This window comes from Emys orbicularis, chromosome 10, assembly GCF_028017835.1.
Source record: "Emys orbicularis isolate rEmyOrb1 chromosome 10, rEmyOrb1.hap1, whole genome shotgun sequence".
In the NCBI taxonomy this organism is placed as follows: domain Eukaryota; kingdom Metazoa; phylum Chordata; order Testudines; family Emydidae; genus Emys; species Emys orbicularis.
This window is the reverse complement of record NC_088692.1, coordinates 24,186,070-24,307,965: the sequence shown is the minus strand read 5'-3', so window position 1 is coordinate 24,307,965 and position 121,896 is coordinate 24,186,070. Positions and strand designations below refer to the sequence as shown.

Below are 121,896 nucleotides of genomic sequence, written 5' to 3'. Positions count from 1 at the left end.
GTTTACTGGTTATGATTATGCTGTCTATATGTGTGTATCTGTGATGTAGTTGAAGTTATGAATATTGGCTCTATACTGTCTGTATGGCAAACTTATGCTGTGCTTCTGGGTGACATCCCATACAAGCTGGGATTAGCTCTGCCTAGCCTGCTTGATGGCCCATTAAGGGCCATCAGCTATACAATGGACCCATTAAGAGAAGACAAATATGCCTTCAGACTCAGCAAAGTATGCAGGAACTGGCCCACGTAGCTCCAGACTCCATTTTGCTGTAATTTTCCACAGTAAGAACAAAGAGGTGTTCTTACACCTGGAAAAGACTATATAAGGCTGATGCCTCATCTCCATTTTGTCTTCAATCCTGCTTCTTACCTCTGGAGGGACTTTGCTACAACTGAAGCTCTGAACAAAGGACTGAGGACCCATCCCAGCTGGGGATGTTCCAGAGACTTGATTTGAACCTGCAGTTTATTCTATCGCTGCTGCAAGCCTGAACCAAGAACTTTGCCATTACTGTATGTAATTGATTCCATTTAACCAATTCTAACTCTCATCTCTATCTTTTTCCTTTTATGAATAAACTTTTAGATTTTAGATTCTAAGGGATTGGCAACAGCGTGATTTGTGGGAAAGATCTGAGTTGTATATTGACCTGGGTCTGGGGCTTGGTCCTTTGGGATCGAGAGAACCTTTTTTGTGTATATTGGGATGTTGGTTTTCATAACCATTTGTCCCCATAACGAGTGGCACTGGTGGTGATACTGGAAAACTGGAGTGTCTAAAGGAATTGTTTGTGCGACTTGTGGTTAGCCAGTGGGGTGAAACCAAAGTCCTCTTTGTCTGGCTGGTTTGGTTTGCCTTAGAGGTGGAGAAACCCCAGCCTTGGGCTGTAACTGCCCTGTTTTAGCAATTTGTCCTGAATTGGCACTCTCAGTTGGGTCCCGCCAGAACCGCATTGTCACACGGGGTAGAGGTGTATATAGGAAAATTACTTTTTTTTAAGTATATAAAATGTAAATGTAACCAATGTGTCAAGGCAAAACATTATAACTTGATGCTTTTATTATTGATCCATTATACACATTCACTGTATGATAAGAACATAAGATAACATAAGAACATGATGAGATGAATTATGCTTTAGCTGAGTTGTGTGTCCAGGATGGAACTATTAGAAAAGTGATTCAGTTCTGCTGATCTTGTAGTTTTTTCTTTAAATTTATTTTGTATTTAACGGTGCCAGTGGTTTATGTAGAAGATATTAACCAAATGACTTTTTACTGTGTGTGTGAAGAGTTACCCGAGTAGAGGTAGAGATATAAGCTATTTAATTGGATTTATAAGAGCAAAAAGAGTATCAATCAGTACTGGGTTTACAATGGCACCAGTAGCGCCATGGAGCCGGGCTCATGCTCAGAAGGGGCCCTGGCCTGCTCCGCTTGCCCTGAGACCTGCTGGCTCCCCCCCACCCACCACTTGCTCCTCTCAGCCTGCCCGCAGTCCGAGGGCTCCTCTCCGCCCCTGGCCCCACCTGCCAGCTCCTCTCTGCCCCCTTCCTGGGCCCCAATGCACCTCTGGTTCCGTGCAGTCACTGCTTCCCACCACCTGTGGGGCCCCGCCTGTCTTCCCAGAGACCCCTAAGACTGGTGCAGAAACCTGGCTCGTCTCGGCCAGTTGCTGGGGGGACAGTATGAGGGGCTTGGCTGGGCACCTCCAGGCAAGTGGGTCCTGAGGGAGCCTCGCTGGGGCAGGCCATGGCATGCCTGATCACGCCACTCCTGAGAGGCCAGAGCGATTCCCCGCCCCGGCTCAGCCCGGCAGACATAGTTACCTGCCAGCAGGGCTGGTGAGTGCGGCCAGGAGACAAGGCATGGGGAAGTGCGTCTCTGGGGGCAGGTATTGGGGGGTGCTGGGCTGTGATGGGACGGGAAAGATCTGTGTGTGTTGGGGCACTAGGGAGTGGGGGTTCTGTGTGGGGTGCTGGGTAGCTGTGGTGGGGCTGTGGGCAGGGGGGCGCTTGGGCAGGGGTGGTGTTGTACAGGGCACTGTGCCTTTGTGAGGAGACGGGGGGGGGGGGCGGGTAATGGGCATAGCAGGTCCGGGTAGGCTCTGGCTATAGGGAGTTGGGGGTGGGTGTTGGGTGGAGGGACTGTGTGGCAGGGCATGGGCCCACCCCCGAGAAGGGCATGCTGGCAGTAAAGGGCCCAGGAGTTGCCAGACACACAGTTTGTAAATAGTGCCCTCACGCTCGGCGGAGCGGGGCTGTCCCTACCATGCCATGCCCCTGGCTGGCCCTTCACTTTGGGGACCGAACTCCCCACACCATGCTCCATTGCCCCCATGGGGGCCCACAAATACGTTTGGCGTCGGGCCCACAAAAGGTTAATCCAGCCCTAGTGCCAATCACATACTCCAGGTGACTTTACCGATAGCTTAAACACTCTTGAGAGTATCTCTGAGGAGAGTTGAAAGGATTGACTGTTATCATTGGGTCTGTTAATGTACTTCTTGTACTGTGCTTCTGACTGATATTTTGATTGTAAAACTCACTTCTGAGCAACACCTTATGTATAGGCACTCACATTATTCTTAAAGTGAGATAAAGTAGATCACCAAAAGCAAACTGGTAATACCTAAACTGTTTAAAAAAGAAAAAATGAAGCAAAGCGACCCCCTATCTTTCCCCTGAAAGCTCATATAAAAAGAATCTTCCCGTTTGTCGTGAAAGTCACCAAATTTGGGCTATTTCAGATTAAATGGGGGAGAGGAGAGCAAGTTCCACAGCTGAGTTGCCCTCCATGGAGCATACTCTTCCCACAGCTTCCTTTTATAATGTGAGGGATCTGCTGATCTTAACTATGATAGTACAGGTTAGGAAAAGAGAGGGTTTCTCAATTAGGCAGGTCTTAGGCCATTTAGGGACTTTGAGGTAAATACAAAACCTTAACAGTTGCCCAGGAACCTACAGTTGAAGATCATAGAGCACAGGCTAGACAAGATCCCACTTAAAATACTCTGCACCACTTTCAGACCCCCGTGGGACTGTCACCTAATGCGCTGAGACTACCTCTGAGCCCGTTTTCTCTGCCAGTTTGGGCCTCCAGAACCCTGTCTTGTTGAGCCAGATACGCTAACCTGCTGCAACACAGATCCAGGGTCAGATCCACACCCTCAAAGCTGCAGACTTAACTGAAAATGGCTTAGCAAGTGCTCCTGTCTCTAGCACCGAGACACCCAGCTCCCAATGGGATACGAACCCCAAATGAATCCGTTTTACTGTGTATAAAGCTTATAGAGGGTAAACTCATAAATTGTCCACCCTCTATAACACTGATAGAGAGCTATGCACAGCTGTTTGCTCCCCCAGGTATTAATTACTTATTCTGGGTTAATTAATAAGAAAAAGTGATTTTATTAAGTATAAAAAGTAGGATTTAAGTGGTTCCAAGTAATAACAGACAGAACAAAGTAAGTTACCAAGCAAAAGAAAACAAAATACTCAAGTCTAAGCCTAATACGGTAGGAAACTGAATACAGGTAAATCTCACCCCCAGAGATGTTCCAATAAGCTTTTTCACTGACTAGACTCCTTCCTAGTTTGGGCCCAATCCTTTTCAGACCAATGTTGTAGTTTATGGCCTGGGTCCAGCAATCACTCACATCCCCGTAGTTACTGTCCTTTGTTACAGTTTCTTTCAGGCATCTCTTTCGGGTGGAGAGGCCATCTCTTGAGGCAGCTGAAGACAAAATGGAGGGGCTTCCAGGGCCTTTTATATTGTCTCTCTTGTGGGTGGAAACCCCTTTGTTCTTCTGTGCAAAGTCACAGCTACAAGATGGAGTTTGTAGCCACCTGGGCAAGTCACATGTCCATGAATGATTCAGCTTTTTGCAGGCCAACGCCATTGTTTACATGTTAGTTTGAATGTTCCCAGGAAAGCTCAGATATGGATTGGCGTCTCCCAAAGACTATTGTCAGTTAAGTGTTTCTTGATTGGGCACTTACTCAGAATAGTCCTTTCTCAAGAAGCTGACCAAATGCTTTACTGATGCTACTTAGAATCAAACACATTGAGATACAAGTACATAGCCAGTATTCATAACTTCAAATACAAAAATGATATGCACGTACAGACAACATAATCATAGCTAGCAAATTACAACCTTTCTATAGACACCTTACTTGACCTCCTTTGTACAAGATTTGGTTCAACTATAGGACCTTGGTTGCAACAGTAATCTATACGGTCACAGTGCATGTCAATAACATCACAGTCCCCCAGCTTGAACTCTTGTTAACCCTATAAGCATCTTATGCCCAAAGGGACCCACACAAGTTCCCTCGTGGCAGAGGCAGGAGGGCCTCCTACGAGGCATGTTAGTACCTGTTAGTAAATATTAACCCTTTTAGTCCTTTTCTTTTTGTCTATTTGATTCATTTATATATTGACTATTTTTTTACAATCTTTATGATGTTAGCAAAAAGTATGCTGAATTCTAAGCCTCAGAATACTGGTCCTTAACCTCAGGGGTGGCGAGTTGTATGGGCATGTGGTGCTCGTGCTCCACCAATATGAGAGCATGGAGGCCCAGCTCCACCAAAGTTCGGGACCGGGTCTCTCCCCCAGCCCTGCTTGCTGCCCCTGGGCTATTTAAAAGGGCCCGGGGCCCCTGCTGCCACCATTGGCAGTGCAACGGGCTAAGGCAACTTCCTGCCCGCCTGCTCCACTTCCAGAAGCAGCTGGCACGAACCTGCGGCCCCGGGTGGGGGGTGTCTCCGCATGCTGCCTCCACCCTGAACACCGACTCTGCCAACTGCAGCCAATGGGAGCTGCGGGGGCGGTGCCGGTGGGCAGCGGCATGCGGCGAACCCTCCGGCCCCCGCCTAGAAGCTGCTGCCAGAGGCATAGGCATCGACTCCATGGGTGCTCCGGGGCTGGAGTACTCATGGGGTAAAATTGGTGGGTGCTCTGCACCCACCAGCAGCCAAGCTCCCCGCCCCCCAACTCCAGTTCACCTCCACCTTTGCCTCCTCCCCTGAGCGCTCCGTACCCACTTCTCCTCCCAGTGCTTGCTGCCGTGAAACAGCTGTTTTGCGGCGTAACAAGCTCTGGGAGGGAGGAGTGGGAAGGCGGCGCACTCAGGGGAGGAGGTGGGGAAGAGGCGGGGCCGGGGCGGGGATTTGGGGAAGGAATCCAATAGGGGCAGGGAGGGGGCGGAGTTGGGGAGGGGACTTTGGGAAGGGTTTGGAATGGGGGCGGGACAGGGGTGGAGTTGGGGTGAGGCCGGGAGCGGGGAGGCGCGAGCACCTACCAGCGCCAGGAGAAGTTGGTGCCTATGGCCAGAGAGAGGTGCGGGTCGCTTTTGGGAGCCACCCGAGGTAAGCACTGAACCCCTCACCCTCTCCCGCACCCCAACCTCATGCCCCAGCCCAGAGCCCACACCCAAACTCCCTTCCAGATCCCAACCCCTCACCCCTCCTTCATCTAAACGCCCTCCCAGAGCCCACCCCCTGCACCTCCTCCTGCATCCCAACCCCCTACCCCAGCCCAGAGCCTGCACGCAAACTCCCTCCCAGAGCCCAACCGCTCCCCCCCCACACCCAAACTGCCTCCCAGAGCCTTAGGCAGATGTTGGGGGAGTGGAACGTGAACCCGTTCTGGGCACCACCAAAAATTATACAAACCTGCCGCCCTTGCTTAACTTATAAGTAACCCTATTCAGGAATTCTATGCATTAAGCTGTATCTAATAATCCTTGCCACTTCCATGTCTATAGAATTCCAGATATTCATGGAAACCATCCCGGTAACACACACACACACACACACACATATATAAACATAGGAGATTGATGAGGGATGATTCGTATTGTAGATGTTTCCTACTGGGGAATCAACAGGGAAGAATAATTATGGGGGAAGAAGGACCCATTGAAAGATATTGTCTTAAAGAACATTGTCCTCTCAGCTCTAAACATTCATGCGTTCACACACCAATCAGGTAAACTCAGAATGCATGTACGTTAAAATAAAGGACATCAGAAAATATGGTTCTGGGAGAGTATTCTTGGGAAAGAGGGGTCTCTTTATCTAAAACCCTTATTTAATGACAGAGGTTTTGGAACTTAGTTGGGGAATGAAACTATTCATGCCACCAATTACAGTTAAGAAGAGACACAGAGTCAGCTCTTTACCTTACATCAAGGGTGGTAATGTATGTATTCTTTCTGTATTCTGTAGTGCCTGTTATTCGATAATCTCAAATCGTCACTGTTGTCAGTTAGGTGCATGTGTGCTCTCTCCGTATGCTGTCCCCGCCCTGTGCAGATAATTGGTTTGGGCCCACAGGCATGGCTCAGTGACAAAGGCACTCAGCCAGGTTAATTGACCTCAAGACACAGCTCTAGTACTCCATAGGAGCTACAGGTATGTTAACACATGAGTGCCCTGTGACAAGGAACGGCTCAGTCAGCAGCGGGAATTTCTGCTGTCCCCAAGGCCGCACAAAGAGTTACGGTGAGACAACCCATTATTTACAGACTGAGACAAACAACTCTCATACCATCTTACGTATTTAATGACATCTGCTTTTTACTTCCTGTTGTATCATGCTCCAGGTGTCTTGGGCACAACATCCCTATTCATTACTTCTAGCAGACCCTCTAATCTGGTGTTAGGCCAGGATGTCCTTGGGCTAATCTTTTGGAGTGTGTTCTATACCCAGTATCTGTTGATTCTTAGGAGTGCCTGTGTTTTAGCCACAGTAGCAATACTTTTGCCAAGGTCATAAAGTGAACTTGTCAACATCTACTTTAATACATGCTCTAACTTTGGTTCACAGCCTCTGGTTCAGGCCTCAGATATTGCACCAGGCCCAGTGCTCCAGGCTCTCTCTTTCTTCTACAGTCATTAACTCAGACACACAACAGGCAAAATCCCATACTTCTGCAGCTATTCAGTCACACTTTGGAGAACAGTTCATTCAGGATTAAAAGAGTTAAAGGTAAAACCCACAGGACGAGCAAAATAATTAGATTTCCACTGTCAACATGGCCAGGGAAATTTTCAAACCAGATCTGGTGGTATAACACGAACAATTATGGCCATTGTGTATAAAAAAAAAAAAAAAAAACTGGAACAATCTAGCTTTGCTCCTTCAAAGTACAACCATTCCCTCAGATTGAGTCTCCCTGATAGTGGCATGTGACAAGATGCAAAGATGTATTTTACTTTCTGAAAAGTAAAAAGTCAAGCTGTTCTTCAGTACTTCAGTGTGCTGTTCAGCCAGTCTTTAGGGAGTTAATTATTTACAGCTGTGTTCTTATCTTTGTATGTTACTACAGCAAAGACAAATACCAGCAAATTGTTTTGGCTCAGTAAGTGCGGTGAAGTGAGAGTGAAATCTACTGAACAGCAACAGTTTTTTTTAATTATTATTATTTAAATCTATATGAATTTACACTTTCTCCTCTGATATGTAATTTCAACCCAATTCATTCAGTGATATTTACTTTTCGGATAGACCTTAATAATATGCTTAGTATAAATGTTTTATAGTACTGCCGTATCTGAGGCAGAAAGACTTAGGGCAGGTCTACATTTAAAAAGCTGCAGTGACACAGCTACACTGGTGCAGCTGCGCTGCTGTAGTGCTTTAGTGAAGATGATACTATGCCAATGGGAGAGCTTCTCTTGTCAGCATAGTTATTCCACCTCTGTGAGAGGCAGTAGCTATGTTGGTGGGAGAAGCTCTCCTCTTGACATAGTACTGTCTACACTGGGGGTGAGGTCGGTAGAACTGTGTCACTCAAGGGTGTGGATTTTTCACAAGAATGTCGTAGTTATACTAATGTAAGTTTGTAGTGTAGACCGAGCCTTAAGCACAGCTTCTTTTTCTAATCGTTGCTCATGTGCAAGTTAGGCTATGTCTACACTATTGCTTATGACGGCATAATTTATGGCGATCAGGGATGTGAATAAACCACCCCTCTGAACGACATAAGTTACACCGACATAAGTGCCGATGTGGACAGTGTTATGTCAGTGGGAGAACTTCTCCTGCTGACATAGCTACCACCTCTCGCCGGGGCTGGAGTAGTTAAGCCAATGGGAGAACTCTCTCCTGTCGGCTTAGAGCAGCTAGAGTAGAGAGTTTACAGTGGCACAGCTGCAGCGGTGCAGTTGTGCCGCTGTAAGCTCTCTGGTGTAGCCATAGCCTTAACGACTACTATGTTTTAAGTGAGGCTGTTGATTAATCGCAGTTAACTCACACGATTAACTCAAAAAAATTAATCGCGATTAATCGCACTGTTAAACAATAGAATACCAATTGAAATGTATTAAATATTTTTGGATGTTTTTCTACATTTTCAAATATATTGATTTCTATTACAACACAGAATACAAAGTGCTCACTTAATATTATTTTTTATTACAAATATTTGCACTGTAAAAATTATAAACAAATGATACAGTAGTTTTCAATTCACCTCATACAAGTACTGTAGTGCAATCTCTTTATCGTGAAAGTGTAACTTACAAATGTAGATTTTTTTTGTTACATAACTTCACTCAAAAACAAAACAATGTAAAACTTTAGCGCCTTAAAGTCCACTCAGTGCTACTTCTTGTTCAGCCAATCGCCAAGACAAACAGGTTTGTTTACATTTACGGGAGATACTGCTGCCTGCTTGTTATTTACAGTGTCACCTGGAAGTGGGAATAGGCATTTGCATGGCATTTTTATAGCTGGCATTGCAAGATATTTACTTGCCAGATATGCTAAACATTCGTATGCTCCTTCATGCTTCGGCCACCATTCCAGAGGACATGCTTCCATGCTGATTATGCTCATTAAAAAAATGTGTTAATTAAATTTGTGACTGAACTCCTTGGATGAGAATTGTATGCCTCCTGTTCTGTTTTACCTGCATTCTGCCATATATTTCATGTTATGGCAGTCTTGGATGATGACCCAGCACATCTGACAAAATGCAAAGAAGGTACCAATGTGAGATTTCTAAAAATAGCTACAGCACTCGACCCAAGCTTTAAGAATCTGAAGTGCCATTCAAACTCTGAGAGGAACGAGGTGTGGAGCATGCTTTCAGAAGTCTTAAAAGAGCAACACTCCGATGTGGAAACTACAGAACCCGAACTGTTAATTAAGGTTTGTAAATTGAAAGGCCATCTTGATTTGGCAAAAGGACAAGGTAACCTCCATTTTGTGTCAGGTTCTTGTTCCCCCATACCAAGAAAAGGCGGGAAACAGGGAGAGCGGGAACCTGCTGTTGCTAGGCAACAAGCCCCTATATAGGTGGATGAAGGGAGGAGCCAGGGGTTCCTTTTGAGCTGTTTGGAGTTTGGAGTGGTTGGAGCTAAAAGGTCCCAGACTCTCTCTCGGCGGTGTGGTATACGTTTCCACACTGACTACTGGCCTGCAGTAGTCACTCAGTAAGTGTTTTGGGTTAATTGGTTATTTTATTTTGGGAAAGCAAACTCGCACACATGGACCTGGTCCGATTAGTTAGTTTAAACTCACACTCATAGACGACGCAAAGCAGGATAGGGTGGGGGTTAAGATAGGGCTATGTATCCGTCTGTTCCATCTGCCATCCACCGTTGATGTCCGTGGCTGATCTCGGTGATTCGGATCCTGAGGCCTCTCCATCGGCAGCCCCTGGAAAAGGTACAAGAACATCTTTGTATCATTAAGTGTATGTGTGCGTGTGTATGTATTTAATTCCAAATCTCCAGAGTCATTAATCCATCCCTCTTCCCTCCTTTCCCTTCCCTTTAGTAAATAAAGTATTGTGGTTCATTTATGTGTGGTGTTTATTGGAACCAGCTCTGATAGATGGGCTAAAAGGGGGACTCGGTGGGAGGTAAACTGTAAGGCTCCCCGAAGTCTTCTGATCAGATAGGCCTGAAAAAGAAAAATCCTTACAGAACCACCAAAAAAGAAAATCAACCTTCTGCTGGTGGCATCTGACTCAGATAATGAAAATGAACATGCGTCGGTCTGCACTGCTTTGGATTGTTATCGAGCAGAACCTGTCATCAGCATGGACGCATGTCCTCTGGAATGGTGGTTGAAGCATGAAGGGCCTATGAATCTTTAGTGCACGTGGCATGTAAATATCTTGTGACGCCAGCTACAAGAGTGCCATGTGAACGCCTGTTCGCACTTTCAGGTGACATTGTAAACAAGAAGCGGGCAGCATTATCTCCTGCAAATTGTAAGCAAACTAGTTAGTCTGAGCAATTGGCTGAAGTAGGACTGAGTAGACTTGTAGGCTCTAAAGTTTTACATTGTTTTATTTTTGAATGCAGTTATTTTCTGTACATAATTCTACATTTGTAAGTTCAACTTTCAGGATAAATACATTGCACTACAGTACTTGTATTAGGTGAATTGAAAAATACTATTTCTTGTATTTTTTACAGTGCAAATATTTGTAATCAAAAATAAATATAAAGTGACCACTGTACACTTTGTATTCTGTATTGTATTTGAAATCAATATATTTGAAAATGTAGAAAACATCCAAAAATATTTAAATAAATGGTATTCTATTATTAACAGTGCCATTAATCACAATTAATTTTTTTTATCGCTTGACAGCCCTAGTTTTAAGCTTTGCATAGAACTTCTACTGCAGATAACGTAATGGCTGCTATATTTGTCCACCTAGTGTTTGCAACATTACCATTGAATGATTATTGCTCAAGACACTTTTTTGCTGGTAGGAAAAGGGAGGCACTTAAAAATAACAATAAGAACAACAAAAACATTGCCTATATACAGTAGAATCTCAGAGTTACGAATGCCTCAGGAATGGAGGTTGTTCGTAACTCTGAAATGTTCGTAACTCTGAATAAAACATTTTGGTTGTTCTTTCAAAAGTTTACAACTGAACATCGACTTTGAAATTTTAAAACAGCTTTGAAATTATACTACGCAGAGGAAAATGCTGTTTTTAACCATCTTAATTTGAACGAAACAAGCACAGAAAGTTTTCTTACTTTGTAAATAATTTTTTTTAAACTTTCCCTCTATTTTTTTAGTAGTTTACGTTTAACACAGTACTATACATTTTTTTTTTTCTCTGCTGCTGCTTGATTGCGTACTTCTGATTCGAAATGAGGTGTGTAGTTAACTGGCCAGTTCATAAGTCTGAGATTCTACTGTAAACGTCACTCTTGGACATAGGCCCTGTCCTTCGATTTTTAAATGAGCCCATAACTTTGAGAGACAAGGTGGAAGAAGTAATATCTTTTATTGAACCAACTTCTGTTGGTGAAAGAGACAAGCTTTTGAGTCACACTGAGCTCTTCTTTAGATCTGGGGAAAGATGGGGAAGGCCTGAAGCAGAGCTGTATGTAAGCTTGAAAGCTTCTCTCTCTCTCTCTTGAAGTTCGTCCCTCCAATAGAAGATATTACCTCATCCGCCTTGTTTCGCTCATATCCTGGGCCCAATGCTGCACACTGCTGGGCCAGTACACTGCAGTGCCTTAGTGCAGGCCTGATCTGCACCCCACACACATTCAGCGGGTGCATTACGGGGAGACCTACAGGGGAGCCGGGTGCATGGCTGAATAAAGTGAGATTTTGAAGGTACACAGCAACATTACAACCCTTCAGCACAGGGAGAAGCTTGAACCCTCAGGAAGGAGGGCCCAGGGCCAGAAGCTTGCTCTCCACGAGGCACACCCAAAGCTGCTCTCCCATGCAAAGGCACAGGGAGCAGACATGCCAAACTTGTGGAAAAAAACCACAGAAATTGGGCTTGGTTTTGGCTTAATGGGCTTGTGAGTTGCTTGTTGGCTAGTTTTTGGTTTGTAGCTTGTTGCTTCTTCTTCTTTTTTTTTTTTTTTTTTGATCGGCTTCCAGCAAGTGGGGGCAAGCAGGGGAGAGAGTCGGGGTGCACAGCAGGCCCACCACAGTCCCAGACTGCACGCGGGTGGGGATCTAGTCACATAAGAGCCTTGGGGTTCTTAGGGATTGGTTTGTTTTGAAATGGGATTAGCTTGATTTTGGGATTATTGCAAAAGTCAGGGTGTTTATTTACTGCCTGAAAGTTGGCAGGGAGTTCCCGCCCTCTCTCTCCACTGAGGTAAGAGCTGAGGTCTGTGGAACCTTCTCTCCCTACGCTGCGGGAGTCCCGGCCGCCACCTGAGCGGGACGAGCTTAGCGCAGGCTCGGAGGCGCTGGGGTCCGCTCCAGGCGGTCGCTAGGCCCTGATTGGCCGGCGGCGCACCCTGACGTGCCCCGCACTCGGTAATCCTGCCCTTCCGTGTGGTCGCGCGCTGCGGGGCGGTCAAGTGTTGCTGCAACCGTCCGGTGCAGGGCTGTGCGGCGATTCCGGAGTAGCGGCTCATTGCTGCCCCCCCGTCCCCGGTGAGTGCGCCGATCAGGCTGCCCGCAGCGCAGAGCGCGTCCCTGCTCGGGGAGGGGGGCCCCTGGAGGGCGCCCGACCTCTCCCCCTCCCCAGGGGAGCGCCCGGCCCAGGCTGCTCCCCAGGGCTTTCCCAGCGTGGGTCACGCAGGGGGCCTCGCTCGCCGGCCATGGGGGAGCTTAAACCTTCTCGGGCGTGTGAACCCCCTTCCCGCTCCTCCCCTTCCCTCCTTCCGGCTGACTCGGGCCCTGCCCCCCGCCGGCAGCCACTGGCCTCCGAGTCCATGGTACAGCCTAGCTTCGAAGCGTTGTGCCCCGCCCCCTGGGGAGTGGATGCCTGAAGGGACGGGGTGTTTCAAGGGGGCGCCCGTGCTGCCCTGCTCCTTAGGTGTGTTTAGGGGGAGCACCCTCCCTCCGCCCCCTGGCGTGATGCCCTGGCTGCAGCGTGCACATCTGTTCCCTGTGTTTTCCTCCTGCCCTGTATGCACCTGGAGCTCGCTCCTACGCTGCAAATCATCCCCACTCGAAATTGTGAGAGTGAAATTGTGCAGGGTGACTTGAAGGTATTGTAATGGGGGCACCATGCATAAAGTGGTAAATGGGTGGCTTGCCACGGTAAGAGACCCAGGATTTCACTGTTTTCAAAAGTGGAAAGGCCTGAATTTTATTTGCTTCCCCCAAAAGGAAGAGAGTGAGGGGAAGGGATTTGGCTTGTATTTATTTAACATTCAAAATTAAGTGCTTGTCTACACTAGCAAGTTGAACCATGTACTAGCTATGGCTAAAGCAGTAAAACCCTTCCTAGTGTGGACACAGTTACATTGGTATAAAGGTACTTTATACTGGCGTAGTTATTCCTGTACTGGAACAGGAATAAAGGTACAGTTTAAGGGTACGTCTTCACTCAAGGGGGGGGTCGATTTAAGATACGCAAATTCAGCTACGCGAATAGCGTAGCTGAATTCGACGTATCGCAGCCGACTTACCCTGCTGTAGGGACGGCGGCAAAATCGACCTCTGCGGCTTCCCGTCGACGGCGCTTACTCCCACCTTCGCTGGTGGAGTAAGAGCGTCGATTCGGGGATCGATTGTCGCGTCCCGACGGGACGCGATAAATCGATCCCCGAGAGGTCGATTTCTACCCGCCGATTCAGGCGGGTAGTGTAGACCTAGCCTAAGTCACCTTTGTTCTGGTATAACTGCCTCCACAGTAGAGCTTTTACCAGGCCTCAGGTCTTGTATATCCAGAAAGATTCTCTGAATACAGGAGAGCTAGTGAAATGATGATGTCACAAGAGTCAAAAAATAAAATTGACAAGGGCAGGGTGCTTTTGTTTTTTGCCAGACTTTTATAACCTTTTGTTTTGTTTTGTTTCTTCTTTGTAAGAACCAACAGAGTAGATGTGGGACTGAACAAATGTTGGTTAAGTAAAGTAACAAATAAACTACCTGTATCATTTATTATTGAAGACATCAGTTGGCTTAGCTGAAGTACAGACTTGACAATTCTTATTAATTTATACATTTTATTAAACAAAAGCAAATATGATACTACTAGAAGTTACAAAACAGAAAATAAAGATGGTTTAAATAGTGTTTATAGCAGAATGAATATAAGGAAATAAATCAATTCTCAATAACATTTCTGTATTAGTTTAATTTATCGATGTCTTATCACAATACTTCTTATCATTGGATGCAGTGGTAACTTATTGAATCATTTTAACATATTTACACAAGGGAATGTTATCAACATAAACTCTGATAGGTTCTTTTTAGCCTGTCATTCACACTAATAAAGTTTGGTTGCACTACGTCAACCAAATAATTCCAAAGTTGTAATCAGGAATGTAGACTGTTTACTTTTTAAAAATATTATTATTCAGAATTACCTCTTTCAGGTAACAATTTTCATAGACATGCCTTTCTACTCTCTCACTTGGGCACATCACACATGGAACCTAAAGTTGCAGATATTGACAAAAAAACTATCTTTGCTATAGACAAAGATAGCACTTACTTTCTGCAAAACATTTAACTTCAGTTAATTGAGCCGTTGCTTAATAAAAGAAAGTACATATATGAGCATCTCTACTTACCAGGCAAAAGTGGCATGGAAGTGTATTCCCCAGCTCAAGTTGGTGTTTGGCAGTAATTGGTTGTAGAAACTCAGTTCAGAGTTCTGTAAACATCTTTTTATGCTGTGTTATTTCTGGATCTCCTTGGCAGACTTCCTCCACGCAGAACATTGAGAGAAAGGATTAGTAGTACTTCAGGGGTCACATCCAAAATTATGATTCCAATCTTTCTCTGGGGTGTTTGGCTCAGAAGTGATGTGACCACAGCAACATCTTGGTGTTTAGCTCAAGACACAATGTCCTGGTGCATTGTTTTGGCATTTGGAAATAGTCTTTATCCATGAGGATTTCTGTTGCTTGTCCATAGTGCCTCCTCCAGAGTCCTGGATGAAAAAGCATAACTTCTGTCATGACCCATTCAAGTGTCCAATAATATCCAGGTGTAGTCATTCTGAAAAATCATGGTGTCTTAGGTCACATTTGCTAAAAATTCTGAGAGCCAGATATGATCCCTTCTTTAGATATTGATCTCCACATTCTCAACCTTATATTCCACTAATAAACCTCCACCTGATCATTAGACGTGTTAAATCCAGAAATTTAATCAAACAATAATGTAACTTTAGCAGAGACTCATACAGCAGTTTCGTATCCTATTTCAAATGACATCATGTTGTGCTAATTAGTATTTTATCTGCCCCTTAACTGGGTATATTGTTACACACTTCCTCTCAATGATACAAAATTTGTTAACCCATATTAATGGTTAATATAATAAATATCTACAATTTTTGGTGACTCTAGTTGGTCTCACAGATCTGGATAATAATAACCATTAACTTCAGCAATGAATTAGTATTGTGGTTATGATAGCGTGTGTTAAAGATTCAGCTCCCTTGCCCTTTAAATTAATGGGTTAGCAGTTACAATCATCTGTAGGGTTTTCCCGAGGTCCTTCCTTAAAATTGTGGTAAACTAAACTTGATATTCCTGCTTGCTTTTTATCTTTAAAGAACAATATAAAACGTTTGTTCTTTTTAGGTCATAAGGAAGCAAGTAAGGTACAAGCCCCATTTTATTTTTTTAATACTTTGCAGGTCACATTCAAATAGTTCTGTGGCATGGAAACTCTCATGTACTCCTGTGTCCATCTTAGATCATTGTCTAATGCCAGAGTCCCATTGAATTGAGAGGTTGATTGGTATAGATGTTAAACATCCAATAGCACTTTTTATAAGAGGACTGGTGTGCCCTGTTGTCTTCAGACAACATTTCCCCTCCCCAAGATGTACCAGTTGGCTAGCTTTCACCACTCCATGTGACTACAATTCAATGCACTTCGTATAGAGCAGTTATCAAACTTTTTCATAATGTAGCTTGCATTTTAATACAGAGATTGTGGAGGACCATCTCTCTTCCTACTTAAGATTATACCACATTTCTGTGACAAGTGTTTTACTTGCTTACATGGAAAGGTTACGTTTTTAAGGCATTTTTGCTTGTATCCGTTCAGTTTGGAAGCAGGAATGAAGGAAGACAGCTAGTGCAATGTGAACTACTGGTAGTCCATTATCCACAGTTGAGAACCTCTGGTATACAGTTTGTAGATTCTTTAGGTTCATTCAGGATTTTTTTATTAATAGAGCACATATTTCTACAAGTTAGAATTCATGGAATTTACATTACTAACTGCAGAAAAAAATCTATTCAAATTGATAGAAATTGATTGTAACCATTATGGTGGCAGTGATCTTAGAGTTAAAGCAAAGCTTTCATTTTGGCAAGAGTGTTTAAACTTTTATTTTTTGGAAATGAAATAAATGTGACAAAAGAGAACATAAAAATTAAAATTCAGATAGTTTAAATTTTCACACTGGATTTATGCAGTTTGAGGTGGTACATACAGAATAATATGAAAACAAAACAAAACATTTTTTTAAATTTTTGGCTGGGAGTCTCTCCTTTTTTTAAAATACTTTTGGGGGGAAAAATTATAAGATCCTGGGATTTGATTACTCTGCATCTGATAAGTACTTTTCTAGCTTTCAATTTCATAAGTTACCGATTTTTATTACATCAGTGAAGACAACTTGCTCTCTAATGCAAAACCTTCAAACACTTCATTGGTTCAGGGCCTAAGGTATTATTTTAAAAGGAACCGTCTAGCTTTTGGTTTGAAATTTTTTACATACTAATTACTCCTGAGGGCATTCTGCACCAAAAAAATTAAAAATTCTGCGCACAATATTTTAAATTCTGCAAAAATCTGCAAATGTTATTTGTCAAATAAATGTGGAGGCTTCAGCATGGCATTGGGGAGCACAGAGGTGGGAGATCACTGTGCAGCTCCTCCTACCCCCCGGGACATGGACTCAGCAGTAAGGCTGCACCCAACCCTGACACAGCGCAAGGACCAGGCCTGTTCCAGAAACATCCCAGAGCCATGCCCCTCCATGCCAGGTACACCAGGTGCACCAGGCTCAGCAAGGCAGGATCCAAGTGTGGAGGGGCTTAGTGTGGGGAGAATCCAGGTGTGGGTTGAGAGAGTTCTGTGTGGGGCGGTGTGGGTGGCTCAGTGGGGAATCTGAGTGTGTGTGGGGGATGTGTATGCACAGGGGCTTGTTGGGGGTGGTCTTAGTGCAACGGTACTGGGACTCTGCAGAGGGTCCAGGTGAAGGTGGTTGGGACTCAACAGGGGGGTCTGAGTGTGGGGAGCTCAGTGGGGGGAGCCAGATGCTGGGGGAGTAGGGCTCAGTGGGGTTTGGATCCAGGTTCAGCTGGTTGGGGCTCGGTAGGGTGGGGATCCGGGTGTGGGTGGCTTGTTGGGGTGGTCCAGGTGCAGGGTGAGTGGGGCTCGTCGGGGGGGTTCTGGGTGTGGGGTGGGTGAGGCTCGGCGGGAGGGTCTGGGTATGAAAGTCTGGATGCATAGGGGTTGGACGGATGGGGGAGCAGCTCCCTGTACAGAGATCCCTCCCCCTGCAGCTGAGGAGTGATGGGTGCAGGAAGCACTGGATATGTGTGTGTGGGGGGGAGAGTTTGCAGAGCTTTCTACAGCTGGGGGGAGAAATCTGGGGGTGATCTGACCCGGCCCTGGATGCTGTGCAGGGGAAGAGGAAGTCCCGTCCTCCCCAGCCGAGCCGGGAATAGCAGCTGAGCCCAGCACAGGGTAGGAGGCACCAGCTGTGTCTTCCCCAGTCCCATCCCCGCCCCACAGTGATTTACCTCTCTGCCGGCTGCCCTGGGCACCCAAAACATACTGCTGGGGAGGGTCGCATCACTGCTTTTGCGGGGGACATAAATTCTGCATATGTGCAGTGGTGCAGAATTCCCCCAGGAGTAATTTAATATTAAAGGTAACACCTAAGATTAGAGGAGAATTTTTATTTTATTTTATTTTATTTTATTTTGGTATTTTTGCTTTTGACAGTACTTTATGTATACTTAGTTTCAATGATTTCCCTCCCCATCCCCATAGATCAGTGCTTTTCAAAGCCGGTCCGCCGCTTGTTCAGGGAAAGCCCCAGCGGTCCGTGCCGGTTTGTTTACCTGCCGCGTCCACAGGTTCAGCCGATCGCAGCTCCCACTGGCCGCGGTTCGCCGCCTCAGGCCAATGGGGGCTGCGGGAAGGGCGGCCAGCACATCCCTCAGCCCGCGCCGCTTCCCGCAGCCCCCATTGGCCTGGAGCAGCAAACTGTGGCCAGTGGGAGCCGCGATCGGCCGAACCTGCGGACGCGGCAAGAAAACAAACCGGTCTGGACCGCCAGGGGCTTTCCCTGAACAAGCGGCGGCCTGACTTTGAGCAGCACTGCCATAGATAGTTGGTTAGTTAACAGATGTGTCAACATGCATGCATAGGATTTCCACAGAATGAGGAAATTAAAAATGTGGTTTCCAAATGACTAAAATTGACGGGCTCAGCAGCAGGTGTAGCACTTGAAGTTGATTAGACTACAATTTGGAGTATTAGATAACAAAACGTCTCATGTAAGCCTATTCCAAAAGAGCCTGTGAAATGTTTTAATAATTGCCATGCAATCACCATAACAAATGTTTATGTAAGAACAGGTGTACATTGGTTTCCACTCTTAAAAATACTTTTCATTCCTGTAGTGCCTTTCATCTCCCCGATCTCTGTACTTTACAAACTCTTCTGAAGTGACTAGATATTATTACTCCATATCCTAACAGATGGAGAAACTGACTCTAAGGATAGTTATGAAATTAAAAGAACTAAAGTTAGCTTAAATTTGGTTAAGAAAATGTCTGCTTATTGTTTGTGGCTTGTAAGGAAAGGCCCCCAATCAGCAAGTAAAAGAAAGCCGAGAGAATAATAAGTAGTATTACTTGCAGTGTGGGAAGGATGTTGGTTCAAAAAGTAACTAGTAAAATAAAGAGCTGCAGTAACAAGACAAATAAAAACTGTCTTAAAAGAAACAAGCACAAACTTTCCTACTGTTCTGTTGGTCAGCAAAAAGGAGGGGAAGAGATAGGGAGGAAAGGCCTTGGGAAGAAAGGAGGTTGTAAATCTTATCTGGATTAAGATTAGAAATAAAGGTTATTTGTCTCACATTGGTTTTTAGTTGAAGCCAGTAATTGGCAATGACATCATTTGTTAAAGGGTATAAAAAGTAAATACTTAAAGGGTTCATTGCTAATACCTACCTGACTGTTTGGGAGCCAACCAATATGGATCTAAGCAGCCCTGGGTTTAGGCTGTTTGTAAGTGTCTTGATCAAATGCTTATAAACGTTTTATTACTGTTTGGATGTAGTAAATTGCTTATTATTTAGGCTTTGGGGGCATGTTTAGAGCAATTGGATTTAACAAAGGAATTTATGGTTACATTAGAGTTTGGTGGTTTCCCATATTAATATCAATTTCAAGTAGGGCTGTTGATTAATCACAGGTAACTCACACGATTAACTCAAAAAAATTAATCACGATTAATCGCAGTTTTAATCGCACTGTTAAACGAGACTACCCACTGAAATTTATTAAATATTTTGGATATTTTTCTACATTTTCATATATATCTTGTATTCTGTGTTGTAATTGAAAACAGTGTATATTTTGATTACAAATATTTGCACTGTAAAAATGATAAACAGAAGAAATAGTATTTTTCAATTCATCTCATACAAGTACTGTAGTGCAACCTGTTTGTCCTGAAAGTGCAATTTACAAATGTAGATTTTGTTAGTTTGTTACATAACTGCACTCAAAAACACAACAAGGTAAAACTTCAGTCCTACTTCTTGTTCAGCCAATCGCTAAGACAAACAAGTTTGTTTACATTTACAGGAGATAATGCTGCCTGCTTCTTATATAGAATGTCACCAGAAAGTGAGAACAGGCATTTGCATGGCACTTTTGTAGCCAGCATTGCAAGGTATTTACGTGCCAGATATGCTAAACATTTGTATGTCCTTTCATGCTTCGGCCACCATTCCAACGGACGTGCTTCCATGCTGATGACGCTCGTTTAAAAAAAATGCGTTAATTAAATTTGTGACTGAACTCCTTGGGGGAAAATTGTATGTCACCTGCTCTGTTTTACCCCCATTCTGCCATATATTTCATGTTATAGCAGTCTCGGATGATGACCCAGCACATGTTGTTCATTTTAAGAACACTTTCACTGCAGATTTCACAAAACGCAAAGAAGGTACCAATGTGAGATTTCTAAAGATAGCTGCAGCACTCTACCCAAGATTTAAGAATCTGAAGTGCCTTCCAAACTATAGAACCCGACCCACCAAAAAAGAAAATCAACCTTCTGCTGGTGGCATCTGACTCAGATAATGAAAATGAACATGCATCGGTCCGCACTGCTTTGGATGGTTTTCGAGCAGAACCCGTCATCAACATGGATGCATGTCCTCTGGAATGGTGGTTGAAGCATGCTCATCTGGCACGTAACTATCTTGCAACACCAGCTAACAGTGCCATGAGAACATCTGTTCTCACTTTCAGGTGACATTGTAAACAAGAAGGGGGCAGCATTATCTCCTGCAAATGTAAACAAACTTGTCTGTCTGCACGATTGGCTGAACAAGGAGTAGGACTGAGTGGACTTGCAAGCTCTAAAAGTTTACATTTTTTATGTTTTTGAATGCAGTATTTTTGTACATAATTCTATATTTGTAAGTTCAACTTTCATGATAAAGAGATTGCATTACAGTACTTAAATGAATTGAAAAATACTATTTCTCTTGTCTTTTTACAGTGCAAACACTTGTAATAAAAAATAAATAAAAAGTGAGCACTGTATACTTCGTATTCTGTGTTGTAATTGAAATCCATATATTTGAAAAAGTAGAAAACATCCAAAATATTTAAATTAATGATAGTATATTATTGTTTAACAGTGCGATTAATTTTTTTAATCACTTGACAGCCCTAATTTCAAATATTAATAATTCCAACATGGACACATTAGATAAAGTCACCAATCTAGACTTCCAAGTCTAAGTAGCAAGTAATTGGCAGACTAGGAAATAGAAGCCACATTATCTGACTCTTATTCCCCTTCAAGGAGGAACATTTTCTTTAGATCTGTGTGTGTGTGTGACCTGCTGAATTGATATGAGAAAGTCATGAGAAAATACAGCACCCTCTCAATGAGTCATAGTACACCTTCAGTTTTTCTATTCTTATATCACAATCAAATGGCTGGAAGTTGAAGCTAGACGAATTCAGACTGGAAATCAGTCGTAAATTATTGACAGTGAGGGCGATACCAGGGAAACTCCATTTTAAAATCCCTAGATCCCTGGTTTCCATTTTAAATAAGCAAGAGTCATTCCATTAGTAGATGGAAGCTGCAGGTCACAGAGCACTAGATATAGAATTGGCAGGAAAACCAAATTGGTGAGGGGAAAGGTGTGAAACAACCAGTGATTCGGTAGATCATGCCACTGTGAGGTAAATAACAGTGGCAGCCTAAAAAATAGAACTGACAGCACAATAAGGTAAACAAGTAGGATGATATCATGTGTCTAAAAATAGAATTGAGAAATGGTATAAAGGTCAGTGTGTCAGTTGATAGCTGACAGTTAAGAAGAGAATACTCTTGGAAAAACAGCAGCAGAGGGAGTCTTGACCTGTCACAGGAGTTGAGCAGAGAGCTGAGAAGAGAGAAGAACTGCTGCCATCAACGTCCTGTGGAGACTGATCACCTGCACAGAACGTTGCCAACTCAGCTTCACCACTAATTGGAGAGTGTGCAATAGCACAGAGAGAGAGCGAGCACAGGAGAGACATTGCAGCATAGTCAGTAAATGGAGTAAGTCTATCAGACGAAGTTAAAGTCATAGTTATAGTATAGTGTTAGTGTGTATGTGTGTGTGTGAGGGCATTAATAAAGTTGTATGAATGTGTGTTAATTGTGGGAAGAATTTACATATATAAGCCTTAAAGAACATATAAGAACTGCTCTCAGTGACGTGTGAAAGATTGGCTATCTGAAGTGAGATGCAGCTACCTAGGATAATCTCAACTGTATGTTGTTGTAATTTGGGGTGCTCTTTAATTTAATTTATTTTAAGGGATTTGTTTTTTGGTTATTATTGTGTCAGGGATTGATGTTTACACCAATAAAAAGGTGCCTTGTTGTGGAAAGAATACTGTTTGTGTCAGTCGTTTATCGGAAAGCTATATCCATGTCTTCCAAGTATTTCCTTAGCCACCCTGGAGACCCATACCTAATGAGAACAGTTTTAGTTATATTCTATGGGGACCCTACATCCATTTTCAGGGTAACAAGGGTAATTAACCATTGGAACAGTTTACCAAGAATGGTGGTTGATTCTCTATCACTGACCATTTTTAAATTAATATTGGATGCTTTTTAAAAATATCTGCTCTAGGAATTATTTTTGGAAAGTTCTCTGGCCAGTGTTATACAGAAGATCAGAGTAGGTGATCCTTGGAATCTATGGATCTTTATTCTTCCTTGAAACTTAACTTGCTGTCTAATATGTTGAAAAATGACTGTTTAGTCTAGCAATAATCTAGATTTGCTTATAGGTGGTATAACCTATTTATACTACGTCATGAATTAAAATGGCATGAGCTAGAATAATATTTCCTTCCTCTCCCCCACATTCCTCTTATGTGGTTACTTTTGTCACAGCAAAATGCGGAGGAATGTCTTCTGGATAATGAGATACAATTTCTTAGGCTGGGATTTTCAGAGTAGCCTGTGGGCTTTAGGTGTCCAAACCCCATTGAAAGTAAGTGGGAGTTGAGCACCTCATTCCTTTAGGGTTTGTAACCAGTTAATAATTTGTTGTCAACTAACACAGTCTATGGCTACCCACCTGGCTAATATGCATTAACTTTAGAAAATTGCCTGTCTACTTTGCAAATGTCCTAGGCTGTCACATGGTTGTTAGCTAGTAACTTGGTCATCACACTTACTTTGAGGCGTAAATGATGCTCCTACTTCTGCCTACATAACCAGATAGGCAAGTTGACTTTCCTACTAGTCCTCTTTGGTAGGACATCCAGAATGTATTGCCCCACTTATTGCTGCTCTGTGCATATCTGCTAAACACGCTACCTCTCCTTTCTGTAAAGCATTACAGGATAGTTGGCCTGATTTTCTTAGGGTTGGTGTGACATTCTATACCTTAGGGGAGCGTGCTGTAATCCCCATATTCCTCATTTTCATATAATCGTGATCTTGTGTATAAAGTATGCCTTGTAAGGTATCGGGGAAAGGTTATGATCTGCTGGAAGTCATTTCTCTACTCATATAGGTATATCATTAATGCATATGAAGTTATGAGAATTGAGTAATACGGTTGTTACTGAAACATGCTGTAAATTGGGGGAATCAGCCAGATATTGGCTCCCCAGAGGCAACAGCAAGGAAAGTAACCAGTGCCTGGATGGGGTGTCAAACAACCCATCAACAGCCATAGTCCAGCAAGGGAACTACAATGCAATGACTCACCTGGGGAATTGCTCAACCTTGCTTGGAGAGACTCAGTAATGCTCACTTGACTCTAAAGGGGTGGGGGGGGGAGCCAAGAGGGAGGAAAGTATATGATAAAAGGAAGAGACATTTGCCATGCTCTTCCTCTCTCTTCCACCTACACCTACAGACACCACACCAAGCGACTGAAGCGCTGATCAAAGGGGAGAGCCTGGCTGAAGAGCAACCAGCCAGCCTGTGTTGAGAAGCATCTAAGTTTGTAAGGGCATCTAAAGTGTTAAGATCAGCTTAGAATGCATTTTGCTTTTATTTCGTTTGACCAAATCTGACATGTTATGTTTTGATTTATAATCACTTAAAATCTATCTTTGTAGTTAATAAATTTGTTTTTGTTCTACCTGAAGCTGTGTGTTTGGTTTGAAGTGTGTCAGTGACTCCCCTTGGAATAACAAGCCTGGGACATATCAATTTCTTTTTTAAATTGACAAACTTATATAAGTTTGCAGCGTCCACAGGTCATAACTGGATACTACAAAGATGCAGGTTCCTAGGGTTGTGTCTGGGACAGGAGATATTGGCTAGTATCATTTGGTTGCAAGTAGTTAGGAGCAGTTTACATTCCAGAGGCTGTGCATCAACAGCCCAGGAGTGGGGGTTCTCACAGCAGAGCAGGGTAAGACTGGCTCCCAGAGTCGAGGATTGGAGTGACGTGGCAGATCACAGGTCCAGATAACACCAGAGAGAACGTCACAGTTGGATGCAAGGAATAGACAGCTTCTGAGACTTCCGTGTCTTTTGGTATAAGACTGCATTAAAAATTTATGTTGCATGGACTAAAAAAGACTTCCATTGATGATTGTTCCTCAAGTGCATTCTCCACAACTTGGGTTGAGAAAAGGATGCCCAACTTCTATGAAATTATAAAGGCAGCCCTTTGGACATTCTCTTATATCATTTTACATTGTTACAGATTTGACAGGGATTTCAGTTTTGGCCAGCCAGTCCTCTGTATTGTGCTTCATTAATACTACTAGCCTTTTGGGGGGGTACCAGTTCTGTGTATCTGAGTACTGTTGGTGTTTTCAGTGTCTGGGCTGGTTCAGAGAATGGCATAGTAAAATCTTCTTAATGCACTTTGACTGGAAAACCGTAGAAAACAAACATGTTTGTTTACTTCCTTGTTCACAAAATTCAGTAATTTGGCAGTCATGGCACAATTTAATTTTGATATTTTGTAATATACAAGTAAATTAAGCACATTATTTTGAAGATAGTAAACTGTTAATAGTTTGAGACCTCACAGAGACATCTACTGAATATTAGAGAAATGAAGGGAAAAGTTAATTTGTGTGCAAATTATAAATGTGTATATTAACAATATACAGATAAAATTCTACTGTAGGTTTTTTACCTACTATTTTGTTGTCAGTCTTTCGATAACATCCCATTCTGTATTTTGTGAATTGGGATGATTTGTATTTTACTTTTTAAAGAGCTGCCATGATTAGCAACAATGACAGACCCAAGCCCAGATAAAAGAGGAGGGTTCTGCAGCTGGGTTAGCTACCCATTCATGTAAAACCTTACTGCACCAGAAACAGTTCAGTTAAACCAAAAGTTGAGGGGAGTAGGTGCAGATAGAGCTCAAAACCCAAGTAGTCACATCTCAATGAAAGCTGAGATCTTGAGACATCAAATCCTGAAGACCAAGTCTGTAACAAGAATAGGGACGTGGAATATATGGAAAGCTGGCACATGTTATGTGAGAATTGAAAAAATATCATGATACTTTGCATCCGTGAAATGAAAAGGTCAGAGAGTAGCAAGATGGTGTCTGATGGCACTATAATCTTATTGATGAGGAGGAATGCACAAAATAGGTATAGGAATTATTCTGCATAACATTACAGTGAAGACCGTGTTGACTTGGGAGCCAGTGAATGACCAAATAGTACCAGCCAGCTGCAAATAAGGCCTTTCAAATATACAATAATCCTTGTCTATGCACCAACAAACATAGTAGATGACACTGAAAAGGATACTTGCTGCACCTGCTCATAGAATGTATTGGATGACATGCCTAACCATGACATCAAATTGATGATTCGTGACTTCAGTGCACAAATTGGCAACAACTCTGTTGACTGGGAAAAAGTGATAGGCTCAGCAGTGGAAGGCATCTGAACTGATAATGGCTCATGAATCTCTGTGGTACAAACACTCTAAAGATAAGAGGCAGTTTCTTCCAGCAAGAGGTTTTACAGTCTCACACGGACATCACCAGTGAATGCAACTGGGTGTATATCTAAGAGATGGAATCTTTTTTGTGGGGTGTCTCAGTCATCAGAGAAGCAATGTTGGCTCAGATCATTATTTTTTAGTGTTATAGCTGTAGATAAGTTCAGAATCAAAGAAATGCAGATCAGATTGCACTTAGCAACTGTTCCAGTGTTTTACAGGACCAGGCTGATAAAAGTGTGGAAGACAGAGGACCAAACTGGAAGAAAAATGTATGGAGACAGCAGAGGAAGTAGTGGTCCTCTGAAGAGTGCAGAAGAAAGATGCTTGGATTACATCTGGAACATAGGCAGTGATCGATGAACGGGCAGCACTGAAGGTAAAAAAGGAACAGTGCAAGACGCGGGCAGAAGTGTTAGAGGCATATGCAATATATGGACAAAAAGACAAAGAAGAGATGCAGGCAAGATAAACATGGTTCTTCTTCGAGTGGTTGTTCATGTCCATTCCAACCAGATGTGTGCGCGCCGCATGCATGCCAGCCGGAAGATTTTCCCTTAGCAGCGTCCATAGTGTCGGCTTGGGTGCCCCCTGGAGTGGCGCCGTCATGGCGCCCAATATAGGGCCCTACTGACCCTCCACCCCCTCAGTTCCTTCTTACCGCCGGTGACGGCTAGCTGGAACTTCGCTCACTCCTGTAGCAACACTTTAGCAGTGTCTGATAGCATACCATGTATATAGTTTCTCAGTTAGTTAATAGTTGTTCTTTATAGTTGTAGTTAGTTGGTTGGGGGGGAGGGGTCCCCCCCCCATCAATAACATTTCTCGTCCTGGAGTATGCCTGGGTCTCCAGGGTTTAAGCTCTGCGAGGACTGTGGCAAGTTTATGCCCAAGAGTGATCCTCACTTTTCCTGCTTGCGGTGCCTTGGTGAGAGTCACCAGAAGGAAAAGTGCCATATCTGCAAGGATTTCCGTCCAAGAACCCTCAAAGACGGGGAACAGAGGCTAAAACATCTCTTAATGGAGGCGGCGTTGAGGCCACACTCCGACCCAGGACCAGCCGAACCGGCACCGAGCACATCCTTGTCGGTGTGCAGTGCTCCAGCGCCAGTGGCGCCCGAAACGGCACCAATTAAGGACTCTTAAGGCCCCCCAGCACTGCTATGGCTCAGGCCATAAGAAGTCGGCCTCAGCATGGCACCGCTCTCAATCCCTGGTGCTGGTAAAGAAGAGGAGGCTGGAGAGGGGTCGTTCACCTCATTCGAAACCTAAGGGGTCTGTGACGTCCACGAGTGTATCGAGACAGACTGCCTCCTCCCTGAAGCCTCCCGTGGTCTCGTCGACTCCTGCCCCGGCCGGGGTCCAGTTGGGTCCTAACCCTCCTCGGTCACCAGGGGGACATACAGCTCCCGTCAACGCCGGACGCGTTCGAGGCGGCCACAGACCTGATGCGCCTCCCGGTGCCATCCTCCCCCCAGAGGAAGGAGAAGTCACCGGTGACCATCCATCCCCCGTTCCACTCCAGGGACAAACCAGCCATGATGGCCCACTGCTCTCCATCCCCGGCACCGGCCGCACTGTTCACCGGCTTTGCTGTTGAGCAGTGGTCCTCCTACTCTGAGACGTCGGAGGCGGACTCTTATCGCTCCAGCAGATAGTGGAGCAGGAGGTCCAAGTCATGACGGAGTCACCAGCCATACCCGGCACCATGGCCGCAGCAGTGGCAGCCGTTTGCTCAATGGCCCTTTTGGACACCCTGGACTTACCACCAGAGCCAGGGTCTAGTCCATGGTCCGCAGTCCAGGACTGCGTTGGTGTCTTCAGGATCCTTCATGCCACAGACAGCACCAGCACCGTCGTCCGAGGGAGCGGCTCCGCTGGCGCGACCAGCTCCGGCACCATCTCTTCAGGCAACGATGCTGCTGAGGGCTCCAGCTTCGACCCCACCAGTGCTGTTGGGCTCAGCACCTCCAGACTTATCAGCCCCGGTACCGGCTGCAGTGCCGAATCCCCCATCAGTACCGGCACCGCAGCTCAAGTACCATGTGCTGAGGGACCCCAAGGGAGCTGAGGGTAGCGAGCAGGGTCTGTTGCCGGTCCTTTCATCCTCGTCCTCGCCTGATGAAGCAGTCGCGGGTACATCGATGGCCCCAGCTCTCGAGGACAATCCTGTTCTCCAGCAGCTATTGAGGTGGGCCGCTCAAAGCCTGGGGATACAGGCCGAGGAGGTGGAGGAGGACTTGGACCCTATTGTGGACATCCTCGCTCCCTCCGTCCTATCGAGGATTGCTCTGCTACTGATTAAGACAGTAATGGACATGTCCAAAAATATGTGGCGGACCCCCGCTTCTCTGACCCCTATGGCCAAGAAGACCGAACGGCGCTATTTCCTACGTCTGAGGGGTACAAACACCTTTATACCCACCCCATCCCCCAGACTCTTTGGTGGTCGATGTGGCCAATCAGAGAGAGCGGCAGGGGTTCCAAGGCTCCACCCCTAAAAACAGGGACGCCAAAAAGCTGGAACTATTTGGCAGGAAGGTCTATTCGACCGGGGGCCTGCAGCTCCGCATAGCCAATCAGCAGGCCATTGTAAGCCACTAAGGACATAACACCTGCTCGGCGATAGCTAAGTTTGCAGAGCTCCTGCCTCAAGACTCTCATGGGCCTCTTTGCAAGTGGCTTTAGATGTGGCGGATGCAGCCTCGCACACTCTGGCCACAGGAGTGGTGATGAGGCAAGGCTCCTGGCTGCAGGTCTCTGGATTGCCCCACGAGGTCCAGCAGACCATACAGGACCTCCCTTTCAAGGGGTCCTCCCTCTTCTCTGGAAAAAAACTGATAAGAGACTTCACAGTTTGAAGGACTCTAGGCTACTCTCCAGTCTCTGGGGCTCCACACACCGGCTACCCAGCACAGGCATTTTAGGCCTCAGCCTGCCCCTTGGCCTTACCAGCTGCAGAACCACCAGGACGCTCCACGTAGGTGGAGCAGGAGTGGTAGGAGGAGACAATATCCCTCCTCGGGGCAAAACTCTGGCCAGCCCAAGCCTCCGCCCGGGCCTAGGCCATCCTTTTTGAAGGTGCGGTCGAGGATGGCTCACCAGTACAGACTTTGGATCCTTCCCCTCTGACCTTCTCGTCTTGTCTACTCCCTTTCTACCGTGCCTGGTCCTGAATTACTTCAGACCGCTGGGTGCTCCACACGGTAGAGAGGGGATATTCCATCCAATTCTGTGCTCCCTCCCCCGCCCCTCCCACCCCCTTCCCCGTCCCTTTTCAGGGACCCCTCTCACGAGCAACTTCTAATTCAAGAAGTGCAGTCCCTCCTCTCGGTGGGGGCAGTGGAGGAGGTTCCTCAGGAACTAAGGGGGAAGAGGTTCTACTCCCGGTATTGCCTAATACCGAAGGCCAAGGGGGACGTCAGACCCATCCTGGACCTGTGGCTGCTCAACAAGTTTGTAAAGAGACTCAAGTTCCGCTTGGTCTCGCTAACCTCCATTATCCCCTCATTGGATCCGGGAGACTGGTACGCTGCCCTCGACTTGAAGGACGCATATTTCCACATTGCAATAGTCCCACATCACAGACGCTACCTCAAATTTGTGAGCAGCGGCCACTGACAGTTTGCCATCCTCCCTTTCGGACTGTCGGCAGCTCCTCGAGTGTTCACCAAATGCATGGCAGTCGTTGCGGCGTTTCTGCGCAAGCGCCAGATACAGGTTTTCCCTTGCTTTGACGACTGGCTGATCAAGGGCCACTCCAGAGCCTAAGTGGAGGATCAGGTCGACTTCATAAGAAGAACCTTCCTCAAACTAGGTCGTCTCCTCAACGAGGCCAAATCCACTCTGTCCCCGGTGCAGAGGATAGGGTTCATAGAAGCAGTCCAAGACTCAACTCAAGCCAGGGGCGTACCTCCCAGAAACCAGGTTTCACTCACTGGGGAACATTATATGGGGCCTCAGTTCCCCACGGCCATAGCAAGGAACTGCCTGAAACTGCTGGGGCACATGGCTGCGTGCACCTACGTAGTGCAGCATGCCAGACTCAGACTTTGCCCACTCCAGTCTCGGCTGGTGTCGGTGTATCGGCCAGCCCGGGACGTTCTGGACAGCATCATAACCCTGCCCCACCTGGTGTTGAACTCCCTTCTGTGGTGGCTCGGCCCGCAAGTGGATTGTGTGGGAGTGCCTTTTGCCAGCCATTAGCCATATCTCTCATTGGTGACAGATTCCTTGGATCCGGGCTGGGGAGCTCATCTAGGAGACCTCAGGACTCAAGGCCTCTGGTCTCAGGCGGACCTTGCTTTGCATATCAATGTCAGAGAGCTGAGAGCGGTGTGCCTGGCATGCCAGGTTTTCAAAACCCACATAGCAGGCAGATGTGTTTCAGTCCTCACGGACAATACCTCGGCGATGTTCTATATCACCAAATGGGGGGCGGGGGGGTGCACGCTTCTCTCCCCTGTGCCGGGAAGCCCTCGCGCTGTGGGACTTCTGTGTAGAGCACTCGATACACCCGCAGGCGTTGTACCTCCCAGGAGTGCAGAACGAGCTGGCGGAAAGTCTCAGCCGGACCTTTCACGGCCACAAGTGGTCCCTCTGGCCGGACATAGCGAGCTCAATCTTCCATCTCTGGGGCTCTTCCCAGATAGACCTGTTCGCCACTCGCAGCAACAGAAAATGTCAACTGTTCTGCTCCTTCATGAATCACAGCCCGGGGTCCATCGCGGATGTCTTCCTTCTCCTGGGGGGGGGCTGCTCTACATATTCCCACCAATACCGCTGGTCCACAAGGTGCTTCTCAAGATCCGCAGGGACCGGGACCGAGTCATACTGATAGCGCTGGCGTGGCCGCACCAGCACTGGTTCACGTCTCTCCTGGAAATGTCCGTGGCAGCACCGCTCACCCTACCTTTGGTCCCAGACCTGATCATGCCAGGACCATGGCCGACTGCGGCACCCGAACCTAGAGTCGCCCCACCTCACGGCCTGGATGCTCCATGGCTAAACACCGTGGAGCTGTCCTGCTCCGATCAAGTTAGGCAAGTCCTCCTTGGCAGTAGGAAGCCCTCCACCAGAGAAACGTACCTTGCCAAGTGAAAAAGGTTCTCCATCTGGGTGGAGCAATGCAGTCAGTCGCCGTTGCTCACCCCCATACCGTTCATACTGGACTACCTCCTTCACCTAAAACAAGACCTGTCCCTGTCATCAATAAGGGTCCACTTAGCTGCCCTCTCCACCCTCCATCTGAGCGCCGATGGATTTTTGGTCTTTGCAAACCTTTTGGTCAGTCGTTTCCTCAAAGGCCTAGACAGGCTCTTCCCGCAAGCGGGTCAGCCTGTCCTGGCCTGGGACCTTAATCTGGTCCTCTCCAGATTTACGGGCCCTCCATTTGAACCAATGGCGATGTGCTCCCACTCCATCTCTTGTACAGGGTCTCATTCCTCGTGGCAATAACTTCAGCAAGCAGGGTGTTGGAGCTCAGGGCCCTCATGTCCGAGCCTCCTTACACAGTTTTTCATAAGGACAAGGTCCAACTCAGACCTCACCCAGCCTTTCTCCCTAAGGTTATCTCACAACTCCACATGAGCCAGGACATCTTCCTCTCAGTGTTTTACCCCAGCCACACTCCTGCGCTAGGAATGACTGCCCTTACATCAGAGGTAGAACAGGAAGCAGCAAAAATTGGACTGACAGGATATGCAGAGAAAACCACAGTTAAGATAAGAAACTGGACAACAGATGCAAAGGGGTACATGCATGGAAAAGAAATCACAAAGATAGCAGAGCTTTCTGTGGGTGTGATGGCATTTGAAGGTGGCTGCAATAACGATATTCATATCAAGATTAAGAAAAGCAAAAACCACTTTTGGAAGGATGAACAACATCTGGTCAAACAGAGGTTTCCACACCAAACTAAAGGTCAGATTACACCATGCAATATCCTTGAGCATGCTACTGTACAGAGTAGACACTTTGTCGATGACCATGGCTAACAAAAAAAGAGATTGGAGGCTGTCCATCACAGATGGCTGAAAAAGATACAACACATTTCCTGGAAAGACAACAAAATAACATGAGAGTAAGGAAGATGACAGAGCAGGACATGTTAGAGAATATTATTAAAGAAAGCAGGCTCAGGTGCTAAGGACATGTACACTGTATGGAAGATGGGAGACATGCTAAGCAATCATTAAATTGGTTACTCAAGGAAAGAAAAAGAAAGCAAGGAAGGCCAAAAAAAAATATTTGGCAGAAGACCACCACGGAAGCTACTGAATGAGCTGGCATCACCTGGTAAGCAATACCATACCTAGTGAGTGACCATAATCAGTGAAGGAACTGGACTGCCTGTTGCAAGAGAAATTGATTTGACAATACCACAGCCATTTTGTGCACTCAGCCACCACTAACTGGAAGCGAGAACACCACGTAGGTAGAAATAACTTGAGGTTTATATAAGCATATGAAATAGCTGCAGTTTTGCTGATAAGGATGGAAAGTAAAATTGGAAGAATCATGAGAATGGGTGGAAGCGTGGATGGCTGATCTTGGATCTGGGTGTTCCTGATTCTGAGTTTTTACTGATTTTATGATTAGGAGTTGCTTGCTGATGTTAGGAAAATTGTTAGCAAGAGGTTACTATGAGTTATTAGCTTTGTTTTGAGCAACCTATAAAAAGATTAGTCAGAGGTGAGTAATTTTGGAGAAGTTCGGAGAGCTTTTCTCTGAGCTAGGAGGCTGACATCCAACTCCCCAGCGGCTAGGAGGAAGGCTGGCCACCAAAAACCTGCCACTGACCATTCAATAGCATCTCGGACTTTGGGTTGCTATATCTGGGTTTCTCTAGACTATTGCTATTTTAGATGTGTGCTTTAGACTCAATAAAAAAGATTTTTGGGTGAAAGCACTCTTGTTTTGCACCAATCATTTATCAGACAGAAGAGCTGTGTCCCCATTGATTTATTTCCTGAATCCACCTGGAGATAGGAAAATATAAGGTACCATACTTTCGTGTTAAGAAAATCCGGGGTAACATGCCCAATGTGTGAGCAGCAAAGAGGAACTAAGATCTAAGGCAGGGGTCGGCAACGTTCGGCGCGCGGCTCGCCAGGGTAAGCAGTTTGGCGGGCCGGGCCAGTTTTATTTACCTGCTGACGCGGCAGGTTCGGCCGATCGCAGCCCCCACTGGCCGCGGTTCGCCGTCCCGGGCCAATAGGGGCGGCGAGAAGCGGTGTGGGCGAGCGATGTGCCGAACGTTGCCGACCCCTGATCTAAGGTAAGGCTGTAGTGAGTTGTTTGGTTTAACAGTATTATTAGAAACTCCAGAGCTGCCTCAATAAGCCAGGCAACTAATAACTGGGTCAGCGATACCCCTTCATATACTATTTGGGTTTTGCTAATTTTATTTTTAAGTTGTGAGGGTTTTGGTTATTGATAAGATGTCAGATAACCAGAATTAATTAGTTTATTAATGAAAGTTAGATCGGCAAAATTAATAAATTACCCATCTGGAGAACAATCTTGCAGTGATTATATCTTCACTGTGTTCCAAATTTTGAGCTCAGTTTTGCTCATATTTATATTACCCTTACACACCTTTTCTTATCTAGGTTTTGTACATAACATTTCAGATATCAGTAGACCGTAGACACGTGTGGTAACTGTAACTAGCACACAGTTCATATTTGGCAAGCCTCAACAGAAGACAGCATATCTTGTTTTTGACATATTCTGCACATAAAAAGAACAAAAGCTACAACAGTTCAACTTTTGAAATAAAGCTTTTAGCATGAGTACAAGACATTCGAGGAAATACGTGAAATTGGCTAACTATTTAAATGCTTCCCCCCCCCCCCCAAAACAAAGAAATATTTGTGGTTTTATATTCCCAGGGACTCCTGAGTCCTTGTGAGCAGGAAGAAATAGCTGCAAAGGTGATGGGGTTAAATTTAAGTTCCTAATGCCTGGGAAAGAATAAGGTTTTTAGGTTGGGGCTCAAGCCAAGTATTTTATTTACCTGGCCCTTATTCCTGCTAATGACTATCAGCAGAAGGGTTACATTGCTGTTTCTTGTCAAGTTCCAGTCAAGGATTATTGATAACCAGTCCCCTGGAGTAGTATTTAAAAAGCCTTATTTTTAAACGCGTCTCCCACTGCTGGTGAGGGGACTTCATGCTTGTCGAATTAAAGGGGCTTGAAGAAACCAGATTAGTAGATAAGAGACTCTCCATCCTCTGTAGCTGGACGTGCCCCTCCCTCCCAATTTGCTCTTTCGAGTATAGTCTGCACAGTTTCCTGTTATGCCGTTACAAGCAGCGGAAAGTTCCCAATGATGTTAGATGCTTGCTTAAAGCTGCATTGCTCTATATAATCAATTGTATTCATGCCTATGAAAATGTAAGGAATGAGTGAGATAGTGTGAGTAACAGCCAATGGCAAAACAAAGAGGCAAATATCACCTTTTATGGAACGATGGTATTATCTTGGTGAAGGTATAAACCTCGAGATGGGCGGCCAGGTCGGGGTACCAATAAGGAAATGTAACAGCACGCTAAACTCAGGACCGGACTGAAAGCAGTAGAGCCCTCCCGCGGATTGCGGCCAATCTCTGGGCAGCTGTTGCCTGGTCCGTCTCAGCCACCTGCGAAATCTAAATCCATCTACGCCCGCACCTGCAGCCGGCCAGCATAAATGTGATATGTGTGAGAGTAATAGCTGTATTAGACAAGCTCAGCTCACACCAATAAACAAATCTCAGTGCTCCTCAAGTTCACCTTTTGCGTGGACTCATTCCTTGGCTAGTCCCAAGGACAGGTAACATGATAACTGAAAGGGCTGAACAAGCTTTTAAATTCTTACATTCATTTTCCATTTGCTAATGTTTATCTTTTGTCCACTTACTCTGGACACACACTGTATACTGCAGATGAAACCTCAAAATCATGATGTTGTGAATGGCTACACAGTTTAGGCAGATATTGTTGCCAGTTCCCTCGAATCACAAACAGAGGTTGAATTAAAGCAGTACTGAGGGCTGATTTATTGCTTGCTTTACTTATTTGCACAGTTATACTCTCACACACATTCCATGCGTACTGGTGACAGGCTGCAGGTGAGGATGTTGCTTTCAATCTTAGGTGACTGAGACTGGCCAGGTTCTAGCTTCCTAGAGATTGAACCGCTAGGCAACGAGAGTCCCCGAAGCCCCTTCAGGTCTGCGGGAGGGCTCTACTGCTTCTGGTCCGGTCCTGAGTTCTTGCTGTCGTGGATTACATCTCTCTCTGGCCGCTACTGACGTAGGTTTGTATACAGTCCCATGCACATCTTGATCATCCTTACATGGTAATATTTCGGTTCAAGCCTTGCAATTGGTTTCTTACACTCACACTATCTCACTCATTCCTTACATATTGATTACATATTCATAAGCATGAGTACAATTGGTAATATAGCTTTAAGCAAGCCCCTCACATCAGTGAGGACTTACTCTGGTGTTTGTGGTTCAGACAGGAAACTGTGTAAACTGCACTTTTAGACATGACAGGAAGTCTACACAGACAGACTGCATTTGAAAAAGCAAAAACGCTCCAAAACATTGATTAAGGTACACAAGAAAGATATCCTGATTGTATAGGGAGATTGGAATGCTAAAGTGAGCATTGACGCACAGGCAGATTGGCGAGGTTATTGAGGCCCTTTCTGTAATGTAGTAACCAATGAGAGAGGACTGAGACTTTTGGAGTTTGCCAGCTCTAACAATCTGGTTCTTACAAACACATTAGGAGCACATAAAGCATCCAGACGATCAACGTGGCATGCACCTGATGGTTTACATCACAGTCAGATTGACTACATCATGGTGCAAAACAAGGAACTTCGCCTGTGCTGATATTGGAAATGATCACGACCTTGTGATGCTAAACTTTTGGCTGCGTCTAAAGAAAATCGTCAGGCCAAAGTTCACCAGAATCAAGTTTGACTTAGAAAGACTTAGAGACCGCAGCATTGGGGAGTCATTCCAAGCAATGATTGGCGGAAAATTTGCTCCGCTGCTTGCTCTAGAGGAAGTCGTAGAAACAATGACCAACAATTTTAATGCTGTAATGAAAGAGGCAGCAATGGACATCCTTGGGAAACACCGTAAGAAGACAAAAACTTGGGTCACAAATGAAATACTACAAATGTGTGACATTAGAAGAGAACTCAAGAGAGATAAGAACAGCACGGAGGGACCTGATAAATACAGAGTAATTGGCGGAAAAATCAAGAAAGGAATGAAGTTGGCCACGAAGATATGGATCGAAAAACAATGCTCTAAAATTGAAGAGTGTCAATAATAAAAATAGTAAATGAGCCTTCCAGATTGTAAAAGATCTGACAAAGGAGAGATGGACCAAAGCTAACGCAATTCAAGACAAAGAATGGAACAGTCTCACAGAAGAAAAGGACATCAATAGGTGGACAAATTACTGCTCTGATCTATACAACCACCAGACAAATGGAGATCCTGTGTCCTAGACAGCCCAGATTCAACAGAGGAGGATGACTTTCCAATAATGCGTGAAGAAGTGGAGACAGCTGTGAAATCACTCAAGAACGGAAAGGCTACAGGTATTGGCAATATCCCAGCCGAACTAATGAAATTCGGAGGAGAAATAGTAATAGATGTACTCACCAAGATCTGCAACAAGATCTGGCAAACCGATGAATGGCCCTCCACGTGGACACAGTCTAATGTGTTTGTTAGATAAAATGTGTTTGGTTCTGCTACCTGAATAACAAAATATGAAACTAAACAAAACCACAAGAAAGAAATAAGTCTGATTTGTAGTAAACAACATAATTGAAGGAACTAAGGTAGGTACCAAACCTGAACCAGACTCCCAAAAGCTTTGTGTAGTTATGCTAAGAGAGCTCATGGAAAATTACTCACAAATGAGCTTTTGTATCATGTATAAAATGGAAATGTGCTGTGGACATGAATCATCTTGCTGGCAAATAGGAAATATTACCTTCAAATTTGACAGTGTAGGAATTGATAATGTAAGTACGGCAAGTAAAATACTGTAAAAAAGCCGGTACAAAAACCCTGCTTAGAGAGAGAAAAAGCGGGAACAGGTTGCAGCTTCACTTCTGTTCCAGAGGTTGGTGATGTATTAACTTTTACCTTTCTGTTTGTGCTAGTCTGTCTGACTGATAACTAAGCTCAATTGGGTTTGATGTCTTGCTGATCAGTAATCTAAATTGAACCAACAACTTTTTGCAAATAGTTCCTATCCCATGATTGCTCCTCTTAATTGTTGTCCTATGATGCTTTATTTGCTACCTTTATATGACTTTAATAATATAAGTTAGAAATTTACTCATGGATGCCTTACTTATAGCTTCTTTGCTCATAATTAAGTAAGTATCACCATAAATAAATTTAAAGTGACAAGGCTGATACTGTTGACCTATAAACCTGATGTGAAAGTCTTGTAGGTTGTCTGTGAGACAGACTCCATAATGCTTTGCAGTTATTCTAAGAAGAAGAAAAATATTAGCTTGTTAGAATTACCAGAAAGATGGAACCTTTGCAAGAATTGTTAATACTTCTAGTGATGTAACAAATCCTTAAGTTAGCAACATATGATGTACCTGCCAAAAAGACATAAGATATAAGTAAATAACAGATGTTTGATTATGTAACTGAAAACCATAAATATACCAAAAATAAGAGATGTCTGTATGGAAAAAAGAGGAAATAATGAGAATGAAACTGAACAACTCTAGTATTTACTTACAGCTTAATATGCTTATAACACTGCTCTACAGCCAAAATACTTCTGAAATAAATGTAGTCAAACTTTACTAATTCTGGGTCACTGAGAACGAAAATGATGCTTAAAATTGTTGATTGGCTCTAGTTTTCAAGATATGCTATTGGGTCAGTATATACGACCCTTGACTTGGGAATGGCGGAGGATAAGTGAGTTATAAAGGGAAGGGATCTCAATTTAAACCAGAAATGACTAAAATACATCTTTGACTGGATCTATGAATAAATCTATGACTGGGTTTGGACAGTACTTGCTTTTTAGGCAAAACCATGAATGATGCAATCTGAAGCTGGTATTGCGTCATACATGATATGAATTGCATCATGTTATTCCTAGAAGTCATGGATGATGCAATCATAACGAAGCTTACATCACTCTGCTGAACAAATTGCCCTATATCAGCTCTAGAAATCATACAGTGTCGTGCTCTCTTATTTGTCAGTGTTTGATTTTGCAAAGGGACACATTTCTGTTTAGCCAAAGTGAGCAGAGATGCCTCGTACTTGTGTGAACAGTGCAGATAACTTCTGCTATGTTTGTGGTGAAGTGACTTTTGCATCACAAAAGCGCAGTATAACCACTATGGTTAAGAAAGCCTATCACCTTACTTTTGGCTGCAAAATTGGAGATCAGGACAAGAGGTGGGCCCCACACATATGCTGCAACACTTGTGCAACAAATCTTCACCAGTGGTTGAACAGGAAAAGGAAATCTATGCCTTTTGCAGTGCCAATGATTTGGAGAGAGCCAACAGATCGTACCAGCAATTGTTACTTCTGCATGGTGCCTCCAGTTGGGAAAGGTGTGTCAAAGAAGAAAAAGTGGACTGTGCATTATCCAAACATTCCATCAGCTATACGCCCAGTACCCCACGGAGAAGGACTGCCGGTTCCTGATGCATCAGAATCATTCTCACTTGAGTCAGACGAGGAAGAGGATGAAACTTCTGGTCCTGAACCATCAATGTCACAGGACCCACATTTTCTCCCATCCTCCTCCTCTGAACCACACCTCATACCACAAGGTGAACTGAATGACCTCGTCAGGGATTTGGAACTAGCCAAGAGTAAGGCAGAGCTGTTGGGCTCCAGACTACAGCAGTGGAATCTCCTGGCAGGTGATGTTAGGGTTTCCATGTTCCGTGAGCGTCAAAAGGATCTTGTCCCATTCTTCTTCATGGAAGGTGATCTTGTAGCCTGCAACAACATCGATGGTGTGATGGCAGCCCTCAATATCGTTCATGATCCAGATGAGTGGAGACTGTTCATTGATTCATCAAAGACGAGTCTTAAAGCTGTTTTGCTGCATGATGGCAATGTTTTGCCATCAATTCCAGTTGGTCATGCAGTCCATATGAAGGAAACCTATGACAACATGAAACAACTTTTGAGGTGCATAAACGATGACCAACATCAGTGGCAGCTTTGTGGCGATTTGAAGGTTGTTGCTCTCTTGCTTGGTCTGCAGACTGGATACACAAAGTACTGCTGTTTTCTCTGCGAATGGGATAGTCGTGCAAGAGATTCCCACTACATCAAGAAAGATTGGCCACTCCGACAGTCATTGGAGCCTGGGAGGAAAAGTGTTCAGCATCCACCACTTGTTGAATCAAGGAAGATTTTGTTACCACCCTTACACATCAAGCTGGCTCTGATGAAGAACTTTGTCAAGGCCATTGACAAAACACAAGCAGCTTTCAAGTACCTCCGTGGAAAATTTCCAAGGTTAAGTGAAGCTAAGATAAAGGAAGGTGTCTTTGTTGGTCCTCAGATTCGTGAACTTCTTCGAGATGATGCATTTGACCATGCACTGCGTGGCAAGGAAAAGACGGCATGGAAAGCCTTCCAGTTAGTGGCAATAAATTTTCTCGGAAACAACAAGGCAGACAACTACAGGTTGTTGGTGGAAAACCTCCTCAAGGCATACAAAAGCCTTGGTTGCAACATGTCACTAAAGATACATTTTTTGCACTCTCATCTAGATTTTTTTCCACCGAACTGCGGAACAGTGAGCGACGAGCACGGCGAGCGATTTCACCAGGACATTGCAACAATGGAGAAATGCTATCAGGGCAAATGGAGCCCATCAATGCTTGCAGACTATATTGCTGGACAGTGACAAGAGATGCTCCATTTAATGAATACAAGAGACAAGCCAAGAAGCGCCGAGTAGACACTGAATAGGACTAAACTATGTACATAATAGTTTTTTGCCTTTTGTTTCATAATAAATTTTATTTATATAACCCTTTTGCTGATTTTTAAAGTGTTACATAAACAGGACAGGTGAAATATTATCATGTAAAGCAACCATAAACACATGAAAAGACCTAGGTTTACAATTTATGATTAAAACTCTACTATCTACACAATATACATAGACATAAAATGTAAAATCTTAAATATCTTAGAAACAGTAGCCAATCAGTTGTTTTAATTGTCATATTTGAATTCAGCACATCAAAATACATAATAAATAGCACATTTTATCTCTGAAGCAGACGACTTCTCAAAAATTGTAGACCAGTGTAACAACCAGGCAGCATCAGAGTCAAACAGTCATTGGCTGCATGCTCAGTTCTATACATCTTGGAAAAGTATATCTTTGTTATTTGCTGACTAACAATTGTTTAATAAACTCAGTTAAGCTGAGTTATCTGAGGTCTCTTTAATTACTAAGTAAATTTTTTTTTTTTTTTTTTTTTACAGATTTAAAATCTATTGATCTTTGATAACATGATCAACGTCATGACTGCTGTCACTGTCCTCTACCTCCAGTAGTGGCTGTTTCTCTTTGGTCTGAAATACACTTGCAGATTGGTCAGTGAGAGTGCTGCATTGCTTTTTGTACCAAAAATAATCACTGTATCACAGAGCAGACTGGCTTTTTTTTCTTTTCTTTTTTTTTCTTTTTTTTCCCCTCAAGCCACAATTATTGTACTGGTGTATGGATCTAAACCTCTAGTGCCTTAATTCTTTTCTTGGTAGTGTTTGGCACATGTAATCAATCCATAACTCTGGATTTTTCCCAGTCTGCTGTAGACCAACAGAATAGGGACAATGGAATTGGGCTCAGTATGACTCTAAACTTCACTCCATATTATGATCAAGATCATCTCAGCCTGTGGTCTAAGTAGCTAATTGTTAATTTTCAGCAGACTTGGCTAGCATGTTTTCAGTGACATGAAGAAAAGTGGATGTTGGTGATAAGGTGTGTGTCATCAGCATAGGACTTTTTAGGTTTGGAGGCAGGTATTGCCTTATTGGTTGCATAGGACAGGGAAACTGAGCTTTTCTTTTAACGTGGGGACTGCTATGTTTTGTAGCTGCTCTGTATAACAAAAGTCAATTACTGACTTTGTACACATTTGTTGTGGGAGGTCTGAGAACTTTTTTCCCAACCAAAAATCATAGAAGAAATGAGTAGGCTCTTAGGATCAATTTCTAAAAACTTTTATTCTGAAAACAGAGTACATAATTTATGATTTTGAAAATGTTTAAAGATATTGATTTAAACCTGGGTTTGAAGTAAGTGTGTGTGTGTGTGTGCGTGTGTGTGTAATATAACAAATTATGTACTCTGTTTTCAGAATAAAAGTTTTTAGAAATTGATCCTAAGAGCCTACTCATTTCTTCTATGATTCTATATGTATGTGTTTTTTTCCCTTTCCAATCATAGGAGAAAAGTAGTTATTTTAAAGGATTTTTAGGTTTGTATGCAAGCGAGTGTGATGAAGGAAAGAGTGAAAAACTTATTGAAGGAAAGTGAATATAAGAAATTAGTTGTTTCATTCATAAAATGAAATGACACCTGTGGTGGCTGTAATCTGTGGAATTGAAATCCATTGTCTAGAAAAGTCATATTCCCATGAAATTCTGTGTCTCAAGCTCACGAGGCTCACAGTTTCATTGCTCCAGGGAAATGTAGCTGTCCTGGGAGGTCCATAGTCATGGAGGGAGAAGTGATATTTTGGATAGCTAGGGCCAATTTTGTGGATGGGTTTGAATATCGGGTCAGAGACTTTGAACTAGACTATATTCTGTGGGCAGCCAGTTTAGAGATTGAAGCATAGGAGCTTGTTCAGAGAGGTCTGTGTTGGAGGGCATGTACCAAGTATTTAAGCCTGGAGGTTCTGACTATATGGATCAACATAGCCATGGCTGCATCCAGAAGGATGGGATAAAAATTCCCAACCACTTACAGATGGAAGGAAATACACTTTGCCAACGCTGCTGTTTGGACATCCAGTAGCATTGAAGAGTACAAAAGAAATCCTAGCTTATGGACTGATTTAAAAATCTGGGGGCAGATGGCCTTCATAATGGGGGATATTGCAGAGAGTCCCGTTCTTCAAAGTACTTCTGTTTTCCTACTAGCATCACTATGGACTTACCTGGGTTTAAGTATAGCCTGCTGCTTTTCATCCAGCTTCTCATTTCACTTACATGTTGAAAAAGCTGTGAGGTAGTTCCTTTGTGCCAAATATGAACAGTACTGTAGAGGTGGCTATTGTGCTTACTGCTGGAACTGCCAGAAGTCTTCCAGTGGCTTCAGGTTGACATTGGATAGAGGATTGATTCTTGTTTTTAATTTTTTTTTTTTCTTATTTTAAGGCATGAAAGATGGAGAGTTCAAATACAATCATCCACAAGCCTTTGAGAGCAAGAAAAACAATGACTCCAAGTAGTCGAAAACAAGTGGAAATGCTGAGTAAAACAAAGAATATTTCAGGACAAGGAAAGATTCTAAACGGCTTGCATACTGAGGATCACCATGTTCAGTTAAATACGGTGGACATAAACTGCAGAAGTAATGATTCTGTAAAAGGAAGCTCACTAACTGAATCAAAAACAGATACGTTCCCTGAAAAAAGTGAAATGTTACCTCAAAAATTAACAGCCTCAATACAGGGGTTCAGTGTTAACTCAAAAGTAAATGAAGAAGTAAAACAATGTTCTCATGACAAAAATTTTGATCAAAACTGTCAAGAAGAATCCCAAGAGCCTCCCCACGAGAAATCTTGTAACAAAAACTCTGATGCAAAACAGTTTCTAAATGCTGGGTGTTTACAAGATATACTGCATAAATGGTATGAAAATGAACTAAATACACCATCCTCCAAGCCAGTTGAAGTGCATTTGTATTCAAAACCAAATAACCTACCTGTTGACCAGTTAAAAGAGAATGCTTGTTTAAACGATCCAGTTAACAGTGATTCTGGGGATGAAAAAAGAACTAACAAGATTATTCCTATTTTAGAAAAGATAGACACAACAACAGAAATAAATAGTGCAATAGAAGAGGTTATTCCCATATTAAAAAAGGTAGACGTGATATCTGATTCAAATGATGTGAAGCACAAATATAACCTTACTAATTCAGTTACCCCCACACTGCCTGGGACAGATAGAACAGCTGATGGTTCGGAGAGTAAAACTTCTTATGGAAATGGTAGTCCAAATATTTCACCAGATGTGGAAGCTGCTGTTTTGCTGCAGGATACATCGCCTGGATATAGTATTGGTGGTAAGCACTCTCTTCTTCTAATGATTTATAAATTTGACTGTTTCCAAGATAACTTCTTAAATTTTAGCTTTTAAATTTACAGAAATCTTGTTATAAAAACTCTTTAGGTCATGGGTGTGGGTGTGTGTTTGAACAAACACACATTCTCTCTTCTTTCACCATTCTTGGTGCTGTTTTAGTCTGTCTGACCTGCCAGTGTGCAGTGCTGAAGCATCTTGGATAGATTAAGCACTACTAGTCCAGATGCAGCATTTCCACTTTCTCTGCTTCATTGAAGTGTTCATACACTGTGTTGAAACAGGAGGAGAAATGTAACAGATTTAGGATATGCAGTCGAGGAAGGAGATTGGGTTTCTCCTCTCTTCCACCCCCCTCTTCCCAAACCAAAGAGTGAATTAAGTAATGAAAAGTGGAAGGCGGGAATAAATGGAAAAAGAAATATAAGATAGATAATGGTGAGAAGGAATGGAACTGAATGGTTACTGAAAACTGAGAATAGAAAACAAGAGACACAGGAAAATGAGCAAGTCCATTCTGAAGCGGTTATTCTAGGCGGTCTAATATAGGACAGGTAATTGTTTGAGAAAAGCAGGCTCAGGCATCAATAAGTGGAAGGAAAAAACAATGCAATGAGGTTGGCCTGCCCTATCCAAGGTGAATACACTGGGCTGAGGGGAAAAGAATGAAACAAAGGCGAAGAGGAGGATGTATCAAAATGTTACGATGTTTTTTCTTAAGTAAATCATCCAACTGGTATGTTCTCAACTGTTAGGTGATCTTGCCTAATCAACTTCATAGGCACCTCTTTTCTTTATTTCTTTTTTGTTTTAAACCTTTGCAGGCTGCACGTTGCCTCTCGTGACCAAACAGTTTTATTATATCATTTCCAGTTCACTCTGTCTACTTAGGCCTGGCCTATACTGTGAAATGTTACCATGTCTGAACATGTTTAACAACCATGTTAGCTGACATGATGCTGAACACACAGACTAGGATAAATGGTGTTGAAGTATTGTCAACTAATTGTGACTAAACCCTGATTGTGTTAGGGTGCCCTATGCAGAATTTTTGAATAAAGAAGCCTAATAAACTGTTGGCTTTGGTGCTTGGATCTCTGGGGCTTGTATGGAATAGGTAACTGTGATGGAATTCCTAGAACTGCTTAACTGTTATTTCACAACTATAATGACTACTAATGACTGTGCTCAAGATTCCCTCAGGCCTATGGCGATCAATATTAAATCCTTTATCATTGTCCACTGAATATGTTTATGTGATCCTTATTTGGAAATTTTTCAGGTGAAACTAAAGCCACCTCCACAAGTGTCACTTCAACATTTTTTTATTTTATTTTATTTTATTTTTGTAACCAGTTAAGAGGACAGTTAGGGGCATTGTCCTCTTAACTGGTTACAAATAACATGGTTTAGTTTTGTATTCACATAGCAACTTTTCTGTCATCACAGTCTTGTTTGTACATCTGCATCTAGCCCACTGCTTTGCCATGTTCGCATGGGTGCTTTCGGGGGAAAATTTGGGGATTTGTCTGATAGTGCTTCAGCAATTGTAAGGTGGTTGGAGGACACCTACACAGAGCAGAATTAATAACCTATTGGGCAGTATGCTCTATAATGTACTAAACAAACAGCTGGGAGGATGAGGTAACTCGTCCGGTCCACAAACATGGTTAGAGAGTCTTGTTTACGCTGGGGAAAAGAAAAATAGAGCGTTATAGATTGTTATAACCCACTAACAACCTCCCCATCTCCTTCCCATCTTCCCCCCCCCCCATTTCCTCCCTATGACTGAAGGGGTGTTAATGGACCACTTCACCTTGAATGGTCCCTTGAAATATGTGTTTACTACTTACACTAAACAATCTGTTCCATCTTGTATTTAGCTGTGTAATGTTTCCTAGATCTGAAGAAGAGCTATGTGTAAGCTCGAAAGCTTGTCTCTGTCACCATCAAAAGTTGGTCCAATAAAAAGATATTGCCTCATCCATCTTGTCTCCCTAATATTCTGGGACCAACATGGCTACAACAGCACTGCATACAATTCTTACCTCATAGTCAAGGTTCAGAATAGCACCAATAAAACTGACCAGACTCTGGTTAAATTTTAGCTTCAGCTTGGGAAAACCTGGGCAGTCTCTGCAGACTCAGGAAACCTGTACTGTGTTATGTCACATTAGGAACGTTATGTTTCAGGTCAGATTAGAGGATCAAATGGTTCCTTCTGGGCTTAAAATGTATGAAAATAGAAAAATGGGTGTCTTTGTTTTTTCACAAGGACATTGCCAACTTAATCACAATTCTATCTGTACCCTTTCCCCCACCGCCCCCGATTAGAAGGAACATTTAATATAGCTGTAACTGAAAGTTCAGAGGAACAAACCAGAAGATTTTTTTTTTTTTTTAGTTTGGTTATTTGACATCACTTTGTGTTTCATCATTTTCCCTGTTTCCCATGTCTAGTAAGTCAGTTTCCCCTTTTGTTTGTGGGCCTCTCCCACGCTAAAAGGGAAGCGCTCAACACTTGCTAGAATTCACTTATTAAAATTCTCTCTCCAAGTGTTCTGGTATAAAGTCTAGGAGTAGCTGCTGAACAAATGACAGTATGTTAATTATAGCACTCAGGAGAAAAAATTGCCAGGGGGGAAAAAACTTTATTTTTAGCATTATTAGGTGAGATGGGATCTGAGAGACAGAAAATGTTTTGAGTTTATCCAGGGAGATGGAAAGAAACAGGAAAATCAGGAAAAAATGTTGACTTTTTTAATATTGTCCTTAAAAGATGGAGCTGCTGTCTATGATCTAAATTTGAAATGTATATTTCCCAACTCCACTCAACATTTCCAGGAGGATTGTCTCCAAAACCCAGAATCTGTATAGCTTGAGAGTAAAAATATAATAAAGGTCAGGCTGAGATAGAGGCTCCCTTTGGTTATCTTGAAACTAAAAAAAGAGGGGCCATTATAATTCCACAAAGCGAAGATAGGAGACGTTCAATGGAAATTCCAAGGCATCTGAAGCAAATTCTACATTTATTTACACCATGTGCAATCTCATAAATCAGTGGAGAATTGATCCCTTCTCTCAAAGACCCACCTCTAAATTCTAGGTAATGAAAGAAGAGACTCTCATAAGTCTCGACTACTCTACTCACTGAAACTCTTCAGAATTCCTCCCTCCCTCCCTCCCCCCACACCTCATTTCTTAATTAATCTGGCTTGGAGAAGCAAGTGAGTTCTTTACTTAAAAAATGTAGGGAGGTCCAGTGGCTGTTGTGGAGGAGAATCATCTGTCTGAGAAGTAGAGATAGTATAGTTGATAACAGGCTGTCTGTCACTTATCTAGGGTAATGCAGGGGAAAAGAGCCTTTGGTCACCTGAAGTGGCCCTTCATCTACCTTTTTTCTATGGCAATAGGAGCAGCATATTCTTCTCTCTTAATTGTTTGTCTCTAGGGAGTAGCAGACGGCATGTTATCACTACTGGGGAAAGGGAGATGTAGCCAGCTCATGGCAGTTGTCCCAGTGCAAGGCATCCTGAGAATTAAAAATGATCTTAGCACTTGGCTATGGAAAAGTGTCTGGCTGGCACCCTGTCAGTGACCTTGCCTTTTCCATTTTACTTGGGCTCATGGTTTCCCCCTCACTCCCATAAAAAAGTAGTAAGATTCTTCTTCCCACTCAATGCCAAGACCAAACTATGGTGTAATGTAATTAAGGAATAGAACCACATTTACAAATTTAACCTCTGCTTTGAATGGTACTGTACTTTACCAAGGCATTAATTATAAGTTTGTTTCTTCACATAGCAGTGTTAAGAAAATTAATTTGTGAGGTAAATGTTTGTCATTTTTTTTCTCTAAGACAATGTTCAAAGGAAGAGGGTATGTTCAGAAAGCAAGGAAGACAGTCACTGTAAACGCTTCAAAACTGCTGATGAAAACAAAAAAGAGAATATTTGTACAGTGCCAGAAAAAGAGGAAAAAATGTTGGGAAAGGTAACTTGCTTTATTTTATATGCTTAAAGCTGAAATCTTTCATGCATTAAATGTTTTAGTTATTGTCCTGTTGAAAGTAGTTTTTTATGTTAACTTCAGTATAATTGTCAGCTGTGCTGAACTACTTAAGCCAAATTTTATGGATGTGAATAATTGTCTTTCTAGACAGAATTCAGATTGGTTTGAGGAAACTTAAGAACTTTAGTAATTCTAAATTGGTTCCTCCATTAGTCTGGAAATTTGAAAATTATTCCTTGCCATATAAAGACAAATAAAATTGATTACTTTATAAATACACCCAATTTTTGCACGTCTTAGAAGATAAAGTAACATTCATTTAAACTCAGTGTTTACTCAACTTCTTCTTGAGTAAACCGAGAACACTTCAGATAGTGTGTTTCATTTTTCACTTGCTAAAATAGCTTAGACAAATTGGCACAGTCCTATCTTCCAGAAGATAAAAATTGTGGTCAGAATTGATCAGAGCTGTGACTTCATTCCCATTAGAGTTGCTAACTGAAAGTTTCATCTGAGTTGTTTCATTCCTGTTTTAGTTGAATGTGTCCGTGTTAGCTGCTAGGTTTTGGTGAGCTAGAGATTTAAAGCATAGAACCTCGGATATATTAAGTTGCTCACTTTGAACTCTTGTAGACTCCCACCAAGAAAAAGTCATCTCTTGAATTTAAGTGGCTCAGACAGAACATGATAGGCCATTTATTTATTTAGTTATTTATTTATGGATTTAGACAATTAAATACCCAGAGTGAAATCATGGTTCTATCGAAGTCAGTGGTAAAATTCCCATTGACTTCAGTGATGCCAAGATTTCACCCCAATTCTTATTTTAGACTTTCACCTGACACTTTCAGTTTCATGAAATTCAAAGAAAACAGATAAAAATCATAAACTGTGGTTTGAACTCCAGCTATTTTCATGTGTTGTCCTGTTTCAAATACCATACGATTTCGGGACACAATCTTACATCATTGAAGTTAATTGGAACCTGCCGTTGGTTTCAATGGAAACGGGATAATGTTCTCTTCCTGCTAGAGAAACAGTTAGACCTTTACATGTGAAAATATGACCTCAAATGGTTGTGTTCTGCCTCTCTGCTGACTGGGAGTAGCTGAACTCTTCTCAGGAATGGTACAGAACACACAAAAGAAAAATAGAGACTGCCTGAGATTTTTGGGTATGAACCTGAGAATAGAGAGAATATGAATGAAAATGTTGTTGGTTTTTACGAATTAATTTGTGAAAGCAACAAAGCTGTGGCTGGAAAACTGACTGAGGAGCACTTTGCCTTGCTAGTGTGATGTAACATAATGGTGAAAGCAAGGAAAGCTGCTTCTAATGGCAAAAGCTTGAAAACCTTGAACTTTCTGTAACATTTGTTTCCCCACATAACTAAACGACATGAGACATAGCTGGTGGAATTCTCGTTTCTAACTGTTATAATCAGGGTGGATAAAAATCAATGATTTAAAAAAAAAATCCGATTTTTTTATTTAAATAGTTTTTTTTCCCCCCCTCAAAAAGCATTTTATCAAAAAAATCCGATCTAAAGATAGTTTTAATTAAGATACATTATAGCTCAAAGATATCTCATCATGGTATGAGACAATATATTATAAATTCTAATTCTATAGTATGAGACAATATATTCATGTAATGTTTAAGAAAAGTTTTGTAAATGAGTTCCAATAGTTCATGGATTAGGGACCCAATCTTATGGAGTTCCACAGGCTTCTGTATAAATTATTTAGGTTAATCTTTCTATCTACCCAATGGAACTCAGTGCTCAGTCTAGAAGATACCATCAGAGATGCTTAGTTTTGCAGTTTTCAAACTGTGAATTTGTGTCTCCAGAGGTAACATGCTTGTTAGCAGCAAAAATATTTTTAAATAAATAAATAATATATAGAAGTGAGAAATAACAGACTTCAACTCTATTGTCCCTCTGCAAATTTGTGTACACAGTCAGTCGCTTACCCCTCTCTAAAAGTGCAAAGTTTCAAAAAGTTCAATGAATAGAAGATTATTGGGATTGGAATAGATGTGGACAAGGAGAAGAAGTCTTGAGATAAATGTGAGAAGTGAGGGACATATGCTTGTTTTGTTAAAATATTATATGTTTGCTATTGAAGAAAAAAATCCAGAATACTTAACGTTGTTGTTTTAGTTAAATAAAACAATTTAAATGTCTGTCTGGTGATGTTCTCCTCCTAATGCAACATGGCAAGAAAATCCTCCAAATATTAATGATTAACCTGTTGAATTGGAGATAATTCACCTCCCAATGACTTCATAAATATCTGCTTCAATTTCAAAATAAATCACTATTTAAAAATGTATAGTGTGTACCTTCTAAAAATGAAACCTACATATATCTCTGAGTTGTGAAGAATGTATTAAGGTTATAACAACCAACAAGAATGCAGTTTTATGTAGAAACCATGATTAAATTGAGACTTCCCGACTAGTGATTTAAATCAATTTGATTTAAATCAAATCCACTCTGGTTATAATCATAACTGGAAAATGAAAATGCAAAGATACCTTATTGCTTATGACACTGCATATTAAGCTTTGAAATCTGAAACTGAAAAGGCTTCCAAGAAACTATACTTCCTGTCTGAATCTAGTGAATTGATCAAAACATTCTAAACCACCTATGTTTGACACTACTTAAAATGGACTCAGCTGAAAGCGAAGTGGTTACAAAACAAATTGTCTGCTTGATGCTGTACACAGGTCTGCTGGAAGATGAAATACAGTGTAATGACAGTTACTTTCTGCATGACAAGGCAGTGTCTGAGACATGTCACCACCTGGTACCGAGCCTTAACTCCAAATCCTTAAGAACATAATTTACATTACAGATACAGAACTTCTTAAATATTATCTGCACATACATTTTGGAAAGATTATGATGACTAATGGGCTATTGGCTTTTGGTAGAAACATCACATGCCACCCTTTGGTGAACAGCTATTCATATATCTGACCCTGCAGATACCAGGAAAACCCTGTGTCCCCTGCCAGTTGGCACCAAAAGGTCCTTGGGTCACAGCAGCAAAAGTGCAGAATAAGTTAATACTATCCAAAGGGAGTAAGGGAAACAAAACTTAACATTGTAGTTATGTTCCTGAAAAATGCGACCTTAAGCAAAACGATATTAAGCAAATCCAATTTCCCCATAAGAATTAATGTAAATAGGGGGGGTTAGGTTCCAGGGAAATTTTTTTCACCAGGCAAAAAACTATATATTATATAGATGTACACACAGTATACGTTTTAAACAATTTAATACTGTTCACAGCTATGATGATTGTGAAGCTTGGTTGAGGTGGTGAAGTTAGAGGGTGGAAGAGGGTGGGATATTTCCCAGGGAATGCCTTGCTGCTAAATCAGTGGCTCTCAAACTTTTGTACTGGTGACTTCTTTCACATAGCAAGCCTCTGAGTGTGACCCCCTCCCCCCCATATACATTAAAAATACTTTTTTATATATATTAATACCATTATAAATGCTGGAGGCAAAGCAGGGTTTGGGGTGGAGACTTACAGCTCGCGACCCCCCCATGTAATAACCTCGTGACCCTCTGAGCTAAATGATGAACACCTGTGCTAAATGATGAACTAGCACTCGGCTGAGCCCTCAAGGGTTAACACGTTGTTAATGTAGCCTCTCACTCTACAAGACAGCAGGAATGGAGGGGAGGGGAGATAGCATTGCAGACAGAGACACACCTTGTACGTGGGAGAGAGAGAGAGAGAAATGCACACTGCCCCTTTAAGTAAGCTGACCCACTCTTAAATGCATTGTCTTTTTAAGTGGATCAGGAAGTTGAGACCGCAGCTGCTGCCCCAGGCTCTCTCTGTCTCTCTCCATCATTGTCCCCACCCTGCTCTATATGGAGAACGGGTAAGCGGGGTGTAGGAGCAGGGGGGAGGGGGACACCCTGACATTAGCTCCCCCTCCCCTCCTCCCCCGGAAAGCAAGCAGGAGGCTCGGGGAGCAGCTCCAAGGCAGAGGGCAGGAGCAGCACATGGCAGTGGGGGGAGGGATAGCTGCAATTGCTAGCCTGCTGGGCGGCTGCAGCACAGGGAACTTAGAGGAGCGGGGAGCTGATAGGTGGGCTGGCGGTCTACCCTGGTTCCAAGCCCACCAGCTAGCTGCAACAGGCTGCTCTTCCTGCAAGCAGTGGACAAAGCAGGCGGCTGCCAAATGATGTTAGAAGGGAGCATTGCACAACTTTACACAAGCACGTTCCCTAATTGATCAGCAACGTAACGAAACAACGTTAACCGGGACGGCTTTAAGTGAGGAGTTACTGTATTAGAATCATTTCAAGGAACAAATAAATTCTAAAGGAATAAGTAGACCTCTTAATAAACGGGAGATAAAATTAATGACTGAGAAATGGAATTCCTTTTTCTTATCTGACTGCAACAAGATGATTTAGAGTTTGGACAATTAAGTTAGGATATTAAAGCTCTAATTCAGTAAAGCAGTTCCATTGACTTCAAGTTAAGCTTTTCTGATTCTGGGCCTAAAACAGCTGTTTGATAAAGATCTGCTAAGAAAATCAGCATTTACAGTAAGAAGTTCATCCTAGAATGTTAAGGGAACTTTCCAAACTAATTGCAATAGAATCGTTGAAAAGGGAGGGAGGAATTGGTAGGACTGCAAGAAAAGCAGAAGTGATTCAGTACAGATCTTAAAGAAAAAGAGTGATTCTGGCTTGTCTGGCAAAAATCTGTTACTTACAAGCCCGTGCTGATACTAAGTCGTAAAATTAGTATCAGCACGGGCTTGTAAGTAACAGATTTTTGCCAGACAAGCTTCATTGCTTTCTTACGTTTTTATAAAGTTTAGGGGTTTTTTACCCTACCTTACTGATGCATGCTCTCAGCTTTAACCCTATTTTAATGTATTTTTTTGTCCTGGAATAGAATATCAAGGAGAGATTTAAATCTCTCTCTATCTTTCTTTCTCTCTGCTGTATTGTCACTTATCTGTTGTGACTACTGCATGTGTTTAGGATGTTAATAATGAATTTACAATTTGGTAATAGCAAGAAAAACAAATGTTTAATTTGTTGTCGTAAATATAGTAACTTTCTCTCTGCACAAACTTGATTCAGGTAACATACTCAGGCCAAGTCTACACTAGAAACTTTTTGTCACTGTAATAATGTCAGTGTAACTTTTTTAATGACATTTCTATACCAGCAACACACTAGTATGTACGCAGTTATACTGGCATAAAAGTTGTTTTGCCAGCATAACATTTTGTTAGTGAAAGCTGTAAATTGTATCAGCAAAAGCATTTTTTTTTCTGTTATAAACCTCTTCTACACTAGAAAGGTTTACCAGAATAGCCGTACCAGCAAACCTCTTTAGTGTAAACCTGGCCTTATCTAAGCTAATATAATGTAAAATGTGTAGATGTGGGGGAAAGGCTTGTTTCCCAGGAATACAATCTTCACTCACTGAGCAGTATCAATTCTCTTTACCCAACAACAACAGCAGCAGCAGCCCCTCAGCACTTTTGATCCTCAACCCACAAAAGGGGTGGGAAATCCTATTATGACCCAAATATGATGGTCTATTGCACCTACAAAAAAACAATTTGAGAACTATTCTTCTAGATCCATGTAAGATTCAACTATAACCATGGCTATCTCTGAACTAGAGAAATATTTACAATATGTTACCATTACCACATTGAGAATCATTAATTTTGTATAAACCATATCTCAAGATTCAGAAGGCATGATTGTCCTTGCAAACAGTTGACTTGCACTAGACTGGGTGAGCTATAAGGGAGGGGGAATGCCAAAGCACAAAATACTACATTTTACAAATTACATTTATAATTCGCAGAACATTGGTGAATCAGTTAAATTTATAAATATTTTTAAAAATAAAACTTTGTTAAAATTAAAAAAATATTAATTTATTTGTATATTTTCATTACCTCAGCAATGAATGATTTCTAGATTTGAAATGTAGCTTTTTTTTTTCCATTATAGGTCAAACACTTGATTCAAAAGCGTGTGGATATTTTAAATAATGACGTCTTTAACCATAAACTGGAAAGTTTAAATGGAAGAGTTGATCAAACACAATGTCGAAAAAAACATGAAGAAATAGCTATTACATTTCTAGTAAGTTTCTTTGCATTGTGCGTATCCTAAAAGTGTGAATTTATTTGTTGCTGAAGGTCTTAAATTTTCAGAATTGCACCTACATTGTGTGCATAACTTGCGCTGGAATTGCTTGCACTGGCATGAAGATTACACTTCTGTTTGTTCATAGAAAAATATGAATTGGAGGCTGTACGTTTTGTTACTTTTTTATTTTATGGCATGCAAATCTCAGTTGCGGTTTGGGGGTGTTTTGCTACTGCTTATCATATGTGCAGAGTAGGAAATATATAAATGTGTGTACTATTTCAGGTTAACACTTAAAGTGATGCTCTTTTTTCTTTCCTTGTAGAAGAAAGTGTCTAAGCTTGAGAGACGTATTAATACTGTGATAGCATTTCAGAAGAAAATATTATCGAAAATGGTCACTAGTAAGGTATGGTATAATACGTAATACTTCAACGTAGGGATTCTATTAGCAAGTAGTCATGAAGTCATGGGCAGTTACAAACAATTTATACTAAACACATGTGCAAGATGAAAACATAACAAAATAGATTTGGAGGAGATTGTATTGTATTGGTGTTATGTTACACAATAGCAACTCAGAGAAAAACCTGAACTCCTACAGACACCTGGTACTGGGACTCAAAAAATGTTAAAAGAATTTTATTTACTTGCAACTGAGTTGTTACATTGAGAAGTTTTGTTTTTCAGTAGAATAAAATACAATTATTTTTTTTCTTTTGTATTGCTTCAGAGGTCATAGGTAAGCTGCCTCTATTCTGACAGGAGGAGCAGCCTCTGAGGTATCAGCTGACATCAATTCCCATAGATGATTGAGTACTTTAGACCCTCAATAGTATAGTCAATAAATCACAAGCATTTCACTTGGAGATCTGGATACGATACTGCCAGAATGATAGCCTAAGAAAATATCAGGTATGGGGATTTTTGCTTCCTCATGGACAACATCTCTTGACATAAAATTGAAGATTTGTTGGCCAAGAAAACCCACGATTTAGACTTGTGCCAAGCTTTGGGTAAACCTGCATGGGATGCTAATTCAGACTGTTTTCAGGGGTGGCTTGAGATCCCTTAGCAGGCTTTTAAAGTTAAGGGTGCAAGCTCTTTAGCTAGTGTAAATTGTCATAGCTTCATTGACTGCAGTGGGGCTATGACAGTTTAAAACAGATGAGGATTTGTCCCAAGGATTTGAGTAAAGATTGTAGGACTAGTCAAATGTACCTGAGCCATAGTTATTTTTTCTTTTATAAAACAATTGGCTTTTTATCTAAATGTATAAACTTTATGCAATGACAAATGTTAAAAATCATGGTTTAAAGGTCTCATTGCAGAAATATCTTACTCTGCTTCTCGGTTGTGTTTTTCTGAAAAAGTTTCAGAAACTGTTTTGTTACACAATGGTATTCTAGAAAAATGTAACTCAGATTAAATATTATATACAAATAAAAAAACTTCCTTAATGGCAAATGCTTACCACTTAGCAAAATAGTTTGTGTCATGCTGAAGATTTTTGCTAAACTTTGGGAAGAAGGGAATAGCAAATATCACTTTTTTTTTTCCTTTGCTTTATATTGACTCTCTGTATAATGCATCTTTTAGGAAATCACATTCATTTTTAGGGAAAATGTGCTTGTGTAAAAGGAAAAGGTCTGGTTTCTGAAACCAACTCTGGGTCCAAGTCTACATTTCTTCCACATGCAAAAGTCTAATTTAAGTAAGAATTGTTTGTACATTGAATATAAGATCTCACCCTTATTGTAAATATTCCAATGTGTTGTAAAACTGGTTTTATGTCTGTGTGATGGGGCGTCTGCCCCACACTGGCAGAAAAGGGGTTAAAAGCAGCCCTAGGGAGGCTGCGCATCACAGACGAGCTTATAAGAACAGCCAATCAGGGCCGGGCTGGCCCATATAAGGAGGGCTGCAGAACAGAGCAGTTTCAGTCACTCCCTGGAGCTTGAGAAGGGAGAGGGCAGCAATCACCCTGGACAGAGCAGTGCTGCAGGCAGAGAGCTAAAGGCAGCTCTTGGCAGGCTGCAAGGATCTGCAGTCTGAGGCCCTGATGCAAGGGCAAAGAGGGTGCTGGAGCCACATGGGAAGTGGCTAGACTGTGGACTGCAGTTTGCCACAGAAGGGAGTGGCCGGACAGTAGACTGCAGGACCCCCAGAAGCAGGGGAGCATAGAGTGTAGCACAGCCAGAGGGCAGTGTCACTGAGGAGGCACCGCAGTGGTGAGTTGCACCATGTCACAGTCTGGCATTTTTTACATTCTTCAGGCAGAAAGGGAAATCATCATTTACAAGTAAGGTACTTATGAGTGATTACTGAAGATTACAGCAGATAACTTTTTCAAACCAAATTATTATTAGATGCTATATCTTTCTGAGGTCAGCTATTAAAACATAGCATAAGCTCGGATGTGCAAATAATATACTGTTAATTGGAAAAGTGCATGAACAGTGAAGTAGTGTTTCTGTACTGACTTAACATTCAGTGGGTGTAAGAAACAAGTAACTCTACACAACAAGAGAGTTTAGCAGGAAAATAGCAAAACTGGTAGTAATGGATACTGAAAATCTGACTTCTTACATTCTCCTGATAGATGAATTGTCTGTTGCTACTCCATGCTTATATCCCTACTACATTTGACCTAGATTGTTTTTCTCTAGTTAACTAAAGGAACCAATGTGTGTAATAGAACTTAGGCCCAGAATATGTTTAAGTGTTTGCTCTGAAGACAACGGAATGTTTAGGTTGGGGAAAGAAATGAGTGCTTTGCTTGTGTGAGCTACTAACACACAGTGGCAGGGTCTGGAGAGTGATGAAAGGTGACATCATCCAACAATAAGATGACAGTTATCACCCAGTCCCCATGGGAGGGAGTGGAAAGTATTCAGGAAGAAGGTTGTAATTCTATTTTTTGTGTGTGTGTCTCTGCGTGCCCTCAGTGTCTGGTCTACAAGGGCAGTTTTGAGATTCATACAAGCTCAAAATTGGCGATAGTGGAACTAACTATTTCTCACAGAATAAGAAGGGATTGGTAGGTTTTGTGTGGTTTAGATATTTGACAGTCATGTTAATTTATTATTTAATTTTAATTTCCTATCAGTGTCTCTTGCATCATTTAATAGCTGTTTGTGTGTCTAGTGAATCTGTAAATGTTAATCTCTTGTTATTGTAAAGATAGGCCCTGGTTTAACAATTACATATATAATGTAAATTATGGAGAGGAGGGGGAGGTTAAAAAGGCACAAATCACCCAGAGGCAAAAAATGCCATCTGTTGCTCTGAAAACAAGGTGTGCATGAAATCCAGGACATCTGACTAACTCAGCACTGGTTTTGGACACGAACAGACTTTGCCATGACTTGAGACTTTTCTTTTTCTCAGGCAAATCTTCCAGGTGCAAACTCGCAAAATGCGATACTTAATCGAACCAAATCTGTTCCACCACTTCCTGATAACATAAATGGACAACAACATTTATCATCATCCCATAGACAAACTGGTTCCACTTCTGAATGTGTTGCAGAAGAGAATGTAAGGTAGGTGTCTATAATGACCACACACAAAAATTCAATAAATATAACCCACATATTCTGTATAGTTTTAAAGCATCTACTTGGAACGAATCTACTTTTTTTCTTCAAATTTTACTTTTCCTAAAGGTGCTAGATTGGCTTAGTAATTGGGTCATCCATATATAGATTAAACTGAATTATTGTCTCTATGCCCTTACTATTGCTGTGCTTGTTCCTTCAGTCCATATATCCATAACGAATGAGTTTGACAGGTACAGCAACTTTTATTCTCTTAGGGATCAATCCTGCTTGCCTGTCTTTTGTGGGTTTTTTCTGTAGTGTTGGTTGTAGCTAGTATGTGCATTTGTAAACTCCAAAAATCTGCAGAATGATGGCAGGCAAAATGTGAAACCAACCGAATAAGTGTTATTTTAAATCTCTGGTGTAGAGCAGATCCACTTCTCACTGTCCAGTTGAAGACCGATAGTACTGCCCTTAGATTTTAAAGAAAGATTGGATGAGAGCTTTGAGGGTTCTGCTTTGACTACTAATTTAAGAGGTAACGGTTATATTTTGGTTTTTTCTAGTAAGCGCTCTACTATTCTTAAATTTCTCAAGGCAAGCTCACATATTTGACTCATTCTCATTGAAGACTCTAAATTCTGAGTAGACTTAGTTTAATGGATGTCAATAGTATAGATTCCTGTGGTTTTCTTATCAAGGGCCTGATCCTCCTTCCATTGAAAACACACAATACACCCGTTTCTTAATTTCCGTGTCGGCAAATGACTAGGTCTCCAGTCCATAAAGTTTTTCCAAGAAAAACAGGATAGTGAAGATCTTGCTTATATACAAAAAGGATACTCCTGGGGGAATTCTGTACCAAAAAAATTTTAAAATTCTGCACTCAGTATTTTAAAATTCTGCATAATCTATCTGTCAAAATAACACAATATAATCACACAAGTTTCAATTATTTTTGGTCATTTATTTCAAAATACTTGTCAGCAAGTATGTCTGTAACAATACAGACAACAAAAAAAGATTCAGGAAATGTTTTTTGACAAATAGATTCCTTACTAGACATAATAATACAGAACTCTGAGTAATTCATTTAAACTACAATACAGACCCTTATTTCCCGCACTCCTCAGAAGCAGTGCAAAGGCTTGGGGGAGTCAGGGGTAACAGAGGAGCTGAGGGAGAGGGAAGTAAATTGCTAGGAAGGAGCCTGGGTGTGAACTTGGAGGGTTGTTGGGTATGGGTGAAAAAAGTACGGAACAGGTTTCCTTGGGGGGGGCAGGGAGGGAGTGTTAAGAAGCTTCCCCCATGCAGACCCTGGCTGACCCCTAGCCTCTGTCATTCAGTCAGGCACATCCCCATGTGTTTCTGCACCCCCATGTGCCCTTACATCCCCTGTCCACATGTGTCCATCCACCCCCACTCAGACTCCCCATCCCCATGTGTCCCTGTACCCTCTCCCCCGCCCCATGTGTCTCTGTGCCCCCAACCAGTCACTTCACTGTCCCTGTATAGCTCTGCACCCCCTCCCTCATCACCATGTGGCCCTGCACCTCCCGGTTGTGATGAATTACTGCAGAACAGTGGGTTAAAGCTTTAGGAAGAGTAGATTAATCTTTTGTCTTGTTTTTCTTGGGTCCACCAGTCCAAAAGTCTGCCTTATAAAACTTTAGTTTTCGGTAACTAGGAAAGCCCTTTTCATGGGAAAATGAGGGTCAGTGGGGCCTCTTCCAGAGGGGCAGCAGTAATTAGCTGGCTACATTTTCACTATGTGTTGGGTACAAACAGAATCAACCAGACATTTTGAAGTGGAGGACTTGAAACATAGATGTGAAGTTCCAGTTGAAAATCTTAAGATATCTTACATTTGACATTGAGTTTCTGTGCTTGTAGTTTTAGAAAGTCTTTGCATCGATCAGGAATTTTTTCCTGTTTTGCGATCTCTGCTATAATTTGAGTACATTGGTGTCTTTTAATATATGGCAATTAATGTACGTGCATTGGACGTGGGCAGATATATGCTGCATCCAAAACTTTAATTTTCTATGCACAATAATTTTGTTCTTTACTGGTCTGCTACTTGATTTTTATATCTATCTACACCTTCTGTGTAGTTATCAGAGTGTTTTGTGGCATATCTGCTGTGTGAAATTCATGTATGATATACAAAGTGAAGGAACAACTAATAAGCTAATGTAGCAGTTCACATCTTTCTTCATAATTAGAGCTGGGAGAATAATAAAAATACTTGAAATATTTTTTCTGAAATTCACAAAATTAGTATCTGTTCATGTAACATTTGCCCAGCTGTATAAGCCAGGAAATAATGGTGAAGGGGTTGGAGGAGTCAGTGGTCCTGAAATAATCAAATTATTCTAAAATTCAGCAATCTCTAGCTATCATGCCAGGGGGGATTATAAATGTTCTGTTAGTCATGAATCTTTCTATAAGGTTCTGTTAGTTCAATAAGAACCGAAACTACTATATTAACTTGTTTCTAGCCTTTTTCGCTTGTGAAAATAACCATTTTCAATGTAAATTGCTGCTCTGGCCAGGTTTTTTTAATATATGGCACCTTATTACAATTTATTTTGAATTTCTATGTTGTAGAATGTATATAACATATGCACCTACTTTTCAGTAGTTCAATATGTAATTTTAAAAAACTTTGGTTAAGCTTCTGAAAATGCATACACAGATACTGTATTTACATTGTGTGGATAGTTTTGTAGGTAGACGTTTTGACTTTTGCCCACTAGCTTTTGGGATTCTCATATCTTAAAAAATTAAATATTACTGTGACTATATCTGCCATAGCACATACCCAGAGTTTTTACCTCCTCTCTCAAGCAGGCAGGCAGGCAGGCTTAATGGCCAGCTTATATTACACTTGCCCCCTTTGAGCTCCCAGGTTGATTCCTGCCTCTCATGGAATTGAAAGACATTTGGCCTCATATATTTGCTGCCTTGTCTCTTCAAGCAGCATGAATTTGGAGACTATAAAATTTTGTTACGAAAACCTCCACTTTCTGCATTACAGAGTAGGGTGTCGAGATGTCCCGCTATTAAGGGCTTTGTCATATATAGGCAACAATTTTTTCATACTTGCTATCTGGTCACCCATATTACAGAGTGCTGTTTCCAGTACAGAGGACACATTCTGTGTGTACTGTGAGCCTTCTTTGCTCTTGCTGCATGTCCTATGCCATAGTGCTGCAGTTTGAAACACTGTGGCACATGATTGGAAATAGCTCAGGCATAAGAGGACAGAGGTGTTGGGACGCTGGGGCAGATTCTCCTGAATAGCCCATCCCTTGCTTCCTGAAGCCAGTACTTCATGAAAACACGGACAAGTAGGATGTGGACTGATTTCTGAAGATTGCTAAAGCCAGAGAGAAGCTCCCTGTGAGTCTCCTCATAATTATACTTTTACGGCATTTAGTGGCTTATTTGCAGTATTCCATAAAGCCCTTCCTAGGAAGCCTCTGTATGAGGGCTAAGCCTTGTTCATGTCCTCTTTAGCTTTCTTGTCACCCTTGGTCTCTCAGAGAAGGACAAAGTCTGTCTCATTATAGTGCCTCCACCTGACTCAGCAAGAAGGGTTATCATGAGGACTGGGAATAACTGATGTCATATTGGCTTGGTTTGAGATTATACCAAATAATTTGGATACTAATGGGTTGCCTTTGTTCTTAGGACTGGAAAGCCAAGAAACTACTTTTTTGGGGGGGGTCATCTGTTGGTCCAAATAAACATAAAAAGAGTTTGCACGTCCGCAGACTTGAAGCTGGCTGCCACAAAGACAACTGGTTTGTCTCCTAAAATTAGGTGTGAGGATAACGGTATTAATTTAGGAACAGATCCAAGGAGCTTTGAGATATTTAACCAAATGACCTTCAGCCCCAGATTGAGGATATTGTGACCCTTGTTGCTATTTTTTGAAAGAAAAAATGGCTTTATGATTTTTATGGATTTTAAGAAATTTTGAAAGACAAACTTCTAACTAAAACTATTACAAATCTTAACTAAGTTTAAACAACACAGTTATCAAATCAAAATCATAATTGGAATTTGGTTAATAAATTTCCAGTAATATGGAAGGGAATCAACAACTGATTATATTATTGCATTAACACCATCAGTCAAAACTTTAATAATGAAGTTACCATAACATAAGAACATAAGAAAGGCCGTACCGTGTCAGACCAAAGGTCCATCTAGCCCAGTATCCTATCTACCGACAGTGGCCAATGCCAGTTGCCCCAGAGGGAGTGAACCTAACAGGTAATGATCAAGTGATCTCTCTCCTGCCATCCATCTCCACCCTCTGACAGACAGAGGCTAGGGATACCATTCCTTACCCCTCCTGGCTAATAGCCATTAATGGACTTAACCTCCATGAATTTATCCAGTTCTCTTTTAAACTCTGTTATAGTCCTAGCCTTCACAACCTCCTCAGGTAAGGAGTTCCACAAGTTGACTGTGCGCTGCGTGAAGAAGAACTTCCTTTTATTTGTTTTAAACCTGCTGCCTATTAATTTCATTTGATGACCCCTAGTTCTTGTATTATGGGAATAAGTAAATAACTTTTCCTTATCCACTTTCTCCACATCACTTATGATTTTATATACCTCTATTCATATCCCCCCTTAGTCTCCTCTTTTCCAAGCTGAAGAGTCCTAGCCTCTTTAATCTCTCCTCATATGGGACCCGTTCCAAACCCTTAATCATTTTAGTTGCCCTTTTCTGAACCTTTTCTAGTGCCAGTATATCTTTTTTGAGATGAGGAGACCACATCTGTACGCAGTATTCGAGATGAGGGCGTACCATCGATTTATATAAGGGCAATAATATATTCTCAGTCTTATTCTCTATCCCCTTTTTAATGATTCCTAACATCCTGTTTGCTTTTTTGACTGCCTCTGCACACTGCGTGGACATTTTCAGAGAACTATCCACGATGATTCCAAGATATTTTTTCTGACTTGTTGTAGCTAAATTAGCCCCCATCATATTGTATGTATAGTTGGGGTTATTTTTTCCAGTGTGCATTACTTTACATTTATCCACATTAAATTTCATTTGCCATTTTGTTGCCCAATCACTTAGTTTTGTGAGATCTTTTTGAAGTTCTTCACAGTCTGCTTTGGTCTTAACTATCTTTAGCAGTTTAGTATCATCTGCAAACTTGGCCACCTCACTGTTTACCCCTTTCTCCAGATCATTTATGAATAAGTTGAATAGGATCGGTCCGAGGACTGACCCTTGGGGAACACCACTAGTTACCCCTCTCCATTCTGAGAATTTACCATTAATTCCTACCCTTTGTTCCCTGTCTTTTAACCAGTTCTCAATCCATGAAAGGACCTTCCCTTTTATCCCATGGCAGCTTAATTTACATAAGAGCCTTTGGTGAGGTTCCTTGTCAAAGGCTTTCTGGAAATCTAAGTACACTATGTCCACTGGATCCCCCTTGTCCACATGTTTGACCCTTTCAAAGAATTCTAATAGATTAGTAAGACACGATTTCCCTTTACAGAAACCATGTTGACTATTGCTCAACAGTTTGTTTTTCTATGTGTCGGACAATTTTATTCTTAACTATTGTTTCGACTAATTTGCCCGGTACAGACGTTAGACTTACCGGTCTGTAATTGCCAGGATCACCTCTAGAGCCCTTTTTAAATATTGGCGTTACATTAGCTAACTTCCAGTCATTGGGTACAGAAGCTGATTTAAAGGACAGGTTACAAACCTTAGTTAACAGTTCCGCAACTTCACATTTGAGTTCTTTCAGAACTCTTGGGTGAATGCCATCTGGTCCCAGTGACTTGTTAATGTTAAGTTTATCAATTAATTCCAAAACCTCCTCTCGTGACACTTCAATCCGTGACAGTTCCTCAGATTTGTCACCTACAAAAGCCACCTCAGGTTTGGGAATCTCCCAACATCCTCAGCCGTGAAGACTGAAGCAAAGAATCCATTTAGTTTCTCCGCAATGACTTTATCGTCTTTAAGCACTCCTTTTGTATCTCGATCATCAAGGGGCCCCACTGGTTGTTTAGCAGGCTTCCTGCTTCTGATGTACTTAAAAAACATTTTGTTATTACCTTTGGAGTTTTTGGCTAGCCGTTCTTCAAACTCCTCTTTGGCTTTTCTTATTACATTCTTGCACTTAATTTGGCAGTGTTTATGCTCCTTTCTATTTGCCTCACTAGGATTTGACTTACATTTTTTAAAGGAAGTCTTTTTACTGCTTCTTTTACATGGTGGTTAAGCCATGGTGGCTCTTTTTTAGTTCTTTTACTGTGTTTCTTAATTTGGGGTATACATTGAAGTTGGGCCTCTATTATGGTGTCTTTAAAAAGCACCCATGCAGCTTGCAGGGATTTTACTTTAGTCACTGTACCTTTTAACTTCTGTTTAACTAACCCCCTCATTTTTGCATAGTTCCCCCTTTTGAAATTAAATGCCACAGTGTTGGGCTGTTGAGATGTTCTTCCCACCACAGGGATGTTGAATGCTATTGTATTATGGTCACTATTTCCAAGCAGTCCTGCTATAGTTACCTCTTGGACCAGCTCCTGTGCTCCACTCAGGACTAAATCTAGAGTTGCCTCTCCCCTTGTGGGTTCCCGTACCAGCTACTCCATGAAGCAGTCATTTAAAGTATCGAGAAATTTTATCTCTGCATTTCGTCCTGAAGTGAAATGTTCCCAGTCAATATGGGGATAATTGAAATCCCCCACTATTATTGAGTTCTTAATTTTGATAGCCTCTCTAATTTCCCTTAGCATTTCATCATCACTATCACCGTCCTGGTCAGGTGGTTGATAATAGATCCCTAATGTTATGTTCTTATTAGAGCATGAAATTTCTATCCATTCTATGGAACATGCGGATTCACTTAAGATTTTTACTTCATTTGATTGTACATTTTCTTTCACATATAGTGCCACTCCCCCCTCCCCCCCGCACGACCTGTTCTGTCCTTCCGATATATTTTGTACCCCGGAATGATTGTGTCCCATTGATTGCTCTCAGTCCACCAGGTTTCTGTGATGCCTATTATATCAATATCCTCCTTTATCACAAGGCACTCTAGTTCACCCATCTTATTATTTAGACTTCTAGCATTTGTGTACAAGCACTTTAAAAACTTGTCACTGTTTATTTGTCTGCCCTTTTCTGATGTGTCAGATTCTTTTTTATGTGAATGTTTATCATCTGATCTGGCCCCTACTTTATCCTCTTCCATCCTCTGCTCCTGACTATAACCTGGAGATTCTCTATCATTAGAATAACAGATGATTAATTCTTGTACGTACTTTACCCTGGAAATGTAGTCAGCTTCTTAGCCCTCTGAAGCAATACAAAGACTGCTTCAAAGTTGCTACTTACCGAATGACTTTGTAAGAATGGGTTCAGTTCAGATTACACTGCCAAAATGCTTCTGAAATAAATGTAGTCAAACTTTACTAATTCTGGGTCACTGAGAATGAAAATGATGCTTAAAATTGTTGATTGGCTCTAGTTTTCAAGATATGCTATTGGGTCAGTATATACGACCCTTGACTTGGGAATGGCGGAGGATAAGTGAGTTATAAAGGGAAGGGATCTCAATTTAAACCAGAAATGACTAAAATACATCTTTGACTGGATCTATGAATAAATCTATGACTGGGTTTGGACAGTACTTGCTTTTTAGGCAAAACAATGAATGATGCAATCTGAAGCTGGTATTGTGTCATACATGATATGAATTGCGTCATGGATGATGCAATCATAACAAAGCTTACATCACTCTGCTGAACAAATTGCCCTATATCAGCTCTAGAAATCATACAGTGTCGTGCTCTTTTATTTGTCAGTGTTTGATTTTGCAAAGGGACATATTTCTGTTTAGCCAAAGTGAGCAGAGATGCCTTGTACTTGTGTGAACAGTGCAGATAACTTCTGCTATGTTTGTGGTGAAGTGACTTTTGCATCACAAAAGCGCAGTATAACCACTATGGTTAAGAAAGCCTATCACCTTTCTTTTGGCTGCAAAATTGGAGATCAGGACAAGAGGTGGGCCCCACACATATGCTGCAACACTTGTGCAACAAATCTTCACCAGTGGTTGAACAGGAAAAGGAAATCTATGCCTTTTGCAGTGCCAATGATTTGGAGAGAGCCAACAGAACATACCAGCAATTGTTACTTCTGCATGGTGCCTCCAGTTGGGAAAGGTGTGTCAAAGAAGAAAAAGTAGACTGTGCATTATCCAAACATTCCATCAGCTATACGCCCAGTACCCCACGGAGAAGGACTGCCGGTTCCTGATGCACCAGAATCATTCTCACTTGAGTCAGACGGGGAAGAGGATGAAACTTCTGGTCCTGAACCATCAATGCTACAGGACCCACATTTTCTCCCATCCTCCTCCTCTGAACCACACCTCATAACACAAAGTGAACTGAATGACCTTGTCAGGGATTTGGAACTACCCAAGAATAAGGCAGAGCTGTTGGGTTCCAGACTACAGCAGTAGAATCTCCTGGCAGGTGATGTTAGGGTTTCCATGTTCCGTGAGCGTCAAAAGGATCTTGTCCCATTCTTCTTCATGGAAGGTGATTTTGTAGCCTGCAACAACATCGATTGTGTGATGGCAGCCCTCAACATCGTTCACGATCCAGATGAGTGGAGACTGTTCATTGATTCATCGAAGACGAGTCTTAAAGCTGTTTTACTGCATAATGGCAATGTTTTGCCATCAATTCCAGTTGGTCATGCAGTCCATATGAAGGAAACCTATGACAACATGAAACAACTTTTGAGGTGCATAAACGATGACCAACATCAGTGGCAGCTTTGTGGCGATTTGAAGGTTGTTGCTCTCTTGCTTGGTCTGCAGACTGGATACACAAAGTACTGCTGTTTTCTCTGTGAATGGGCTAGTCGCGCAAGAGATTCCCACTACATCAAGAAAGATTGGCCACTCCGACAGTCATTGGAGCCTGGGAGGAAAAGTGTTCAGCATCCACCACTTGTTGAATCAAGGAAGATTTTATTACCACCCTTACACATCAAGCTGGGTCTGATGAAGAACTTTGTCAAGGCCATTGTCAAAACACAAGCAGCTTTCAAGTACCTCCGGGGAAAATTTCCAAGGTTAAGTGAAGCTAAGATAAAGGAAGGTGTCTTTGTTGGTCCTCAGATTCGTGAACTTCTTCGAGATGATGCATTTGACCATGCACTGCGTGGCAAGGAAAAGACGGCATGGAAAGCCTTCCAGTTAGTGGCAATAAATTTTCTCGGAAACAACAAGGCAGACAACTACAGGTTGTTGGTGGAAAACCTCCTCAAGGCATACAAAAGCCTTGGTTGCAACATGTCACTAAAGATACATTTTTTGCACTCTCATCTAGATTTTTTTCCACCGAACTGCGGAGCAGTGAGCGACGAGCACGGCGAGCGATTTCACCAGGACATTGCAACAATGGAGAAACGCTATCAGGGCAAATGGAGCCCATCAATGCTTGCAGACTATTGCTGGACAGTGACAAGAGATGCTCCATTTAATGAATACAAGAGACAAGCCAAGAAGCGCCGAGTAGACACTGAATAGGACTAAACTATGTACAGAATAGTTTTTTGGCTTTTGTTTCATCATAAATTTTATTTATATAACCCTTTTGCTGATTTTTAAAGTGTTACATAAACAGGACAGGTGAAATATTATCATGTAAAGCAACCATAAACACATGAAAAGACCTAGGTTTACAATTTATGATTAAAACTCTACTATCTACACAATATACATAGACATAAAATGTAAAAACTTAAATATCTTAGAAACAGTAGCCAATCAGTTGTTTTAATTGTCATATTTGAATTCAGCACATCAAAATACATAATAAATAGCACATTTTATCTCTGAAGCAGACGACTTCTCAAAAATTGTAGACCAGTGTTATTAATCAGTGACACATGAACTAGCCAAGCTCAATCAGTTTTTATTAATCAAAGATTAGGTGTGTAAGATTAATCAGCAGAAACAGATTAATACACTTATCAGTCTAGGCCTGTAGCTTGCACAGTTCTGAATTGGTCATCATTTCATGTTTTGATTTTTTTATACTTTACTTATTTACTTCTTTCTACAGTTAAGGTTAGCCGTTCACCTAGCACTATCCAGTCACCATCAAATATCTATTTTGTGGTCAGCAGGCTAGAGTAAATCATAAACTAATACACCCTAATTTTTCACCTTGACGTACTTAAACAATGTCATTATATTTTGCCAAACTTAAACACATAACCTATTGTCTTTGTTAACGGCATAATACTTCTCAATAATTCATTTCATTTTGCCCTTTGCCGTTTGAAACACACTTGGAGAATAATGTCAGCCTCTCCTATGCACCTGTAATGTAATGGCTGCATGTTGAAGCCTAACAAATTCAGATTGGAAATAAGATGCAGATTTTTAACAGTAAGGGTAATTAACAGATTGGAAAAATGTACCAAGGGTTGTGGTGGAGTCTCCATCAATGGCAATTTTCAAATCAAGATGTGCTCTAGTTCAAATAGGAATTAATTGAGGGAAGCCCTATATCCTGTGTTATGCAGGAGGTCTGAGTAGATGATCATAGTAGTACCTTTCAGCTTTATAATCTTTGAATAGTTGGTGTAAGTCTGAATGGATGGGCGCTGTGTGTACAGCCTGTAAGTGTTGGGGCTGCATTCTGAAGAGAAGGACTATTTATAAACTCCCTCAAGCTAAGTTCAGCCAGACTGTTTCTGCTAGCTTTCTACCAGGGATTTAGAGAAGTGTTAAATTAAGGTTTTAATTACTTTCTATGTCTTCCAAGAGAAAATTGTTGATATCTGACTCTTGTAGCCTTTAATGGCGGAACAAACATCAGCCTTTAATGCCTTCCATAGATCGGTGGAAACAGTGAGAGCATCCCCACTAGAATTCTTAGGGCAGTCTTTTTCTTTTTCCCCTTCATATTTCTAGCAGGTTATCATTGGCCCTCTAGACCATTAACCTTTTGGACCTGTCTCCACTGGTAACAATTTTAAAAACATGCCATTGTTGCTATCACCTGTTCATCTCTTACTGTTACTAAAGTTGGGAGCCCTACTATATTCCGCCATAATTGTAAGCACCATGTTAATTAGAGATGTTAACATCAGGAAAGTAGTCTCTTTTCATCATGTTTGAAAAATCTAAAAGGTTTCAAAATTTTGTCTCTGGCAAATGAAATAAATCCTGCATCAGGGCATACAGAATCCCTTGTTATATAGAATCATGCCATTACACTAGAACAGTTCTGTCTTCTAGACAGAGAGGGGAAGAATCACTGGATGATTTTGCAAAGGAATCGTGGTGTTCTCTCCGTACCTTTTAGAAAGTGTCATCATCTGAATGCACAATTGTCAGCTGAGGCAGCGTTTAATTGCAAAGTAATTGGAGCAGTACTTAGACATCTTTCAAAGGGAGTGAATGGGAAATGGAGTTCTCCTCTCACATTCCTGAGGCTTCCTCCTTCTTCACTACTTAGAGTCTTTCTTTTCCTTCTCACTCAGGGTGCTAGCTGGGCTATTGCTTTTCAGATCACAAAGCTTGTGCTATAATAAATGGGGTTATAAACTGCAAACCTTAATTCCACTTACGTGCTAATTTGCTTTCCATGACTGGGTCAGTACAGCACAGAAACACACACACCCCCCCCCCCCCCCCCCATGGATTTTGATTCCTGGAGGGAGATTTGTATAATTTAAGGAGATAAGATAGTCACATTTTTTCCTTCACTTGGGGTGGGGGGGGCGGGTGGGGGGGAACAAACCACTGATCTCCAAGAGAGAATGTAGAGGGCTTTAGCATGCTACAGATTGATTGATGGTCAATCCTGCATGCCTTTCCCAGGCAGGAGGGGAAGACCCAGAGATTGTTCTGTATTGATCCAGTCACAGGAGGTGAAAATATCAGGGAAGTGAAATTGAATTAATATATTCTTGTAATATTTTGTTTACTGTTTGTAATATCAAACAGATAATCTGCATCCAAATAATAATATAAGAAATGTTTCATAGTGAATATAGATCTTAATATGAACTTCATAAAACTACTTATGATATTGTTGGATGGTGTCCAGTGTTCAGGCAACACTGTCAACATGAAACATAGTAAATTTGAAAAAACATGAATAGTAGTTTTAGGTACTATACATGTTCCTGAGTTCCCGTATTGATCTTTGTGCTTTTAAAATCCTATTTTTATTTTTAAAACTCTTTATCTCTCCTCTGGTGCCACATAAAAGATTAACACAAAGAACACAGGGAACTAATTGACTATATAAGGAAAACAGTAAACCTGACTGTATTAGTTGTAAACCTGAAAAAACAAACATTTTTCTCCATATTCCTTCAGTTATAGTAATCTTAAATACTTTTTGTTCTAACATTTTCAGACAAGTGTGACTTTTTTATTTAGGTTGATAGTAATCCTCCAGGAATTCAAAACACACGGAAATGTGCAACTCATGAAATTTTCAATATGAATGTATAAATGATGCTTGTATCTTTTTACATGTGACGTTATCATATTTAGCTTTGTTTTTCTACTTCAGCTTTATGGCAAAATGAAAAATGGATATAAATAATGTATTACAGCATTTTCATCCCTGGCTAAAAGAAGCAAAGAGGATTCTAGAATGGGGATTCGAAGGACTCTGGGATTTGAGATAAGGGATTTGGACAGTGGATATTTGATATATATCCTAGGTCAGGACCTTGGGATAATAAGGTGTTTGATTTTTTTGTTTGTTTTAATGTGGGAGGCTTGAGGGTTACAGGTTCAAAGTGTACATAGAAATGTCTAATTGATAAGCAAATTTCAGATACCCACACCTCTGTGCATGTGCACATTTATTCTGTTGTGGGTTCGTTTAGGGTGATTGTTGCCATAAAGAAATGGATAGACTTCCCAATCTCTTAGTTTTTCTAAGATGAAACAACCAGGGTTTTTTTTTTTTTGAAAATGGGATCTTAGAACATGAACATTTTTGAAGTATTTTACCTTCTCTGCTGTTATGTGATGGAGATATAGTAATGGTCAGATCAGTACATTGTAATGCAAAGCTGAAGGGATTTTAAAAAGTTTCTGCCTAATCCGATATTGAGTCATGGTATATGGAGAGCTCTTTATTTGAATGATTCATATTCTATTATTTTGGAGTTTACAGCTAGCCAGGGTGCTATAAAATGCATTTGTTTTATTTTGTTCAGTAAAATACAATTGATTTCTTGTTAAATCAACCATCTGAGCTTCTTGGCTTTTAAATGTGCTGTAGCTAGTTCTTGATAGCTTACATTAGAGGAGAGGGGGGCCTGTTTTCGTGCATCTCTAACGTTTTGATTTTGGTGAATAAATTTTTTGTTTTGTTTGTCAGCTCTGATGAAGTTATACTGATTTCTGTGGAAAGCAGAAATTCAACAACAGTAACAACTGCAAACAATTCAGGTATCCAAAACTAACCTTGGCATGTATACATCCTAATCAAAACAGATTTGATTAATATAATTAAACTACCATAGTAGCCTACAAGTAATGCTTTTACTCTTTTTAATTATATCAAAATATAATTTTCCTTGGTTGCTGTTTAAGAAGAGTAAGAGCAACCCATCAGTTATGATTAAAACTTCCATTTGCTTTACCTGTCTCACTAACCATGCTTGAAAATTTTTCTCACTAACAATTAGCGCTTTTTGAGAGCACTATCCTGTCGAAAAAGAGTTTAACATCTGTGCTGGCCCACTGTCTGTGAGCATTCCTAAATATGTAGTGTAGAGGCTTCTCCCTAGTCTTACAGAGGTGTCTTTGGACTTCAGGGACCCCTCTAGAAGAAATCTTGGCTGTCTGACTTGATTGCCAGACCATTGCATTGGGGCAGAGAGGGTAATATTGGGCATTCTCAGTGAGTCCCCGTGTCATTCACTTACGGCTGATTGCCGCATGTATGCCTACAAGTCTATCTGGTAATTTTCTGGCATTCCACTTATTAGATAAACATTTTTGTATCCTGCATCAACCAGGTTTATTAATTGAAAGTTGAATTTTTTAATCTTTTGTGAAAATTGTTTCAGATATTCAAAAAAAATTAGTTTCTACACAAGCAGAAATTTCCACTAAAGCTCAATCCAAAAACAAGGTAGGTTAAGAGTTTTTCTCATGCTCATCTGCTAAAACTTAAAGTTAAATTTAATTGTTTGTACATAAGATAATGAAACAAAGCCTGTTTTGTTTTGTTTTTGTTTGGTTGGTTTTTTTCCAAATGTGGTGGTGGTGATGATTGTTACTTCAGGTCATTTACCATTCTGTGCAGATACAGCACATTCTGGTTCCTCTTTGGCACCTTGCAGAAGGAGGGACTGTTGTGCACATTGCTGTTACCTCATTTTCACATCTTAAAGGTGAACTGCAATGAAAACAATATTGGGTTTGTGCTGCCTTCTACTTCTCTGTAGTTCTTGTCTACCCCGGAAGACTTTAATGCCTGGAGAACTGGTGAAATGATGAGATCACAAGAGACAGAAAAGTTCAGCATATGAAAGGGAGAAGGAATTTTTTCTCTCTGTTCCAAAACTTTTTGTTTTTTTGTAAACACCTATTCAACTTCAGTGAATAATAGTTTGGGTAAAGGATAACTTTTTAGAAATTCAGCACTGCCATCCCTCAAGTAAGAGCTCACCATAAGCATACTTTGAGATCTCTAAGCAAAATCAGGGAAGACGAGGCTTGACATTATTCATATTTCTAATGTGGAAAAAATAAGCAGAACCTTTTTAGGCCATCTTCATACATCAGAAGGAAACAAAATAAAGTGCAATTCCAATTAAAATAATTATGTACAAGTCACCTTTTAAAAGCAGAAAGTATTCCCTACACTTCAAAAGTTTTTTTTTCTCTTACTTAATTGGCCTCTCAGAGTTGGTAAGACAACTCCCACCTGTTCATGCTCTCTGTATGTGTGTATATATATCTCCTCAATATATGTTCCATTCTATATGCATCCGAAGAAGTGGGCTGTAGCCCACGAAAGCTTATGCTCTAATAAATTTGTTAGTCTCTAAGGTGCCACAAGTACTCCTATTCCCTACATAAAACTGTGGCAGTCACTTTTGGCATTCTTAAAAAAGATAACCCTTAACATCGACTGGATTATAGAACACACAGAAAATATGTCCCTCATCTCTTTGCTTTCTTCTAAGGACTCTGCATTCACCCACCCACACACACACTCCCCAAACTCATCAGATGGAATATCTACTCTTGAAATTCCTAGGAGATCTGCTGTACAAGCGGGCTAAGGAAGGAAAAGATCGGGGAAGCAGACCCTCCTCTCTTCCTGTGTACTTGGCAGAATTAGATGCTGTTTATAATTTTGACAGATAATGATGTTTATTTTTAAAGCTTTTTTTTTTTTATGGAGGGGATTTTACAATTTAATAATAGTAGAGACTGATATTCAAAAAGTTAAAGCTTTACCACCATTAAAACACAAATTGTCAACATCACATGTCAACATATACAAAGTAAATATCTTTAAATCAAACTGTACTAAGTTTTCAAGCAGCATTTTTGTTTTCCTGTCTATAAATTTTGATCATCATCAGTGGAAATATTTTTTCATCTTTTTGTATGTACACGATGAAATTGACATTTACCAATAAAAATCTAATCCTTCCAAGCCTATGTAACAAGTATTAAATATTTTCATGTTTTGTTCCCTTTTGATAAGCAAGGTGAAGTTCAATCTCAAACACTTTGTCAGGAGGCTGTGTTCCTATGGGACTGGTGACCCAACAAAAGGCCCTCATCTTGCAGACAAAATTTGGGCTAGGAAACCATATAGTTTGCCAATATAAGGTCAACAAGAGTGGTCCCTAAAGTCTAAAGCAGACTTGTGGACTTATTCTTCAAAAACTTTAACATAAGGACTTTAACTCTTACATTACTGATATATAGTTTCAACCTTAACTTCACCTTAGCCATTTTTTCCTGGAATTTTTTCCTACACTAGTATGGTTGAATCATGTCATTTGTGGTATGCATTAATCGGTCAGTGTAGATTCTGCTGTTGCACACTAAAGCTTTCCTAATGCTCTTTAACATAGTGCCATTTGAAACACGTTAAAGCACACTAGGGAACCTTTAGTGTGCACCAGCAGGTCTATGTAGACCAATTAATGATCAGTACATTAGTGCACTTTAGAAATCACATCTCCTTAGAGTGCATTTCCCCACTGTGTAGAGAAGTACTTTAGGTTGGGTTCATCACTGAAGATTTTCATTTAACATTGATTTTTCAAAATGTAGATTAAATGTTACACCCAGTCTTTCTCATAACATAGTTTGAAAATGCTATTCAAAACCACATTTCTTATTTACTTCAAATCAGAGAATATTTTTATATAAGCCAATTTGTAAATATATTATTTAAGCAGGCTAAGCTTGTGGTTAGACTTTAGCAACAAAACATGTTCAAATTATATCCATTTTTTTTTGATGGTTTGTGTCCAGATTGTTCTAAATCACTTTAATGGTCAGTTTACACACAAAGCTTCCTGACTCTCTCTTCTCCTCCCCACCCTCCCCCCCGCTCCAAAAAAAAATAAAAAATAAAATAAAAATCCCTGCTTTGGTTAATGAAAAGTGGGACTTCACTGGTGGTATCAAAAGTGCAAACACTGGTATGTACGGGGCACCTGGCATTTATTTTTACTACCATGTAGTATAAGCCTGCTCGGGAATATTTAGACAAGATGGTGGTGGAAAAACTGCTCTCTTCCCACTACACTTCTGCTACCAATGGTGGAACTGCACCAGTGGGAACAATTGCGGGAATTAGTGGGGGGAAGGGAAGATAGTGTATATAAGACCTAATTGTTTAAAATCTGTATAAAACCACTATACAAACACTTGTTTAGTTACATTAAATGATTCCTTAAGTTTACAATTGAATTACTATATTTAATAAAATAATAAACAATTCTACATCTTCCCTTAGCAAGAGGGGGAAAAAGGCAACCCTAGAAATAAGAAGTTTACTGGCAGTCTTGTGCATTGGCAAGCTATCTGAAAACTTATCCTACAACATATCTACTTAGAAGGAAACTAGTGAAAAACTGTCTGTGTAGATTTGCTCTTAGAGAGCCAAGACCTGTATAATTACCATTGAGATGCATTAATGTTTATAAAATTCATCTTTTATAGTTTGTCCTCGTACTGTTGATTGATTGGCTAGGTGATCTACTGTGATCTATCAAGTATATTTTTAAAGTCTGAGTTCTTACAGATACTGACGCTTATACACTGTACTTATTTCTGTTGTTTTTCACATCTACAAGAAGTTTTATATAAAAATGAGCATTTCTGGTAGTTTAATTTTCAAGTAAGTTTGCATCCTGACAGTTCATAAATTTTATCAGAAGTATGTATACACCTATTTATAATTAAGCCATTGTAGAAACAATTTAATTGGAATTGACATTGTTTTTACAGTGTACTGAAGAAAAAACAAAATCTGCAGTGATTGATCTAACAGAAGAAGAAAAGCACAATTTTGATAAAGGTGAAAGAAAAAATAATTTTGTTTATAGAGATACTGAAAATGAGAACTTAAAATGTAATAGGTGTAAGTATGAATGATTTGATTTAGTATGATTTAATATGAATGATAGTAATTTATTTTAAACCTAAGAGAAAATAATCTTGTGGAGTTGTGAGATTGGGACCCATTCCTTAAAAGAAAAAACTTTCTCCTGAAGGGAACTGCTTCTGCATATCTCCACTGTAGTAGAGTACCTTGCAAGCCAAGAACAGTTCTAAAGTAGTTTGGTTTTTTTAAGGGATGTATGCGTATTGACTCATGGAGCCAGTGTCACAGCTGTAATGATATAAGGCCCTGTTACTGCAACTGTTCCTAGTCCCTCTCTTCAATGATGCAAGCAGATGTCAGTCATTAACTGGTGTTTCACTAAGATTGAAGGCTGCATCAGACCAATCTCTTCCCACCTGCCTAACAACTGAAATAGGAGCCAGGAACCCAGAGCCAGTTAGTCACAATACAGCCTGATTTGCCTTCTTAAATATTCCCCATAATGAGGAGAGACTCCTGTTCCTCATCCATCTGTGGGTGAAGACTTGCTCCCCACCACAGAATGAGCTGGCTACTTGCCTACCACTGCTCCTGCAATGAGAAGACCCCAATTAGGTGCAGAGTGTTTTATGTTTAGGTAAGGAGGAAGTGTGGTAACAAAGGATAAGGGAGACATAATATGGACTTTCATGGGTCATATGTTTAGAGAACTCTAGTTGCTGGTAAATAACATTCTTTTTGCTATAAATCATTTATAATTGTCCAGCTTCAGGATTTGAACTCAAGTAGTTTGGTTTCAGTAAAAGTTGTTACTTGGCGATATACTGCCTTGGGGTGATTTGTAATCTCATAAATTTTTGTAAACTAAGCAGTATTTGTTCTAGGTCAAGACCTGGATGGGAGAACTCAAGGTGCTGCAGGAAATAGTATTAGTGGCTGGCTTGGTAGGTTACCTTCTTCCATCTCTGTGTACAAAACTAATGCTCTATCCTGGTGTTAAAAAGCACTGTGCTGTTGTTGATGTTGTGTTTTGTATGAATTTTAAAACTGGATCAGAATCTATGTAATAATTTAAGATCACATGCCACTTTTTTCCCAATAGAATGGATGTTAGGCAGTATCCTGGAAAAAATTCCAGTTGGAACAAATAAGTTACTACTACCTAAATTCTTCCTGCGGGTTTCTTTTTTGTTCTTCTTCTAAACTGCCATGTTAGTGTTCCTGTGCTGTTAAAAGGCTCTTGCATCCCACCAAGACAATGTTGCATTTTAGTGGGTGGGTATTTGTGTAGTAGTTTGTAAAATATGTGAAACTCAGAGATCATTTTGGAATGGATGAAGATGTTGTATTTAATGTAAGATCTTAGTTAGAGATGTTCAGCTAAAACTCTGTTAACTGAGTTGGTGGTCTGCATCTAGTATGAATAGGAAGTAAGAGCATAAGAGTGGCTATACTGGGTCAGAGCAATGGTCCATCTAGCCCACTATCTTGTCTTCCGACAGTGGCCAGTGCCAGATACTTCAGAGGAAATGAACAGAACAGGTCAATTTATCAAGTGATCCGTCCCTGTCGTCCACTCCCAATTTCTAGCAATCAGAGGTTAAGGGATACCCAGAGCATGGGGTTGTATCCATGACCATCTTGGCTAACAGCCATTGATACACCTATCCTCCATTAACTTATCTAATTCTGTTTTGATCAAGATGAAAATATCAAGCTGGACAATTAAATGAAATGAAGACTGAACTATCCCCCTTACTCTCACTTAATGATAGCCCGTACATGTCCAGCTGAAGCACTTTAACAGTGTGAAAAAGTTTACACTCTGCTGCTTGTGTGTTTTGTAGATAAATGGAGATTTCATTCTCCAGGGTCCTCAGTCTAGAACAGGGGTCGGCAACCTTTCAGAAGTGGTGTGCTGAGTCTTCATTTATTCACTCTAATTTAAGGTTTTGGGTGCCAATAATACATTTTTAACATTTTTAGAAGGTCTGTTTCTATAAGTCTATAATATATAACTAAACTATTGTTGTATGTAAAGTAAATAAGGTTTTTAAAATGTTTAAGAAGCTTAATTGAAAATTAAATTAAAATGCAGAGCCCCCTGGACCGGTGGCCAGGACCAGGGCAGCGTGAGTGCCACTGAAAATCCGCTCACGTGCCGCCTTTGGTACGCATGCCATAGGTTGCCTACCCCTGGTCTAGAACCTTGCACAATCCTGAGAAATCCTCAGTATGTAAACATAAACCACAAATCTGTGAAATAAGGTTTTTAACCCAGTTCATTTCCAATAGTTGGAAAATTACAGTATTTAAAACTTGCATTTTGTTTACAGGTAAGTTAAAAGAAGACCAAAATTCTGTGTCAAACAAAAGTAATTCAAAGAAAGCAAGCCCCAAATCAAATCGCTTTGCGCCACCAGCACAAGCATCACATCAGGTAATTTTTTTTTTCTTAAGCTTTTTACAATTTTTATTTTTAAATTTGGAGTGTTTACAAATTCCAACTGACTGGCTCTTCATGAATCTATGATATACAACTTAATGGGAATTAAAACAGACTTTTAAAGGACATTTTCGGTGAAAGACATTATCATTACATTTGTTTTAAACTAGATTCCTTGGCAAAGGTAAGTTTACTCCTTTGAGCCACAAGGAGGTAGTATTGTATTATGAAAAGAGTAGTAAAGTCTTCAGTGACCATGAAATACTTTTACTGCAATACTGGCTCCTAAAATGGTGGGGATTCTAACAAAAATCTAACTATTAGAAGAAGCAATATTGAAGCAAGAACATCAATCAGATAGGCATTGCTACATGCTAAAATGAACTTTTCTAAAAATTATTGTAGAAAATGTTGCAGTGGAAAATCTATCGTAAGGCAAAGACCAGCAAGGAAAATTTCAGTCAGGCGGGGGGGAACCGTTCTGAAATTGAGTGAGTGAAAAGGGGGTTGAAAATTTCACCCATCGGGGGTCCAAGACTTTCTGTATTTAGTCCTGCTCCAGTGTCTAAAAATGAGTGCTAGAATGAGGGAGCAGTAATTTAAAGGTCAAGTATCTAAATGTGCATGTTTTATTACTGTTCCACTCATGTGAGTTGCCAGAATGAAGCACTGTTCACAATCGATTGTGCAAATGTTCAAAACATGATCATGTGTGGTCTCTGGGGTCCATGAGTTTGTCTCATATATGGGGTATTTGAATATTCCATTGGGTTCTACTAAGCTGCTTTGGCTTGGCTTAGCCGTGGTGGGGCTCAGGTGCCCTGCTGGGTTCTGTGATGCTTCTTGTGCTCGGCTCCTCTTTGATTGGGGACCAAAAAACAAACAAACCAAAAAACCAATGGCATCTCTAAAACATCACCCACTCATGGTACCAAAACGAGAGATCATTCACTGTGGATAGTGCAGATCTGCAGTCTGTACTCCCACCCCATTCTTCTATCTTGCATGCTTTAATTAGCAATGGCATACTTACTTTAAAGTATCATGATTGGGCATGTGAGTTAACATCCCACTGAGATGTATGGGTCACCTCACATTTCTTGGAGTTGTTATTCCAGACACAGATAGGCGTCACTGGTTACTTCTCGTTTTCAAGGTTCTCTTCAACCATAACCGCTAACTCGTCTCTTAAATTAATTATATATATATATATATATATATATATATATATATATATATATATATATATATATATATATATATATATATATATATATATATATATATAAATAGCAACTTGGGAGAGGAGCTGGTATACCATACTGCTGCATACTAGCCCAGTTTGAGCCCTGGGCATGCCACTATAAAGGGTACACCACACAGCACCTTCAGTTTTGTAAAGGCACGACAGATCAAAATGTCATCAGCAAGGGACATCTGTTTCTTCTTACCTCCTAATAACATTTGAGCATCTGCCTCCCACCCATCCATCCACTGCTGAGACACAAAACTATCTAATATCTATGGGGAACCCCCACAGCAGCTGGACAAGAAGTATGACAAGTGAGAGGCTGGAGCCCTCCCTAACTGCAGCATCACATTATGGATGAAAGGAAGCCTGGCTCTGTAGAGTACAGGCTCTTCAGGACGGGTACTGTCTTCTTTTGTGTTTATGCCTAGCATATTCTGCCCACTATCTTGAAACAAATAATATTAGTTCAGTTCTATTGAAGGGTTTGGGGATGGCTTCTGAGCACTGAGACTGAAAATGTAACTCTGGATGGAGCGCTCCCTTCTTGGACAGGAGCATCATTTGTTATAGGACAGCGATGACAGTTGCCTCTTTTCCCCCCACCCCCCCATAGGTCTATATGCTCCATTATCTCGCTCTCTTTTTGTCCCCTCCCTGATTTTTTAGAATATTATATAATAATTGTGATGGGTTCCATCCAGGGTGCCACCTGGAACTGGGGTATAGCTTTTTCCCCTGAGTTATGATTCCCACACACTTCACTTCAACTCACTGGTTTAGATAAAGCAAAAACAACTTTATTAACTACAAAAGAGATTTTAAGTGATAGCAAACAGATCAAAGCAGATTACTGAGCAAATAAACAAAAAATGCAAACTAAGCTTAATATACTAAATATATTGGATATGACTAGCAGATTCGCACCCTAAAATGATACAAGTAGGCTGCAGATTCTTACGGGGCAAGCTGCACCTGTTTTACAACTTGGAATCCCCAGGTGTTTCATTCACAGGCTAGAAATCCCTTTAGCCTGGGTCCAGCACTTCCCTCCGTTCAGTCTTTGTTCCACGGGTGTTTTTAGGAGTCTTCTTGGGTGGGGAGTGAAGAACACCAGATGATGTCACTCCCCGCCTTATATAGCTTTTGCATATGGCGGGAACCTTTTGTTCCCAAAGCTTAGTTCCCAGACTAGTCTGTGGAAAAATACTGACATCCCAAGATGGAGTCCAGAGACATGTGGTCTAATCACATGTCATTGTATAGTCATAGCAGCCATTACTTGGAGGCTGTCTGTAGCATTTTCAGGAAAGCTTCCCAGGTGGGAGATAAGCTTCTCCTAAGGCCTATTGTTTTTTCCTAATGGCCCATTGCCCTGAATAGGTCCTTCCCCATCCACTATCTAGACTGACAGCATCTTGTCTAGTGGACGTTACCCAGGTATAACTACATTTGAAATACAGATACATAGCCAATATTCATAACTTCAGATACAAAAATGATACATGCATACAAATTGGATAATCGTATTCAGCAAATCATAACTTTTATAATGACCCCTCCCATGGCTTATTTTGCATAAAATACATCGTAATCCTATCATAATATCACTATGAAGAATATGGAGTGCAGTGTCACAGTCGTCACATATAGTATTGTATATGCTGACACAGCTTTGCTCCCTTGAATTTTTCTGAAATGATGTCCCTGCTTTTGAGAAAGTGACTTGTATGACTTGCAGAGCTTTCCGTTGGGTTAGAGCTGGGAGTCATGGGAGAGTGGTATCTGTAGAAGGTGCCAGCACATGGTGAAGGGGAGACTCCAATCATTTTTCTGTCTTTTTCACCTCAAAGAGATTGGCCAGAATCCTTCTAAGGAAGCACTGTGGGGAAGAAAAAGGGGTAATGTGATTCTTGGAAGAGCTTGATGGTAGTAGGGAAGGGATTGACTAATGCCAGGGACATCTGGGTGTGAGAAAAATCTGTTTCTATCCACCCAAGAAATTTTTGCACGTCTTGTGCTAAAAGCATAAAACCAAATGTGGTAACAGGATTTTATGATCTATCTTGTGACCTGTCAGGACTATAAATCTTTAGTGGAACAGTACAGATGCTTCCAGGAGCAGTGAATTGTTCTCAGCCTAAAATATTTTGTTAATAGATATACAGAACTGTCTACAGTATATCCTCAGGGGTAATTGACTATCAAAAAGAAAAATGTACAGGGAGAAAAGGCAGTTCTATGGTTTGGGATTTTTTTTAACTGACTATAGTACTATGAGGAGGGTGGAACCACTATGTCAGTCCTGCTTTTTATTATTCTGTTCTTCTGGATGTTCAAAAGGCTATGAAACCAGAATGAATCTTCTAAAATAGCTATGACAGACTCTCTTCACAGCTGCCTTCTTGGATTTCTTCTGAGATCGAATCTAAGCAGCAGTTTTTAAAGATCGGTCAGTTTAACTTTTCTTTCTTTTTGAAGACCTACATAGAGTGCAAGCTTTCTGCTCTGGTAATTGCCAGTGAGATAGGAACATAATCTCTTTCTTTCAGCGTCTTACATTGTATGATATCTGTACAGAACAATCTGATTGCAGGATGGCTGTCAAAATTCCCTAATAATAATTAAACTTGATCAAGATACCTATAGTATTATTCATATTGGTGAAGTTTACTTTTTTAAAACCTTTCCGTCCTATGGATGTGCTGCTGTCTGGCTGAATCTCTAGGTATTTTTTGGAAATTTTATCAGAGTGCAATAACAGAACACTGATAGATTTGCATAGTCACAATTCAATTAGATATAATGTTGACCTCTACAGCACTCATTTTGGGACAACCAAAAATAATCTTAATACAATGTTTGTTAGTAGTGTCTTCTGCTTTTTGCGGGGGGCGGGGGGAGAGTATTGGATTTATGGAAAATAAAATCAGTTAGCAAAACGTAAACGTTTATGTAGCAGCGATAGATCATTTCCTGTGACTGTTCTTGTCTGTTGACCTCTTAGAGACTGTAAAATAGGGCTAGTTCAGAGGGAGTCTTTGGAAGGATTTTTTTTTAAAAGTGGTAAAGTAACATAAATTCAGTAAATAAAGCATTGCAGCATGCCATACCAGAAAACAAAACAATTTAACAAAATACTATTGTTTGTTTTGAATTTAGTATTCTTATCCATAGAGTCATTCTAAGAACTACTGAACTAATAAATACCTAAAATGAGACTAGTGCAGCATTATTTACCACAATACAAAAACCTTGTTTGGTAAAGCTGATACAATGAGCTCCTTAACACTTTTGAAACTGTTTCCTAAAATGGGAACACTTAATTTGAATCAAAAGTTAGCACACTCTGGTTGATTTGTTCATATTACAGAAATATTACAGTAATGCTAAGTTATTCACCTTTTTTTTTTTTTTTTTAATGCTCCCTAGGTTCTTGAACAGTTTCCACATCTTCCTCTGCTACCAAGGATACCTCCATACCCAGAACTCAAGGATGGATTCAGAGACACTGTGCCACCTCAGAAGCCTGAACTAAAACTGGCTCAGGTGCAAAATCCAAAAGGTATTGCACTCTCATGGACTGTTACAGAGATTGATCCCAAGTGCGCTCCTGTAGAGAGCTATCACTTGTTCATATACCATGAACACTCCAATAACAGTACTGCACCACACTGGAAGAAAATAGGAGAAATAAAGGCTTTGCCCCTACCAATGGCTTGTTCTTTATCACAATTTACAGCCTCCAAGAAGTACTACTTTACTATACAATCAAAAGATGTATGTGGACGTTATGGACCGTTTTGTGATATACAATCAATTACTTTAATTTCTCTGGAAAACTCATAAGCTACCTCAATAACTGTTACACGGTTGTTTCAGTTTGAAATATTTTATTTTTACTTGTAAACAATCCAGAGCCAAGGAATTAATTGTACCACAGACTGTATTCACTCAGTTCTGTTTCTTATCTATCATGCCAACTATCAGTTATTTATATTCTGAGCATTGTTCTATACATTTTGTAAGTTGTTTCTAATAACTTGACACTGAGAATTCTGTTTATAAAACTAATTTCAGTTCTGTGTTTAGTTTAGTTATTTTCCTTCTCAATCCTTCCCCTCCCATTCCTTTCATGTAGGATGTACTTGGGACATAAAGGAATAAAAGTTTCTACTTGGTAACTATGAATTGTGATGACGATCATGAGATTAGAAATCTAACATGTCATGAGTTTTTTGTGGTGTTTTGCTCACCCTTTTTGTATTTTTGGGGAAGATAGTGGGTTTTTTGTGTTCCATTTCCTTCACTAAATGGTGCACAAGCTTTCGGAAGGTTTTAGTTCTTGTACTTGTGTACTCATACAGTACTACAGGAGCATCTCCATTATTCTGAAGCCTCTGAAAAATGCTTGTAAGGATGAAAGTCTCTGTAGTGGGGATGATGATAATACAGGAACTATAGTGTTTAAATACTACCATCACCTGAGACAATCAGCTGGACCATTATCTTTTTAGAGATGCTGCATTGTAAAGGAACACCAAGTGAGATTGTTTCATTGTCACCCATTTTGGGCAAGAATTAAGTTTCTGGGGAAGTTGATTAAAGTGTTTATAAATAAATGTTTTCCAGTGCTGTATAAGTACTTCACCTGCTTGTATCTTCTGGTATTAAAGAGGCTTCACTTGCCTTTAGGTGTGGTACTATGGTAGTTATTACTCGTCCAGACAGACATTTGAGAATGCCACAAAGAGGTAGGTGACCCATTACTTAGGTTAGTGATGGTTCTAGAATATTAGTTTACAAAATTATTAATTACAAAGGCAGTGTGGTGGCAGTTGGCTTTCTGTTTATGTAAATATGCATATTGAAATGAATTCAGTGATATTTGTAGTGTGTCCATTACAGCAAGTATATAAAGAAATAGTCAATACCTGGATTAATTTAAATTTAATAATAAACTACAAGCAACGTACGTTTTTCTTGTACAGTTTAAATCATGTTATGTAGGTTACTCACAATATTTAAAAACCCCAATAAGTTTGATTCTTTCAATATTAAAAGTTTTCATATATACCTACAGGTATTTTAAAAGATGGCAAAATTCTAACAAAGCAACTTGAAAGATCATTTTGTTGCTATAATTTGCTGTTCTTTGAATGGCCTCTACATATTCCCACTCTTGGGTTGTGCCCTTGGTGCATCTTGAGTGGTGGAATGTTTTCTAGCAGTGCCTGTTGGAGTGCTCTCCTGCCTTTTCCCTCACTGTTTTTGAGCATTCTGAGGATGAGTCTATATAAAAGCATGGCACTCAGGAAACTTCAGTTCATTCCAGCCAGTATTGTGGATGGACTAGATTAGAACCTCTCCAGAACCACCTTTTCAAGCAAGACAGCATCATTAGCTAGTTTTAGTCATAGTTAGCTAGCTAGGATTAATTGTATTGTTTTGTTCAAAGTTTTTATTTATTTACATTTCTTAGGATCCTATAGCTTCTCCACCCCAGCGCCAACTAACAGTAGGAGCAGTAGCACAAATTCACTGCTTGTTCAGCCTCTAGTAACTGATTCAGAAGATACTTGGACTACGGTATCTCCAGAAGGGAAAGATATAGGTGATAAAAGAAAGACAGTAGCTTCTCCTGTGGGGGATGTGGGGTGGAGAGAGAGAAAAGATTGTATAGCATATTCAGATTTCTCCAGTTTCCCTGTCCTAAATCTCTATGGACTCACAGGGGAAGTTTACTTCCCCCTTTTCAGTTTTAAGGTTGCCAAGACCTTTCACCACTATCTGCTGCTTCTGATCTGAGGTCTGATTAGTCAGATAGGGACAGGCAAGTTATTCTACCACCTCAGTTCCAGTCACCTGACAAAAAACTGTTTTAGAGCAGACATTAGACCAATGTTCCACATAGTCCAAACAGACACAGACTATGCCTATATCATGGTATGACAGAGAACCTGATTCTGGTGTCTTGCAATTTCCTCCTTGGTCTGGATGGGTCTACTATTTCTTTGAGATACTATATGGAAGTTGAGAATAGCCTTTATAGAGGAGTAATTCTCCCCAAGACCTCAGGGGAAGCCCCATTCACCAGATCCGGTGCTCTAGAATGCTGTCCTTTGATTGTCCCAGACATTTTATCAGAATAACCATCTATGGGATGTGGAATTTCAGGACATTGATCTAAAGCCTGGTGACCAGACATCACCAGATGACAGTGGAATTGCTGCAACATCTTCCCTGTCTGAATATGCCATAAAATTTCATGAGATGGTATCTAGAAGGGCTTCTACTTAAATTAAAAGATTACTTCCACAGAAACTGATGTTATCGCTCATTCTGACTTTGATATTCTGGGAACCTCTTCTAATTCCAAGATCATTCTACCAGCATTAAAAGGACTTTTACAACCCACCAGAACAATGTGGTCAAATCCAGCAATGAATTTGGCAGTGCATTGGAGGTGTCAGACTATTTAGATTTATCCCTGTTTGTATGATTGGCTCACAAAGGCCTTATAGAAGTCCTCATATATGTTTAGTTTTTGAGAAAGTGGGACTCAGAATAAATAGAAAGAAATCTTACCTTCTTATATAGAAAGTCTTTTATCTGGGTGATTTTTAGATTCTCAAGCAAGAAAGGCTTTCCTTCCAGAGGCAAGTCTGCCATTCTCAAACATCAAGATAATTCCAACCAACAGTAATATTCTTCCTCAGTGATAGGCCTTATGGTTTCAGTAATATATTCTTCCATATGCTTATCTCAGAATGAGAACACTATAACTTTGGTTGGTAATAAATTACCTGTCAAGTTCAGACAACGCGTACATGAAAGCTAATTCTCCCAAAATTGGTGTTTCTATCTCTTCATAGCTGCAGCACATCCCAACAACCTAACAGCTCACAGTCATTTTCTTTTGAGTGATTGTTTGCATGTATTCCACTTCTAATGACTCAAAAGCAATGATTTTGTAGGTTGGAGATGGGTGCTCAATTTATTTGAATTTCTGCCAAACCAGACATTGGATCCCAATACTGTGGCTAGGGAATAATACTGTGTAGAAGTGTGGCCAGATCACAGTGAAGCTGCCATGCAGTTTTCAGAGATTGGTATACTTTCCCGGGAAGCTGCAGAAGCTGCTTGACTCCCTAGTGGAGTGGACTTTAAACTGCATGGGTGGATCTAATTTTGCTAACTCATAGCAAGATTTAATACAAGTAAGCACCCATTAACACAGTATTTGGGTAGGCATTGCTTGATCCCTCATTCTGTCTTCAACACAAGAAGTAGTCTAGGGTTGCTCCTGAATGACTTCAGCCTGATCAGGTAAAATGATAGAGCTCTAGCTACACTGAGGGTGTTCTCTGCATCTGTTCAGTTTTCTGTTTTTATCTCGCAATACTTTGCTTGTCACCTCATACCTATATAGTAGTCTCTTATGAGAGACCTTGTCAAATACTTTTTGAAAGTCTACATTATCAGTAGTTTCTATTTTATATACTACATCGACACATTAAAAGAATTCTACCAGATTAGTGAGGCATGATTTTCCTTTGCAGAAACCTTACTGGTTAGACCCTACCTTACCATAATATTGTGTTCCTTTGAATTTTTTTTATCATCATTTTAACTAGTTGATTAGGTAAAGATGTAAGATTTATTGCTCTGCAATTCCCTGGAACACCCTCAGAGACCTTTTAAAATACAGGTACAACACTTACTACTTTACCACTCCTGTGGCATAGAAGTTCTTTTTAATGACATATCTTTGCTAACAACTCAGTCATTTCACAGATTAACTCCTTCACAACTCTTAGATACATATAATCTGGATCAGTTTGTTCCAGGTCCTCCTTATTAACCAACAAAGAAGAGTTTTGGGTAGGTAATTCCCTATCATCATCTGTGGTGAAGACAGGCATAAAACAAAACAACCCATAACATTTAGCTATGCAGCTAGGTCCTTAGCTTCCTTAATTTTAACCCCTGCAGACCCAGCAGATGCACTGATTCTTTTGCAGGCTCTTGGCTTCTGATATATTTAAATAATTCCTTGTTTATTTTATAGTGTTAGCTGTTTACTCTTCAGAATCTATTTTATACCTCCCAACTTCCCTCTGAGATACCGTATTGCCTGCTGTAACTTGTTCCTGTTTATTAGCTTCATTAGGATTTGACTTTCAAATGTTGAAAGATCTGTTTTTCTTGAATAACTTTTTCAATCTTGCCGTTAAGTTATATATTTCTTGTGTGGCTGTCTCTTTTTTGCTTAGTAGTGTGCATGCCTTCTTAGATGTGGTGTGGTATGGATTTGACTTAAGAAAAGCATAAGATAGTCCAATAATTTTACTTTAGTACCTTTGACTAGCCCTCTCCACATTGAAATCTCCCTTTCTAAAGTTTAGAGTTACTGTATCAATTTCTGGAATCTTATTTCCCCTTAAGAAGTTGAACTTAACTACTGTATATTGTGGTCACTGTTACATAATTCTCAAAAGTGATTTTAACAGTAGCTATTCGGTGGTGTATAAGACTGAGTTGAAGAAAGCCTCTTCTCTTGTGTATTTTAGAACTAGTTGTTTAGAGAAACAATTTAAATGATTCCTTCTTCAAACAAAACTTTGTCCTGTTGTGCCATTGGATCAGTTTGCACATGGGTATCCAAAGTTCCCCCAGCAATGTCACTGTTCTAGACTTGGCTGGTAGTTTGACCGCCGAGTATTGTGTGCTCATCCTTTTGAGTCAGAAACTATTAGTGTAACCCTCCTAATATATTTAAATTCTGACTGCAGAAGCTTTGTATCCATCCATATTCAGCCACTTGGTGTTCTCCATTCAGTGCTTCTCAGTGGATTCAATTGAATCTTTTAAATAATGTGCTGTTCAGCCACCTCTTTGGCAGTGTCTTATCTTTTCTGTGTAGTTCATAGTCAAGTCCTAGCCTACGTGATGTGTCCTGCTTCAGTAATACTTATTATATGAAAGGCCTCTGCCATTGCCAGGCATTTTAATATTGCTTTTAAGCTTCTTGCATTTGTACATAGACTTCACTTTCACTTTTTAACAGATGCCTTGTTCATTTATCTCCTTATACTTAGCTGATGGCCCACACACTGCTTGTGATCTTTTCCTGGCCTGGCTTGTTTTGGGTCCTTCCTTTCACTGGATACAGAAATTTGTATTACCTACATCCTTGATATAATTTCTGTCATCTTTCCCTTACCTTCTAGTTTAAACACTCAGCCAAAACCTTATTAAATGTATATGCTAGCAATATGGTTTTACTTTGCTGAAGGAGCAGGCTCCACTTTAATCAAAGGGTCACTCTTCATAGCCACACAGTGAGACCCTGAAGTTCCAGCTGCTTAGCTACCTCCAGTCACCTAGAGACAACTAAGGAAAAGCTTCCTTAGCTGACTAAAGACTTCTTGCTACTTCTCCCATAGTGAACCACCAACTTGTTTTTATTTATAGTGTCTTAATGAGGATCTCACAGGGAAAGTAAAGAGCTATTAATTTTTACTTATTTGCACAGAAATACTCACACACAATGTTTAAATGGGTCCAGAACTTTAAGGCAATGTAAGGGCTATCAAATGTATCAAGCTTGCTGTTACAGTACAGTAGTTGTTTCTGCTTTATTTTCATGTACAATTTCAGAGTATATAAAACATAGAAAATGAAATATTTTCAAGGCCGAGTAAGTAAAAAATATCCTAAAAATATGGTTTTCCTGTCACAAGACATACTTCAAACTTTTCTTGGCATTTTCTTTGTGTACAAAAGATTCACACTTGGACTAACTAAAATATGGCAGCATCTATAGATGGCTGTATGTACTCTTCCAGCATATGCTATTTGCTTTAGGGTGTTAGGGCTTTCATTATGAAAGCATGATTGTGTATACATGTATGTACATATATGCATGCTGTATCTTACATATTTAAATATTCAAACTATAAAATGACCCAGGCAAAATGATTTACTGTAAATAACTGAAGTATCTGTCAAGTAGCCAGTTAGTGGCACAGTTAGTATTTATACTGTAATGTATGGACTGTTAGTCATAAGTCAGTTACATAGTTTTGGTCCAAGTATTTGCATTATAATTTCATTAGATCATTTTACTGTTCATTACATGAAATGTAAGCCAGGATATCAAATTCTTGGGGTGAAGTCGTCTTTAACCCTTTCCTTATAGTACATCTGTTTAGATAGAGAACAAATTCTATTATTTGTGTACCCAATTATTCCTTTAACAGAATGAAGATTTGGGGACAAACATTTTACAAATTAAAGGAGTGTTAGTTGGTAACTTCACAAGTTAGGACACACTTAGAAGGGAAATAATGTAGATAAGAGACTAGCAGTGTCATGTTACAAGGGCAAAAATGCATAGTACTAGGACTGCTTTAAATCTTGTTTCCCTCTTACTCTACTTATTCTCTAAGCCAGTAGTTTTTTCCTGCCCCCTGCAAGTAATACATAAACACCACCACTTTGGGAAATAGAGCAAGACCAATTCCCATGTTTGAGATAGTTCACTGAGTTGCATCCATTCCTACCTTGTGAGTAATCACACAAGTGTTCTCACTGAAGCTGTGTAGGTCAACTATTTAACTGATCTATAGGTTGTAGCTCGGACTTCAGTAGAGCTATGCTATTTTGCATTAGCTGATCTGACTCAAGTGTAACTAGTTACAGGCCTATTCAAAACCTACTAGCTTTCCTTTTTCTAGGCCAAGGGTTTGTCCAACTATGGTAGGTATAAAAAGGCCATGATTAAGTATGCCAAACTATAAAATGCTACTTTAAACCCTGAAGCTACAATAGACAAGTACAAACCACAACCTTTATCAAGGATGATTAACCAACCTTTAAATCACCATTAACCAAAACTGTATTTTACAGTAGAGAGCATTTAAGTCTAATGCCTAGTACAGGTTTATATCAGTTATTTCCATATAAAAAAATCCCTGTGTCATTTTGAGGAAGTTTAAGTAAACAGGGCTAAATGGCTTAGGAAGACCCCATCTTTGTGTGGTGAGCAGGTGTGTTTAGGTTCCTTTAAACATCGCCAACAGAAATTAAATGCCACCTGTACGTCTATGCATGGTGTGAACCATTTAAAGGGCAGGATCAAACTTGTTAATACCTAGTTTAGTGGCAGCTATTTAAAGTTGTGAAACATACAAAGGAAATCTAATTTGGCCTTGGCTTGTTCAGACTCTTGACCCCAGCTGGCAGAGTGTTCCAGTAAACTTGCATCATTTTTTCCATAGTCTTTCATACCAAGAACACAGTACATTTTTAGAGAAACAATACCTTTACTACAAAACCACAAATGATTATATACAAAATGGTTATTTGAATTCTGCTTCTGTACTGCAATGACAGAAATAACTAGCTGCTGACATTTATTTACGTTTCCTTAATACTAGGTACATGACACCACTGATCAGAGTAAAAGCAAATGCAATCCAGGCTAAGATGAAGGAATATCCATACTGGCCACTACGAACATCAAACTCGTATCCATTACTCTTGTGCAGATCTTCATGCCTATTTGTGTAAATGGATGCTGCAGTCATAACACAGAGACCTGGAAGAGAAAGAAGGCATTAAAACAATGTCTTTATTACTCTTTAAAAGATTTAAAGCAGTTATACAGGCACACACTGTGTAGTTCTTCAACCACTATTTGTCCCCTGTCCAGATGCTGCTTTTTACAATCACTCTTCATCCTCATAACTGTATTTAGAGTGATTCCTTTTCTTAAGCCAGGTTTAAATAGTCATGTTACTAAAGTGCTGTTAGTAGAGCTGGATGAAGTTTTTCAATCAAAACATTTTTGGCAGAAAATGGAGATTCTGCGATACTGAAATGTTGTGAATATTGACAGATTTTTTTAAACAAAGTCCAAAAAAATCAGAACATTTGAAATTTGTTAATTATTTAAAATGTAGTGTTAAGCTAGAAATCTAACTAAATTGTTTGGCAAAAACACTCAGTTTCCTCCCCTCTCCCAACCTTTCAATTTGCTGGAAATTAAAAATAAATAAAATCAGATCAGTCCAAAAGGAAGTTCTCAACTTCTCAAAATTAAGAGTTCCCCCCCACCACTACCCCAAAAAAAAAAAAACGTATTTGTCTAACTCTGTCAAGTACCATGGTGGTCTGAAGGGAAATAGGATGTTTCCAGGCATATGGGCAGTTCTAAATCTGTACTTGGTGAAAGTAAAAATGAATATTTGCCTGCAAAGTTTGGAAAGTTATTCAAGTATGTTCCTAAGTTAGTACATTTAAGAAGTTTATCTGGGTTTTCCTTCAAAATTCTAACATATACCTCAGAGCAAGGATAAAGTAGTCTGCTTTTTAAACGAACTGTTTGGTTAGTGATACTAAGTTTTAGCCTGTGCTTGCGGCTAAACTGACTGGTTAGTTTTTAGAATTAGTCTTGCACTTGTTCTATTTGTACAAACTTACCAATTATGTACAACATTTTTCTGCTTCTGCTTTGTGTTGTACCATGGCTCCATTCCGAACCCTATTTCCCACTTTTAATGTAAGGGCTATTGAAGTGAGACATGTCAAAGAACTACTCACATGACAGCAGCTGGATAGTAGAAGTTAACACAAATCTTTCTCCTTGCTTTAGGCGGAAGAGTTGAAGAATGAAAACCAGAAATGCAACACAACACAGAATAGTAGACAGGATCATGGTGGCCTGAATAGCCTGCACAGACTGATATTCTGTGAAAATAAAAGCAGGTTTTATTGTAAAGGCAGCTTCCTCCCCAGCCGCTTCCCCTACTAGCACCAACCCTTACCTGTTCCCAACCGTAGTCTGTTCTTAATGGGATTTGTTGGCTACCCTCCTTGCAGCTTTCCCCTTCTTGTTTAAGCCACTGCCTCTGTGCCACCTTCCTATTTCCACTCACCCTTCCTCTCTTACTGACTTTTCTAAAATATGTGCTGTAGGAATTACGTGGGGGACGTTCTGATCCCAATGATCCCTTCTGGTCTTAGAATCTATTACTGCTCTCCCATTAAAGGCAGCTTTTTAAACAGCATCTGACAGCCCTGCAACCACAACGCACAAATGGAGCTTCCCCAGTCTGTCACACTACACCTTCCCAATTCCATCCCTTGCTTTCCCTCAGATGCTTCTGATCTATTGTACAGAGGTAAAGTGAGAGGATATAGCAATGCAAGAGTGAGCTACAGTATTCAGGAACATGGATTCCAGCAGTGCTGTCGTTTAGAAAGCACCTGAGGTCAGGTGTTTCAGGATTCCTGTGCTAATGCTTCTCTGGTTGCCTTTTCTTAAATAAGGAAGAGTGGACAGTGCAATGCTAAGCAGATGGGCCACTGTAACACAGGCCAGTGTGAATGGATCACTATTCCGCTTTCTACACCATGGCCCTATAATACAGGATACAGTTTAAGGTGAAGGGGTATGTCTATGCTGCAATTGGAGGTGTGACTGCAGCAGATGTAGACATTCTTGAGCTAGATTTAATCTAACTAGCTCAGGTACCAACAGCACTGACGCTCTGGCAGCATGTGCTGCAGCACAGACTAGCCGCCCAAGTACAAGCCTGCCAGGGAGCCTGGGTATGTACTCAGGCAACTAGCTCACTGCTATTGATACTTGACCTAGTTAGATTAACCCCAGCTCACATACATCTACACATGCTGCAGTCACACCTCCAACTGCAGTGTAGACACCCTTTGTCTTGATACGCAAAGCCTTCAATAGAACTGACTTTGAGTTCTTAAAGACACTGTGTCTTGCTCCAAAATAATGTCCTCCTGTACCAGCTGTGTTCCACCAGCACAGTGAAACTGTCAGCCACTGGGAGATGGCTCGTGAATGCAGAGCAGGGCATTGCAGCAGACCTAGAAGAGGTAAGTGACCATGGACCTACCAGCTTTCAAAACTCAATGCAAAACTCTACTTCCGTGAATCTTTTCCTCAGTTTAGTCTCAATCCTGTAAATCAATCCAGCTATTGCTCTATAAACTGAAATGGAAAGAGTGTGGGGACTTTTGGTTTTGTTTTGTTGTGTTTAAATACTTGAGGTGCTTACTATAACCATACCCTGATGGAGGCCATAAATTACCTCAATAATCTTCATAACTCCTCACTAAATGGACTTGTAGATAGAAAATCATTGTATTGTCTAGCCATCCATGATTATACTGGTCAAATTGTTCACCTCTTGGATATAGACCAAGAATGAATGGGTGGGATAAGAGAAATTGTTACTACTGTTGTTTCATAACTGAAATACATCTCTTATTCTCAGTGAAGTCACTCATGTTAAAATGGGATAATCGAGTCCATATTGTAAATTGTGTTCCCTTAGTTAAGATTTTGGATTGTGTTCTGTTTTGTTAATCTTTAAATTAGATTCCTCAAAAGTATTTCTGCTAACTACCATTAATACTATTAGCAGGTTCTTCTAAATTAGAATTTGAAAACTGGAACTTATTTTTGGCATTTAATGCCCTTCATTGCAGTCACATGCGACCACAGTTTTTAACCCAGTTTAGTTTTAGTCTCACTAGTCTGCTATGGACTCTTGATGCCAGAAAATAGGGTGTGTATTTTATGTCAGACCTTTCAAACACACTCTAGTGCACTTTATGAACATTAATTCTCAGTTCCTTTGTAGGATGGAGAGGAAGCAATAGCATCCACATTTTATAGATGGAGAAACTGAGGCAGGGAAATAAGTATTTGTCTTGAAACATTTTATAGTGTCTTTACAGGATATTCCTTAAAAGCAGCTTCTAGTTTGACAGCTTAATAGTAAGTACTGAAACTCACCTGAATTGTTTTCATTAATGGCTGTACAGTTGGTGATATTGATACAGACATTCCAGACATCTGTAGAAAAGTCTTTTCCTACCCACCAGGCCTGTAAAACAATATAAAGGAAATGTATAAAAATTCAGACCAGGAAAGTTAGACAACCTCTTAAAATTGTCTTATAAAAAAAAGTTTGGCTTAAATATGTTAACTGTGTCCAAAAACTGTACTGTGCACTTGTTCACAGCTATACAAGTGGGCATCTGTGTACAATAGGAGCATCCTTAGCAGCGTCCTCCGCAGCATCTTCAGCCACTTAAATTACTTGGAAGTGGCATATACCTGGTTTCAGCCTAGAGATACAGTCTAAAAGATACATTTATGTAGCACCAAGAAACTGATCACAAAAATCAGTTGCTACTCACTAGGATACAAATGAATAAAAACAGCTTCTGCAACTAATAAATATACATTTCCTGCATTAACTGGTTACACATTTTGAAATTAAAGTAAATAATCTTAAATTCCAATAGCGAAGTACAATTTAGTCTTCTGTGAAGAATAGGAAGGGAATGGGCAAGAAACTTAAATATCCAGTTACTTTGTCCAGATGTTGGAGGGACTTTCTGCTGCTCAGGCAAATGTTTCAGGTGATTTTTTTAGGACTGATTAAAAAAAAAATAAAAAAAATAAAATCACAAGTTGTTCTAATTTAAAACTCCACTCATGCCATGTGCCTGCTTTTAAGTGAGGAACTTGCACATTACCGTATGGAGAAGCACCAGTTTTCTGCTAGTCAGAAGTCCCCTTGCCCTCAAGAAAAATAGAGATCAGATTCCTAGCTCCAGCTCTGAGTTCACATTTTCTAAATTTCAAATGTGTCCCCCTGAGGATCAGGGAGTTGGAATTTACATACATGTTTAAATTGCTTCTTTTTCTATAACCTCTCATGTATGTTTGCAAATTTTGTATTTCTCCCTATGGCTTAAAACCCAATCAACAGGTGAACAGCAGTGGAAACTCTTACTGTAAATATATCCAGTGACTGACACTGGGGTAGTAGGCACTATTGGAATACTATCAATCTATGCTCCATTGCTATGGTTGACAAATAATAGAGCTCAACGTGGGGAAAGGGGGCATGAATCTTTCTACCCGTCTATGCCACAAGATGCTCACATGGTAGATCGCTGCAAGGCAATAGCGAAGCGTGGTGGATATATTGAGGTTAAGGTAGGTGAGTGCACACAGCACAAAACTACAGCCACCAGAACTATAAAACAGAAGCCAATGGCTGCATCTGCTACTCCTAGCCAGAAGTAGGAGATCACCAGCCAGAAATGACCATGTCTGTTCTTTTAATGAACAGAAGTGAAGCCTTCCCTTGTACATTCAGGTGGGGCCCTATGTTATGTGAGATACAAGATGCTCTTGTAATACATGCGAGCAAGGGAGTAAAACTACAGCCCTGGGAAGTTGGAACCTTGTGCATGAATTTCCTGACTGATTTAATGTCAAACATCATGCAAAGTTGGTATTGACTTATCTGTACTCTTGGTACAATGTCCAGCTGGACATCAGACTGGAAATGATTAGTGACTCATTAAGATCCACTTGTGATATTATTATTGTTGGTGTACCGTCTGTTAGCACAAAATAGCACTGTAGTGACTGAATGCATCTTACATAGCAACACTACAAATACAGCCAAGCATATTTCCTGAGGAAATCCAGACCAGTTAAAATAGCTACCCAGGCCTTTATTCTGCTGGGCTTGGAAAAATATGCCATTTAAATATTACCTACAGTAGTGTCTGCTACTGAAATAGTTGTGAGATTGTTAGCCACTTAATGCTATAAATTGTTTGGAAAGCAGTTCTGGAATTAGTTACTTTACAAGGAGAATTCAGACTGGATAGTATCCTGAAATACTGGATATTAATTCAAGGAAGACACAGATAGTTTCATATGTGAAACTGTCTATCAGGTTTTTGACTAATCTGTACTCTTGGCCTTTGTTCAAGATGAACTAAACTGGCAGTTTAAGGATGGCACAAACAAGTGTTTTGGTTCAATATAGCATTTTGAACACCCATTTCTTATACAGTTTAATTTGTCATTATCATATTCAGCACTGTGCAAAACCAATTCAGGCAATGAGAAAAAAATATTGAGAAGGTGGTTACAAACCTATAGTTTTCATTTTTTTTTTAAACAATGCAACTAGATGATCAAGAATGCATGCTTCTGTATAGCTAGGGTTACTTGGGTTTCATTTGCTTGGACACTAGTGTATAATATTTGCACTGAAGTTAACATATTGCCTAACCTGTCTTTCAGTCAGTATTTCCCTAAAGTGTTTATAAAGGAGGCAACTGATAGAACTTGAGTTCTTAAGATAGGGATGTAGGACTGGAAGGGACCTCCTGTGTCAGAGTCCAGTCCCCTGCTATCGCGTGCGACCCCATCAAAGAAACAGTCAAAGTTTTACAAATGAAGTTTCTGCTAATGGGGGGGGGGGGCACGGAAAGGGGGAGGTTTTGCTGAGCTAGTTAAAAACAGATGGTGATAGAAGCTGTGTTTTCAGTATCCTAAAATCCTGTGTGTACATTTGCCTTAGCAAGAGTGTACCCTGATAAGTAACTGCAGTAGCAACAGTGGGACAAAGGGTGTTCAGCAAAGGAAAAGATCCAGGTGAAGAGCCAGACATGTACAGATATTGCTAGAGCAAAATTCCTTTATGTAAGAGCAAAAGGCCAGTAATGGGAAAATTAACCTTTCCAAGCAACACCAAAGTATTTCTAAACTTTGTGGCTCAATTGACTCCAAGCAAGCACAGAAGCTGTAATGTATTTCAACTTCTAGTGTGTCTTCCATAGTACTGTTTTAGGCGCCTTGCATAAATGTATTAATAAGCCTCTTTCTGAAGGCTTATTAGGCTGAAAGTCTCCGGCTACACAAATCATAAATTAACTGGTTTTGTGTATGTGACATTGGCAGGAGTGCAGTAGAATCTTCACTTCTCCCCAAACTCAGCAATACCCAAAGCCACAACTTCAGCCTCCAAGCTATAGTGTTTGTAGATTGCTACATGGGGTTCTTGGCCAGTAGATACATGTAATTGCAGGCCCATGGGTCACATCCCCCTGCCCTGCTGCAGAATGCTGCTCTGTGAAACGTAGCGGCGTGGCATTGATTTGGATAGCCTCTTCCAGACACAGTCGCAGCAGGAGGTTTCAGGTCTTACGAGCAAGTACAAGAAGCCGAGAATTTCCCCATTAATTAGATCAAGTGTACTAAATCCTAACACTGTCAAATGCTTCGGAGAACTCAAAAAACAAGTGTATGAAATAAACACAAAACCAAGAGAGAAGAGATTCAGTTGGGAAGTGAGGGATCTGATAAAAAAAAAAAAGGCATTACTTCAGCAGAGAGGGGCATTGTTTAGGTTAAATATGCTAGTTGGTTACATTTTCGGTTGGCCTGAGGAGCAACTGCTGGTTTAATTTTTGATCTGACTGTACTTTTAATATTCAGCTAGACTCTAGGACCAGGAAATGTTTTTCTTCACATTTTATATAAAGGTGCATTTATATTTCAATTATGATTGTGCCCAGATTACAAGCTGGGGAAGCTGCTTTTTCTGTGAATACACAGCTAGAAAATGCATAATCTGAAGCTCGAGTCAGTATAACATGGAGAAACGTATGGCTCTGAATTAGAATTTCTAGGTGGAATGAAACTTACATTGTCAATGGTTGAGATGAACAACAGCGCTGCTGAAGTTATGTGAAACACAATAATGAAAGCCAGAAGAATCAACATGGTTGCTCCGTGAAGGTTTAACGTGAGATAAAGCTGTTTAAAAACAAGGTATATATATATATAATTAGATTATGTAGTGATAAACTGAATAGCGGACATCTGACATCTTAAAACATGGATATGATCTCAATCGCTTGTGGAATAGGAAGGTGTGAGTATTAATTATTTTCAGAGTAAGGAAATACTGTACCTGCCAAAATGTTACTGTTCTGTATATTTTGAGCCAGGAAGTCAGAGCACTTCCTTTTATAAAGATAGAAGGCTCACTGGGAGCTTTGGTCAATTTTGGTATAGACTAGCATAATGCAACAATTTCACTGGATAGACAGGATTAGTTAGAGAGTTCCTTATGTCCTTTCCTGTTGCAATGAGTTACAACTTAAAAAAAATATATATATATGAATGGGAGTGTTGCTTTTTGTAATATGTCAATTACAGACAGATGCATTGTCCTACCCTTGTTGAGTGACAAACAGTTCTACAGAATTTCCTAGCTGCACATACATTTCTTACGGTGAGCCTCTCTAGCAATGAAATGGGGCTTAGGATAACTTGTCTTTACTTTTAAGAAAGTTAGTGTTTTAAAAACCAAGAGTGAGATCCTGGCCCTTCTGAAGACAATGGAGTCCTGGCAATAGGATTACAATAGGGTCAAGATTTCACCCTAAATCTTCAAGAAGGAAGAAATACTGGATTCAAAAGGATGCTGTTGCCAATCAAACTGGGAGAAGATTAAGCAGTTCAGGAATTATTTGCTAGGTTTATCAAGAACTATGGTATACTATATTATATTACACCATACAAAAGATCTTAGTTTTTGTTTGAGGAAAAACTGTTCTAGGCCTTTTGTCTATTGGAGGAAAAAGTAACACTCAGTCAGGAAAGTGTAGCTTTGCTCATACTCATTGTAGCCGGTTTACCATCAGTCACAATTCTTTTTCCAGTCCACCTTTATCTTATTGCCCAGTCAGCCCCCGCTTGATGTCAAGAGCAATCAGAAAGGGACCACTAAGAAAGAGGTATGGGTAGTCACCAAACACAGGGGGGAAAGTATTGTCTTTAACATATTTAAACTTGTGTTATTGCCTGCTATCGTTTACCTTTTTCCTCTTACTATTTAAGAATGCTTGCCAATGAGAGTGTATTTTACTTATGTCCAGTTGTGTATTTTTCTGTTTCAAGCTCTTTATATTTCAGTATAAGGCCATTGTACATACCATTATGAGAGCACGGATATGCATGATTGAAATTAAGATGTTTATGTTAATGGATATTTCTCCATTTCCTTTACTATGGAGGGTTTTTTCAAATGACCAGATTCACATAACAGACTTAATTTAATGGTTAGTCTATTTTTACAAACTTACCACAACCAAGTTGCTGCGTGTCTCAACCCCAGCCTTATCTGCTAGACTCATGAACTACATGTACACTCAGCAATGCAGACAGTGAGTTTATCTAAATAAAAGACTACTTTGACAGCATTTTTAAAGAGCAATGGATCTACTGGGATTCCCCTCTTCCAAAATACAACTACTCTGCAAAAGTTTAACAAAAAGCTAACAGCATATAGACATACTGTATGAAAACTAGAAGTTCCAGACTAATGGGCTGAGTCTACTATGGAGTATCATAAGATGTATGAACCCATTTAACAAAGCTTTTTTTTTTTTTTTTGAGAAAAGGAAGACTGATCTGATAGGTCTTTTTCATATATAATTGGCATAATCCTACTGGAATATTGCAAAGTTAAATCTGGATTTTAAGTTAAAGGAAACTACTTTACTGTGTATGCCTGTCTAATTACTCACGGTTAAACTTTGCCTTTTCCACATCTAGCCTTGAGTACGCTAATTTTCACCAACAAATCTATGCTATTATATAACTGAAGCCACTAGTCATGTTTGTTCCTATTAATGTCATCCAGATTCTTCCTTGAATGAAGAGTATAAATCTTGTGGTTTTTTTATAAAGGTAGTTTGAAACCATCCATACCACTAATCTCCATACTGAATGGAGAGCACACTCCCTCCCTAGCTTAAGATTTCATTTGTTAGACAAATTGTGCCCAAACAAGAACTTAATCAGGTATCAGCAGGTCAGTTGCCACACCAGGAGAGAAGCAAATTGCATTACAGTATAAAAAGCAGTATGATGCAATTTTGAGTTCAATTTATATCTCCTATCCTGCTGTACAAACTTACACAAACTAACCAGATTTGATCAAATCAAAATCAGCCTGGTAAAATCAAGTTTTACTAGCCTAGAAGAAAAAAAAAAATCTTTACCAAGTTTACAGTTTTGATTTACTGAATTTCAACTATAGATTTAAGTACTTTAGAAAGTTATAGATAAACATCCTCCTTATTTCACAGAATGGGTCATGAGGAACTAGACATTGTGTATTAAGTCAGTATTGCCAACCTTAAGCTTTCAAAACACTCCAATCAGGTCCTCCAAAAAAAAAAAAAAAATCTTTAACAAAAAATGATTTTATGCCAATGAAATTTGGCTTGGAATCTCCTAATAACTTGAATCCAGGAGCCAGAGCTTGAAGAAAAATCACCACATGTAGATTAGCAACCCACTACAATCTAAGCTCCTTTGTGCTCTATCCACTGGTCAACAGCTCCCTTATGATGCAAATAATGAAACGACTAATGATTTTAGTCACCTGTCAAATTATTCAGCCTGGCCACACAGATGTTTGCAAGACTCAGTGCTCAAAGAATCAGACATTTAAAAACCCTGCTGTTGAGGTACATTTAATTGATAGGAGAGTACAGCTGTCAAATTCAGCACCTGGGCGTACTAAGAATTTAGCAATGGCCAAGCAGGGAGACCTCTCCTCGTGGCAGCTAGAAGATAACATGAAAAAGCCAATACCTGTTGTCAACTATCCAATTAAACATAGAAGTCAATGAAAAATGCAGCTTCTTCAGCAGTGACAATCTTAACCTATTTTATAAATTACATTTTTATGACATCAGAACTTCTACCTAAATTCAAGTAATTAACATAGACTCAAATCTTCCAATTTGCTGTTTGGAAGCCAGCCAAGAAAGTCTGAAATCAGAGCTGTACTAAAGAGCTTTCTCCAGGTTTGAGCTGGTAAAGAGGCACCAGGAAGTCTACAGCTTCATTAACTGAGATCATACCTCCAAACTAATAAGGCCCAAACTTGGGATGGGATGGGATGCAATGCATAACAAAGACCTACAATGAGGGGAATTTATTTTCCCTCTTGCAGAATGCTTGAAGTATTTAGTGCAATTAGCTTTCTAGATCTTCAGTTTTATGATTCTTAATTGCAGGAGTGATTGATTAGGGATGTGCCAGGGTCAACAATTTTGGGTGGAATACAAATAATTTCTGGACTAACATGCCCTTCATAATAAAGCATACTGAGGCATGATTGACTAAAGTAGGACGTCTGTGTTTCAATATAAGGCTGCCTGTCTTTTTAAGGTTTGAAAAAAACAACCCTTCCTCAACTTCCTCCTTTGGGAATCCACCAGAATGCATTGCTGAAAACCAAGGAGACTGGCCCTTTAGGTTATTGGGGAAGAGAGGGAGATGCCTCAAGTGCTAGCCCAATACAGAAGCAGCAGTGGGAATAAACCTGCCATCCCATCATGTTTTAGCAGGGCAGAAACTCAGGAAGAGAATGAAGAGGTCTGTACGGCCCAGACATTACTAGCAACAGCTCGCTCCCCTTTGCCTCAAGGCTGAGAAGAGCAGAGGTATCCCAGCCCTCAAAGTAACAGAAGCAGTCAGGATGTATGTTCTACCTAAGTGCAATAGAACATGGCCACTGGCAGAAGCAGGTAGCTACTTTCCCTTCTGAGGCCAGCCTGCAGCACAGGGAACACCCCAAGCAGCAGATCACTGCTCTCTCACACATCACTCGAGAGGCAGGAAGAAGACGTAGCTCCCTCTTCCTCTAGCCAACTGTCCTACCTTAACCGGAAACAAGGAGGGTGAGGTGATATCTTTTATTGACCCAACTTCTGTTGCTGCGACAGACAAGCTTTTGAGCTACACTGAGCTCTTCTTCAAAACTGCAAACAGCTAGTTTAGCCTGGACAATGTCTCATTCTAGGGCACTGGGATCGTGAGTGAAGTATTCTTCCCTCCCACCTCCTCTGCAGGTAGCCTCCCTCTCATAGCAGTAGGCAGCTTCAGCTCCCCTTCCCTGGCTGAGCTAGGGAAAAAGAAAGGATTGGACCTTCACCGAGAGGCAGTGGGGAATAGAGGAAAACAGTGAGGGTCAGGAAGGGATAGGACCTATGGACAGGGAATAGAAGATGGGATTCACTAGGGGCCTTCTGGAGGGTTTGTGCCTTTTAAGCTAGCTTTCTCTGCTCAGCCCTTCCTTCTGCCCAGTGAAGTCCAACATGGTTCATACACAGCCCTAAGGTGGCCTGTCTTCAGATACTTTCCTGGTGATGCACCTCAGCTCAAACAAATGCAGAGGAGCTCTCCCCACCGTTGAGGAAAAGATCCCCTTAGCTTTGTGCACTTCTATCAGCACAGAGCAAAAGGAACAGCTCTTTCCATTTCTCTTCACTCAGAGGCAAGAGGCACAACACTCATCTCAAAAACATCCTCAGGGTATGTCTACACTGCAACGTTAGCCCAGAGTTAGCAGCATTCAAGTTAGCAGACCCTGGATTTGTTAATCTAGGGCTTGAGAGCTACACTAATTTGTAACCCCAGGTTAGGAATAGTTGAACTCAGGGTCCTAACCTGTGGCTCTAGGGTCCATATTGCTTTATATGGGCCTAAGTCCAACCACCCATAGCCCAGACTTCCTAGCATCCTCCCCAAATGTGCTGCTCTAGCCTTTTATATGTGGGGCAGTGTGGGAAAACTTGACTGTCCATCAAACTTGATTGTCTAGAGGACAAAGAAAATTGGCTCATGGAATTGTGGAATACTTTTGGTAGATACCCAGAGCACAAGTCCCACAGGGCTGTGTCTACACTGTAAAGCAATAGAGCTTGAACTCTGGGTCCCAGCTTCACTCAGGCTTGGACCCTCCACCCCTGAGGGATCCTGGTACCCTGGATTAACATGCTTTGTGTGTAGAAGGAATGGGGGGTTAGGCTTAAACCTGAGTTTGAACCTTGGGCTTACCCTGCAGTGTAGACATACCCACAGCTGGCCTATATTAGCTGACTCAACTGCAGGGCTATAAAACTGCAATGTAGATGTCTCTTGAAGGTTCCCTAGCCTGGGCTCTGGCTCAAGCCCAGAGGAGTTGTATACTGCAGTTGTATAGCCCCACATGCCTGAATCAGCTGATACAAATCAGCTGTGAATGTTTAAAAACACATAGTCATGCTCTTAGAGGCCAGACTTTCTCATTCCTAACCCTAAGGGGAGCAGCTCCAATTCTGTTCCAGTTGAGGAAGAGGGAGTTTGATTCTGAAGCAGTGTTTTTCCGTCATTCCTCCTCTTCAGAGTTTGTGTAGGTTTTTTAAAATGGGAAGTTGTGATGGGGTGTCCTGTTCCCACCCCACACACACATACACTTTGCTGCTAGGGTTGATGAGTGCCAATAAGGAGGCTAATTAACCTGACAGGCCACAGCTGCCTAGGACTACTGAGGAACTATACCCCAGAAGGGGGAACTTTGAGTAACCTAGCCGGAGAGCTGAGTGACAGAGAGAGGGGCTGCAGGCCAGCCAGAGAGTTGGAGCGATGGTATGCAAACTGTGGAAGAGGGTATTGACTGAATGAGCTAATCCCCAGCAAGAGGCACCGCAAGCGGTGAGTGATGCACCCCATGACAATATGGCAGAGAATGTGGGTATGATGCTGACTCCTGACCCAAGGAGAGTTTGAAAGATTGTGCAGGCAATTGCCCCTGATATAAAGGGAGGTGTGAGAGACTGAGAAACTGTTTAAGATAGCCACCCTGATACAAGGGGAGTGGGAAAGGCAAGGGGTAAAGAGACAATGGTGCCACAGTGTGCGGAGATCTTTTTGGCAGAAAGCAGGTATACCCACCCCAGCTGGACTTCAGAGTGGCTGCCCCCACTGAAGGGGGTTGATGAGCAACCAATGGGAATCCAGGGCCTAAAGAGGCGGATCCTGGAGAACCACTAGCAACAGTAGGAGGCATAGAGATACCTGGAGGAATACACTAGGGAGTTAGCTGAAGAGCAACGTTATTTGCCCAAGACCCTCCAGCCAGTGAGCTGGGACTAGAGAGGCTTGGGCAAGAAGTGAGGTCCCACAGTCAGGAGGCCAGAAGCCTGAGCAGAGCAGAGTAGTGTTACGTCTGTGAGCGGAAAGGACGCTTTTGGGAAGAGAAGAACTCTAGCCCCAAGGGAAAGAGAGCAGGAAAACCCCAAGATGCCCGACCTGTGAAAAGAACAGGAAGGTGGGATGCTTGTTTCACCTGTGGGGAGCCAGGACATGTGAAGGGGCAGTGCCCTCACAAACAGCACTGTAGCCCAGGGAAGGATGGGGGATGAGAAAAAAAGTGAGGGGCAAGGGGTCAAAAAAAGGACCAAGAAAAGCCAGATACTCCGAGCGGGGTACACTAAAGTAGTGGAGAAGGCTGAAAGGGAGAAGAGAAAAGAGAGATTGGAGAGAAAGAAGAGTCTCTTAGAGGCCAAGCTAAATGGATGTGGGGACCAGTACAGAGGCTAAAGGAGGCGAGCTGGGAACTCAGACCCAGGGAGAAGGGGTGTCAGGAGAGTCTGTAGAGCAAGGGCTAGGGCTACAGGAGAAGCTGAAAGCCACCAGGCTGGCCTTGCAGGTAGCACAAGAATTCCAGAGGCAGAAGTTCAGAGACTCCATTGAGGAGAATGGTAAGTTGCTCCTCATTGTGGGAGACCTGGAGCATGAGAGGGATGACTTGCAGGCCTAACTGCAACAGCTCCAGGGGAGGAGGTACCTGCCCCCTCCCCTGCGTGGACAGGGGTGCTGGAAGTAGGGGTGCTGCCACAGCCCCTGGCTTGAAGTAGCAATAACAAATACCAAATGCATGGTTTCTATCATCTGCACCCCTAATATAAAAAATTGTTCCAGCACCCCTGCCCCTGGGTGGCAGTCTAGAGGGGGAGGGTATGTGATAGGGTGTTCCCTCACACACTCACTGCTATGGTTAATGAGGGCCAAGAAGGAGGCTAACTAACCTGACAGGCCACAGCTGAGGGGAATCAGGTGGGCACCTAATCCCCTGAGTGGATAAGGGAGCCTAGCTGTGGAGGAATGAGCTGGGCAGGAAATATAAAGACAGGGATTTAGAAGCAGTGAGGGTTGCTGGGAAAGTGTAGACACTCCTAGGAGTAGGGGGAGGAGTGTTTAGAGACTGCAGGGTGTGTTGGCTGCAGTCATTTCCTGGGGAGAGGAAGGAGGTTTTGGGTACCAGGGATAGGCAGTAGCCCAGGGAAAGAGCAGTGAGGCTAGAGAGAAAAAGGCTGGACTGCTGAGCTGAGGGTCCCTGGGCTGGAACCCGGAGAAGAGGGCGGGCCTAGATTCCCCTACTGGCTACTGTGGGAGTGGCACCGAAGTAGTGAATGGGAAGACTGACTAGGACTGTTGAGGAATTATACCCTGAAAGGGGGAACTTTGAGTGACCTAGCCAGAGGGCTGAGTCACGGAGAGGATGCTGCAGTTCCTGAGACAGAAAGAGGGGCTGCAGGCCGAGAGAGTTGGAGTGGTGGCATGCAAACCACGGAACAGGGTGTTGACTGAATGAGCTAATCCCCAGAGTGACCAGCAGGAGGCACCATGAGTGGTGCGCCCTGTGATAGAATTAATAATGAATAGATTTCAGCTGTGCCTCTGTAGGCACACCACATTCCAATATGCTGCAACACCAGTGGTGCCTTTGTAAAAATTAAGTCACCCCCTGGATGGTGGTGGTGATCTTTTCTATATAGCATTTTGTGGGGGTAGGGAAGGAGACAGTAGGTGTAAAAATTGTGTAGGGTTTTTTTTGTTTTTTTTTTGGGGGGGGGGTATCACTTGACTAATCTCTTCTCCCTCCATTCACGTGGCCCTGTACTTATTCCATTATGTGAAGGGGGAAAAAACCCAGTCCACAAGTTGGCAGGGAGGGGGTTAAAATCCCTCCTCTGGAGAAAGAGGCATATGTATTCCCCAAGTGTGGAGTAGAAGGGCTGGCCAGAGGTAGGAAAGTGATTCCCCCTAGCTATCTATAACAGCATTGTACTGTGGAGAGTTAGAAGGCAAATCTGGCAATGGGTTGGGAAAGATGGATTTGTATGAAAATGGCTGGTGCAGAACACTGGATGGACCAGTTTTCTGTAAGGAACTTTGTTGTAACAAGCCATGCCTTGGCTATCCAAACCCCTCTGGGCATAACTTGCCGGATAAAAGTGCTTAGGTCAGAATGGTCATTTCACATGGAGTTGCCAAGTTGTGCTTAACATTACAAGCTTTTACCACTCCTCGCTTTGTGTTACCGTGGCCTGAGTCAGAAATTCATGCTACGCTTCAAATTTTTGTGGTCACAAGTAATATGAGCGGAAAGCTGCTGCACTTGGCATATCATTGTGCATGTGCACACTTTTGGCTTCTTGCACTGGTGCCGCACATATTCACCAGGTGTGCTCGTGAGCGCCAGGTTTGTATAATTTTTGAACGGGTCCAAGCAGAGCTGTCTCATCCATAGGATGGACTGGGGCAACCACCCTGGGCCCCGTGCTTTGGGGGGCCCTACGCTTCAGGGAGATGCGGGGTCCAGGGCAGCCTGGGGGGTTAGCGAGGGGCCTGGCGCTGGCAGCAGCGAGCGACCCAGCCCCAGCCAGCCCTGATGGCTCCCAGGGCTGGGGGCTTGGGGGAAGGGGTGGGGCAGAGCAGGAGTGGGCTGGGGCTGGGTTGCCCGCTGGTGCCAGGTCCCTTGCTAACTCCCCAGGCTTCCCTGGACCCCGCATCCCCCTGAAGCATGGGGCCCCCCCAAAGCACGGGGCTGAGGCTGTTGTCCTGGTCCATCCTATGGACAGGACAGCTCTGAAAACATGAGCCCAAACATTTGTGGAGCTGGGCCCACGTTCCTGAATATTGGTGGAGCACTGGCACCACAGGCCCATATAACTCGCCGCCTATGCCGTGTGCTTGCATACAGTACACCATGGATAGGTATTCTAGTGCACAATCTACCATCATCCAAACACTGTCTTTTGGCAATGCGTGGTAGGACAGAAACAAGTTGTGCAGGGGTGATTGGGAGGAAGGGGTCAATTTCCCAGCATGCAACTGTCTCCATCCCATAATTTTCACACCTTTTTTTAAAAAAATCCCATGAGCCCACATGGTCCTCCTCACTGTCTGCCATCTTGACAGAAGCATGGAGCCCGCACAGCTCCGCACTATTGTCATAAGTGTTGCAAGCACAGAATGCAAAATCCTCTGGAATTTGCAGAGCTGGAAGAAGAACTGAATCAGTGGGAATATGATGATTTCCTGGAGGGCAGATTGCTGTGGGACATAGCGTGAAACAGGAGTGGCGGAAGCTCCCTAAATGTGGGGGTGGGGAGCAGGCCCCTTCCCATGAGGCTCTGCCCCCTCACGCCGCCCCTTCCCCCCAAGTCCCACCCTCTGCTTGCTCCTCTCTCTCCCTCCCATCGCTCACCCTCATGGCCAATAAAAACAATAAAAAAAAGAGGGCATAACCTTCCCACTTTTAAAAGTGATGGCTCCCTTGTTCAGGGAGCTACAGTAATGCCTTGTGGTGTACTGTACTCTTCCTGGCCCAGCTATTGTGGGCAAAGTTAGGATTCGTGTGATGTGCATCTATTGGTGTACAACTTTGTCAATGGACCTATTAATCTTGTGGCGCTTGCTATATACTTAGGATTATTCCACTGTTTGTCACTGATCCTATGAGTTGTGTCACACTGTGCGGTGACAAATAAGTGGGTGTGTTCGGTATGATTAGGCATTCAGTAGCATATGTTGTGAACTAATCAAGATGAATTATTTTCCAAATAATAGAATTTTGAGTAACACAACCAATGCAAAGAAAAATCTGTGCAATTTAAAGGCAAGTACAGTAACAATTTAATAAATTAATGAAACAGAACTTAACAAGGGGAAAGAACATGCATGTCCATTTTACCTACACATACAGCAACCATGGCTTTCACAGCTCAGCCTATGTGAAGCTGTGGCTGTCCTTAATGTCCCTTGGTGTGGGTAGGGGTGCAGCCCCTGAAGCCACATGGGATATTGAGGAAGCAGGAAGGTGGTGTAATGAAGTTCTCCATGGACTGCAAAGAGAGACAAGCCCGTGATTGATTGTTGAACCGATAGGTCCACAAGAGTCTGCAGCATCCATGTTAGCTGCCAGAGAAGCTCCATCGTGTCCTGGTCCATCTCTGTCTCCTTTCCTGCTGGGCATCCACTCTTTCCTTCTCCAAGCTCTCTGCAATATTCAACCTCCAGGCCCTTTGTGCACAGTCTGATGTGGCACTGGCTAATAGGATCTATTTGAACATGTCATCCAGAGTCCTCTTCTTTCTCCTCATCTGGAACCCCTCAAGGCTGTGGCAGCAGCTACAGATAAAACACACAGAGGTACCATTGTCAGCATAGTCACAACAGAAAGTGAAAGTTAAGATTTAGGACTCCTTCCATGCTCCCCTAAAGCTTTAAACAAGACATGCTTATTGACACTTCTGCCTTGAAGTGCTTGAGTACGGCACCACTCACACCACCAGGCAGGGTGAATATGGCCTGCCAAGGGTGAGGGAAATGAGGAAGGAATTGCTCAGTTGCATGAAAGGAGTGTAGGGCAATGGCACTGAATACTGGCACCATTTCCCAGCGGCAGTGGTGATTTTAGCTGATATCTCTCCTGAAGGTGACACAGTTGAGAGAGCACAGCTGCTGCTGGCATCTTAAAACCACCTGGGCCTGTGTGCTGCTAGCCTGTGTACTGTGACTGGTGTGGGAAAGTGTCCATGGAGGAAGAAATAAGGCTGCTACCCCTAGAAACCTACCGGAGAGGATTGCAGAGTACCTCCATCAAAGTGTCAAGATCTCTCAGGAGGATGCCAGGGACATGCCTGTGTACATAAACAAAATGGTCTGCATTCCCCACCCCTCCCAAACTCGGCGGGGCATGAAAAGCAGATAACGCTACTTCTCCTTGTACTGCTACCTTTTCTAGTACGAGTAAATTAATGAAAGATCAATAACTGTGTCCTGCTACATTAGGGGCACCATAACTGTAATGGGAAATATATTTACCCACTTACCTGAGAATCGTTCCCTGGGAGTGACTGGACTGTGGTGGTGTTTCAAACAGGTCCTGGTGCATGGCGTAGCTGGAGCCCATGGTTGCATGTCCCCCACAGCCACCTCGCTGTTCATGCCAGAGGTCTGTGACTGGATCCTCAGAGGTATCCACAGTGGTCTGCGGGGAGGTAGAGGAGTCTCTGCCAAGTATGACATGCAGCTCTTTGTAAAGCACTGGATTGACTTCCCCAGTCTTCTGATATGCCCATTGTCATTCCTTCGCTGTCATGTGCCATTGCTGCTGATTCCTGTCACATCCCTTCTCCTGCATCCCCTGTGCAATTTGCTGACAGATGTCCACATTTCTACAACTGGTCTGTAGCTGTGCCCACACAGCCTCTTCTCCCCACAGGATCCAATATCTCTTGTCTACTCCAAGCAAGAGTGCGTCTGGAGCATATAGCTGGCATGGTCAGCTGCACACAACAATGGAGAGCTGCTATGTGTGCTCGCCAAGCTGAGCAATCAGGAAAAGGCATTTTAAAAGTTGCAGGGCTTAAAATGAGGTGGAGAGAGAGAGGACTTCTGGTCTCTGTGACCCTGGGCAGTGGAGTTCACAAGTGTGATGAGAGCGGTCAGTGTCAGGCATTATGGGACAGCTGCTAGTGGACTGTTAAGATCGATGTAGGTAATGCAGCGTCTACACTCACGCTGCATCAACCTCAGTACATCGACCACAGCTCAGAGCCGCTTCGGAAGGAGGTGTTACTGCATCTCTGTAACAGGGCGTTTATGTCAGTGGGAGACAAATTTAAGCACAGACACATGAACAATGAGGTCTATGGAGGGCAGCTTCTGTGACCTAACTTTGTAGTGTAGACCAGGCCTCAGCCTATATTGCTTCTCTCATAACTCCTCTTTCTCTATCCCTTTCATAGATACATGTCCATTTACCTACTGTGTGTCTGAGACAGACTAACTCTTAGCAAAACATGCTGGTTTGAAATTCAAAGGTGACCAAAAAGGTTGATTAAAACAGGTTTTATGCTCTTTAACTTACACCCTCCTATAAGCAGCTACTTCTGCTTCGCTATCCTTCAAACCCCGTGGCATGTAACATGCCACCTTAAATTTGTATCATTTACATAAACAATGGCCAGTTTCCTTCTAGAAGCCACTTAAAGCTCAGGGGAAGCCAGGTCATTCATCACTGGATTTTTGTCTCGAGTGATTTAGTTGTGTAGTTCTTAAACATTAGGAAGAGTTCAGATGAGAAGACTTCTATCCATCAATATTCAGACACTTCTGTATCCTAACTGTTTACTTGTCCAGATAGTACAGTAACCTATCCAGTTTTTTGTATCCTAGTTGTCCACTTTGTCTTGTCAACCACTACCAACACTTTTCCAAGAGTTCTCTTCAGGTTCACAATTGTACCCAGATCTTTCAGCAATAGATCAACCCCTAGCGTTGTAGCTTACCGAGCTACAGCATGGCATTTGGCACTGTATTCAATGTTGGCTCTCTCCTTGCTATTTCAAAATGGAATACTGTGATAACAAACAACTTAGTGACATTGTATGGTGGAACAAATTAACTAGATTCTGCTTGTAATGGGGTGTATTAGGCCCAGAGGCCCTCTGCTGGAGGCCTCTCCGTCCTACCACACCCATCCCAGGAAAGGGCAGTAGAGGAGAGTCCTCCAAGACCAACCAGAAAGTGGCTGCAAGGAAGCAGCCAATCAGGGCCCAGCAGGTTTGTATAAAAGGAGCTGTAGGGCCAGTCTGAGTTCAGTTGGCTGGCAGGGACCAGGGGATCAAGGAAAGTTCTCCTGGCTGCTGGGACTCTAGAAAGATAAGGGTCATGGGGAAGTAGCCCAGGGAAATGTTGTTACTTCAAGGGATGTGGCTGCTACTTAGAGGGTCCCTGGATTGGGGCCTGGAGTAGTGGGTGGGCCTGGGTCCCACCAACAGCAACTGGAGACGTGCCTAAGATCTGAAAGTGGGGATTGAAACAGGCCCAGGGAAGGGACTGACTGTTAAACTCTGGTACATCCAGGGAAGGGAGCTGAACTGAGACTGACTCAGCTGAAGGGTTGGGGGTTTATGAACTTAGTACAAGAGGAGTGGCTCAGCTAGAGAGCTGGGGTCACTGAGGACTCAAGGGAAGTCAAGTGAAGGCAAAGAGTCTCCAGGGAGGAAATCCAGAGCAGGAATCCTCTCAAGCTAGCCAGACCCCAACTGTGGGGTGCCATGATGGCCCCTGTTGGACTGTTGAAGGACTGAGCCTGGGGAGGGCTATAGCACATTACTGAAGGCATTGAGATGGGCCCAGTTGGACTGTATGCCCCGGAAGGGGTTTGTTTAGTTTCACACATGGGCTGTGTGTGACTTGCCTGGAAGGTTGAGTCACCAAAGACATGCCTGAAGAGCAGCAGCTGACAGGGGCACTATGAGTGGAGGAGATGGAGAAAAAACTGCAGGCCCACACACACTCAACCTGGGGCTGCTTGCATGAGGTGAGTGCACCCCGTTATGTTGCTATTTTGTAGATCCACCAAAATTAACACTACATTAAAATCCTAGTTTTCCTGTTCAAAGAGATGTTCAAAACCAAAATTTAGACACTGGTGCTACAATATGATATTTGGTTCTAGAAAGTTTCTCATCTTATCTTTTGGGGACTTGGAACGACGACCCCCCCCACCCCCCTCCGTTACAGAAAGATTAGCAAGGAAACTGTCACTCAAGAGTTTCCTATGTTTAGGCTCTTGGTTGCAGGCAAGGTTGTTTGTACTGATCAAAGGACCTTCCTGAGCAAGGTTATAATTTAATATTCTGTGATTTGGAAGAGTGCTTAATATACTCTCTCAGGTCAGGGGGTGTCATTGTTTGTTTTAAGCCCTGCACATGTTAATTTTAGATGGACACAACACAAACAGATAGTTGAGTCCAACTGAACTCACCGGGAATAGTCACGAATAAAGCTACTGATCCTAAGTATTTGCAGGATTAGACAAGTATGCTTTTAGCATACAGCATATGTTAACATGATGCTATTCACATAGATAGTCCTATCCATCTTAAACAAAGCTTCCAAGAGGTGGGGGAGGGAGGAGAAACCCTAATGCTGGTAAAATTTGATTTACTTCATGACATTTAAAAATAAATAAAAAAATAAGTTGACAGCTACTAATATTGCAAGAGTCATGTTACACCTGGAAGGTTGTTCATATTTATATACATTTTCAGATGGACCTGTTTATTTTACATGATAGTCTTAGAATCACAAAAGCCTGAAAGAATTCTGGATTTTAACTCCTGGCCAAAACTTCAAAATGCCTTTAAGAGCCAGGTTGCCAAAAATGTTTAGTTGCTTCCAGACTTCTAATATTGGCATCAGTAGCAGGGCCCAAAACCAAGGAAGTGCCTAATATTTTGTAAACCAGTTCCCTATTTTGAATGTTTTAGGCTTGCAATAGGAACAGCATATTGAATATGCATCCAGAGTTCAATTTCAAGCCCTAATATTTAACATCACTGTACAAACACTTAGAATTGTGTCTGATGAAGTGGGCATTCACCCATGAAAACTTATGCTCCAATACATCTGTTAGTCTTAAAGGTGCCACAGGACCCTCTGTTGCTTTTTACTTAGAATTGGGTAACTGAGTGCCAAAATTTAACGAAGTCAATATTGTATAATATATTATTCACAAAATAATGAGTTATTAAAATCCTACTGAACCTATCCAGGTTTGTTGAGACAATAAGCTTTTATAGCTATACTCACGTAAATTGCTGGACACAACACATGCTGAGAACAGAAGCTCATTTATTAAATTAACAGCAAAAAAGTTCCAATTAATACATGAAATTAGATAACCCTGTTTCATCCTGAAGATATGCTCAACTGCTACCTTAGCTTGCTACTGTAGTGAGGAATATTATATGCAGCTTTCACTTCTCCTTGTCTTTTACTAGCTTTTTCGGTTCTACACTCTATTGGTAGACATTTATTATCACCACTTGATATGCTTTAAAGAAGTGGGTGTGCATCATATGAGATACGCATAGATGTTAGTGCCTTGTATAAGGTGTCACGGCAACTCAATCACAGAGCTGGGAAGAGAACCCAGGACTCCCAACTGTTTTGTATTGTAACTAGCAGACAGTTTTTCAACAAACGCATTATTGGAGAGGTTTATAGCTTGCCTCTGCATGCCACGTTAGCAGCAGTATAGGGATCAATACCAGTCCCTTACTCTTACTAAGAAAATAAGGCAGCTTTAGCCTACTGACTTGTTTTCCATTATTTAAGTGTAAGACGATACAGGAAAAACTGAATTTTGCTTGATGTTTAGACTAGCAAGGAGAAGAGAGTTCATCTCTGCTAACGCAGGACTTCTCTGCAAAAGAATTACCACTGCTTTCCAGTCTAGATGTCATCTCTGGTGGTATAACGCTTTCCACTGAGAGACTTCTCCCTGTCAGGATGTTTCCTGATATTCAGCCTAAATTTCTCATCTTAATTCCATTACTCCTATTTGGAACCCCCTTTTAAGACCTATACAATTTTAACTCCATGATGTTTATCACTTAGGTTTTTTTCTCCCTCTGTATCGACTGTTCCTCCCCCTTCATACGGCAAGTTTTTTTTACTGAAGTTCAAAGCTTGGACATATCTACCTTGACCTTCTTCAAAACAAACAGGTTAGGTGTTTAACTATTGAATTAGGAAATTTACTTTAGGCAACTAGATTTTAACATGTTAGCCTCTGAATACTCTTCAAACTATTAGCCCTGAGGATATGTAAAGTTGTCAGGGAAATGAATACAATGTATTGATTACACATATAAAGACATTTTCCAAGAGACTGCAAGCTGGATTCTGTACTTGTATCAATAGTTCTCTGGTCAAAGAAGTGAGCTACTATTGTTAGGTTTGTAGCAACCTGCTCATCGCTTCTTTATAGAAAGTGTAGTTTCATGTTCTACAGAAATTTTGCAATTAGTCTAATTTGACAAATTAAAAATGTCCTTACCACTAATAAGAATGGCCATACTGGGTCAGACAAATGGTTCATCTAAGCCAGGATCTTGTCTCTGACAGTAGCCAGTGCCAGATGCTTCAGAGGGAATGAACAGAAGAGGACAACTTTGAGTGATCCCTCCTCTGTCACCAAGTCCCAGTTTCTGGCAGTCAGAGATTTTTGGGACACATGGAGCATGGGGACTTAAGTTGGCTGAACTATGTGGCTCGGGTGTGGATTTTCTACATCTGAGTGATGTAGCCGGGTTGATCTAATTTTCTAGTGTAGCCCAGCCCTGTATAGCCCACACTCCGCTGGACTTCTGGCTGCACATCTACACTTACAAGGGTTTTTTGGGTTGAGGGTGGTGGTGGTTTTTTGTCTTTTTGTGGGGAGGAGATGTGATGTGTGTCCCCCACTTCCATACAAGGCCTGAGTAGGCAAAAAAAGCCAATTAATCCTGACACAGGCTGCCGCTGGAAGAGAGTCAGGGCTGATAAGATCTAACTCAGTGTTTCCCAAACTTGGGACGCTGCTTGTGTAGGGAAAGCCCCTGGTGGGCCGGGTCGGTTTGTTTACCTGCCGCAGGTCCGGCCTATCACGGCTCCCACTGGCCGCGGTTCGCTGCTCCAGGCCAATGGGGGCTGTGGGAAGCGGCGCGGGCCGAGGGCCGTACTGGCCGCCGCTTCCCACAGCTCCCATTGGCCTGGAGCAGCGAACTGTGGCCAGTGGGAGCTGCGATCGGCCGGACCTGCAGACGCGGCAGGTAAACAAATCGGCTCGGGATGCCGCTTGTTTAGGGAAAGCCCCTGGCAGGCCAAGTTTGGGAAACACTGATCTAACTGATGTTGAAGCCCCACTCAGCAGGGGAAGCCTGAGCAGTATAAAACCAGGAAGTAAAGCGCAAGAAGGAACTCTCTAATCATAGTCTCACTAGACCAGTGGGGAGTTCATAACAAATGGGGGAGGGTCACTTAGTCTCTCCTCCTCCTTAGCCTGGAGAACTCCCTTGCAAAACTTCCCTGTTTGATGCTCCTGTTTACGAGCCAATGTAACACCCCCACTTCTATAATCTTCCTTATGCCTACTTGGTTCCCAGAGAATTGGACTTACTGGAGGACTTGGGAACAGTGAATGGTTTAAATGTGGTGCACATGCCAACCATATTTGGAACTAACTTTGTAACCCTGTGCATAAAACTGTCAAACACCCATGCAACCCTGTACCCTAATTGATTTGAAGTGATTCTGGTTTAGTGATTGCACTCCACACAGCTGAAAGGGGGATCTGGATTTCATTCTTAGTCCGTTTCTCATTAAGCTGGGAGGGCTGAGGCAAGGGGAGAGGGTAGGCTGATAGTCTAAGGCAGCAGACTCAAAGGCTTTTCTTCTCCTGGTGTTCTGGCCTTGATATGAGTGTGTAGGCTCAATCCTTGCTTGTCTGGGTGCTCAGTGATGAAACTAGGTGTAGTGAGAGCTTTTTACCACACAGTAGTGATCCCTTCAGCTTGTTAAACTACCATGGGAGATACTGAGTGCCATTTGTCTGCAGCTAGAAGTGCCGTGGCAATGAATGGACCGTGATGTTAGAGTGCTAAAACAGGGCTAAAGTGAGGGTGATCCTCTGGCAAGGTCTGTGCTGGAGATGAGTCCTGGAAGGAAGCATCTCCCCATGTGGTACTATGTGGTATAAGCATGTAGGACAACTTATCCTATGCAGGCTCTATAAATCCAGGGCCTAAACTTACTGCTACTCTTGAATCTGGGAGTGCCACAGCAGTGGGCACTCTGTCCTTGAGAGTACCCAGCACCTCTGATTGTTTTCACTAAGATTATGTCCACGCTTGAAGCAGATTCCCAGCTTTGCAGACCTACTCATGCTAGCTCTCCTCAACCTAGTGCACTCAAAAACAGTAGTGCAGTGCAGTAGCACGGGCAGCGGTGAATGGCAGCACAGGCTAGCCACCCTGAGTACAACTCCACCTGGACCTAGTCGGTGCGTACTTGTGGCAACTAGCCCATGCTGCCACTGCCCATGCTACTCCAGCTACGCTACTGTTTTTTAGTGAGCTAGCTTGATGATGAGCGCTAGCATGGGTATGTCTATGCAAACTGGGACTTACACCCCTAACTCCAAGTGTAGATGGCCCCAGGAGTCCCACTTGCTCAGAGGCTTCAGTTGGAGTACTGTGTCCAGTTTTAGTCCTTTCTATACACTGGTGACCACCACTGAAGGTTTGTGTTTGTCCAGAAGACCGTGCTTATGCTCCTTAAACAGAACAAACTAAAATCTCCCTCAGCAGTGAGTTGTCTGCAGATTTCTCCCTTTAAATCAGCCTGTAACTAGCTTTACTTACTCAGGGCTACAAGTTTAACCTTTTCATTAAACCTGAGTTTCCTATCTTCAAACTAAGGGGTTGGGGGGGTGAGAGAGAGAGAGAGAGAGAGCTGGGGGCCAAGTAAGGTACTGAGAAGTCAGAGCTCAATTAGGTAGAGGTAAGAGGAAATCTAGGGAGGTTTCCTCTTAAGTGTTGGAGAAACAAGCTCTGATTTAGAGCTTTCTTTTGGGTCAAGGAAGTTGTGGTGTGTGCACTGGACCCCTGGCGCAGGACAGTCTCCACTTTTCCGTTACAACAAAGCACATCAGAAGTTTGAACTACTTAGTTGAACAGAAAATTCTACTGCTCCAGAGAGCTTTCATTTAAAGGGACATATTGAAAACTTAGTCTTTCTTCCCATAGTATCTCAAGAGCCTCTTGACATTTGAATAGACTTATTACTGTAGTGCCTGGAAGCCCTAGTCACGGACCTGGATCCCATAACTTTTTATCCTTTACTTCAGATATTTCCTCAAATCACTTGCCTGTGATTTTTTTTTTTTTTTTTTTTTTTTTTTAGTATGCCAGTAGCATTCTGAGCCCTCCAATCAGAATCAGGACCTTATTTGATCCTTATTGTCAAACAATATCTCATACAGGAAAGGCCAATTCACTACAGGAAGATCTACACAAGCAAAATGAGCCAGGATATAACTCCAAATGGCTCATGCATCTCAAGTAATATCTGAAAAGGATCCTATGTTGGTCACTCCAAATGCTAAGCTACCTTGAATCTGTCAAGAATTTTACTGTACTAAAGATTAGTGTCTATCTGGCAAGGATATGAGTAGGCAGTTCATTATTTGTATGTATATTTGTAACAGTACATGCAAAGGAATGAAACCTGAAGTCGGGAGAAGTTAGTGGTGGTAGGCCTGTTCCGGTGAAGTGCTTGCCACCTTCAATTGCAGTGAGTATGGAAGATGACTCTTCCCTATGCAAGGAGTCCCTTGTGACACGTAAGAGTCCTGTCTTTAAAAAAAACCTCTCTAGCCTCTTCATCAGAGAATGTTGCTCAGCACAACCAATACTAGCACATGCCTCTTCTCTTTGTGTTCAAAATGGAGTCACATGCCTTTTTGAAGAAGCTAATGGAAGCTAGTCTTAATAGGGCATAGCAAATGGAACAAGATCAGTTTGCATGATATTGCTCCAGATAATCATAGTTCAAGAGAGTTTCACAGTAGCATAAGAATTAGTGTATTGTACTGTAGTTCTCAGTTCCTTACGTGGCCTGACTGGCACTGGCAAAAGTTACAATCTCCTGCAAAACACTGGTGACTTTTGCACTTTTAAGAGTGCCTGTGGAATGAGTTTAACTATACTGCTTCGAGCCAGAAAAGGACACATCAGTCCTGAGAGAGATTCTAGACTATTTTGGTGTGTACTGTGGTGCTTCCTGGGGGTTCCCAGGGTTGTGAGGCACCTTGCTATCACCTGCCCTTAGTGTGAGGAAGTCTTGTCTGTGCCTGCCAGGGGTCAGCTTCCCAACTCCATTGGCAACACAAGTACTGCCCTGTAGGCCTATGCAGCCCCCTGCCCCGCCCCCCATAGGTTAGAGATAAGCACACTCTAACCCCTGAGCATCCCTGGAGTGTCCAACCCCTCTTCCACTGGACACTCGCAGTATTCACATATTTGCTGCTACTAGGGTGACTAGATAGAAACTGTGAAAAATCAGGACACAGGGTGGGGAGTAATAGGAGCCCATATATTTAAAAAAGCCCCAAATATCGGGACTGCCCCTATAAAATTGGGACGTCTGGTCACCCTAGCTGCTACTGAAGAAGCAGTACACCCCAGCTTGCAGTTTCACCTCAGATCATTGTGCCACATAATGCAGAATACTTACTTGTTTTCACTATAAACATATAACAGTTTGTTGAATAAAGTGTAGAGATTCAAGTAATCGCAAGTAGAAGTATCAAATGGTTACATATGAAATGAAACATCCATTCTAGAACCTAGATTGACTTAACTAGATACTCTTGTGTCTTACAGAACATTGCTCCCCCAAAGTCCTTCCAGTGTGTTTATAGCCAGGCTTGGCTGTGACCCTCTGGTCATAAGACAAACACACTATTAGCTTGTCTCCTTAGTGAAGGATCCAGGGTGTACCTCGGTAGTCAGACATACCCTCCCCCCCCCCCAACAATCCATTGTCTTTACTCGTACACCTCCTGCAGTTTTTTTTTCCCCTGTAAATTTCCTCTTGAAGATTTCACAATCTCTTGATTAGCATTTGGCTCAGTATGCCAACAGGCATTCACTGTCAGACATACAATGTCCAATACATGCTACCAGACAGAGAGAGAGAAGCGTCCTGTCTGAGACATGTCACCTCCTGGTTACCTGCCTTAACATAATTTTCAGTACAGGCAGTCCTTGACTTTACGACGTTTGACTTACGATGAACGGCACTTACGACATTTCTGAATTGACACCCTGATTCAACTTAACAACAATTGGTTTTGACTTGGACACTCAGTCCCGCAATGGAGTGGTTTGCGGTTCCAAGTTAAGATGTTTCGACTTACAATGCAATTTTCAGGAACCAATTGTGTCGTAAGTCCGAGGACTGCCTGTACGGACAACTCTTTTTAAATATTATCCATATACACATTTTGCAGTGATTATGATGAATAGTGGGCTACTGGCTTCTGTAAAATTCTATACATCCTCTGTGCCCTCTGCCAGTTGGCACAAAGAGGTTCTTGGGTCACACATACATTGAAATCTCTTCATGATCAAATTGAGCAAAACTAATGTTTTAACTGTAATGAGATACAAAATCACTACTACTAAAAAAAAAAAAAAAAATTTATTCAGTGCACAAACAACCTATCTTGCAAGGACAGAACAAGTTCTACTAGGCACTTTAGTTCCATGGCAGGTCAGTCAGGTTATTCCAGCAGTTTACCCCCACATGCTTTAAAATCCTTCTCTTGTATTCCAGTGACCCACAGGCCTCTAAATTCCTTCCTATCTTTGGAAGAAATCACATATGTTATTCCTACTCCTTCAACCTACAGTCCCACTGATTACTATAAAGAGCAAACAATGTATCTTAGAAATTCAATTTTGAACTATATAGCAGAGTGGCCAATATGAGTGGTGGTACCTAAAACTGATCACTAACCCAAAACAACCATCTCAAAGAAACTGTAGAATTTCTTAGATTTATATTTTTGGGGAGGGGTCTTCTCCATTTTTAAAGGAGCTCCAAAGATTCCCTTCCACATCTTGCACTTTGGTCACATGAAGAAATATGTGGGACTCTTTGGAATCTTCTGGCATAGTTGTCTTTCTAACATTGAGGAGCAAGAGACTTGAGGCCAGTTTTTACTGAAGTTGGAGCAGGGAAACTTGGGAGTAGCTGTAACTCCCCAAAAGCTCCAGAAAAGCCTTGAGTGCCAGTTCATGAAGGGAGTGAATGCATCTATGCATGTCCTGCCCCACTCCTTCCCATCAGAGCTTGGCCACTTTTTTTGGTGTGACTGGCCCCTCTTCCAGAATCTCCCCAGTGCAAAGTGTCAGACTTTGTTCTGTCAGGCCCTCCAGCAGTGTCTATGCTGGCAGAAATCTGGAGTCAGTCTGGCCCAGTGAACTCTCCAAAATACTACTGAAAAGGCTGACCAAACTACTTTTGTTGCCCTAATTCTAGACATATTAGTATATTTGTAAGAGTACAGCTCAACAAATGACCTCTACTGAAAACAGACTGCCGTTTATTCAAACTCTTATTCCAGATGCACTAGAACAGCTAGTACCACTTATGTGGTTCCACCTAATTAGCCAAAACAAAGGCAGAAATCTATCTTCCCAAATTAAGAAAATGCATTTAATTCAGTAGAAGAGAAAGCAGATATAATTGTTTTAACTTTGGCCAATGATATATAATATTGATAGCTATCTAATGCTTTATGCTCACAGTTATAAAATTTTCAAACTGTTTTGATTTTGGCTATAATCAGACACTAATTCTGGAGATAATAAGAATTTTTGCTTTCAGCTAATGTAAAGTTTACAACTAAACTGCCAAGAACAAGGGTGATAAATACATCTACTACCTGCAAAATAATCAGCCATAAACTGAAGATAGCAGATTCTTCAACTGCTAATATTTCATTCCATAGTGATCCTGTCAGGGCCATGAGTTATTGTAGCATATGATTCGAATTAAAATTCAATTGAGAACAAGCAGCTTTATTCTTAGTGATTATTTCTCTCATCTTGATTTTGAACTGGTGCAATTGAAAGTGAAACTTGTGGCTGTCATGAGGACTGTTAATTGATTAAGTTAGGATAATACTGAATAAACTAGCCTACTTCCTTCACTACCTCCTCCCTGTACAACTGGGCACACTGTGTCAGTCAAGATGCAACTGTTCAGATAGCACTTTGCTTTCCCTACTACAAGGTGGGACTACCTTTTTTCATCCTACAAACTGCAGTTCTGGATATATGCCTATCTCTTGTCTGTGGCAGGACACAGCAATACCACTGTACCCTCAGCTCAGCCTGTTGGATTTATTTTACTAGACAATATATTTATTTATATATTCACTTAAAACACAATAGAAAGGTTTTCTCTTAAGTTCAGTAGGACTTTTCCATGGGATAGACTTGTTAACTCTATCCATAATGTTGAATCATGGGTCTCTTAACTTTGTTCCTAGCCCACGATAGATATATCCCTATTACAGCTGTCAGGCACTCTGGAAGCTTCCCCACATACAGATTCAGTGCTCCTCATTGGTGAGCTGCAATAGTATTACATTTTCAGTCTTGGACATAGCTAGTTAAACTTGTGTGCCCTGTTATCTATCTGTTACATAGCACCTAGGCACCTTAGTCATGGACCCATTGTTCTAGAACCTCCAAAGAAGCCATGTTTTTCCCATTCCTACTCTTTTCTTTGACCAATACAGCTACAAATACAGTATTGTGTTCATTTAAAAACATGCATTTTTCCATCACTTGAGTTACCAAAATGTAGACAAACTATGCATGAATGAAATTACTTCATCAGTGGGGATTCCTTATTGTGATGTCTTAAATTTTGCTCTTTTCCTACAAAGACATTAATCTGATTCTACTGCAAAGTGCTGCATTTCCTTCCATTTTTTTTTTAAGTTTAGTGGTCTTCCAGTGGTCTTTTTAGTGATCTTTTAGTGGTCTTTTTCAAGCAAGGCAGTACAGGACACAGTAGCAACTGGAAAGACAGGTCCCATGCCAAATAACCATAACCCCAAAGTAACATCAGCTGCCAGCCTGTGCTGCCATCTTTTCAATTAGATGGTGTCATGAAGATTACCAGTGAATTTAAAGCTGATATTTAACAACTATCAAGGTGCTGGGTGCTATTTGAGGCACGAATGAAGACTTGATGCCAGCCTCAGTGTAAGTAACAAAAACAATTTATCCAAGCTGACCAAATAGAGGTCCTCACTGGACACTGCAGTCTCCGTTTTAAGTGGATATGGAAACAGCACTGTTAGCTGTGGTGGACTGACACTGGTAAGTCTAGCAGAAGTGTTTCTTAAGGAGGGATTTGTTCATTCTGGTACCTATGCGTGCCTCATCACTCTAGTGTCTGAGCACCTTCCGTATCCTAACAGATGTGAGGGCAGACTCATGCCAGCTTTACACAGTAGGGACAACAAACAAAAGTATGGAAGCGTGAGGGGATGGCTACAGAAGGAGCTATGAAGCAGGAGTCCCTGACACAGCAAGGGGGGAGTAAAAAGTGCAGTAAGTAAAGCTGATGTAGGCATATGCAGAATTGTCAGTCTTTGGGGGGGCACCTTTCAATTAATGGAGCCAGCTGTGGTTTCAACAGTAGCAGTGATCTGACCAGCAGATGAGGAAGAGTTTAACTGCAGAATTCTGGTCTACTGGCATTATCCAATTGCCCTCAATGGTGACCCATGAGTGTCTGTAGAACCCCAGCCTCTTTCACCAAGGTTTTTCCGACAGCATAACAACATTACCAAACAGTAGATCTGTGAATCAATACTGCTTTATTGCCTATAATAAGTCTCTCCTAGGCCTGCAGAGGAAGGGTGTCACTAGCAGGGTTCTATCTACCAGCATTCTGCTGCTTCTGACTGAAATAATACTATCCGCCAGTACTGCATCTCAAATGCTACAGACACATGACCTAGAAACTGATCATCCTCTAAAGGTACGTATGGCATGCTGATGCTTCACCTGGAGTATTTTAGGGGTTATTGTTCAGTTAGCACAGTGGCTTTCAACCCATGGTCTGTGGCCTCTGGGCTTCCACAGACTATGCCTAAGATTTCCAAAGGGGTCCATGCCGACATTTGAAATTTTTTAGGGGTCTGCAAATGAAAAAAGTTGAAAACCACTGAGTTAGCACAGTAGTTCATAAGCACAACTTGGCATGCAGCCAGCATTGTGCAATCATGAATGGTGAATTCCCCTTCAAGAATTTGCTATACCAAAGAAGCAAAACAAGAATTAAGTGCACAAAGTGATGTAAAAGGCATCAGCGACTCTTCGTTCCAAGTTCT

The 121,896-nt window shown here is 41.5% G+C and overlaps 2 protein-coding genes across 2 annotated transcripts; one reads left to right on the top strand and one right to left on the bottom strand.

Moving 5' to 3' along the window:
* Window positions 1-12,310: 12,310 nt before the first annotated feature.
* On the top strand, window positions 12,311-82,003 carry ATF7IP2 (activating transcription factor 7 interacting protein 2). The gene is made up of 13 exons (XM_065412576.1): window positions 12,311-12,398; window positions 40,183-40,293; window positions 42,088-43,000; window positions 46,877-47,010; window positions 53,051-53,185; window positions 53,517-53,600; window positions 56,582-56,736; window positions 70,176-70,246; window positions 70,870-70,934; window positions 74,288-74,357; window positions 75,269-75,328; window positions 76,721-76,824; window positions 81,512-82,003. Exons 3-13 carry the CDS (start codon window positions 42,097-42,099, stop codon window positions 81,926-81,928), a joined length of 2,199 nt encoding a protein of 732 aa, XP_065268648.1. The 5' UTR covers window positions 12,311-12,398; window positions 40,183-40,293; window positions 42,088-42,096; the 3' UTR covers window positions 81,929-82,003.
* A 7,496-nt stretch (window positions 82,004-89,499) lies between these two features.
* On the bottom strand, window positions 89,500-96,725 carry EMP2 (epithelial membrane protein 2). The gene is made up of 4 exons (XM_065412673.1): window positions 96,648-96,725; window positions 92,919-93,009; window positions 90,689-90,835; window positions 89,500-89,684 (listed from the first exon to the last, which is right to left on the bottom strand). Exons 1-4 carry the CDS (start codon window positions 96,723-96,725, stop codon window positions 89,500-89,502), a joined length of 501 nt encoding a protein of 166 aa, XP_065268745.1.
* Window positions 96,726-121,896: the final 25,171 nt, after the last annotated feature.

Excerpts from the sequence above, each read along its gene's own strand:
- EMP2 (XM_065412673.1), bottom strand. The coding sequence starts at position 96,725 with ATGTTGATTCTTCTGGCTTTCATTATTGTGTTTCACATAACTTCAGCA. Across the intron at positions 90,836-92,918 it reads CATTAATGAAAACAATTCAG|AATATCAGTCTGTGCAGGCT; the intron begins GTGAGTTTCAGT and ends TTATTTTCACAG. Across the intron at positions 89,685-90,688 it reads TACTATCCAGCTGCTGTCAT|GTCTCTGTGTTATGACTGCA; the intron begins GTGAGTAGTTCT and ends TTTCTCTTCCAG.
- ATF7IP2 (XM_065412576.1), top strand. The coding sequence starts at position 42,097 with ATGGAGAGTTCAAATACAATCATCCACAAGCCTTTGAGAGCAAGAAAA. Across the intron at positions 56,737-70,175 it reads GTTGCAGAAGAGAATGTAAG|CTCTGATGAAGTTATACTGA; the intron begins GTAGGTGTCTAT and ends TTTGTTTGTCAG. Across the intron at positions 74,358-75,268 it reads AAAGCACAATTTTGATAAAG|GTCAAGACCTGGATGGGAGA; the intron begins GTGAAAGAAAAA and ends TATTTGTTCTAG.